The following is a 121,896-nucleotide window of genomic DNA, read 5'->3' on the forward strand; positions in this document are numbered from 1 at the left end:
GAACATTTTCTCATGTATTAAGAGGCCATTCTTTTTCTTCTGATAAGTCTCTATTTACCCCTTTTTCCCATTATTCTTGGGCAATTAATGGGGGGGGCTAGCTCCTTGTATATTCTGGATATTAGGCTCTTATGAAAAGGTAAAGATCTCCCATGCTGTAAGCTGCCTTTTTAGCTTAGTAACTATGTCTTTTGCTACGCAGAAACTTTTTAGTTTCATTGTCAATTTGTTGAGCACCAAAACTGCCCAGAAAGTTCCTGTACTGTGTGTGTGTGTGTGAGTGTGTGTTGTGTGTCACTCCTGAGGCTTATACTCAGGTCCTAGGCACTGTCTCTGAGCTTTCTTCTCAAGGCTAGCACTCTACCACTTGAGCCACAGCTCCCTCCCCACCTTTTAGGTGATTAATTGGAGCTAAGATTCTCATTGGCTTTCCTGCTAGGGCTAGCTTTAAACCACAATCCTCAGATCCCAGTCTCCTGAGTAGCTAGGATTAAAGGCCCCTCCCTCCTCAGGGAACCAGCTCTGTCATGGCTTACTTTTAAAATTATTTTTCCAAAACTTTCATGCTTTCCTTGTAAAACTAATGCCTTGTAAGTTATCCACAAATTTTTGGCAATTTCATTAAAGAGACCAGTGGCCTTGGACTATAGAAAATTATAGAAAAAATGAGAATTCTATTTTATGTTTACATTTTTAAAGGGTAACTTTTCTGGCTATCCACTCTTAATTACATATATATATATATGTTAGGTTTTTAAAGTAGGTAGCCGGTAAAGGAGAACGCCACGCGGTATTCAGGCAGGAAAGAAAGTTTATTACCGAACTGCTGGCCAGTGGCCAAGATGATCCATGGCCGAAGAGAAGGGAGAGAGAGAGAGAGCTAGACCCCCACCCAGCCCTGCTTTATTTAGGGCAGGGGCAAGGGGTGTGGCCAGGTGGATTAGGAGGTGACCTCAGGGAAAGGGGAGGTAACTGCCTCCAGGTCTGCAGGTTACCCAGGTAACTGGGTGGAGACTTAATGAGGTGGGGACATCTGCATGGAGCCCTCAGGGAGAGGACCTAATATTCCAGCCTTTTAATAGTAATGAAAAAGGACGAAGACTCTCTCTGGCTGCTTCCTGCTGGCAAGGGGCGTCGGCATTAGGGGTAAAAGGCAGAAATGTGGCCCCTCCTGGAGAAGGCGAGCAGCAGGGTCCCTTGGTGGTAGATGCCAGTCCTTGAATGAAGCCTGGAAGAAGTCTCATGAGGCAGGGACTGGACAAAAAAAATATTAAGGCAAAAGGAAGAGTTTAGGGCACAAAATTAAAAATTGGATTACTTGGACAGTTCTTATACTCAGGCATGGACATCAGATGGACAAGCTACTATCTCTTGATCCCCCGGCTCTGATTAATTTTGAAAGGGCGAGACAAAGTGACTCCATTTAGGATCTGACATAATTCTCCTCTTACTCCTCTCCACGATCCTTGTTCCCTGAACTGGCTGAGTCCCAGGGATCTAGGTGCTTGTTGCTGGGATGGCTTGCCCCCGTTGGCATTCACTGGGTTTGAACTCAGGGCCTGGGCACTGTCCCTGAGCACTTCTGCTCGAGGCTAGTACTCTGCCACTTGAGCTCCACTTCCAGCATTTGGCTGGTTAGAGATCAGTCTCTTCAGCCATGCTTCCAGCCTGGCTCTTCGCTGGTTAGTTGGGAGTTGGAGTTTGAGAGAGATTTTCTGCCCTGGCTGGCTTCGAACTGCAATCCAAGGGAGTCTTTGCCACAAAAGCCCTTTTTGATTTCCAATTAAAACAACAAGGAGACCAAGGGGACTAGAGCTTACCTGTACCTTGTCAAGAACTGACCAAATACTTGCCAGAATTCTGCAATGACAAAACTCAGTAGCTGTGATGAGTTTTAGCACAGATATATAGCTAAATGGACATATTAACAAAGGACATTTACACATACATACACACATGGAACACACATACACACTGTGCACATAGTTTTTACAGCATGTAAAAATGAATTTCAGCAGTAGACTCTTTCGGAATTACAATAGTAAATGACAGGTGTTTTTTTTGCCCAATATTTTAAAACCACATGGTTGGTTAGAAAAACAATTTTGCTAGTAAACAACAATTTTCAGATTATCAAATGAAGAAACCATATTTTGATAAACTCCAGTGGGATGCCATGTTGAGGGGGGTGGCAGGACACAAACACACTAACAGAGAACAGGTGGCATGGCATAATGGCGCCTGAGCTGATGCCTGTTAAATCCAACATTCACCACGTGGTCAATGCTAGAGAAAAGAACTTTTAGATATCTTTGCTAACAAAGCACATTGGTGGTCAAGCCTCAGTTTCGAAGGTCTGTGAAAAGAGGCAGCTTTGTGAGCAAGGCACACAACGATGGTACGACTTGGGAATTTTATAAAGTAAGCAAGTAAGCAGGAAGATGAGAGAGAGAGGGAGAAAAAGGAAGAGAAAGAGAGGAAAAGAGAAAGAGAGAGCCTGAATATAAGTGACCTCTAACCAATTACCATTGCAGTGGCAAAAACTGTATCTGAGCGAGTATTTCGAGCAGGCCTCATTGCACTGTCAAGAGGCGTGCTAGCAGGGTCCCGGCTCGGGTGTGACTGTGATGCAAAACCCAAAAAGCACGGGAGGGAGGAGCCTGGTGAGTGAATGAGCTTACCGGGCAGAAGTGGCAGGCAGAAGCGGCAGAAGCAGCGGACGGAGCAGCAGAGAACCCGAGCAGCAGCAGTTTCACTCACCAGGGTAGACACGTGGTGTGGAGGTGGATGTGGATGTGGAGGCCAGCAATGATATTAGTGAAAAGTGCTGCGTGGCTACTCACAGCAGTTCGGTTTGCGGAAAAAGGGCCGTCAGGACTGGGGATACTCCCAGAAAAAGGAGAAAAATAGATGGGAATTCCACCGGTCCTGACTCTTAAGCCCTTGCCGAGTCACGGCACCATATATGTTAGGTTTTTAAAGTAGGTAGCCGGTAAAGGAGAACGCCACGCGGTATTCAGGCAGGAGAGAACGTTTATTACCGAACTGCTGGCCTGTGGCCAAGGTGATCCATGGCCGGAGAGAAGGGGGAGAGAGAGAGAGCGACCCCCACCAAGCCCTGCTTTATCTAGGGCAGGGGCAAGGGGTGTGGCCAGGTGGATTAGGAGGTGACCTCAGGGAAAGGGGAGGTAACTGCCTCCAGGTCTGCAGGTTACCCAGGTAACTGGGTGGAGACTTAATGAGGTGGGGACATCTGCATGGAGCCCTCAGGGAGAGGACCTAATAATATATATATATATATATTCTTTGTTGCAAATATGTTTTTAACTTTGTAAAGCATTAAATTTCTGTACTTTTAAAAGAGATCATTCCGTCAAAATGAAGTTGATGTACAGTTAGGAATATGTCTATACATACATTTTAACTTTAAAATGTTACTACAAAAATGACACTTTATCAGCAAAAGCAAAAAATAGGCAAAGATTTGCTGAGGTCTGTTTCTGGCCAAAATTTCCGTATTGCATTTCTAAGTTACTTTTTCTTAAATAAATTAACACTTCTGTGTCATTTTAATTATAAAAAGTAATCATTATAGCAAAAATATCTTAAAACCTGATACATGCAGTTACTGCAATGTCACCCTTCACTCTGAATCTTGTTTGTGTAGTACATGACTCTTATGACTCAGAAACATTTTTAACTTCTGTACATTTTCCTGTTCTTTTTTATATGATAATACATATCTCGCATAGTAGGAGTTCCAGTGTTTGATGACATAGAAGTGTTTTTATAAGAGTACTGTTTGGTTGACTATAAGTGATATGTTAACTCTCCTGTACTAAAACTACATACACTATGATAGTGAGTCTAAGAGATGCTAAGACGACTCAGTTGAGTGCTTTTGTTGAAGGCCTGCTGGCTAATAAAAAGCCCTGGTCTGAGACAAAGTGCTAATTTTTTTTTGACACCTACATTTAATTCCAATTTGCTTGAAGTAATTCCCTGAAAATGTTTGAGGTTATAAATTTCATATTCTTCCCCACAGTAAAATTTAACATATTCCAGTACTTCAAATATTATCTAGAACTTTCAATAACAAAAGTATACCTGATTAACAACATGATTAATGGAAGTATAAAATAGCTCTTCAAACTCTAAGTGAAAATAACAAAACAAAAACATTTTGATAATATAGCATGAAGTGTACACTGGTCTGCCCCCCTCCCCAGGTCCTTGGGCTTTGTTTTTTTATTTATTTATTTAATTTATTTATTAATTGAACACAAATTTTTTGACAGGGTGTTGTGCAAAAAGGGTACAGTTACATAGTAGGGCAGTGTGTACATTTCTTGTGATATCTTACGCCCTGTTTTCCTATCCCTTCTCTAGGTCAGGTAGACATATATACAATATACAATGTATCAAGAACATATACAGTGGGGCTGGGACTATGGCCTAGTGGCAAGAGCGCTTGCCTCCTACACATGAAGCTCTGGGTTCGATTCCCCAGCACCACATATATGGAAAACGGCCAGAAGGGGCGATGTGGCTCAGAAGGGGCGATGGGAGCGTCCTGCCTGATTTGGGGGTTTTTTGTTCCCTCGGGTGGGGAAGGGGAGGGAGGGAGATCTAGCTTCTTTGTAGGGCTTGGGTCTCTGATAGCTGGTCTCCCGTTGGGTGAGGGGGTAATGGGGGACTCACTGATCCTGGATTGTGTGTGTGTCCCAGGCAGCCGTTGATCCTTCAGGGGGTGGCGAAGTGTCGTGGTGGTGTCTCCGGTTCCCTCCTTCTGCCGCGCTGGGTTCCCCAGTCGCCGTCCATCTGAACCCGGTGTGGTCCCGAATTTCTCATCGCAGCCGTCGTATGTCTTGGTCCGCACCCTCCCTAGTGACCGTGGGGTCTCCTGCTGTCTGAATTCTGCACTCCCAGCAGCCTGTCTGCCGATCATCGGGTTCCCCTTTCCCAGCCTGGCGGGTGGAGGGTGCCCCAGAGATTCTCCGGCTCCGAGTAGGTTTTCGGGTCTTCTTTTTTACTCCTTTGTGTTTTCCTGCGTATCTCCACTGCTTCTGGCTGCTGGTTTTGCTGAGTTCTTGATGGGGTGTTGGGTGTTGGAGTTCCCAGCTCGCTATTCAGTTGGAGGAGTCGGGGTGCCTCCCTACTGTGTCGGCGCCATCTTTCTTCTCCCTGGGCTTTGTTTTTTGTTGGGTGTGGGGCTCAAACTCAGGGCCTGATCACAGTCCCTGAGTCTCTTTGTGCTCAAGGCTAGCCTTCTACACTTGAGCAACAGCACCACTTCTGGATTTTTCTGAGTAGTTTATTGGAGATAAGAATATCAGGGGCTATTCTTCACCAAGCTGGCTTCTAACCAGGATCCTCAGATCTCAGCCTATTGAGTAATCAAGATTACAGGCATGAGCCACCAGCACTAGACTTACACTGTAAGTGCAGTGTAAGGCACTAGATACAAGAGTAATTGCATTTGAGTTTTAGCAGCCCTTTACAGTGAGCAGAGAGATTATTATTTCTGTTTACAGCTGAGGAAACTAGCTCACTGTTTAATTAGACATTAGTCACTCTGATTCTCTTTCTGGGACATTCATTGCTCTTATGGATTAACAAGCACTGTGGCTATTATTGTCAAATTATTTGATTTGACAGATTCCAATTTTTCTTTTTCTATTTTTTTATTGTCACTGCACTTGAACTCTGGCCTTGGGTGCTGTCCCTAAACTCTTCAGCTCAAGGCTAGTGCTCTACCACTTAAGCCACAGTGACACTTCCGACTTTCTGGTGGTTAATTGGAGATAACAGTCTCCAGGACTTTCCTACGATCAACAACAGTCTGAGGTTATTATTGTTACGGGGTTGGAGGGAGGAGATTCCACGTCTCCCCAAGAGTTTCCCATCAAGATGGAGTCAGCTGCTCCCTACAACAGTTATCTCTTGCTTTAGGGGAATATCTTTCCTCCCAACAAATAATGTCAGTAGAACAAGTCACTGAATTTGTTATAATATGAAAATGAAGAACTACAATGAAAACTTTTGGCAATCTACTATACTTATATGTGTGCCCATTTCTGGATCTTCTTCTGTAGCCCACTACTATTCAAACATAGATTTCATGGTGTTATAATTGTTAAGTCCCCTACATTTTAACAAGTGATTCAATATTTGTACACAAAAATTTTAGGGCACAATTTAGCTATATAAATTTATGACTATCTTAAATTAGAAAAAATTAGAAAAAAATCTACATTATAAAGTTGTAGATTTGGGGCTGGGAATATGGCCTAGTAGCAAGAGTGCTTGCCTCATACACAGGAAGCCCTGGGCTCGATTCCTCAGCACCACATACATTGAAAATGGCCAGAAGTGGCGCTGTGGATCAAGTGGCAGAGAGCTACCCTTGAGCAAAAGGGGTGTCCAAGTTTACACATAGAGATACACAGCACTCCATCCCCCACCCATACCCTCACATGTGTGTGCAGAGCAGGTGCATGAACACAGTGAAAGCACAGCTGACCATTTATTAAAGTCTCCATTGTCAACCACAGTTAGGCGCAGTGGGAGCACACCATCAAGCATGGTAGGTAAAGCACTCTGATCAAGCAACCCCGCAACAGCTAAAGGCCATCGGAGTGGCCTGACACTCATTCTGACCCACACGGGTATGGAATCATGAATACTAACATGTACTTCACATATAAAATGTCTGGAGAAAACAGAGGACAGAGAAAACAGACAAGAAGAGAAGGAAAGGAAAGGGGAGGGGAGAGAAGAGGGCAAAAGGACAGGAGAAGAGGAGAAGAAAGAATAAAGTTTTCAAATGAAAAAGGTATGAAATCCCATTCTATTTTATTCTACAGGTAAGTATCTTGCTACTAAAACAGAACTAAAAAAGTGCCTTTTCAAGAACCTTTAGATCATAAAAATTAGCCAGGTACGGTGGCTCATTCAGGTAAGGTTGGCCTGATGTGAAGTGAAGATGTGGCATGATCTGAGGATGTGCTGTGATGTGGTGATATGATAGGATGATGTGATCTGTTTTTCTGAAGCATAACTAAAAACTTTATTGTAATTCACACCCTGAGTATCCTTAACAACACCCAACCTTAACCATATCCTTAACATCGACAACCCTACACCTGAACCCTAATCTCAATCATACCAACCCTGAAAACAGTAGCCCTAAGAACTCTAACCCTTACCTCTAACCACAGACAACTAACAACCCAATTCCTTAAACTAAAGCCCAACCCATTCCAATGCTTACCAGACCGTGTTCTGCATCATTGGAGGTAGGTGGCCTTGTTTTGTCAAACATGCTTAAGGGGTGTCCAAGTTTACACACAAAGATACACAGCACTCAATCCCCATCCATACCCTCACAGGTGCATGAACACAGTGAAAGCACAGCTGACCATTTATTTATTCAAGTCTCCATTGTCACACAAAGTTAGGCACAGTGGGAACACACAATCAAGCATGGTAGGGCAAGGACTCTTATCAAGCAACCCCCACAACTGCTGAAGGCCATTGGAGTGGCCTGACACACATTCTAAACCACACGGGTTTGGAATCATGAGTAGTAACATATACCACAAACATAAATTGTCCAGAGAAAAGAAAGAGAGAAAAAAGAAAAGAGGAGGAAAATAGGAGGGGAGGGGAGAGGAGGAAAAGAGGAGACAATACAGTTTTAAGATGAAAAGGGGAATGAAATCCCATTCTATTTTATTCTAAAGGTAAGTCTCTTGTTATAAAACAGAACTAAAAGAGTGCCTTTTGGGGTTTGGGTTGTTTTTTTTTTTGGCCAGTCCTGGGGCTTGGACTCGGGGCCTGAGCACTGTCCCTGGCTTCTTTTTGTTCAAGGCTAGCACTCTACCACTTGAGGCACAGTGCTACCTCTAGCCTTTTCCATATGTATGGTGCTGAGGAATCGAGCCCAGTGCTTCATATATACTAGGCAAGCACTCTTGCCACTAGGCCATGTTCCCAGCCCCTAAGAGTGACTTTGCAGGAACTTTTAGATCATAAAATTGAGCCTGGTAGGGTGGTAAATGCAGTTAACTCCAACAGTTGGAAGGCTGAGGCAGGAATACTACAAGTTCAAGACTGGCCTGGTCTAATGTAGCAATACAATGTCTAGAGAAAGAAAAAAGAGGAGGGAGGAGAGAAGGAGAAAAGAGAGGAAAAGGGGACAGGAGAGCCACTTAAATGAGCTACTGGGTGGCATAAATGCAGTTTTCTTCTGTATACTAATTCATAAAAGCTGCTCCTCTAGAAGAATCCAACATCAACTGTATTCTGCATGTTAACATTCCAACACTTACTCAAATATAGCAAATCCTAGAAATAATGAAACCCCAAAAGTGTCCCTAAGAATCACCATCAACACAGGGGATTTGCACATATGAATCAGAAAAAGAATAAACAGTCACTTGTGCCACTGTTGAAAAATCAATGATACACAATTTATGGAGATTGAACAGTTAGTTGCATCTCCTTCCGTGTTCACATGTTTGGACCATGTGTATCTCAGGTTATTCACTGGTCTGTTCTTTTGTTGTTGTCCATTGTGGGCTGTCCTTGAGCCAGTGCCACTTCTGGTTTTCTGGCATTTAATTGGAGATAAGGGTCTCAAGGACATTCCTGCCTGGGCTGGCTTTGAGCCATGATCCTCAGATCTCAGCCTCCTGAGTAGTGAGGATTACTAGTATGAGCCACTAGTGCCTGGCTCTGTTCTTGATTTATTGACACTCTGTATTTAGGAATTAATGGGGGCTGGTGATATGGCCTAGTGGCAAGAGTGCTTGACTTAGGAATTAATGGGTGCTTTTGCAGCTTATGTTTAGAATCATAGGAGGTTTGTACTGATTTCCTTTAAAGGATTTCAATTTATTGAACTTTTATTTTAATGGCTTGTGGATTTTCTGTCACCCATGATGGCACCTACTAATCTCCAGACTTCAACCTTATCCAGCCCAAGCATCATGGTGGCCTTTCCAGACTGAATCTACAGTGCTCAGCGCATGCCTTGGACACCCCAATGTATACCATCAGACAACCCTCATTTTGATCAAGTGAGGCCCATGCTGCTGTTGCTTCAAAGGCAACAATGTCTGATCCTCAGATGTGCCTCAAGTGTCATCTCAAAACCCCAGACTGGGGCTGAGAATGTGGCTTAGTGGTAGAGTGCTTGCCTAGCATGCCTGAAGCCTTGAGTTTGACTCCTCAGTACTACATAAACAGAAAAGGCCAGAAATGGTGCTGTGGTTAAAGTAGTAGAATGCTAACATGAAGCAAAAAGAAGCTGAGGGACAGCTCCTGGGCGGAGTTCAAGTACCAGGAGTAAACAGCCAGTCCACATGGCATCCTTTATGGCTAAAATGTGTGTTTTGCCAAGTCTCATTCTGCATGCTTTCTCATAACATCAATTGAGGCCCCAAGTATCTGTGTGGCTACTTAGGTGGAGTTCCTATCTGAAACTGTGCACAAATGAGCATAAGGCATAGCTCCCAGGGTCTGAGAGGCCATTTGCCTGGTGACACCATGGCACTACTTCAGTATAGTGTTCAATTCCCTTAATTTCCCAGTACTACCTTATAGCATGGCCATCAAGGGTCTGGGTGCTTCAGTCCCAGCCACACTGATTGCTGAGCTCCTAAATTAAACCCAGTGGCCATCTTTTCATACCAGGTCCTTGTCACTTTCTCCCTGAAGCCTCCTCATATGATTGTGATTCAATGATTAGAGGGTCTTAGAACCTTGACCTACAGTGATGACAACTTCAGAATGTTTTTGAATGGATGTCACTTCAGGGGAGAGGGTGTCATTCAATCCACTTTTCTACATTGGGCCATACTAACAGATACTACACTCAAAATTCCAAGTGTATGTATTCCATGTTTTCTTCTGATACTAGACACATTTTTCCCTCAAAGTACTTACAGTCAGAAGAAATCAACAGGCAACAAAGGATGGGCATGCTGGAACTACTCCACAGAAAAGTGCAATCCTATATTGGCGACAGGGGAAAAACAAAACAAAAAGTCACACCGAAGGTCCTTACTAAAAAACTTGAGTAAATCCAGTCTAAGGGAACTGATTGGGTTACAGTAAAGGGATGAGGTTCAGTGTTGAGTTGCTTGCCTAGGTTGTAGGAGGCCCTGAAACACAATGAATTTTAAATTTACCAAAAAGAAAATTAAATGCCTTTCAATGTGGAACAAATTGTGTTTAAGAGCTATTGAGGTGCCAGACTTTGAAGTCAGGCCCCACTACGTGAACCCCATTTTAGAATCGAACCCTGAGCCAATCAGATTTGTACCTGTGTTCTAATCTTGCTTGCACAGCTGATTGTTGTAACCTTGTTCTTTGCCTTTATAAGCCCTGTGTAATCACAGCTCAGGGCTCCCTCCTAACCTCCGCTGTGTCGGTGGGTAGGACGAGGCCCGAGTTGGCAGCTCGTTAAATAAAGCCTTGCCTTGCTTTTGCATTTCGGAGTGTCTGAATCTCGGTGGTCTTCTTGGGGGTGGTCTTGCGACTTGGCACAACATTTGGGGTTTCGTCCCAGAGACCCCGAGATCCCAGACTCCAAAGGTAAGAAAACAGCGCTGTTCATTTGTCTTGTCCTGTAATTTGTCTGTTTTGCTTTTGCTTATACTTGTAGGGCGCGAGTCAGTTTGGTTTTTGGCTGGAACTGACCAGGAGGGCCTCCTAAACGAGACTCAACCCGCCCACCTTGTACTTGGGTCTGCTCCTTCTGCTTATCTGGCAGGCGGTTGTGGGCCAACTTGGGTCCACTCCTCCTGTACCCTGGCAGGAGGTTGTGAGCCAACTTGGGAGATCTCCAACTCGTAACTCAGGTCCACTCCTTCTGCACCCTTGTAGGAGGTTGTGGGCCAACTTGGGTCCACTCCTTCTGCACCCTTGCAGGAGGTTGTGGGCCAACTCGGGTCCACTCCTTCTTGCAGGAGGTTGTGGGCCAACTCGGGTCCATTCCTTCTGCACCCTTGTAGGAGGTTGTGGGCCAGCTTGGGAGATCTCCAACTCGTAGCTTTTCTTGTTCTCAGGCCTGTGTGTTTTCCTCCTTTTGTATTAATTGTTTTGTTTTTTGTAGCCTTTTGGACTGAACATCTGATCAAAGCTATGGATAACGTTCTATCTTGAGGACCTCCATCTAGCCCCCTAGACTTGATCCTAGCTCACTGGAGGGAGGTTAAGGAGATAGCTCAGAACCAAGGTGTGGCCCTTAAGAAGGAAAAGTGGATCACCCTGTGCAAGTCAGAATGGTCCACCTTTGAGGAAATTGAGGGAGCTTTGACATAGGTAAGATCAGGACTTTGCAACACCTAATCTACACCCCTCGTTCAGGCCATCCAGAGAAATTGTATTCACCTGTCCTCCAGGGAGGAAGCATGGAGGAGGAAATGTTTCCCGCTCCATACTCCCCACCCCAGTTAACTCTACAAGAGGAGGACTCTGAGGAAAATGTTTCAGCTGTGCCCTCCGCTCCAGAGGGTCCTGCCCAGTCAACTCGCCGGCGCCGACAGCCCAGGACATGGACGCATCAGCCCCAAGTCCAAGTCCTGACCCGCAGCCACCGACGGGATGGATGTAGGGCCAGCCCAAGCCACCCACAGGTGGCAGGGAGTGACCTCACCATGCTGCGCTGTCATCTCTGTGTTGTTTGTAAGTCTAACAGTCTCTTTTGTGTCAAACCTGCATCGCTCATTGGAAAGATGTACAGGCAATGGTTCACAATCAGAGTGTGAGTGTCCACAGAAAGAACTCTAGGGGGACCCCCACCCAGCCTTCTTAAGCAGGAAATTGTTTGGTGCGCTAAAATGTTTTACTAAGACTAAAAAATGAGGCTGGAGAATGCTAAAATCATTTGTTAAAGGTTTTTGTCTTAAAATGTACGGCAGATGCTTATTCAGCGTGCTTTAAGATCTTTTGAAAATGTATGTGTGTGTGCATGTGTGAGTGTGAACATGTTCAAGACTGCAGTATGATGCAAAACTAAATTTAAATTCAAGGGTCTTCATGCCATGCAGTAACTGGGACTGAAGAAAAAAAAAAGAGGCTCTTTTTGAAACAAGCAGCCCGTAAGCAAAGGGCGGCAACTGGTTTCAGATTGCCTGTGAGCTTCAGTTTTTCCGATGCAGATAAAAGCTAAAGTGTTGTGTTAGTGTTAAAAAGGCTTTGGAAATCAAGAATACATTTCTAGATAAGAAATTTGGAAGTAAAATTGTCCTAAATAATAATTGCAAAGTGAGAAAAGGAGAATTATGGCTACCAAAATGTTTAATTGCCATTCCAGCTTCTTTGTAGGTTTTTTTGTAACAGTTTCCAGCAGGCACACAGAGAAGCACAGGTGATTCCTACAAGTTTGTCAAGATCTAATACTGACCCTTAATAAGTTCCAGGTAAGAGAGCATGCTTAAAAACTACTTCTGTGTGGACCACCTTGTTGCTTATAATTAGAGTAAAGTGGCCCCTTATAAGACTCATTGATCTGAATCTGCGGTTCGAAGCCAGCCCGGGCAAAGAAAGGTCCCTGTAAGAGACTTGTCTCTAATCAGCCAGTAGAGTGCTGGGAACGGAGTGGTGGGGAGCTCAAAAGTGGTACGGTGCTAGTCTTGAGCTGGAGAGCTGAGGGACAGCACTCAGGCCCTGAGTCCAAGTAGAAAGTCACTCCTCCTGGGACAAAAGTGATGGAGCATCCAGAGGCAGTAAGCCACTGCTTGGATGGCAGAGATGGTGTCAGATCCTAGAGTCACTGCTGTTGGCCTTTCAAAAGTTAAAGCCGGGAAGTCCTAGAAGAATAGTTCATAAGCATGCCTTTCCAATGCCCATGTCTGTCTACTGGGCAGGAATTTGCCAGTCATCGGTGATAGTGGTTAGTAAGGGTAAGTTTGTCAAATGAGAGGATAGATTAAAATCTCACCCCCCGCATTTACTCAAAGCCCTGACTGGCAGTGAGAATTTTAAGCTCATACATCTGTTTAGTAAAGAAAGCTTGTAGACCTGAGATTGTGTCCTTATTGAGATCTGTTAAAGGCCTGCAAAGGTATATTGTTAAAAATTGCAAGACCTGTCAGCTTGCCAATGCCCCCAATCAACAGATTACTAAAGGAGCTCGCCTCTGTGGGAATAGGCCAGGCGTGTATTGGGAAGTAGATTTCACAGAAATTACAAATATTTGCTAGTTTTTGTAGACACCTTTTCAGGATGGGTTGAAGTCTATCCAACAAAGCATGAGACTGCAAATGTAGTGGCTAAGAAGATCCTGAAAGAAATCCTACCCAGGAGACTGAACTCCTTAGAACCACGGTGGAAGGGACCCTAGACGGCATAGCCACTTGGGTTCATTGCTTCCACGCCAGGCCAGCTGACCCCTTTGCCCTGGATGACAACTACCGTGATGGAACATGGGAGGTCTCCAAGCACCCAACTCAGCCGCTTTGCCTTCGCCTCAAGAAAAGAAAGTTAGACTAAATATTGTTATAATTTTCTTTTTGCCTTCTTTCCTTACTACCCTGGCTATTGTTAATGTTATTTTGGCAGCTCACTCCAAAGTGAGGTGAATCCTGCAGTCCCTTGGTAAAGTAGACTAAGGTTATAGGTTCCTGGCTAGGTAAGGTCAACGCCCCTGAGTCAGCCTGAAGAAATTACAGAAGATAGATGATCTTCACCCATCAGCCCCCCTTTAAAACTGAGGGACCAGAGTTATTTTCGGATACTACTTTTGGCCCTACTGGCCCATGCCTTACCTCTATATCATCCCCTAGACATGCAAGCCATTGAAATGGACAGAATGGAGCCATGATTGGCTCCCAAGGTACCAAAAAGAAAAAGAGGGAAATGAGGTGCCAGACTTTGAAGTCAGGCCCCACCACATGAACCCCATTTTAGAATCGAACCCTGAGCCAATCAGATTTGTACCTGTGTTCTAATCTTGCTTGCACAGCTGATTGTTGTAACCTTGTTCTTTGCCTTTATAAGCCCTGTGTAATCACAGCTCGAGGCTCCCTCCTAACCTCCGCTGTGTCGGTGGGTAGGACGAGGCCCGAGTTGGCAGCTCGTTAAATAAAGCCTTGCCTTGCTTTTGCATTTCGGAGTGTCTGAATCTCGGTGGTCTTCTTGGGGGTGGTCTTGCGACTTGGCACAACACTATGTAATAAAAATAAAATATTTTCCACACAGCCCCTCATCCCCTAACCCACAATCACAGAGCAGGACATGACCAAAAGCAAAACTGAATGCAAAGACTCAGAGGCTTCGGCAGGGGCCTAGGGTCACTGAAGTTGTTACAAAGCAGGACAAGATAGGCTGCCCTTCCTCACACATGCCTTCACCTCATTCTCCAGGCCCCAGGATGGATATGAAAGTATAAATGAAAAATTGATGCAGACTTGAACAGAGGCCAGGGACCTGGGCAAGGCATGAGTTCTCCAGAGCAGGTTCTAATGGGGGCCATCCACACTGTTTTACCTTGGGCTATAGAGCCAGAACTTCTATTCATGATTCCAAGCTTCCAGGCTCAACACATTTTATTCTGACACTCAGTGAATTTTCTCTTCAAAATGCTTACAAAGGCTGGAAATCATGAAAACCAAAGAAGAAATGAAAAGAACCAGGGCTAAGAGCTGAGGTACTTGCCTAGCTTGTGGAAGGCCCTGGAACACAATACCACTGGAACTCACAAAAAAAACTAAGTGAAATACTTTGGCATGCCTAATAAAATGTGGCTCACTCCTGTCATCCTAGCTACTCAGGAGGCTGAGACAAGAGGATCCAGGTTCAAAGCCAGCTCAGGCAGGAAAGTTCATAAGACTATTATCTCCAATGACATACTAGAAAACCAGAAGTGGTGCTGTGGCTCAGGTGGAAGAGCACTAGTTTTCAGCTGATGACCTCAAGGACAGAACCCAGGTACAGAGTTCATGCCCCACATCCTGCAAAGAAAAAAATTTAAATAAATAAAAATTTAAAAATAAATGTGTGTAAGACCTATATGATAAAAATGAAAAAGAAAATTGCCAATCATGGAGCTTGAAGTAAGGGTCTAGGCACTGTCCCTGAGCTTCTTTTGCTCAAGGGTAGTACTCTACCACTTGAGCCACAGTACCACTTCCTGCTTTTTCTGTGTATGTGGTACTGAGGAATAAAATGCAGGGTTTCATGAATGCTAGGGAAGAACCCTACCACTAAGCCACATTCCCACCCCCAAAAATCTTTTTGTGCTGGTCCTGGGGCTTGAACTCAGACAGGAGCACTCTACCACTTGAGACACAGCTCTGCTTCTACTAGAGGTTTTTTGTTGTTGTTGTTGTTGATTGGTGATAAAGAGCCTCATGGACTTTCCTACCCAGGCTGCGTTCGAACTCCAATCAACAGATTTTGGCCTCCTGAGTACATAGGTTTACAGGCAGCTGGAGAAAACATTTTCCACACATCCCCTCCACCCTAACCTCCGTGCCCTATTCAAGACCTGGATTGGGGTCTATGTTCTCCTAACCAAGATTTGTTGGGGTCCATTGAGCCCATCCTACATTGGACTGGACACCTACCATTTCAATGCTCAGCACTTAGGCCTCTCCTCTGTTGAGTGGGATCAGAGCATGGCTGATGGAAGGAAAAACAAGAAATGCCCATTTAGACCACACTTTCTGGTCCTGCCTTCTGCTACCTCCATCCAGCTCCTAATGGGACAGATCTCAGGCAAGGCATGGGGGCAGTGATGGTCCACTGAGACCACCAGGGGACATGGCTCAGTATAAAGGTGCTTGCCTGGCTGACAAGGCATGCTCCAAAAACTAGATGAAATACCTTTGTATGCCAAGTAATATGTGGAATAAACAAGAGAGGCAGGCAGAACTTTTCCACACAATTTCACAAATACCCCCTCACCCATGCCCTGAGCCTGCCTAGACTGAAAGGACCATCTAAAGTCTCTGCACTGACTGGGAGCTGGATCCAGAAGCCTAGTTTGGGTCTATTATCAGAGTTATCAGAGAAACCACATTTTGACGGATCAAATCTTGGAGTCTTTATTAGAATGCTAGCAGTCTATAGGCAGCCAATTGTTACAAAGGCCTGCTGCCCCCACATATATTTATCACTGTTTGAAAACAAGCCAGAGAGGAAAGAAAAAACAAAAAATGATACTAACAAACCAACTGAGCTCCAAGAGCTGATTTGGGACACCATGATGACCAGAGATAAGCCAGGAGACAGGACACAGGATTCAAACATGGCGATGTGTGACATGGTGTAATGGCACCAGTGCTTGTCTGGGCCTAAATAAGGTAAAGTCAGGGGACAGGGTAATAGGAAGCAGGGCACAAATGAACTAACAAGAGAGAAAGGCTGCACTTCTCCACACACAACCACAAAACCCCCACACCCATGTTCTGGGCCTGCACAGATTGAAATTGCCAGCTAAAAGCTTGACAATGACTGGGAGCTGGCTCTGGAGGCCTGGTTTGGGGACTGGCCTCACCCAAGCCACTTCAGAAGCAGGCGGTATTTCTCCACACTGTCCCTCACCTGTATCCATGCCCTGGGCTTGCCTAGACTGAAAGTGCCAGCTAAAACCCAGCTCGGGAAGCCTGGTTTGGGGACTGGCCTCACCAAAGCCACTTCAGGAAGGACACAAAACAACACAGAGAGGCAGGCAGGCAGGCAATAAAAACCCACACCCATGCCATGGGCCTGCCAAGACTGAAAGCACTAGCTAAAAGCTCTGCACTGACTAGGAGCCAGCTCCAGAAGACGAGTTTGAGGCCTAGCCTCACTGACGCCACTTCAGGAAGGGTCCAAACAAGCAAATATGGAGGCAGGCAGCATACCTCCACACACTTTCACAAACACCCCACAACCATGGCCTGGGCCTACCAAGACTGAAAGCCCACTAAATGCTGGGCACTGACTGGAGTCCAGCTCTGGAGGCCTGGTTTGAGGCGTAGCCTCACCAAAGCCACTTGTGGAAGGGTCCTTCCCTCACTCTGACCTCATCCCTGCTTGCACAAATAATACTGTAGAAACAGAGTAAGGAGATCTTAAGAGATGAAATTTGTGCTGGAAAAAAGAGGCAAAATACAACACACATACACACACACACGTGACAAAATGAAGCCATAAGACAGGCTGTGGCTCAAGCAGTGCAGCACAGTCTTAAGTAGAAAAGCTAAAGAACGGCACCCAAGTCCTAAATTCAATCCCTATTAATAGCACCCACACACAGAATTAAGAAAAAAACAAACCACAGTTGCACACATGTTCACATGTCACACCTGTCATTTCCCAAGTAAACAGCAGAGGGCGACCTAGCACTTGGGACAGCGCCATAGAGCCCCACTCTGACTCTGTATGGACAATTTACAGGTTCCTACTAATATGCTCTTGGGTGCCTTCTCATTGAAGCACCCAGGGAGTCACTGAGCATAGGGAAGAGTCCAACTATTGGGGAAATACCTAAAGGTAGAACAAATGGGTCACAGCATAAGATATCTGTTTTAATTCTACAATGTTTTCCCAAATTTTAGACTGAGAATGTGGAAAATAACAAAATATAAAAGTCGTTCAAGAAGACTTGGTTAGCACGTGTGAGTGGCCAGGATTCAATAGCCAACCATAAAATGTATTTTAGAATGTAGAAATGGTAAATGAACTCAGAACTACTGAGCAGTTTCCTTACTAATACCTAGAATAAACTATGGAGCTTCAACAATTAGTTACATTTCTTTCCTTGTTCACATCTTTAGACTGTGTATCTCTGAGGTTATTCAGTGGTTTATTATACACTTATTGAACCTCCGTATTTAGGAATTAACAGGTACTTTGTCTCTGGAGAGTTTGGCAGCCTATCTTGGGTGCTTTGTCTCTGGAGAATTTAGCAGCTTGTCTTGGAAATCTTAGGAGGTTTGCACTGATTTCCTTTAAAGTAGTTCAACTTATCGGACTTTCCTTTGGCAGCTAGTGGGTATTCTGTCACCCACCATAGCACCTACTCATCTCCATGCTTCAGCTTTGTCCAGCCCAAACATCACAGTGACCTTTCCTGACATCTTCTGTTTAGCTTCTGAAGCTTCAGTGCTCAGTGGGTACTGGTAGAGGCTAAATGCTTATGGACGCCCTTGTGCAGGTGTGCTCCAGATGGACAGCATCTCCTTACAGCCAGATACTGTGAGTATGCACCTCCATGTATCCTGGGATGGACATGGCGAGCCTCTCTGCACAGACTCAGTCACCCTCCAACACCAGTGGCTTCACACATGCCTTCATATACCCTAGCAACCCCACAGGGAGCAGGACGCCATAATCAAGTTGCCCCATGCTCTGTTGGCTGGTTGCAGCCATCTGGTGTGCTTTGAAGATCATGAGTTCAAAGCCACACAGTGAAACCCTCCCCCACAAAAAAAAAAAACAAAATAAAAACTTGTTCAACATCATTACCCATGACGGAAATAAAAATCAAAACCACAAGACATCACTTCGGGAACAGAAAAAAAACACGTAAAAATGATCAAGTATTGTTGAGAAAATATAAAGAGGTGGACATGGTTCATAGAAATGTTAAATTGTGCAGCAGCTGCGGAAAACAGTGTGGCACATGTGAAACAAAAAGCTAACACTTGGATTTCCATAGGAACTAGCAATTCTATTCCTACATATACTGACACAAGTAAAAACATTCACATAGAAATGTGTAAACATATAAATGTTTAGCAGCATATGCACAACAGCAATTCGATGGAAACAAGCAAAGTATCTAAGACAAATAGACACACAACATGGGCAGTGTGCATCACTAAAGTCCTTCTGTATCATGTGAAATTTACTTCAATCTTTAAAAAGATTGAGTTCCCAGAATACTCTTAGGATGAATTTGCTTCCCATTGTTACTCATATCTGACACAAATGAGATTCTTTCTCCCTCTACAAATTATGGAACCAATAACAAAACCAATAGCTGGTTATGCAGTGATGGAGAGTTTATTATTCAGCCAGAAAATAAGGAAAAACTGTGGGAGAAACAGAGCCCCGTTACTAATCTAAGAGATGGGGTCCTTTTAAGACTAAGGTCAAAAGAGACATTTTGACTGAGTAGGATTGTTCATAACCTTTTTCCAGGAAATGAGAAAACAGCCAGTCCACGTGGCATCCTTTGTGGCTAAAATGCGTGTTGCCACATCTCCTTCTGCATCCTGCCTCATGAGAGCAAAGGAGGCTACAGGTGTCTGTGTGGGTGCCTAGGTGGGGATCTTGTCTGAAACAGAGCACTGGCTAACACAGGATAACTCCTGGAGGTTAAGAAGTCATTTTCCGGGTGACACCATGGTGCCACCTCAGCATAGCTTACAAGTCCTTCCACAGCCCAGTGCTACCTGGCCAGCCGGAGTCTGCATTTTTGTGTCCCAGACACCATGTTTACTCATCTCCTAACCTAAACCCAGTGACCACCTTTTCATACCAGGCCCTTGTCAGCTTCTCCCTGATACCTCCTCAGATGACTGTGATTACAGTGCTCAGTATCCCTGACCTACAGTAATGCCAACTTCAGAATGGTTTCTGATGGTTTTTATCTCTCAATAAATGGAAACCAGGGGCTGGGGATATAGCCTAGTGGCAAGAGTGCCTGCCTCGGATACACGAGGCCCTAGGTTCGATTCCCCAGCACCACATATACAGAAAACGGCCAGAAGCGGCGCTGTGGCTCAAGTGGCAGAGTGCTAGCCTTGAGCGGGAAGAAGCCAGGGACAGTGCTCAGGCCCTGAGTCCAAGGCCCAGGACTGGCCAAAAAAAAAAAAATAATAATAAATAAAATAAATAAATAAATGGAAACCAGTGTTCTCTCAGCACCAACCATGGGAAAATGTCTTGCTCAAAAAAATTAAAACCTCACAACAACCTGCTATGTGTGTTTAATCCCACATGTAGAGGGAAAGATGAAGTCCAGGTGAAGTGACTCCTGATCCTGTAATTGCAGAGCCTCTTAGTGCTTAACACTCAGATTCCCACCCAGGGTCAGAATCCCAAGAACTACTCAGGGCATCTAACAGTCCAGTGAACATAAGCCCAGGCCACACGTGTCGGGGGGGGGAGCACTCCAGTTGTGGGAGGTCACGTGTGTCTGGCCCTGAAGTGGCACCGATTCTATGTGAAGCATCAGGAGCCTCACCAGCCAGAAGTTCTCAGAGGCTGGGCACAGGAAGTGGACCCACACTGGTGTCTTACACTTGGTTACACATGAGGATGCCTGCTCCTCTCTTCTGCCCATACCTCTCCCACTCTGGATGCTAAAGACCTATTCTGGGCATGTCCTGCTCCCACTGAACAGGATCTGGCCAGTGAGGTTCACCAGGAAACTCTGTCGTCTCTGCAGATCACAAGAATTCCTACCTCAGCTAGGAAAGGCTTTGGCATTAGGGAACCTGTAGCTGCAACTACTTTCTGACCAGGTCACAGGGAAACTTGAAGCCCCAAGGAAGTATCCCAATGTCTCAGTGCCCAGAGGCAGACTAGGCTCTGTCTGATCCTGCTCCAAACGTTAGTGTTCCCAGCACTCACTGAATTACATCACTGTATCACCCAAAGTACAGTGGTCAGGGTAAGCAGGGACCTAGGGAATGAGAGGTAGGGACCACCAGCAGTGGTATTGTAATGGGTGTGTCCCCTAAATTCATATATGGAATTTCTCACCACTGAGTACCTATGAATGTGACCATACACAAAAATGGACTCTTGGCAAGTGTTATTAGGGTCATCCCTAAGCCACTTTTTTGTGCTTTCTTGTGTACAGTGCCTTCTCTTCCCTCACTCCCACTCTCTAAACCACTATTATTGTGCCCCTTAAAAAGTGGAAACTGGGGCTGCGAATATGGCCTAGTGGCAAGAGTGCTTGCCTTGGTTCGATTCCCCAGCACCACATATATAGAAAACAGCCAAAAGTAGCACTGTGGCTCAAGTGGCAGAGTGCTAGCCTTGAGCAAAAAGAAGTCAGGGACAGTGCTCAGACCCAGAGTCCAAGGCCCGGGACTGGCAAAAAAAAAAAAAAAATGAACAAACAAACAAAAGGTGGAAACTGGGCCTGGGAGTATGGCCTGGTGGCAAGAGTGTTCACCTCATATACATGAAGCCCTGGGTCAATTCCTCAGCACCACATATATAGAAAAGGGCCAGAAGTGGCACTGTGGCTTAAGTGGCAGAGTGCTAGCCTTGAGCAAAAAGAAGCCAGGGACAGTGTTCGTGCCCTGAGTTCAAGGCCCCCGACTGGGAAAAGAAAAATAAGTGGAAACTCAGTCACAGAAATACACAGAGGGGAGTTACCCTAGAAACTACACTATTCCCTCACATGTTTAGAAACCAGGACAAGGCCTGGAACACACTGTGCCCTTGCACATCCCAAGGGAATGTGGCCTATAATACAACCTTGCTTCCACACTGGTGGACTTCAGAGCTGTGAAAGAAGATCTCCAGTGTGCGGTGCCTTGTCATACCAACCCTAGGGAAATAACACATAAATGTTCTGTTCTGTCTACTCTCTCTCCAGACCATGGGTGCCTCCCTCAAGGTCACCCAATATGGTTTTGTGGGAAACAGGGCCCTTCACAGGCCATGGCTACTGCCAGGTGATTGTTTCAGTCAGTCTGCCATCCCTAGCCTCAGCTCTCAATCTCAGGGGCAGTGGGAAAATTAAGACAAGTAAGAGGTATAACTTTCTGAAGCTGCTGAGCCTCTACCCTGATGCTGCATCAGCAGGAACCAGAGCTTGGTCATCTATACTCTGGAAGAGCCAAGCATCCCTTGTAAACTCAGTTGGGAATGTGACTCAGGAAGATGCATGAAGAGGCTGTTCCACCTGGTCATGGCTTCTCACCTGTGTCCACCAGGCCCGGTCTGGGCCTTTAAAGCAGGAAGCATAGAACAGGATGTGTATCCACACCCTTCTCAGAGAGTCCTGGGGCAAAACCATAAGGGGGAAAGGGAGGAAAGAGCCTGGGTATCAGGATGTTAAGGGTAGGAACCCTTCTGCACAGAAATGAGGATTGATGAGGGGCTCCTACTCCATCAACATAAGGGCTTCTGTACGGTGTACAAGTGATCCTTCTCAGGAGGCCCAGGCCCACCAACACTCAACAACAGAGGCATTAACCCACTGTCCTCAATGTGGACATGAAGCAGCTGGCTAGGTCAGAGTTCTGGAACTTTGAGGAGAGCCTGCTGCCTACTCAGAATAGGAGAGAGCAAAATGCCTTTTGAGTCCTCAAGCAGTCTACACCTCTGTGGCCAGCTTCCTCACAAGTAGCCCTTTGCTGGGTGTCTGGGCTCTGCTGGATATAGGAAAGACCACAGGCCTGGAATGGGCCTGGGGTTCTCCATGTGGAACACAGACAGATGGAACTCACCACAGCAGCCTAAAATGCAGTAGTCACTGCTGCATCCCTGACTCTGGAGGAGCCAGCATGGTGGGAAAAATGAATCCAGTCCTAATGGGGCAGACAGACAGCTTCCCACCTCCCCCAGTCCCCCGCCTTACCTGCCCTCTGCTGCCAACACATACATCATCCTCTGAACTCAGGAACCCCTGGGTGGGCAGGTCTAGTGCCTTCCTCCTCATCCAGGTCTGAGGACTGCCAGGGCTGCACTGGCTATAGGTAAGCAGTGTGATGGCCTCCCAGGTTCCTGGCCAGGTGTTCCTGGAAGGCCGTAGAGAAGCTCTATCGGCCCCTGCTCAGGCCTGAAGCAGATGACAGGGTGCAAGTAAGGATTCAGGCAGCATTCTGGGACCCACTCTGACAACAGTAGCTTGCTCTTCTCTAGGAAGCTCTTTTCATGTCCAAATCCACTACTCAAGTATCACCAATACCCACAAGACTCTATCCCTCACAAGATGTCAGCCTGGTCTCAGTCCAGGAACTGGAGTCCCTTCAAGTCCCTCTATGCTCCCCAGCCCTCGCTCAGTAGTCTGTAGCTGGGTGCAGACGTTTACAGGTGCCAAAGACAAGGAAGACCCCGGATGAAGAGCTGCACTCAGCCTTCTAGAAGCAGCAACAGAAAGTGGATTCCTATCCCAGTACATACACAGGATACAAAGTCAGGATATTTCTGTGGAGGCACAGGAGGCCCTGCCACATAAAAGAAACTGGTCCCTCAGGGTACCAGCAACTCCACCAAATGTTCTCCACAGACTGAACCCTCCATCACTGTACTGCTCTTGAAAGTGATCCACACAGAAACAGACCACTCGAGGGTCTGGGTCACCCTAGCAGGTGCCATATTATCATGGGGAAGAGTACAGGGCCTTCAAACAGGATGACACTGTCCAGGGACAGCACCCTGGCCCTGAGTTAAACCCCATGACTGACAAAACATTGATCAAGATGTATTACATTGGATGACATATCCAAAAAGAAACATACTCTTTACCTGACTTATGTAACTGTAAGCCTTTTGGAGATCACCTTTATAATAAATTTTAGAGATGTATTATAAATGGACATGTTGAATGATAACTCAATTGGAAAACTACTTAAAGATAATAAAAATATAATTTCTTTTCTTTCTTGCCAGTCCTGGGGCTTGAATTTAAGGCCTTGGCACTGTCCCTAAGCTTCTTTTGCTCAAGGCTAGCACTCTACCACTTGAGTCACAATGCCACTTCCAGCCTTTAATGTCTATGTGGTACTGAGGAATCAAACCCAGGGCTTCATGCATGCTAGACAAGAACTCTACCACTAAGCCACATTCTCAGCACCTAAAAATTAATTTCTAAAGATAAACCAAGCTTTTTGTGTTCTACTCACATACTAGGTACCATGAGTATCAGCTTCAGGGAGGCAGTGAAGGTGGTGGTTTTGGTATTCTGCAATCACTGTGCCAAGTACAATTAGCCTCCTGGATAATTTATGTTCTTGTTCTGATTTGATTTGAAGAAAGGATAGCTGGTCTACAGTTTTTCAAAATTGGGAAGACATTTGGAGGAGACATAATTTCTATAAAGTAGTTCCTTCTGAAGGCCTTTTTAATAACCCAGCAAGTTGCCTGTTTTCATTGATTCCTGTACACACAGTAGTGAGGGAAAGTAAGGAGGAAAGAAGGGACAATATTTTCAGATTAGTTGAATCAATTTTTAAATTATGAAATATGACATTGTCTAGCTAACATTAAAAGGAAAATGGCGGATTATTAAAACCTCAGGCTTGGAGCCCTGGGGAAACTTATGTGGGTGACATACAAGGACTTGAGCACGTTTCAGGTTGTACATTTAATTATAGGGTTAGTACAAGTGTGAATTTTGTCTATTCTTATAAAAGTACTGAATTTCTACATAGGCACATAGCATATAATATATTCATGACTTTAAATGCATGCTAGAAAATAATATAAGAAAACAATGCATCCCCAACCCCAGAGATAAACAGTGGTTCAAAGAAAGAAAGAAAGAGAGAGAGAGAGAGAGAGAGGGAGGGAGGGAGGGAGGGAGGGAGGGAGGGAGGGAAGTATGGAGGGAGGGAGAGAGAGGAAGGAAGAGAGGGAGAGAGGGAGGGAGGAAGGAAGGGAGGGAGGGAGGGAGGGAGGGAGGGAGGGAGGGAGGGAGGGAGGGAGGGAAAGAAAGAGAGGAAGGAAGAGAGGGAGAGAGGGAGGGAGGGAAACATTAATTTGGTATTATGGCATATTCTTGTAATACAAGCTACATGGGAGACAGAGGGAGGATGATCACAGCCCAAGGTCAGCCAGGGAAAACAGTGAAAACCCTATCTTAAGAAAAATTAATTTTCTTGCCCAGAAAACTCAAAGCCATGAGTATAAAAACCCATTGAAATCAAGAAAAGAAAGAAAAAAACTCTTAACACCCTAGCCTCTTAGGTAAGAGACATGGCTGCTCAGTTTAAAAACTTTTTTCCTCAGTGAGACCTGATTTCTCTATCTGTAAAATGCCAACCAGTATGGTCAGTTGAATTGTCAAATGTCATTACTGAGCACTAGAGGGCAGCAGACCAGCCCTTTCTCAGATGAGAGAGAAGAGCATTGAGTGACAGAGAATCAGAGAAGCCAGGTGCTTTGGCATGTAGCTCAGTGACAGAGGAAATGCTTAGCATGTGCAAGACCCTGGTTTTTACTCAGAAAGAGAAAGAATAAGGAAGGGAGGGAGGGAGGCAGTAACAGTATTAAATGATAGTGTGTGGATATTAATATTAAAAGCAAATGTGGCCATTATATTATCTTTAATATATTGATATCCACATTAAAACTAAAGGCCACTGTGTAAATATTATATTAGTATGAGGAGCTACTGTGTAAATATTAAAGTAGCACTAGAGGTCACTATGTGACTCTTGTGTTAGCATTAGGATTCCACTGTGTGGATAGCACATCAGTATTACAATCTACATTATGAATATTACATTAGTATCAGGGGTCTACTGTGTGGATATTATAAATCCCTTTGTACAATTAGCTTATACTAGTAAAAATAATTACTGAGCTCTGGTTGCTTGTAATCCTAACAATTAAGAAGAATAAGATCTAGGGATTAATGTTTAAAGCCACATAGGCAGGAAAATTTGTAAAACTTTCTTCTCTAATTAACATGCAAAAAGCTGGAAGTGGAGCTAGCACTTTCATCTCGAGCAGAAAAAGCTAAGGGATAGCACTCAGGCACTGAGATAAAACTGGGGGTTTGGGGGCTGAATTGGATGATATAGATAACTTTCCACTCTAAATCCTTTTAAGTCTCTTTTGCAGATATCAGTGCCTCCTCTTCTCTGTTAACACTTGTCATCCCTTGCTTAAAAATCCTTTAAAATCACTCCTACAACAAATGTGCTAAAGAAGATGTATATTTTCCATAACTGAATCCCCCTACTATCTCCTAGTCCTGTAGCAAAATTAAGATTCCAGAGAAGGGCAGACCAGAGGCTGCTCTAGAAAGACACATTAGTGTACACACACACAAAAATAGAGAAACAATGCTCCTTTCCATGATATAAGTGACTTGTTTTTGTTTGGTTGGTTGGTTTTTGCTAGTCCTGGGGATTGGACTCAGGGCCTGAGCACTGTCCCTAGCTTCTTTTTGCTCGAGGATAGTGCTCGACCACTTGAGTCACAGCACCACTTCCAGCTTTTTTCTGTGTATGTGGTGCTGAGGAATCACACTAGGGTTTCATGCTTGCAAGGCAAGCACTCTACCACTAAGCCACATTCCCAGCCCAAGTGACTTGTTTTTAATTCAAGAATACACATAGATCTTCAGCCTTAAGCTGAGATTCTTCACACCACTATTTTTTACTTCTTAGAAACATTTCCATCAATGATGGAGCGGATACATTGCAGCAAGCCACCCATTTGTGTTACACACTCCTTATAATTCTTTTTTGGACACATAGGTGATACTTATACAATACTGAATAATAAAGGCAAAATGTTGCGTTTCGTTTTTGGGAATTTATGGATGCACTCATCTGTTTGTTTTCCTCAATGGTGTGTAAATGCACAGGCAAAAATTTCAAAATACACAAGAAGCTGAGACATAGTAGGTACAACCAACAACAAAGGAATATCAGACTCCATAAAGGCCATCCTAGAGTCACAGAATCCATAAGATCCTGGGTCCCGAGACCCACACTGCTCTCAAAGTTCTGTCCTCCCTTGTCTCTAGGACAGGGGAACGAGCGTTCCCTTTGGTAGCATAGGAGCTCACAGCCTCCTTCCTTCTTGGTTTCCCAGGCCTGGGTTCTAGGATCTAGGTAATTAGAAATTGACCAGTTTTTCCTGCAGTGCCAGGGACTGGGCTCTGCCCCCGCCCCTCCACGCCACGCCCCCTGGGCCCTCCTGAACTCCGATTGGCTGGGCCTCTCAGGACACTGCACCGATTGGCGGCTTGTGGGCGCTGTGGCGTAGCCTGGCCGGGGCTCCGGGCGCGCGGCCTGAGGTGACAGCGCTGGCAGTCGGAGCGGAGCCGCGGAGACTGACAGGACTCTGGACCCGGCGGTGCTGAGAAACCCTCGTAAACCTGTGAGACCCGTCACCCCGCGGAGCTCCAACTCCCCTCAACCGCTGCGGTGCCTTGAGGGGTCCCACACCCACTCACCCGGAGAGGTTCAACTGGCCTCCGGCGTTCCCGGTCTCCGAGAAAGGTCTCCACAGACTGAGATCCCGGCCGGAAGGCGAGACCCAGAGCCGGCGCCCCAAGGAGAGACCCCAAATCCGAGGGGGCGCGGCCCCGCGCCGAACGCCCTCGGCACCCGAACCCCTCGTTGCCCTCTCCTCCGGAGCACACCATAGCGCGTCAGGTGTACAGACCCGACCCTCGCGCACCGGGGAGCCCCGACTCCCTCAGCCCCAAACACCCCAGACCCTCGGGCCACAGGACCCCAAGTTCCGAATCCCCCAGCCCGACAGACCCCAAGCCCCCTCCACCAGCCAGGCCAGTCCTCCCAGCCCGACAAACCCCAAGCCCTGGTGGCAGCCCCTGCCCCGCTGTGGGGCTGGTTTGGGTTTCAGCACAACTGACCAGGGCTGTGCAGTGCTGTGGAGATGCCCTTGCCTCCTAACCCAGAACCTTCTAACCCCAGAGTCTCCTAGCTCAGCATATCCTAACCCCAAAGCCTCCTAACACAATACCTCCTAACCCAGAACATCCCAACCCCAGTACTTCTTAAGTCAATACCTCCTAACCCCTGCCTGTCTCGGTGCAGTTCAGAGGCCTCATCCTTCAGCTCCTTCTCACTTCACAGGAGCCCACTTCTTAAAGGTGGCACTGTCCACACCATGAGCATCCCAGATAGTTCCCTGGAGGACAGCCCAGAGGAAGAGGCAGGAAGACCTGGATGCAAGCCCAAGGTAGACATGTAGGAGACGGCCAGACCTACCCAGGGCCAGAGGAAGGGGGAGCAGGGGACCATGAGGATCACAGACTCTTAAGACACACCTGGTACCTTGTCTATGACAGCTTATTCAGTGGTTCCTGGGAGAGGGCACTAACACTCCTCAGAATTCTCAAATGATCCTAGATTCAAGACAGAGAATCAGTTTATTTTGAGTCAAGAGGATGACGGTGTGATATGATTAAATATTTATGAAAGTTAAGTGATGGTGCTGTGGCTCAAGTGATAGAGTGATAGCCTTAAGCACAGAGAAGCTTAGGGACAGAGCCCAAGCCCCAAGTTCAAGACCCAGGACAAGCAAAAAAGAAAGTTACAAATTTTACATGTTAATATGTCTGTAAAGGGCTAGGACAACATCCAGCCAGCGTTTGCTTAAATGGACATCTATGGAGGAAGGGAAATTTCTCTACCATAAGGTAGAGAAAAACGCCAAGCTTTCTGTTTTTTTTTTTTTTGTTTTTTTTTTTTTTTTTTTTGGCCAGTCCTGGGCCTTGGACTCAGGGCCTGGGCACTGTCCCTGGCTTCTTCCCGCTCAAGGCTAGCACTCGGCCACTTGAGCCACAGCGCCGCTTCTGGCCGTTTTTCTGTATATGTGGTGCTGGGGAATCGAACCTAGGGCCTCGTGTATCCGAGGCAGGCACTCTTGCCACTAGGCTATATCCCCAGCCCAAGCTTTCTGTTTTTGATCTATGCTACTACATCACAATGAATCTTTTTTAAATCCCTCCCCCCCAGGTCAAAGATGCTTTCAAAGATATTTCCATGTACTTTTCCAAGGAAGAATGGACAGAAATGGGAGAATGGGAGAAGATCCACTATAGAAATATGAAAAGAAACTACAATATGCTGATTTCTATAGGTAATGAGATCCTGGGTTTAAAACAGACTTGAAAACCAAACACAGGTCTCCAATCCCTCTGTTAATTTGGCCCCCTCTTAGATGGCTACAGGTATCCACAGGAGACAAAACAGAAGAAAAAAATTTGTTGCCAGTCCTGGGGCTTGAACACAGGGCCTGAGCACTGTCCCTGGCTTCTTTGTGCTCAAGTCCAGCACTCTACCACTTGAGAAACAGCACCAGTTCCAGCCTTTTCTGCTTATGTGGTGCTGAGGAATCGAACCCAGGCAAGCACTACTGCTAAGCCACATTCCCAGGATCTTTTTTTTTTCATTTATGGTTACTTTTTAATATTTTTTTAAGTTTTTATTATCAAACTGATGTACAGAGAGGTTACAGTTTCATACGTTGGGCATTGGATAGATTTTTTGTACTGTTTGTTACCTTGTCCCTCATACCCCCCTCCCCCTCCCCCTTACCCTTTCCCCCCTGAGGTGTTCAGTTCACTTACACCAAACAGTTTTGCAAGTATTGCTTTTGTAGTTGTTTTTCTTTCTTTCTTTCTTTCTTTCTTTTTCTTTCTTTCTTCTCTTTCTCAATTTCTCTGTGTTTATCTCTCTGTGTTCTCTGTGTCTCTCTCTCTCTCTCTCTCTCTCTCTCTCTCTCTCTCTCTCTCTCTCTCTCTCTCTCTCTCTCTCTCATTGGTTCTGGGGCTTGAACTCTATCCCTAAGATCTTCAGCTCAAGGCTAGTGCTTCTACCACTGGAGTCACAGCACCATTTCTGGTTTTCTGGTGGTTAATTGGAGATAAGAGTCTCACAGACTTTCCTGCCCAGACTGGCTTTGAACCACAGTCCTCAGAGCTCAGCCTCCTGAGTAGCCAGGATTACAGGTGTGAGTCATTGGCACGCGGCTAGATTTTTTTCTTTTGTGTTGGTACAGTGCTGAATGTTTGCATTAGCCAGCCTGAAATCCCATCATTATTCTCTCAGCTCACCTGATCTTGTGGTACTTTCCATTACCATTACCCTTTGTTCCTCCTCCCACTGCTTGCTTCCCTTCAAGAAGGAAAGTTTTGCCTCTCCAGGTCTCAAAGCCCCACGACCAGTTTTCATGTGTCACCGAAGGCAAGCCATCAAACCTCAGGTGGATGACACTGATGATTCTGATGAAGAATGGACACCTAGACAGCAAGGTAAGGGATCAGGATGATTTAGAAGTCACTCCCTGAAGCCATACCATGTTTAGGTTTCAGAAATGTCTCAGAAGTTAACAAGGAAAGTGTTGCTTCAAGCACAGAAATGTCAAGAAACAAGCAAGATGCAATACACACACACACACACACACACACACACACACGTGCGCACGTACAGTAAGAGGCTATTCCTATAAACTTAAAAAGTAAAAAATATAATTTCATTTATAGTATAATAATAGGTAGTGGGAAGACATATATGCAATCTGCAAACAAGAAATATCAAATCAGAATAGTTATTATCACAAAAGAGGAGAGCAAAGCTGGTGGCTTTGTTGCAGTCTGGTGAATTTATTTTTTTTTAATTTTGAAATAGAAAACATAAGATCTGAAGCAGTAATGGCAGACTGCTGAGACAGATTAACTGAATGATGAAGGATGTAAGAGGTTTCTGGTGTCACTTTCCATACTTTTCTATAAATTATCATTAAAAATCATGTTTACAAACATTGTTATCCAGATGCTATACTATTTTCAGTTTTATTTTATTTTCATTTTACAAAGTTTCACTATGTAGCCCAGGCTGGCCTTGAACTCAAGATCCTCTTATCTCAGCTTCCTCAGTACTGGGATTACAGGTTCATCTCTACACCAGTCTTCAAAAAGAAATTAAAGAAACCATAATTAAAGTGCAAATTTTCACCAAGGCTTCCTAACATTAGTCTCATGGTAATTTGGTTATTGGGGACTGGGAATATGGCCTAGTGGTAGAATGCCTGCCTCGCATATATCAAGTCCTGGGTTTGATTCCTCAGCACCACATAAACAGAAAAGGCTGGAAGTGGTGCTGTTTCTAAAGTGACAGAGTGCTAGCCTTGAGCAAAAAGAAGCCAGGGACACTGCTCAAGCCCTGAGTTCAAGCCCCAGAACTGGCAAAAATAATAATAATTTGGTTATTGGAGAAAATGTCTTAAAAGAAGAAATTATTAATATTACATAAAGATACATTTATCTATATATAAATTTATTTATATATCTTTATATCACATATTTTGCCCCAAAATGAACCTGGTTCTTTTCTCTTGAATCTGAGAGAGTATTAAAGAGACCGATTTAATTTCCTGTATCTTTCCCACAAAACATGAATCAGAGATGGCATCAGACTATCAGTGATACACACTCATTATAAAATAGAAATAAGAGGCTCATTTCTTCTTTTACTACTTTAACAGGAGAATTTAGGAGGAAAGAGTCAGTATATGCCTAAACTGGGGAAAGCACCTTAGATTATATCTATGATTTCTATCTATGTATTTCAGTTATATATGGCTTTGAAAGCCCAATGTCTGGTTGTCTGCAAAGGTTCTGACATTAAAAGACAGTTTTCATAAAAATGTATCTCACATGGTTTATTACATCAATGCATCTTTATCTCAACTCATAATACAACCTCCAACCTACTCAAGTGATCATATTTGTATATGGGGGCAGGAAATCGTACAGCATAATTCTCTTAATAATTTAAGTCGAAGTGTATGATATTGATAAATACATTCTCTATTCATGGAACAACATTCTGTTTTCTCTTCTACCAAACCCTGGAAAGCATGGTTCTACTTTCTGTATCTATGAATTCAATTCCTTCAGCTACTTCATAAAAGAGGAATAGTATGACATTTATCTTTGAGTAACTGGCATATTTCACTTAGCCAAATGTCTCACAGGGCTGGGAATGTGGTTTAGTAGTAGAGTTCTTGCTTAGCATGCGGGAAGCCCTGGGTTCAATTCCTTAGTACCACACACAGAGAAGGCGGCAGAAGTAGTACTGAGATTAAACAATCAAGGGCTGGAAATGTGGCTTCGCAGTAGAGTGCTTGCCTAACATGCATGAAGCCCTAGGTTTGATTCTTTAGCACCACATACACAGAAAAAGTCAGAAGTGGAGCTGTGGCTCAAGAGGTAGAGTACTAGCCTTGAGCTAAAAGAAGCCAGGGACATTGCTCAGGCCATGAGTCCCAAGCCCTAGGACTGGCAAAAACAAAAACAAAATCAAGGTAGCAATAAAGATACTTAATACATTCTTTCCTCATATCAAACAAGGTGGTATTTCAGTACAGTGTAACTATGCAAAATATATACAACACACATGTTCACAAAGCAAACATTATAGGCTCAGAAGTCTATTCATGAATTTTAGTATTGAATTTTCTTTTTCAGTGAAGAATGTGATTAGTATTTTTAAGGGAATTGCATTGAATGTTTAGATTGCTTTCTATAGTATAACCTTTTTTTTTTTTTGCCAGTCCTGAGCCTTGAACTCAGGGCCTGAGCACTGTCCCTGGCTTCTTTTTGCTCAAGGCTAGCACTCTGCCACTTGAGTCACTGCACCACTTCTGGCCATTTTCTGTATATGTGGTGCTGGGGAATTGAACCCAGGGCTTCATGTATACGAGGAAAGCGCTCTTGCCACTAGGCTATATCCCCAGCCCAGTATAACCATTTTCAAAATATTGGTTTTTACCAATTCATGAACATGAGAGCTCTTTCCATGTTCTGTATCATCTCAATTCTTTTCTTTGAGGTTTTTGCTTTGTTTTTGCCAGTCCTGCACTTGAGGCACAACACCACTTCCAGCTTTTTCTGTTTATGTGGAATCGAGCCCAGGGCTTCATGCATGCTAGGTGAGCCCTCTACTACTAAGCCACATTCCCAGCCCCTTCTCTGAGGTTTTATACTTTTTACTATAGAGGTCTTCTACCTCTTCAGTTATGTACATACCTAAGTTAATTTTTTGAGAATACTGTGACTGTTTCCTGATTTCCTTTTCAGCCTGTTCATTGTTGGTAGAAAAGCTACTGATTTTTATATGTTGATCATATAACCCACATTTCCAATAGCATTTATCAGATCTAGAAGTTTTGGTGAGGGCTGGGGATATGGCCTAGTGGCAAGAGTGCCTGCCTTGAATAAAAGTTTTGGTGAAAAAAAAAAATTTTTTTTTTGGCCAGTCCTGGGCTTGGACTCAGAGCCTGAGCACTGTCCCTGGCTTCTTTTTGCTCAAGGCTAGCACTCTGCCACATGAGTCACAGTGCCACTTCTGGCCGTTTTCTATATATGTGGTGCTGGGAAATCAAACCCAGGGCATCATGTATACAAGGCTAGCACTTTTGCCACTAGGCCATATTCCCAGCCCTTGGTAAAAATTTTTAGGATCTTTCAGGTATAGGATCATGTTTTCTGTAAATAAGGATAAATTAAATTTTTCCTTCCTTACTTTGACCTATTTTATTTTTCTCCTGGCTAGAGTGAAATATTGAAATATTGAAAAAGTGAAAAGAATACACACATTTGGCTCATTCCTTATGTAAGCAGAAATGATTTCAGTTTTCATACAAAGCCTTTATCCTAATGAGATATATACCCACTATTCCTACTTTCTTCAGGGCTTTTATCATAAAATTATGTTGCATTTTGCTAAAGGCTTATTCTGCATCTATTGAAATAATTGTGTGATTTTTGTCCTTTATCCTATTCTATTTATTCTATTTATTGATTTATGTATGTTGAACCATCCTTCACTTACATGAAACTAAATTGACCATGGCATATGCTCTTTTAAATACATAACCATTTCCTCTTGTTCCTAGTTTGTTCAGTGCTTCTTGTCACCAAATGCCTATTAAATTATAACAGATAGCTTGTGAGTTTTATAACAGATAACTTAGAGATGAGCTTCATCTAGGTTTGAAGAAATTTAAGGAAAAATAGAATTGCTCCCAGTAGAAGGATAAGCCTTAATGATACTTCAGAAGGCATTTTCCTATCACCCTTGGGTCATCTTTGGAGTCTTTTCTCTCTGGCTCATAGTTTGCTGTCAAAAACGAGAATCCACAGTTTAAAAACACTTTCTAACCAAAGCTTTGATTTCTCATCACTTTTAGTCAAATCTCCTTGGGTGACCTTCAGAACCGAACAGAGTAAGCATCAGAATCAGAAGGTAAGTATTTCCCAAATACTATTGATGTAAGCTTACTTCATAGATCCAAGCAGGTAAGAGAAGAAGGCACAGAGTACCCTAGGAACTGCTGCCTCCCTTTCCTGATCTCTTCTGCACAATGACTCTTGTCATAGTCATCATTCTAAGATTCAATTAACATAAACAATAATCACTGCCACTTATTTTATTTTCACAATATTTTAGACTTTACTTTAAACATGACATGAGCACATTTGACTATTGCAACAACTCAATGAAGCAGGTAGTAAGCTATAATCACTTACTAGATGGGAAAACTGAGGTCTAGAAATGTCAGTTAATAGGTCTGAAATCACACTTAGTGGTGGTGACGTCTACCAAGACATTTCCTCTAAAGGCACTTACAAGTTCATATAACCTTACCATATAGTATTATAAAGTCTAAGCTATCTTAGCCACATACCTTCACATCATTCACTGAGTGATTGTTCCAACCCCAGTTCATCTCTGTTATGCCAAAATGGTAGATGTACCAAGATAGGTGCCTAGTGTTTGTAAACTTTGCAGTGTTTGTACTGTTAGTGGCTCCGATGAAAAGTAAGACTCATTCTGATAAGCAGCAGCTCCCAGCCCGAAGGAGTTTCTAGTTTGATGGCTGAGAAATTACAAACAAAACATGTGACTTAAGATTTCAGTGGGTACATGTCCTTCTGAGGTTGACTGCAAATGGCAGCTCTGTGAAGAAGAGGAGGATTGGTCCCTTCGGAGCTCTAATTAGATGATTCTGCTGCCTTCTGCTGCCATTTGTTTAGCTGCTGCCTTTACGTGTGAATCCTTCAAGTGGCTGGACCATACCTGATTTTCTTCAGAAGTATCAGGTCCTAACAGATCCCCCTCAATGTTTTCTGAGTAAACAGTAAATTACAATTAATAACAAAATAAGTAACCAGTTTAGAAAGTTAACTACAAATAACAGTCTCAAAAAATACTGAAGATGAGGGGCTGGGGATATAGCCTAGTGGCAAGAGTGCCTGCCTCGGATACGCGAGGCCCTAGGTTCGATTCCCCAGCACCACATATACAGAAAGCAGCCAGAAGCGGCGCTGTGGCTCAAGTGGCAGAGTGCTAGCCTTGAGCGGGAAGAAGCCAGGGACAGTGCTCAGGCCCTGAGTCCAAGGCCCAGGACTGGCCAAAAAAAAAAAAAAAAAAAAAAAAAAGAAATACTGAAGATGAGACCTTGGAATTTGATTTCAACTAATTTATTTCAACTAGAGATTGCAAAGGAAGTAAATTTATATCAGGATTGTAAACGAAATGGTTCATTTCATACTGATGATGTATTTAATAACATAAAATTCTTTAGTGAACTTTTTTTTTTGGTCCTGAGCCTAGGACTTGAACTCAGGACCTGGACACTGTCCCTGATCTTTCCTTTATTTTTTGGCAAGGCTAACACTCTACAGCTTGTGCCACACCTCCACTTCTGACTTTTGGGGTGGTTAATTGGATATAAGAGTCTTACTTCTGCTTGGGCTTGCTTCGAACCTTGATCCTCAGATCTCTGCCTACTGAGTAGCTAGGATTACAGGCATGAGCCACTAGTGCCTGGCTGATGAACATTTTTTAGTTTATACTATCACATCAAAAACTGACCTGCATACCAATTTATAGGATTCTTAGATGGTACATACTTATTCAGGCAAAATTACATAGACATAAGTTAATCTAATGTCAAAGTCAGCTGTTCTTTCCAGTTGCAATTTGAAACTTGTAGCTTCATATTCTTAATTGTCTATATAGATTTCTGCCAACAATTTCTTCCTAGTCTCACTGCTCTGTCACCTCATTTTCCAGATAAGTTTTGTACCTCTCTACCTTTCCATGTGTTCTCTTTCATTAAGTGTCTCCTCTAGGAGATATCCTCATTCAAGCTTTACTTCTTTCATTCACAGACCTTGTTTGCTCTTTGGTTTGTATTCTCAAGTGATCTCCCTTCCTCAGTCTTACTTATATGGGCTTGAGAGAAAACTGATAGAAGATAACAGCCTTAGAAAATATATCCCAATTCTAGATTCACAATCCATGTAGGCTCTTCCTTTTTCTTTCTGTATTCAGACAACTCAAGTTTTTTTCAAGAGTTGTTGAAACATTAACTAAAGTTATGCATGCAAAATATGATGTAAGGTATAAAGAACTACAGAAATGAATGCTGTATTTTATATGTGTCTTTGGTTAAAGGGAATGCCTAAGACACCATTAGGTAAGAAACCCAGTTTGAAGAAGTTCTCAGGAATTACAAATGTGCTGAAGACAAGCGGATTAGAACAGGTCCAGACAGTGTCCCCTCCTGGAGAAGCAAGTACCTATAGACAGCACTACAAACAAAATTTGGGTAAGAGAAAATAATTTGGAAACTTTAGTAATTTTGGAGGTTCTATAAAGGTTCATGAGGGTACTCTAACTATGTGAGATGGATTTAGGAAAGGCCAAAAATAGGCTGAACTAAACTGTGGGGCTAGTAATTAGGTTTCCATAGAGCTGTGTATAAGAGCTTCACTATGACGTTCTACACTTGGTTTATTATCCACATGGAGGCACTTAGGCCATGGCACATTTTACAATCTCCCTGAGCTTCTGAATGTTAATCTGAAGAACACAGGTAAAGATGTACAGTCTGTATGTTGTCTGAAACAGGTAAGTAAAACAAAATAACAGATACATGCAAAGTGTCCAATAAATCTGCAACCACACATTTTCAATCCTGTATGTCCAGGCCTTTGCTCAATATTTAACATGCCCTCAACAAATATTCCAAATGAAAAATATAAATGAATTAACCATGTTATAAGAAGTTTGATGAAGCAGAAATTAAACCTAAAAATGGGACCAGCCAAAAATTAAAACTGAATTAGGCACTTGTAGTCAGTGTTAATGTGAGGTCTTTATCTCTATGAGTCATAAATTAATGGGGGACCAGAATATGTAAGAAGACTAGATGAGGGGCTGGGAATATGGCTTAGCAGTACAGTCTTACCTTGCATGCATGAAGCCCTGGGTTCGATTCCTCAGCAACACAGAAACAGAAAAAGCTCGAAGTGGTGCTGTCGTTCAAGTGGTAGAGTGCTGGCCTTGAGCAAAAAGAAGCCAGGGACAGTGCTCAGGCTCAGTGTTCAAGCCCCAGGACTGGCAAAAAAAAACAAGAATAAATGATAATTTGATAGTAAGAGATCTCACATTTATGAAGAAATAGGAACAGACACTCTAGATCCCCAACTTCACTAATCATTGTTCTTGAACTAGGACCCAGGACAAAGGAGGTAAAAATGAGGATGTACAGCCTGCGAGAAAGAAAGGGTTATACTTATGAAGAGGTCAGCGAGCCCCAGGATGATGACTATCTCTGTAAGTGACCCTCTGTGCCTGTTCATGCAGTGACTGAAATGTTCTCATATAATAATTCATCAGGTCATTTGTCCCCAAGTTGCTGTCTTACTCTAATGACTTCAAATGAAGACCTAAGGGAAAATGATATGCATTCTGTGCTGTTTCTGATGAGTGCTAAATCTGGGAATTTACATATTCCTTAACTAATCCTTGCTGCTCTTGCCTCAGATTGTGAGCAGTGTCAGAACTTCTTCATCAACAGCTGCATTGTTCATGGGCCACCTATATTTGTAACAGACAATGTGGTGGACAGGGAGCACTATGACCGTTCAGTCCTCAGTCTGCCCCCTGGGCTGAGAATTCGACAATCTAGTATTCCTGAGGCTGGGCTTGGAGTATGGAATGAGGAATGTGATCTACCATTGGGTCTGCACTTTGGCCCCTATGAGGGCCAGATCACAGAAGATGAAGATGTAGCCAATAGTGGATACTCCTGGATGGTAAGAAATGCCTCCTTTTTCCCCTTACTCTGATTCCATGTCCCTCTGTGCCTCCAGGGAAACTATGCTAGGACATGGACAACACAGTAAATTCTGTGCATTTGTGGTATCTGCATAAACATGGAACTCCCAATTTAAGATCAAAGGATAGTGAATAAGAACAGAGTGTAATAGAGGCAAAGTGTGTCCACCCTTGAAAAGTCTCTGTTATGAAAGGGACAAACCCCCACAGATGTGTGGACAGCATCCTATGTGTTCACAACTAGTGGCTGAATCCATGCAGGCTCAAAGAGCATCACTGGAATTGAGTAATGTGATTGTACTGATTATTACTCAAAAGCATTAACTTGTCTTTCTGAAACTCAGATCACAAAGGGGAGAAATTGCTATGTGTATGTAGATGGAAAGGATAAATCCCAGGCCAACTGGATGAGGTAAGTTGAACAGTACTTTTCATGGTTCTTCAGAAGATACTCACCCTCACAAGATTTGTTCCCTTCCTTCTCATCACAACTTCCTCAGTGGATTCCCATATCTCTTTTGCTCTTTTGCTCTACACAGTGCCTTTTTTTTCTTTTTTTTTTCCTGCCAGTCCTTGGGCTTGAACTCAGGGCCTGAGGACTGTCACTGGGTTCCTATTGCTCAAGGCTAGCACACTATCATTTGAGCCACAGCACTACTTCCCAGTCCTACACAGTGCCTTTTAAATCATGAATGTATGGGGAAAAAGAAATAACAGTATAGGGTGGGAATATGGCCTAGTGGTAGAGTGCTTGCTTCATATACATGAAGCCCTGGGTTCGATTCCTTAGCACCACATATATAGTAAAAGCTATAAGGGGTGCTATGACTCAAGTGGTAGAGTGCTAGCCTTGAGCAAAAAGAAGCCAGCGGGGGGCTGGGAATATGGCCTAGTGGCAAGAGTGCTTGCCTCGTATACATCAAGCCCTAGGTTCGATTCCCCAGCACCACATATATAGAAAATGGCCAGAAGTGGTGCTATGGCTCAAGTGGCAGAGTGCTAGCCTTGAGCAAAAAGAAGCCAGGGACAGTGCTCAGGCCCTGAGTCCAAGGCCCAGGACTGGCCAAAAAAAAAGAAGCCAGGGACAGTGCTCAGGCCCTGAGTTCAAGCCCAAGACTGGCAAAAAACAAAACAAAAAACAAAAAAAAACAAAAAATATATATATAAATAACATAGCTGGGTACCATAGCTCAAATCTTTAATTTGGACTTGTGAGGTAGAGGTGATAGATCTTAATCTGAGGCTAGCCCTATAATAAAAGCTTATAAGGCCTCCTTCACAACCAATGGCTGAGTACATTGGTGCAAACTTGTTATCCCAGCTACAGTGGAAGTACAATAGCTGGATGAAATGATATATCTCCAGCAACTCAGGGAAGTACAAGTAGGATGGCAACTCATGCCAGCCTGGGCATAAAAATACCTATAAAAAGGACAAGTAGTCAGGTACCGGTGGCTCATGCCTATCCTAGCCACTCAGGAAGCTGAGATCTGAGGATTGCAGTTCCAAGCCAGCCTGGGCAGGAAAGTCCATGAGACTCTTATCTCCAATTAACCACCAGAAAATGGGAAGTGGTGCTGTGGGTCAAGTGGTAGAGTGATGGCCTTGAACTGAAGAGCTCAGGGACAGCATCCAGGCCCAAAGTTCAAGCCCCATGACAGACAAAAAAGAAAAGAAAAGGGCTAGTGGCTCAAGTGGTAGAGTGCCTGCCTAGGAAGAGGTAAATTCAATCCCCGAGTTCAATCCATAGTTTCGCTATGTATGTATGTGGATATATGTGTATTTAATTATATCAAAACATGAATTTCCATGCTAAACAAAACTGAGTAAACACTGGAGAGCCTAACTTCATTAGGCATCCCAAATTGTCACTAGATCCAGAGCCTATAAAGCACATATTGAATCCTAGTTCAGAAAACTGGCTTCAGTACTTGAACGAATCATACAGCCTGGGTAATTGTGAAGGACATATGGAGACACAAATGAGACATTTCATTGTAGGAATATTTATCTATAATTTTTCCTATTTTTGAGAAGTACATAATGCCCTAACAACCTACAATAAAGAACCTTTGGTCTATAAGGTCAGAAACTCTCCCAAGCATAAGACACATTAGCTCTAGATTCAGAGCTGGAGGAGAAGTGAGCTTAAAGAAAGCAGTGGGTCTATGATGTATATAGCAGCCCTACGCCATGGGGAACCTTGTCTTATCAAGAACAGATACTATGCATAAACTAAAATTTCTCTCTATTGTCTTTATAAGACAAAGAGATCCCTGAATTTCTGTGGGAACCTAGTGGAGACAGGTGCATGAGTGAGGCCAATCTAAAGAAAATTACTTGGGCCAAATGTCAGATGATGTATATTAATCTAGAAGCAGAGTGCATGCCCCAACCCAAATCTGTGATATAAACCAAAACTCAGTTTAGAGAATCTGGAAACCAGTGAATTTTATGATCAAACAAGATAGAGAGAAGCTGGGCACCGGTGGCTCATGCTTGCAATCCTAGCTACTCAGGTGTCTGAAATCTGAGGATCACAGTTCAAAGCCAGCTTGGGCAGGAAAGTCTGTGAGACTGTTATCTCCATTGAACTACCAGAAAACTGGAAGTGGCACTGTGGTTCAAAGTGGTGGAGCACTAGCCTTGAGCTGATGAGCTCAGGGATAGCACTCAAGCCCAGAGGTCAAGCCCCCTGCCCTGAAAAAAACAAAAAACAAAAAACAAACAAAAGGGCTGGGGATATGGCCTAGTGGCAAGAGTGCCTGCCTCATATACATGAGGCCCTGGGTTCGATTCCTCAGCACCACATATACAGAAAATGGCCAGAAGTGGCACTGTGGCTCAAGTGGCAGAGTGCTAGCCTTGAGCAAAAAGAAGCCAGGGACAGTGCTCAGGCCCTGAGTCCAAGCCCCAGGACAGGCCAAAAAAAAAAAAAATACAGATGAAGAGAATTGGGAATGTACTTAGCATTCCAGAGTGGATGAGTACTAGGAGCAAATCCAACAAGGAGCAGAAACTTATTATCTTATGTTTCCTTCCCTGTGCCTACTTCAATCTTAGGTATGTGAACTGTGCCCGAGATGATGAGGAGCAGAACCTGGTGGCCTTTCAGTACCACAGGCAAATCTTCTACCGAACCTGCCGTGTCATCAAGGCAGGCTGTGAGCTGCTCGTCTGGTATGGGGATGAGTATGGACAGGAACTGGGCATCAAATGGGGCAGCAAGTGGAAGAAAGAGCTCACAGCAGAAACAGGTGGGTCTCGCTATGGTTCCTTAAAAAGGAGGAAAAGAAAATAAATAGAATTCTCTTTGGGAATTATCAACTTTAGGTAGAGTAAAATGCAGTTTTAAGTCAGTAAAATTTCAAATTAGTTACTTCTGAAATTATACATGTATTTTTGTGACTTTATTAAGATTTTTTTTCTTATTTTTAAGTATTTGTCCTGATTTTACATTTTAAGAACTTTATATGTTAAAATGTAATACAAGATACTGTGCTAAAAGGCTTAGAGGCCAAACAAAGACCCTACCAGTTCTTTTTCACAGAACCAGTTACTTCTGGCCATTTCAGTTTCTTCTTAATTTCCTCCACATTCCTAAATGTTGTGCATATGTCATTGTTCATTCACTACATCAATTAATTATCCTGTGAAATTCTGCTCTGTGCTAGTAGGAAGAAAGTCAGTTAGAATGAGGGCTCCCATATAGATCTGTACCTAAAAATGACTCCTGCTTTGAAGAAAATGAATCCAGGAATTGTGTGCTGTAAAGACCCTTGTGATGTGAAGTTGACTGTGTTTTATGTGTGCTTGACTCAGGGAAACTTTCTCCTCAGAGGTAACATTTGAGAGGGGAAAATAGGCATGAACAGAAGATGCCAGGCAGAAGGAGCAGCTGGTATAGTTTTCCTGAGCCACAAAGAGTAGGGTATTTGAAGACTGGCTGAGACTACTCAGAGGAAGGAAGCCTGGAAATATAGAACCTATTACTCACACCAAAACACTAGAGATGGAGCAATGGTAGAATTCTTAGTTACTATTCTAAGATATTGATTTGGCTAATTTTTTTAAAATTGGCATTAGTGTACAATCCTCTCAGAGGTGGCATCTGTCTGTCTCCAAGTTAGAAAGGGTAGAGGCTTCTATAAAACTGAATAGGAAAAGACAGAAATTTGATCAGGGATATGTTTTAAAATGAGGCTTCCTGTAGTATTTGAGATAAGCTTACACTGAAGGAAATAGATCAAGAATGAATAGTTGGTATGAGGCCTGAGTGAAGACATATTTTCATTTTATCATCTATGGAACATCAAGAGAGAAGCAATTTATTGTCAAGTTAAGGCAGCAGAAGCCAGATTTCCTTAATCAATGGGACCTGGACCACTCTGCCTTGTCCAGCCTGAGTTCTACTTTTCATGGAAGATCTAAACATTTAAGAGTTGCCAAGGGGGCTGGGGATATGGCCTAGTGGCTAGAGTGCCTGCCTTATATACATGAGGCCCTGGGTTCGATTCCCCAGCACCACATATACAGAAAACGGCCAGAAGTGGCGCTGTGGCTCAAGTGGCAGAGTGCTAGCCTTGAGCAAAAAGAAGCCAGGGACAGTGCTCAGGCCCTGAGTCCAAGCCCCAGGACTGGCCAAAAAAAAAAAAAAGAGTTGCCAAGGGGGCTAGAAATGTGGCTTAGTGGTAGAGTGCTTGCCTTGCATGCATGAAGCCCTAGGTTCGATTCCTCAGTACCACATACACAGAAAAACCCAGAAATGGCACTGTGGCTCAAGTGGTAGAGTGCTAGCCTTGAGCAAAAAGAAGCCAGGACAGTGTTCAGGCCCTGAGTCTAACCCCAGGACTGGCCAAAAAAAAAAAAAAAAAAGTCATCGAGTCCTTCGGTCTTCTTGAATGGGGAGACTCAAATTTTAACTTATTCACATATTCTGTGTATAGCTACAACTATTTCCAGGTTCTGACATTTGTAGCTCTTCAGACTGGGTATTTCCCAACTTAATAGATCCCTTTCTCCTCTCAGGGAGAGAAGAATGACAATGGCAATGTCATTGTCATTAATGACAATCTCACTGAAACCATAAAATGTTGCCATTTCTCAGTAGAAAGATGTCCAGGAATCTGAATGAGGTAAAAAGAGGGAAAGAACAGAGAAAACAGGATATGGCTTGCAAGATGTTTATCGTTTTTGGGCTACAGTCACTACAGTTCTGTCTATACCAGTAGTAAAACTGCTTCTGATGATACCGGTAGGTCCCTTGTCAAGCTGACAGGCAGTAAGGATTCCTGATGTGGGCTTCATGAATTCTTACAGAAGATGTGGTAAATAAAAATGAATGGAAAAATGAACAATAAGGGAGTGCTTGATAGACAGCCTTGTTAATATATGAAAAGTGAGTGTAGCAGATTCACCATACAGCAAAGCGGATGCCAGATAGTGTGTCTGCATCCATCCTGACCAAAATCTCCCTTTTTTTTTTTTTTTTTTTTTTTTTTATCAGAACACAAACTGGAAATCCATCCGTGCCCCTTGTGCTCTTTGGCCTTCTCCAGCCAGAAATTCCTCAGTCAACACATGGAGCACAGTCACCACTCACAGACCTTTCTAAGAACATCTTTCAGAAAAAATTTCCAACCATGGGACCCCTATCAAGGGGATCAGCTTCAGGAGCAACAACATCTATACAACCAGAACGACAAAGTTGCAGATCAAGAGATCAAAGGAAGCTCCAAACCCACACATAAAAACACCACACATGGAGTTATTTCAAGGGCCTTTTCAAGCACACCCAAAGGACAGGTGGGGAGACCTGGAGGGACTGAGAAAACGATGGATGAAGAGCTCAGAACAGTCCAGAAAGTGAATCCAGATGCTGCAAGCAAATTATTTGTGAAAGCAGGAATCTCAAGAATTGTACCAGTAAAGAATGACAAGTCAAATATCAAGCACCAGCCGACACACACAGGGGAGAAGCCCTATGTCTGCAGGGAGTGTGGGCGGGGCTTTACATGGAAGTCAGACCTCACCCGGCACCAGAGGACACACACAGGGGAGAAGCCCTATGTCTGCGGGGAGTGTGGGCGGGGCTTTACATGGAAGTCAGACCTCACCGGGCACCAGAGGACACACACAGGGGAGAAGCCCTATGTCTGCAGGGAGTGTGGGCGGGGCTTTACATGGAAGTCAGACCTCACCCGGCACCAGAGGACACACACAGGGGAGAAGCCCTATGTCTGCAGGGAGTGTGGGCGGGGCTTTACACTGAAGTCACACCTCACCGGGCACCAGAGGACACACACAGGGGAGAAGCCCTATGTCTGCAGGGAGTGTGGGCGGGGCTTTACAGTGAAGTCACACCTCACCCAGCACCAGAGGACACACACAGGGGAGAAGCCCTATGTCTGCAGGGAGTGTGGGCGGGGCTTTACATGGAAGTCAGACCTCACCCGGCACCAGAGGACACACACAGGGGAGAAGCCCTATGTCTGCAGGGAGTGTGGGCGGGGCTTTACAGTGAAGTCACACCTCACCCGGCACCAGAGGACACACACAGGGGAGAAGCCCTATGTCTGCAGGGAGTGTGGGCGGGGCTTTACACTGAAGTCACACCTCACCGGGCACCAGAGGACACACACAGGGGAGAAGCCCTATGTCTGCAGGGAGTGTGGGCGGGGCTTTACAGTGAAGTCACACCTCACCGGGCACCAGAGGACACACACAGGGGAGAAGCCCTATGTCTGCAGGGAGTGTGGGCGGGGCTTTACACAGAAGTCACACCTCACCCAGCACCAGAGGACACACACAGGGGAGAAGCCCTATGTCTGCGGGGAGTGTGGGCGGGGTTTTACAGTGAAGTCACACCTCACCTGGCACCAGAGGACACACACTGGGGAGAAGCCCTAAGCCTGCAGGGAATGTGAGCAGGGCTTTAGATTGAAATCAAGCTTCAGGGAACACCGGAGGGCACACACAGAACAAGCCAAGCCACTACTCAACAACCATAGAAATGACAAATGTAGCACATCTCGATAGTCTAGCTCTGATAAGGCTTCAGAGGAAGTCTATTAGCCCTTTACAGTCAGTCCCCAAGAGTGCAATGTGATTAGAAATAATAGATTAAATAAGTCCTCCACTTGCATGTTAAGGCATGAAATTAAAAACCAGAAATTTCTTCAGTATTCAAGGGATGTTCACTTACTGTTACCAAACTGTTCTCTCTTTGTGTTCTTGCTTCATGTCCTAATAAATGTTCTGTTCCTACAAATCCAGAGATGGTGTAATTTACCTCATTCTCTCTTACTTTTTTTTTTTTTGCCAGTCCTGGGCTTGAACGCAAGGCCTGAGCACTGTCCCTGGCTTCTTTTTGCTTAAGGCTATCACTCTACCACTTGAGCCACAATGCCACTTCTGGCTTTTTCTATATATGTGGTGCTGAGGAATTGAACCCAGGACTTCATGTATAGGAGGCAAGCACTCTATCACTAGGCAATATCCCCAGCCCTCATTCTCTCTTTATTATTGAAAAAAAAAGCATTCATGAGGGGCTCAGGAAACTCACATTGAGTTCATAAGAACTCACCCTCAGGAAAGGTGTATGCCTTAGGTCATTCCAGTTAAATAACTGGAGAGTCAGTTCCAGGATCCAGAGAGAAATATGGGGTTTAGGAAAGACTTGGGTCAGAAAATGGGCTTCCCTGGTCATCTGAGAAGTGAGGCTTATCTCCCTGTCCTCTGTTGCCATGCTCCTTCTTTGGCTTCTCTTGGCTCCTCATCTAGTTTCCTCCAATCTCTAGAACCTTAGAAGTAAAAATTAGGCAGAGATGTGTGTGCACTTGTGAGTTTGTGAATGCATCCATGTGTTATGGATGCATGAGTGTGGGAGGCTATGAGGGTGTGGGGGAAGCCTGCACACATGTGGATAGGCACATGTCTACATATGCATATGTACTGTTCACGTAGTCTGTATCCATTTGGGGTTGCCAGTCAGGGAAGAACTGTCCTCCAGGGAAACCCCAGATCCTCACCCTCCTTCTACAGAAAAATAAACAAATTTTGTATTTTCTTAAATTCAGGACATGATTGTACCCATTCCTGGCCCACCATCCCTGATTTCCAAGTATAAGTGAAAAGAAGGGCTCCTTCCACCAAAGGCTGAGTCCTTACTTTGCAGCTTTGACTTGGAGGGGGTCAGGAGTGGACAGCAGATCTGCTTGGATGGTATTTAGGCCTCAAGCCACCCTTGCCAAAAAAAATCCTGAACGCAGTCTCTGAACAGCCTCACACTGAACACCATGAACTAAGCAGCTCTGCCTTCACTAGCTGGGTGCCAAGAAGTGGACAGATGCTTCTACCATCACAGCCAAACAAGTGTCCAAGGCCCAAAATAGCAGTCAGTCAGATGATCAAAAGGGCCAGCTCATTACTTTCTGTTTTCCAAAGCCCAGCTGCTCTCAGCAAGAGCAGCTAGGAGTAGGTTTGAACGGCACACACTTTGGAGAGGATCAGCAAGGACAGTCCAATTCTGACTCCTGTTCAGAGTACAATGAGATCTCTTCGCTTCATTTCTGCTGAAGTCCTGGTGTCCCACCCCAACGTGGCTGTGGAGAGCCTGGATAGTGTAGCCTACAATCTTTACCCACTCCTGTTCAAGGCCAGCTACCTGAGGGAACAAGCTGAAGTAACCCGTGCTGTGCTGAGCTGCTGGCCCCTGGAGGAATTCCAGCTAAATGTATTACTGGGGCCAAGCACTGACCACCCAGAAGACCTGCGTGACCGGGCCTGCAAGACATGCCTGGAAGCCTGTGTGCAGGGCCTGGCTGACCATGTCTTGCAGGGCAGGAGCCACCGGCTGCAGAAAGCTGACTTTACGGGTATCCGGGATGTGCAGGTGCAGCAATGCCCTTGTGGGAGGGCTCTGGGAAGGTGGGGCCGTACAGAGCTCTTGGCTAGGATATGCTGCCAACTGCAGGCAGAGCCCCGTACAGTCAGGCGACCCATTGAAGTCCTCATTGACCTCTTTGTCACTGAGGGCAACTTTGAGATGGTGGTGCAGGCCCTGAAGCCCATAGATCTGGCTCCTCTGCAGATGCATTGCCCCTCATTCCGGGCAGACAGCCTGAGCCCTGGACAGCTCCTGCAGGTGTTAGACCTAGCCAGGCCAGGTGAACTGCGCAAGCTGGAGGTGGTACACAACGTGCGGCTACATGCTGGCCACGTGCAGCAGTTGTTAGCCCAGGTGGGCTTCCCTCATCTGACCTCACTTACCCTCCCCACCAAGGCCTTTGACATACCCTTCACTGCTGTCCCAACTTCTGAGGGTGAAGACTGCCTCCTTGCCTCCATCGCCAGGGAGCTCAGTCGCATGACCCAGCTGGTCGAGCTGAGTGTGGCCTTCTCCACACTGACAGGGAAGATCCAGACTCTGCTTGGGTGAGTCTCAGAGACTGAACAGAAGAGGGGTGGGGCAAGCCCTCTGGTCCTTGGCTTGGTAGGCTGCAGAGGCACTGAGGGATAGGAGAGGAACTGCTTACTCACAAAGCCCCCAGCTCACTGTTCTCTGGAGCTGCATTGGGCAGAGCAGCAGGAGAGAAATGAAGGATAATGACTCTGAGTTAGAGCACCAGGAAAGAACCAGAATACTGAGGAGCTTCAAGAGACTGCTTTCAGTTAGCAGGAGAGAATGGGCAAGGTGGGCATAGTAACCATGCCTGCAATCCCAGCACTCTGAAGCCTGATGAAGGAAGATTGTGAGTTCAAGGCCAGCCTGGATAACATAGGGAGACTGTCTCAAAAAACAAGGTCTGGGGGATGGAGGTGTAGCTCAAGTGGTAGGATGACAGCCAATGAGTAAAAGCTTCAGCTACCAAGTTCCAACAACATCAAAAGAACAAAAAAAGGGCAAGGGCTAGAATGTGACTTCATACTAGACTGTTTGACTAGCTCCTACAAAACCCTGGCTCTAATCCCTGGCATTGAGAGGAGGAGGAGAGGGGGAAAGGGAGAAGGACAGGAGAGGAAGGGAAAAGGGGAGGGGGAAGGGAGAGGAAGGAGCAAAAAGTGTGTGTGAAAAGAACAGGCTAACTAGTGGGTTTATAAGGTAGCTTCACTGGGAAGGACTAACTGTAGTGACTCCTGTGGTTGCCTATTGTGGGGCAAAAAAAGTTCCCTACACTGTGTGGCTAGTATTATCTCAGATCAGGAATAGAAACCTGGCTCAGCAGGGCTGCTCAAGGTTGTTGTCAGCTCACTGTGGGGCTGCAATATAATCTTGGTCTGTTTGGGCAGATGTTAGCTGGAGATCAGTTATTGAGGCTGGGGAGAGTAGTTAAGGCTCCCCCACAAGCACAGTTGTTGTGCCAAGTCGTGAGACCACCACCAGGAAGGCCACCGAGACTCAGACATTCCGAAATGCAATAGCAAGGCAAGACTTTATTCAAGCAGGGCCGCGGCCCGGGCCTTGTCCTACCCACCAACACAGCGGAGGTTAGGAGGCAGCCCCCAGCTGTGATTACACAGAGCTTATAAAGGCAAAAGACAAAGTTACAGCAATCAGGTGTTTAAGCAAGCAAGATTACGGGTACACCTAGGCGAATTTTCTTGGGCACAGCCACGTGGCTACTGTATATGTTCTTGATACACTAGAGAAGGGAAAGAAAAACAGGGCATAACATATCACTAGAAATGTACACACTCCCCTACTATGTAACTGCACCCTTTTTGCACAACACCCTGTCCAAAAAGTTTGTGTTCAATTAATAAATAAATTAAATTAAAAAAAAAGATTACGGGTACAAATCTGATTGGCTCAGGGCTTGAGGCATTCTAGGGGCAGTTAGAGTTAAGCATTCCCAGTCGTTAGAGTTCTCGACCGGCTGGGCCCTAATAAGCTTGTCCTGGGTTTGTTCACAGGGCCTGCTTATCTCAGGTTCATGTGGTAAAGTGGGGTTCGCGTGGTAAAGTGGGGCCTGACTTCAAAGTCTGGCGCTTCACAGTTCAACATATGGCAGAAGCCCTCTACAACAATGCTATCAAGAGGAGCAGGCAAAAACAGACAGTCAGGGGCTGGGGATAAGGCCTAGTGGCAAGAGTGCTTGCCTCATATACATGAGGTCCTGGGTTCAATTCCCCAGCACATATACAGAAAACGGCCAGAAGTGGCGCTGTGGCTCAAGTGGCAGAGTGCTAGCCTTGAGCAAAAAGAAGCCAGGGACAGTGCTCAGGCCCTGAGTCCAAGCCCCAGGACTGGCCAAAAAAAAAAAAAAAAAAAAAAAACAGACAGTGAGGGACTCAATCAGAGACAGGGCCCAGCTGCCCCTGACGCCAGCTGCCTTCACCAACTATATCTGAATTCGTGACTTGGGGATATGGTGCCTTATTTAGGGATCTCTGGGTTCCCCCTCTTAGCTCTGCACTTCTGGATTCCACTGTTGTTAATGACACCTTTTTTCTTACTAATTCCTCATTTCCCTGGCAGCAAGCTTTCAGAGTGGATGTTCTCTCCAGGACCACCTACATAATTCCTTTCAACATGAAAGTGGTTGTTGGGAAAACCGGGCATTTAAGTGAGATGAAGACAAAGGTCTCTTTGGTTCTGGTTAATTCTGGACCACACAGCAGGCCCAGCAGCTGCAGACTGTATAAGAATAAGGGAGTAAGCCTGTTTCCCAATAAACCATATTTATGGACACAGACATTTGCATTTCATGTAGCTTCATGTATCACAAACTATTTTCACAGAGTGTATGCAAACAGGTGAGAACAAGACTTGCCCAGCAGGGCGCAGTCCATGTTCCCTGTGACAATCAGATGGACTGCTTACATCAATTGTTGCTCACATGGGACCCTCCTCTCATTTGTGCTGTTTTCTGCCTGCCCTACAGCCCTCTCAAGACACCACTGAGAATGCTGGACCTGACCAACTGTGCTCTGAACCATGAAGACATGGCCTTCTTGGCAGATTGTAACCATGCTGCCCACCTGGAGGTGTTGGACCTTAGTGGACACAATCTGCTTCATTTATATCCCTCAACCTTCCTTAAGCTTCTGCGCCAGGCTGCCCAGACCCTGAGAGTGCTGACCCTGGAGGAGTGTGGCATCACAGATAGCCACGTGGGCATGATGATCCTGGGCCTGAGCTCCTGCCACCAGCTACAGGAGTTCAAGTTCCTTGGTAACCCGCTGTCAGCCTGTGCCCTCAAGCGCCTTTTCTCTGCACTCTGTGAGCTCCCTGAGCTGCGCTATATTGAGTTCCCAGTGCCTAAGGAATGCTACCCAGAGGGTGTTGCTTATCCCCAGGATGAGCTGGCCATGTCCAAATTCGATCAGCAGAAATACGCTGTGATTGCAGAAGAGCTGCATACCGTGCTGCTGCAGGCCAATCGGGAAGATATCCATACCTCCACACCACTCTTTGGGGGTTTTGACCCAGAAGTTAATGAGACCAGCCATGAACTTGGCGCTTTCTTGCTGCAAGCTTTCAAAACTGCTTTAGAAAACTTTTCCAGAGCACTAAAACAAGTAGAGTAGGCCTTTGAATTGTGCCAAGGACAGGTCTTGTATTTCAAGTAGCCCAGCTGTCCAGAGGCCAAGTCCTGTGTCAAAGCTTAAGACTGAGATCTCTGCATCAGTAGCTTCGACTGGGAAAAGTATTCGTTAGTGAAAGTTGTTGGCGTACCTATCAGACCTGTACCTGCCTTATAAATGTGACATGAGGTGCCATAGAGTTCAATTCTACAACTAGGTGAATCTGTTAAGGGAGAGGTCCCGGCATTAGGGCAGAGTGGAGAAGTGTTCAATTGGACCTCAGTTAATATCTACTAGGGCAGCATGTGCTGGGAGCAGGGTCCATCTGAGGCCTGGAACTTGAAAAAGCAGTACATTATCACCGGAGGGAGTACCTATTGAAACTTCACCTCTGCCAAGGTCTGCTTCGCAAAAGCTTGAGTTTTAAGCATAAATAATAAAACAATGGTTTACTCAGAATGTAACATTTGTTCACTGCAATTCGGAACTTTTTTGTGCTATCCTGAGGCTTGAACTCAAAAGGCTGGATACTGGCCCTAAACTTTTGGGCTTAAGGCTAGTGCTCTACCACTTTGGATCACAGCATCATTTCTGGCTTTCTGGTAGTTAATTCAAGATAAGATTCTCACAGACTTTCCTGCCTGGCATAGCTTTGAACCATGATCCTCAAATCTCATCCTCAGGACTAGCTAGAATTACAGGGGGGAGCCATTGGCACCCAGTCATTCTTTCATGAAAAGCAGATCTTGCTGCAGAAATCAGACTTTCCCATCCAAAGACACACTGGTAGAAAGTTTAAAAAATGCATGTGGTGGGGTTGGGAATGTGGCTTAGAGATAGAGTGCTTGCCTAGCACGCATGAAGCCCTGGGTTCAATTCTTTAGGACCATATAAGCAGAAAAAGCCAGAAGGGGTGCTGAGGCTCAAGGGTTAGAGTGCTATCCTGGAGCAAAAAGAAGGCAGGGACAGTACTCAGGCACCAAGTACCAAGCTCCAGGATTGGTAAAGAAAAAAAAAAAGAATGGAAGAATAAAGAGAAAAATATGCGTGTGGCCCAAGAATGTGCTGACCAGAGCTCGAGGATCACTTATCATTTCAGGGGTTTACACTTGGCCGTTACCGTAATGACTAGTTTCAAAGGTCAAGACACCAATGAGAGTGTTATTTCCCAATTAAACATTTGGAAACTAGGGAGACATGCACAGGCCCAGTGGACTCTGCAGGGACATCAGCCTGCTGCTCTGGTCCTCACCCACTCCTGTCTCTCCTATTACAAGAGCAGCACTTGATTCAGCACTCACCTACTCACCCTTGCAATCCCAAATCTATTGGCTCCCAGGGTAGCCCTAGGGGAGGTGCTGTGGTTGTCATTAAGTCTTGATAAGTTTCAGTCTTTTGATTACCAGCCTCTAACACTCTCAGGCCTCATCCTTTGACACTACTAACCAGGGCACTAGCTCTGGGAATAGGAACTAGAACTAGATGCCTCACTAACAGGGTCTACTGGCCACTGACCAGCGTCAAGGGTCCATTCAAGTAGACATGGGCTCAGTCCCCAGTGAACTTGCCAGAGCATAAACACAGCATTATGAGTGCACCAACTTGGTATGTTCTTGCTGGCCAGCTTTCTGTGACCTCAGGTCCTTCCAACTCCCAGCAACATGGACTAGGATGCCCATTAAGAGATCTCCTGAGGTCTTTCTCTGCAGATTTCCCAGGGGAAGGCTTATTCCTGAGGGAGCAGAGGCTACATGACCTGGCATGAAGGGCTCCTCTGACACTGGGGCTCCAATTTTCAGGCGTAACCACAAAACAGGCCTCAAGATGACTAGGGCATGGATACCACTTCTATTCTGTTATTCTGACAGTAACACTCTTAACTACTAGTGAGAGTCAAGGGAGGGGCCAGTGTCTCCTTCAGAGCTGCCAGAGAGCATTTAGCTTCTGCAGCAAGCTGGCTCAAAGCTTTTCTCTTTCCAAGAGTTCCTGTGATCTTAACAAAACCCACTTACTTGGGATCTTTTTAATTGCTCTCATTCTATTCAAATGGCCCACACTGTATAACCCAGGGTTCCCACATTTTGCTGCAGGAAAGGTAACAGGCTAGTAACTGTGGAATGTGGCCTGAGAAATTCGTTTACAGGGAGAAGGCTGAAACAGGTATGTGGACACAGGAGGTATGTGGACACAGGAGACAATCACTCCCAGGTTGCCAATGGGTGTTCATGGGCCATTTCTAACTCTTAAGGTCTGATTTGAGTTCTCCATTCTTACTTTGAGGTTACTTAGGATAGCCTTAAAATACATTCCTGTGGTTAGTGTCTACAACAGCTTGATCACTGTTATTTACAACCAAGAAAAGAAATACAGTTTCTGGTAGCTGGGATGAGGCTCAGTGGCAAAGCCCTTGCCTAGCAAATGCAACGTCCTGGGTTTGATCCCCAGTCCAAAAAATAAAAAATAAAAAAAGAAAGAAATACAGTGTCCAACTTAAAATAAAAAGAGGGGCCCAGATCACTCACAGTGAAATGGAGTGACCTCCAGAACAGAGCAAGGCCAAGCTTTGTTTCAGACTAAGGTTCATTTATTAAACAAAAATGACCAGCCAGGGCTAATTGACCTCAGGAGTAGCCCAGCCCTGAGCCTCAGTTGCAGGGGGCTTATAAAGGCAAAAAAAACATATGTACCACTTGCAGGTGGTCGGGCAAGTTAGGCAAGGCAAGCAAGTGGTCAAACAGAAGCAAAATTGTTGTTAGTGATTACAATTCCAGTAAACTCTGGTAAACAAAGCAATCAAAGCAATATAATTGTTGGTTCTGGGTGTGACTGGTTTTTTTATCTATTTAACCTAATTAACCTTCCCAAACAAAAACTTGCAAACCAAGTGGTCATTCCTTTCTTTTGCAAAGGTCAAGCAGCTCTAGGTCAAGCTGCTTTTGGCTCCTGTTACTCAGCTTAGGTTTGTTCTTCCCCAGGTCCACTACCTTGTCTAAACCTGCTGTTTCTAGGGACTCAAAAAGGGGGTTGTTAGGTTTATTAAAGTAGGTAGCTGATAAAGAAGAATGCCACTCTGTATTCAGATGGTAGAGAGAACTTCATTCTGCTGACCTGCTCCCAAGTTCAAGGGGCACTCAGTGGACAAGAGGGGGAGCAACCCCCGGGGGCTGCCTTATGGAGGGCAGGGAAGGGAAAGTGTGGCCAGGTCGATTAGGATGTGACCTCAAGGAAGGGGGAAGTAACTGCCTCCAGGCATGTCAGTTACCAAGGTAACTGGGTAGAGACAATCTGGTGGGGGTCATCTGCTTGGAGCCCTTTCACTTGGGTTTCCACATATCCAACTCCTCTTTTGGGCACCTACCAAGCAGTAATCAGGGCAGTTGCCCACAGTAACCATGAGAACATCAATTGGTAAAAACAGACTTTCCCTAGGGCAAATTAGGATCCCATGCTCACACTGCAACAGGATAAAGGTTGAGGAAGCACAGCTGTTTGCACAGTAATCATATCCAAGACATCCAGATTAAGAAATTCACTTTTAGTCCTAAAGAGGCTGAGCCATCCCAAGTAAGTGAAAAGCAGCTTGACCTAGGGCTGCTGGACCCTTGCAAAAGAAAGGAAGATCAAGCATAATTGTTATTCCATTTGCATGTTTTTAAGAAGTTAAATGGGTACAATAAAAACCAGTTACTCCTGAACAAAGAATTAGAGTACTTTGCTTGCTTAAATGGTTCATTGCTTTATTTACCAGAATTTTATTTGAATTGCAGTTGCTATTTGTAATCACTAACTGCCAGTTCTGCCTCTGTATGTCTGCTTGCTATCACAAGCACTATCACCTGCATGTGGTAATTTTTGCCTTTAAAACCCAGCCCTACTGAGGCCCCTGCTGTTTGTCACCATCCCAGTGGTGGCGATCACATGCTGTGCACAGATAGAGTCCTAGCCCAATTGACTGAGTGCTGGTGACTACTGTCTTGGATTCGAGGCCCACCTGGGTGTCCGGTATACAACAGTATGGGGCTAACAAAGCTCATGGAAGCAGCTAGAAAGTGATCCCCTTGCTTTAAAGAGATCATTTTAGTAAAATTAAGCTTTAAAAATAACCCAACACCAAGTCAGTTACACATTTCAATCAGATATAGGTGTTTGTTTAGAAGACAAATCTTTTACAAAAAACACCTCACTGACAGGGGGAGAAGCAGATTTCTTGCAATCCACCTGACTGGAAGCAAGGCAGCAATGGAGACCGGACCATGGAACTGAAGTGCGGGGTACCAGGGGTCCTTCCACCAGCTTCAGATCCCAAGGTTCCATCCACCAAGGTTTTTATTGGTCTTGTATAGGGAAGCATGTGCAGAAAGTAAGATATAAACTTTAACATGTGACATTTTGTATACAAGTGGTAGACCTCCTTATCAAGAACAAGAGCTAAACAGTAAAAAGCTTACAATTTGCATAAACCTTAGTCTACCTGAAGGCTCCCACACAGTATAGGGTGGAGTTAGACCACACTCAGCTTGGATTTTCCAGGTCTCAGATTGCCAGTTTGAACAGCTGCCCTGACACATGACCAGTCATGTGACTTTGGACAGAGGACTGGATTCTTGGGAATTTAATGATGACCTACTATTGGATGTCTTCAGCTCCAATCTCATCCCAAACTCTGATCCAGCTCATAAATTGGAAATGCACATGCTTTGTAAAAATAGAAAGCCTAGAAAATACATGTGGTGGTATTTTATTGTAAGACAAAGTTGTATGTATTCATATCTATGTATGCAAATAGAGGTGTGAGAAATACAAGTGTGTAGGGATCTATTACAGACTTCAACTGAGCTGTGCTTCCCTAACATTCCAGTATATATACAGTCTCCACGTGGTGGCTGAGAAAAAGTCAACTGTATCAAAACAAAACATAAGCACAATTTATGTTGTTGCTCTTTTCAAGCCAGCTGGCTAGCATTAGTGTGTGTGTTGGGGCGGGGGGGAGGGAGGATGGGTGCGCCACTAAAGATATCTTAAAATCACTCCCAAGGTTCTGAGAGAGCTCCCAGCATTATTAAGTAGTAATTGTAGCTCACTATACCTGAGTTGTATACATATAATTATGCACCAGGCATTGGTGTTGGGTATGAGCATCCCCAAGAAAACCTATCTTGTGTTGTAATAGCCTGTTCCGGAAGGAGTGAAGCACATTCCATTTGATTCCATTGGGACCCTTGGAAGCTCAAGGCTGGTTCCCTCTGGATTCCCTCCCTCTCCCTCTGAAGATTCTGTCTCTTCCTGTCACAGATCAGGGCCTTAAGAAATACCATATACTGAATCCTGACACTGCAGCATGCCACAGAACCTGGAGTGGGTGAGAAAACCTCACCCAGAGAATAACAATAGTACTTAGCTGATAGGAGCAGAGTAAGAAATTACATAAGTGATATATATAATAGCTTAATTTGTTAGCTAGGTATAAATGCATTTGGAGTGCCTGTCTACCTTTTAAGCTTTCTGTAAAGACAAAAGAGTAAACAGCCACACAAAACTAAGGAGTGATGCTATCACTCCCTAAATGGAAAGTATTTTTGATTGTCTATCATTGCTCACAAATAATTATTTGCATACAGAATATATATACAAGCTAAATTCCAAACACACCTACAATACCAACTTGACAAAAGGAACATTTGTTTTCTTTCTTGTGTTGGGGAGAGCTCTTCCACACATGATAAAATCTCGGTAATATTTTATCTTTATTGCATTAGCATCGGTAGGCCAGTGTAAGGCATCACTTGACAACCTCTGAATGGAATCTGGGGAAGGAGTAAAGTACTTTAAAGTCAGAATTGATTTAGGGAGAGAGAAAAACCAATAAAGAAATCACGTATGATGAGGATCAATATTGTATTTTATCTTTGAAAAACAATTTTTACCCTAGAGCTAAAATATGAGGCAATACTGTTCTGCTAAATATTAGCAGCACAAAAATGCTTTAACGACACTGAATTTTCACTGCTGCAGGACACCAGAGGGAGCTTTGCCTGCCAGGGTCTTTCTTGTTGCACTCTTCAGAAACAGTAGATTCCCTGGAGAGGGCCACACCTGGTCACATAGGGATGGCAGGGAAAGACATGCCATGCGAAATCCAAGAACAAATGATTGTCTGGTCTTCTTACTTTTCTAATATGGCCTGTTCCACTCGCTTAAACTTTTTCAGTTCAACAACGAGTTCCCAGTACTTGAGATACAACCACATGAGCCTCCCATTTTGTCGTTTGTTGGTGTTCCAGATGTCTCCACAATGCTTATCATGCTTGAATATGTCAGTTAAGCCAGCTGCCATGTCTAGGTCGGTGGCCACTGAGTCCATGGAAACACGCACCAATAAGTTCTTTTCCAGCTGCAGCCTAACACGGCGGGGGAGAACTGGACTGCAGTAGATGTTCTGTCTCTCCATAAGAGCTTCTCCTACCTCCTTCAGCGTGAGCTGGGCTTTCTTTTGCCAGTCTTGCTCTTCTTCCAGACAGCTCAGATACACACTTCTTAGAGGCTGCACCTGACTTTTTTCTTGCAATACTCGAGCCCGTTCCTGTTCTAGAAGCTTCCTTTCTTCCACCAATTTGCGCCCCTGAGAGATGAGGGCTTCTCGATAACTAGCTGTCCTGTTTTGCTCCTTTTCAAGTTCCAAAGACAGCTGAGCAACAGCTCGTCGGTGTTCTGAGATGACAGCATGGTATCTGGCTTCAAGATCCTGTTGGAAAGCCACTGTTCTCTGACGATACACTTCTCTCTCTTTCTCTATTTCTTTCTGGGACTCCCTAGACCAAATCCAACCTGATATAAATAAATCACAGAAAAACACACATAAGAAAAAAATCACAGCTACAATCTATACTCAAATAAAATATGACACAATAAGGAAAGCATTTTTGATAAAAGACCTCTGAGGTACCATGAAAATAACGTTTGTACAAAACTACAAAAAAGGTTTTCATCCTAAAATCCAAACAGGGTTGGGAACCTAAGCCTGCAACATCCTTTTTCTGTCACCTAACTTTGATAGGAAAATTTACCAGTTTATTTTCCTTGAAACCTACTATTGACCTCAAGTGTTGTTAGGAGAGGTGCTTGGCTTTAGCTAGCCATCACCAGTCAACCCTTAAGGCAAGGTATTTCTGTTCTATAATAATATGGTAAAGAATTTCAAGTTCCCAGCACTCGGGACACTGAGGCAGGAGAAAAACAAATAGAAGGCCAGCCCCATGCTAAAAATGCCCAGGTTTCAAAGGAAAACTGTTCTTCCTATCAAGGATCAGAAAGAGCTAAAGCCAAATGAAAAGATATTAACGGATGATAATATTAGTATGAAAAATGCTAGTAATGTCTAACAAAGATTTTTAAGTAGCAATCATGATTTAAAAAAAACTTTAAGCAAAGTAATAGCAGACAACAAGAACTAAATGGAAACTTTAGAAATGAAAAATAGGGAAACTGAAAAGCCAGGTGCCCAAGTGTCTTATGCCTATAACCTTAGTTACTCAGGAATTGGGGATCTGAGAATCAAACTTCAGAGCTAGATTGAGTAGATAAACCTTCCAGATTTCATCTCTAAATAGCCAGCAGAAATCCAGAAGCTGAGGTGCACACTCATGTGGTGGAGTGCCAGCCATAAGCAAAAAAGCTGAGCAAGAGAATGAACCCCAGTGCAGGGGGGAAAGAAAGGAAAATGCATTCAGTAAAAATGATTGAGAAACTAGAGAATAGGTGTGTCGATGTCTCTTGTTATGAGAAACTAGAGAATAGATGTGTCAATGTCTCTTATGTACATGCAAGAATCAAGAGATACAATTCAACATTAGCAAGGTAGAAAAGGCAAGTCATGCAATCATAGGTATTGGTATTGACCAAAAAATATTTTAATAACCAGGCACCAGTAGCTCATGCCTATAATCCTAGCTACTCAGGAGGCTGAGATTGAGAATCACAGTTCAAAGTCAGACCAGACAAGAAAGTCTGTGGGACTCATGCGTCCACTAAACTACCAAAAAAAAAGAAAAAAAAAAAAAAGCCAGAAGTGGAGCTATGGCTCAAATGGTAGAGCACTAGCCTTGAGCTTCAGAAGCTCAGGGACAGTGCCCCAGGCCCTGAGTTCAAGCCCTGGAAAAGGGAAAACAAAACAAAAACAAAAAAACCAAAACAGATTCAGTATCAATCATGAAAAACTGGAATAGAAATGGAAGAGCAAAGGGTGAACAAATGCAGCAGTGGTACTCACTAGACACTATGTTGAAGGGAACCATACAACTTGTGGGTGGCATGGGTTGGTAAAAACTGGGAGGTAGGGCTGGGGATATGGCCTAGTGGCAAGAGTGCTTGCCTCGTATACATGAGGCCCTGGGTTCGGTTCCCCAGCACCACACATACAGAAAATGGCCAGAAGTGGCGCTGTGGCTCAAGAGGCAGAGTGCTAGCCTTGAGCAAGAAGAAGCCAGGGACAGTGCTCAGGCCCTGAGTTCAAGCCCCAGGACTGGCCAAAAAACAAAAAACTGGGAGGTATGTTCAAAAAAGAACTGTACTCTTTTACCTGACAATGTAACTGTAACCCCTCTGTATATCACCTTTATAACAACAATAACAACAACACCACAACTGGAACAGAGGAGAACCTCCCCAACTTGATAAAAAACCTAATATAGTGGGAGGACGACTAGGTCTTTCCCTAGCACATCCACACAGCAAGACAAGGAAATAAAGGTAAACATTGCATGGAGGAAATAAAACTGAAGTCCCCACACCTTATACAGAATTATGTCAAAATAGGTAATGTAAAATGCAAAACTTGCTGGGAGCTGGTGGCTTAAGCATGTAATCCTAGCTACTCAGGAGGCTGAGACCTGAGGATCTCAAAATCAGGCCAGCTGGAAAGTCCATGAGACTCTTATCTCCAATTAACCACCAGAAAACAGGAAGTGGTGCTGTGGCTCAAGTAGCAGAGCACTGGTCTTGAGATGAAGAGCTCAGGAGCAGTGCTCAGACCCAGAGTTCAAGCCCCACGACCTACAAAACAAAAAACACCTCCTAAAACTCAAAATTTTAAAATAAACAATACAGCTCAGCATTGGTGGCTCATCCTTACCTACTCAGGTCAGCAAAGTCCATGAGATTTTTACCTCCAATTAACTACCAAAAGAAAAGTCAGAAGTGGAGCTATGGCTCAAGTGGTGAAGCATTAACATTAACTTTGAGCAAAAGAGCTTAAGAAAGCACCCAAGACCTGACTGAGTTCAAGCTCCAGGACTGGCACACACACAAAAAAAACCCCTCAACACATTTAGAAAATGTCCAAAGACTCTAATATATCCTTCTCATAGAAGAGTCACTGTATGAGATGAATCTGGCTGTCAGATCCAAAGCCATAGTCTTCATGAACCTCCCTATGCCCCACCTTACTTTCCTTGCAGTGCCCCATACTTTTATCCTGGAAAACAGAAATAGCAAAAGTATGACTTACGAAATGCTGCTAATCCCAGCATTGGTACCAACAGGGCATAATTCCACCTGCTCCCATCACCTCCATCAGCCCTGGGATTAGGCCGGATGTTCCAATTTGGAGGATCATTTAAGTTATTCATGGAGATACACCTTAAAGGAAAATATATTAACTGTATAAACAGAGTAAAATACAGCTTCATGACTATATCTACAAGGCTCCTACTTAAAAAAAAATTTTTTTTGGGGGGAGGGGGCTGGGAATATGGTCTAGTGGTAAAGTACTTGCCTCGTATACATGAAGCCCTGGGTTCGATTCCTCAGCACCACATACATAGAAAAAGCCGGAAGTGGCACTGTGGCTCAAGTGATAGAGTGCTAGCCTTGAGAAAAAGAAGCTCAGGGACAGTGCTCAGGCTCTGAGTTCAAGCCCCAGGACTGGCAAAACAAAACAAAACCTTTTTGGGGGGCTTGAACTCAGGGCCCGAGTGCTGTCCCTGAGCTTTTATGCTCAAGGCTAGCACTCTACCACTTGAGCCACAGCTCTACTTGAGGCTTCTTGGTGGTTAATTGTGAATAAGAGTCTCACAGACATTCCTGCCTAGGATGGCTTCAAACCTAGGTACCCAGCCTCCTGGGTAGCTAGGATTATAGGTGTGAGCCACTGGTGCCTGGCCTTTAATTTTTGTGAATTGTTATTATAAAGGTAATATACAGAGGGGCTACAGTTACTAAGTCAGGTAAAAAGTACATGGACATGTACTTTTTTTTACATTGGACATTGTACATTTTGGACATGTCACCCCTTCCCTCACTCTCTCCCTTTTTCCCTTCCATCCCACCTACAAGTTGTATAGTTCATTTTCAACAGTGTCCAATGAGCACTATTTCTGCATTTGTTCACCCTTTGCCCCTCCATTTCTCTGTATTTCCCCTTACACTTCTGAAGACATATAAATGAACAAACAGAACAAAAAGGAAAGAAAACAAAAACGGCAAAAAAAAACCCCAACTCATTTTCAATTCACAAAGTTCATTTCAATAAATATCATTCTGTATGACCAGATGCAGTTTGTTTTTTAATTCAAAAACCTTTTTCAGTCATATGTGCTGCATAACATTGCACTCCTATAGGATTTCAAGAAGGAAAAGTAACTTACAACCTAGTGGAAGAGACATGTCTCAAATAAACAAAGCATGGGTAAGCTATATGAGTTCTCTAACGCAATAAGCTTAGATATTTGGTAGCTGTGAGGATTAATCTTATGTACCAACCGGAGCCAAGGCATGCCCAGATACTGGATAAACATCACTTTACATATGCCTGAGAAGTACTTCTGAATGATATTTGCATTTGAATCCATATTCCATTTCCTTATAATAAATTACTCTCACCCTCCCATACATGTTTGTGTATACACATTTATGCATACACATACACCACACATGTGGGAGGAGAATGAGGGTGAGATGGAGGGGGTAGAGGATAAGGGAGAGAGGAGGTAAAGGGGGAGAAAGGGGAAGGGGTGGGGGAAGGGGGGAAAGGGGAGTAAGAGGGGAAAGGGAAGAGGGCAATGAGGGAGCAGAGGGGAAAGGGGAAAAGGATAAAGGCAGAAGAACAGGCACTAATAATAATAACATGGTTAATGATGGAATATATATAGGATGGTGGTTCCATATCATATTGCTTAGAAACATCATAGCTGGCTCAACTTGTGTAACATACACAGTGTTTACTTCTCAGAATGTATCTCTATTAAGTGATACATGGTAATATGTATATCTCTCATTAGTTGTCTGTGGATAGCCCTAATGCAACTATAAAGACATAGAATCAACTTTTTAAAAAAAGTAAATTCAGAGGGCTGGGAATGTGGCTTAGCAGTGCCTAGGGGTTCAATTCCTCAGCACCACATAAACGGAAAAGGCTGGAAATGGTGCTGTGGCTCAACTAATAGAGTGCTAGCCTTGAGAAAAAAAAAAGAAGGCAGGGACAGAGCTCAGGCCCTGAGTTCAAGCCCCAGGACTGGCAAAAAGAAAAAAAGAAAGAAAGAAAGAAAGAAGTTCACACTAGATAAACTGCATCCTATGAGCTGGGTTTTGATGCATGAACAGTATTCTAAGAGACAGAATACAAAATGTTTGACTACATGTAGACTCTGTAAATACACAAATCACAAAATAAGCATGATGCTTGTAAGAAACAAGGAATTCCTCCATAGCCATATACCACCCAGAATGTGCCTGATGTTAGAAGCTGAAGCACTGTTGGGCCTGCTTAGGTACTTGGATCAGAGAAAAAAGCCCTAGTACTCGCACTGCAAAATAAAGAGTCCATACTAAGCACGTACAGACATTTTTCCTTGTCACTATTCCTTTAACAATATTTTATAGTAGTTATGGGGCTGGGAGTGTGGCTTAGCGGTAGAGTGCTTGCCTAGCAAGCCTAAAGCTCTAGGTTCGATTCCTCAGCACCACATAAACAGAAAAGGCTAGAGGTGGTGCTGTGGCTCAAGTGGTAGAGTGCCAGCCTTGAGGGGGGGAAAAAAAAAAAAAAAAAGAAGCCAGGGACAGGGGTCAGGCCCTGAGTTCCAAGCCCCAGGATTGGCAAAAAAAAAAAAAAAAAAAAAAAAAAGTATGTATTTCCTTCCTTAACTTACTTTGGTGGTGCTAGAGCATGAATGTGGACCCTCCTGCTCTTGCCCCCCCCTTTTTTGCCGGTCCTGGGGCTTGAACTCCGGGCCTGGGCACTGTTTCTAAGCTTCTCTTACTCTCAAGGCTAGCACTTTACCACTTGAGCCACAGCTTAATTTATTGGAGATTATAATCTCACTGGCTGTCTTGTCCGGGCTGGCTTCGAACCCCGATCCTCAGATCTGTCTCCAGGGAGGGTAGGATTATTGGCAAAAGAGTTGCCGTGCCCTGCTGTTATGGGGCCATTTTGCTCCCTGGTTGAGCTACCACCTCCACTAAAGGCTTCTCGCTGATTAAATGGAGCTAAGAATCCATAGGATTTGTCTGGTAAGCCTGGTTCAGTGGTCTCTGCCTCCTTAATAGCTAGGATTGGATTACAGGCAAGAGCCAGAGGTAGGTGGCCTTTCCCAACTATTTTTTATCTAAAGTTGGTAGGACCAGCAAAGGCCAGCTGTATGCAGTTTGCGTCCTCACACCTACCAAGTAGGCGTCAGGGGCAGACAGCCCAAAGAAATAATCCTAAAGATGGAGTTTCGAGTGTGCAGTTCCACCCCAGAGGGCTCCACCCGGTTACCAGGGTAACCTGCATACCTGGAGGCATTCACTTCCCCCTTCCTTGAGGTCCCATCCTAATCCACCTGGCCACACCTCCCAGCCCCAGCCCTAGATAGGGCGGGGCGGGCGGGGTCGCCCCTTCTCTCCGGCCACGCATCCCCTTGGCCACAGGCCAGCAGTTCGGGAATAAACTTCCTCTCCGGCCAGAGTGCCGCGGGGCGTTCTCCTTTACCCGCCACCTACTTCGGTAGCGCTTACAGCATCCTCGTTATCAATAGGGAAAAACAGAAACCTCAACACCAATGAAATGGGAACGATTCGTTGTAAACGTAACAAAGTAATGAGAAATTAGGGACACACAGACTGCGCCGGAGGAAGACCTCCAAGACCGGCTGGTGCTGCCGAAGACTTCAGCTACCTTACTAAAATGCACACGCCCCTCCAATACTGCCTGAACCCCCGGCGAGGCGGAGCCGACGCGACCCGGACGGCGACCCGGGACGGCTCCCAGCGGACGGGGCCCGGGCGGCGTGCGCCGCGGCGGGGGTCGGAGCACTCGCCGCCCCGCGGCAGGCCGGCCCGTCGGGCCGAGGGGAGGGCGGGCGCGAGGCGGCGGCTGCCGGCCCTGCCCGGCCCCTGCCCAGCCCGGCCCAGCTCGGCCCGGCCCGGCCCTGCTCGGCGGGGCCTGGCCCTTCCCCTGGGCCGGGCTCGGGAACGCCAGCCCGCAATGCCCGAGGAGCCACACGGGGGTGCTCAAAGATAGGGCTGCTCGACTCCTGCCCAGAGTAGGGCCCAGTCCACGGCCCCCGGCCGCCACGACCTACCTCAGGGAGCCCTCGGCGGAGTCGGCTCAGAGGGACGCGGGAACTCTCCTCCCAAGCGCCGCGCCAGCGCCCCCGCGACACACAGCCACTGCGACCTGGTGCGCAGGCGCGGAATCCCAGACAGGGCCACTAGCACCGACGCGGCGCGCACCCCCCGCCCCCCAGCGGCGTCCTGCGCAGGCGAGACACCTGATAGGTCTTCGCCATCCCCACCCAACCCCGCCCGCTGCGAGGTACGCCGGTTCAATAGTTCCCACAGGCCGGCTGCGGCTTAGTGCGCAGGCGTGACATCAAACCCTTTCCCCCCCCCCCTCCCGCCTCCTGCGGGCCCGCGGGCTACACGCAATCTCAGCTTTCACCACGTGTTCGTGTTCGGACGCAAGCCTAGCGTTCAGGGCTGTCAACCTTCCCCCACCATCCCCGCCCTCATCGTGGTGCGCAAGGGCAAGGGCTGATGGGTTTGGAGGTGTGCGCAGGCGTGACATCTCCCTCCGCCCCCCCCGCGGCGTAGTACGCAGGCTCAGCTTCCTCCACGTGATCGGACGTAGCGCAGTGCGCAGGCGTGGTCCGGTGACGGGGCTGGCGGGACGGTGCAGACATGGCGGGGCTAGGGGCCTTGTCGCGGGTACTTCGCGCGCGGCGCCTGTCGTTGGCCAGGGCGGTGAGTCGGCGCTCGAAGACCGTGGGATCAGGGTGCCTGGCTCATGGCGGGTCGTGGCTGAGCGCACGCTGAATTCCCCAGTCTGGTTGGGGCTGGTAGCTAACCCACTTTGTGAAGGTCACCAGCCCGGACCGCCCCAGAGGACGGTCCCCGCCGCCCTCACCGCCCCCCCATTCTCCTTGCTTAAGCTGGGGCCGAGCTTGCGGAGGTGGCCGGGCGGGAGCAGCTGCGGGCCGGGCCCCCCGACACTGCGGGAGGGCGGTGAGGCGGGCGGGCGGGCGGGCTGCTGGGCAGGTAGGTCGTAGGTGACGGCGAGCCCTCGGCCTCGTGCCGCTCTGGCCAGACTGCCGGCAGCCGCTGGCAAGTATCCGCGTTGACACCGAGCCTTCGCACGTTGCGAGTCTGTTTTAGGTTTGCTGGTGGCTTCCGTACCGCTTTCAGAAATCAGTAGAGACTTCGGCACAGAGACTGGTGGGGACGCGCCACCCTGTTTTCTCTGGAGCCTGAGTGGGCTGCATGGTGAACCACCCACCACCCCAGGTTAACCGCCCGAGTCTTTGCCGTCTGTGCCCTGATGGACCTTTTATGATGACACCTTTAACCCAACTTTGAGTGGTTAGGGTTCTTTTAAATGACCCTACTTAGTAATTTAATTATGAGGCAAAAGTTCCAGTGGGAACCAAGTTACTCAACCGCACAGTACTTACAGAAGACCTACTAATTACTGCAGTTTTCTTCTTTTGAAGTAGAGGTAGTAAAAATTAAACGCAAGAATTAGTTGACAGCCATCATTTCAACACCAGAAGGCATCTGAAGCTATACTTGGTGCTGTGATGATTAGTATTTACTCATCCACACAATGTTGACCTCTTAAAGCAGTTTGAGTAGAGTCCTAGTCAACACATCTTTAAGGGAAATAATAGATTAGTATCCTGTGATTGAAGCAGTGATCATTGCAATGTCCTCACCCAGAGCTGATAACCCTGTGGTCCTTTGTCTTATCCAGACTGGCATGGAAGAATTCTAAATGAAAATCTAGCTGTAAGTGGTAAGAAGGTTCTAGGGACTACATTGCAATGGTCTTTCAAACATTCGTTGGTTGTTAGCTGCCAGCATTTTATTGTATTGTCTTTTTATATTTTCACAAGTGTTCCCTGGGATTCCTGAAAACAAGGTGACAAGGTAGAGATAAACAGGGTACTGGTGGCTCATACCAGTAATCCTACTACTCAAGAGGCTGAGATCTGAGGATCATGGCTAGAGGCCAACCTGGGCAATAGAGTCAGTGAGACTCTTATCTCCAATAAACTACTCAATAAAAGGCCAGGAATGGTGCTGTGACACAAGTAGTAGAGCGCTGGCCCAGCCTTGATAACCCAAAGAGGTCAGGGACAGCACCAGGACCTGAGTTCAAGCTGTGGACCAGCCAAAAAAAGAAAGAGATAGCAAAATTCTAAGTCATGCCTCACAAACTAAGATACTGGCTTTTAAAATTTTTGCACTAAACCCCAAAAAACTTGTATGGGGGCTGGGAATATGGCCTAGTGGTAAAGTACTTGCCTCGTATACATGAATCCCTGGGTTTGATTCCTCCGCACTACGTATATAGAAAAAGCTACAAGTGGTGCTGTGGCTCAAGTGGTAGAGTGCTAGCCTTGAGCAAGAAGAAGCCAGGGACAGTGCTCAGGCCCTGAGTCCAAGCCCCAGGCAAAAAAACAAAAACAAAACAAAACAAAACCTTTTTTTGAAGAGAGTTCTTCTTACAGAAATTCTGCCCCTAGGTAGTATATTGGCATTTAAGAATGGTTCTTTCTCCTGATGATTTTTTTTTTTCCAGAGAAACAACAAAATAGAAAAAAGATTGGTAGGTGGTAGCTGACACATGTCTTTGGAAAATAAAAAACTGAAGATGACTTCAGTAAAGTTTACAGAAAAAATGTTTCTCATTTGGTCAATAGTGAGATATCCTCAACTTAGCCTCTATTAATCAGCTGATTTCAAGTTATCAACTTTCCAGACATATTTCGATTTTTCTCTTTTCATGGCCCTAGTACAATGACACGATTTGAATATTCTTGTGAAAGAGCTTAATCCATTTGAAAAATAGAGGCCTCAGTTTGTTAATATTTCTTCCATAAAATTTCAAATACTTGAGGAAGAATATATAAAATAATGATATTTAGAACAAATTGATCTCCTTGGGTTAATGAGAATTATGTCAGGTAACCTCAAAAAAATGTACCTATATTCCTCCTAGCAAAAGATCATAGCACACACACAGCCTGTGGTCAGTGTCCATGTGAATTATATTTAAGCATGTCTATTTAAAAAAAATTAAAAATTTATTTTGTGCCAGGTGCTGGTGGCTCATGCCTATGATCCTAGCTACTGAGGAGGCTGAGATCTGAGGATCTTGGTTCAAAGCCAGCCTGGGCAGGAAAGTCAGTGAGACTCATCTCCAGTTAACCACCAGAAAACCAGAAGCATCACTGTGGCTCAAGTGGTAGAGTGCTAGCCTTGAGCTGAAGTGCTTGGTGGTTAATTGGAGAAGAGTCTCATGAGTGCAGGGAATATGGCTTAGTTGTAGACTCTCATGGACTTTGTTGCCCAGCCTAGCTTTGAACTGTGATCCTAGATCTCAGCCTCCTGAGTAGCTAGGATTACAGGTGTAAACCACTGATGCCTGGCAAGGATTAAAACTTTAATGGAAACAATTGTACATAGTTGTAAAAAGTCAGTGGATAAAGAAAGGTTTATAAATGCAACGGTGGAAACAACTTAAAACTGTCTCATGCCCCACTACTGTTTACCTCCATATTTCTAGTTAGGTTTGTTTTCAGTTTTAGACATGGACATCAACTTTATGTTGTAGAGGAAAATTAGTTTACTTAAACCACTCTTCTTCCCTTTCCTCTGCCTCCCAGTATCAACTCTTTCTTGGTCTTTGTGTGTATTTTTATCATTCCAAGAGTTACACTTAATAGTCTCTTTTTTATTTTTATTTTAATTTTGTACCTGTCCTGGGGCTTTGAATGCAGGACCTGGACACTGTCCCTGACCTTTTTTGCTCAAGACTAGGGCTCTGCCACTAGAGCCACAGTGCTACTTCTGGCTTTTTTTGTTGTGGTGGTAGTTAATTGGAGATTAAAGTTTCACAGACTTTCCTGCCTGAGAGATTCTCAAATGAGAATTTTTTTTAATGAAGAAAAATGTCTTCTGCTGTTTATTTTTTTTCTTCATTCTTAGTCATCAGATGTACAACATCTAAGTACACAAAATATAGATTTCCACATTCTTTTTCATGTTTCCTGTTAGAAAAAAATGATAGTTTCTCCTAAATAAAATTACAGTTAACAAATGACTTTAAATGAGTTTTATTTAAAGGCAGAAATTGCATTAATATTGGGCTTTTCCAAGTGCTGAAGTCTCCCACGGGGCTGAAGAGGTAGTTCAGTAGCATTTTAACATGACAGTAAGGCCTCAAGGATTTTCAAAGCTCCCACTTGGAAAGGGCTAGGATTGAGTCAGTAAAATGTTTTTTGTTTGTTTGTTTGTTTGCAAAACTGCTTCATAGCACACACAATATGGATATCTTTCCTATTCTTCACTGTGTACTGTAGATTGAGTATGGGACAAGTGTCGGAGTCATTGAGTACCCTACTGAGAGACAGGGTACATTCACAAGGGCTTTTCCTGGGGCGCCTAGTTGGGGTAGAGAGGAAAGCCTGGGCTTTCCAAGATAAAGTTTCTAGAAGAATGAGAGCAACTAGATACAAAGAAAGGTTAGCAATTTAGAAAGAAAACCCTAACTCACTCTCCTTCATTTCAGTTTCTTCAAGACCCTAATACCCTATTTGTCTCAACAGTGGCCAAGAGCTTTCCAAACACGGATCCAAGGCTTTCACTTCACTGTTGGTGGGAGTAAGAGGGCTTCTGCTAAAGTTACAGATGCAGTAAGTTCATCACTCTGCTCCATTTTAAACACCTCTCTAGACTTTAGAAGAGCAATAGTCTATGCTAGTTTCTTTTAATAAAGTTCTGTACCATTGATTGCATGCTCAAATTATTTTTAATGGAGGTCTACTCAGTTGTGAGGGCAGGTGTATTACAGTACAGGCTACTCAGGATGCAGAGACAGAATCACAGCCAAGTTAGCATAAGATATTGAAAAATGAACTAAAGAGCGAAAAGATTGGGGCCATCCTTCAAGTGGTAGAGTGTTAAGGCTCTGAGTTCAACTTCCAGTACTACAAAACAAAACAACAGAAAGACCTGGGGGATTAAGGCGCCTAGGCAGGGATGCCCTGAAAGACTCTCCTGTCCAGTTAACCTGCAAAATGCCAGACTAGATGCATGACTCAAATGGAAGAGTGCCAGTCATGAGCAAGCATACTCAGTGCTAGACCCTGAGTTCAATCAAGCCCTGATACAGGCACACAGATAAAGTTTTTGCTTTTAGCTCATAATATATCTGTATACTGGATTCAAGTTTAAATCAAAGCAACAAAGTGAGAAACAAATGAACTGTATTTCTTGTGGTAGAGGTAGAATTCCTATTCAAAATAAGATTATATAGTCATTGGAATGTGGGTTCTAAATTTAGGCCCAGTCCTGGGCCTTGGACTCAGGGCCTGAGCACTGTCCCTGGCTTCTTCTTGCTCAAGGCTAGCACTCTGCCACTTGAGCCACAGCGCCACTTCTGGCCATTTTCTGTATATGTGGTGCTGGGGAATCGAACCTAGGGCCTCATGTATACGAGGCAAGCACTCTTGCCACTCAGTTCTTGAGTTCTTATCAGAAGCCAAGTCATTTCTGAATAATACATGACTTATCAGATGTAAATCAGATCCTCAAACATGGATGTGAAATGACACAGTTGTCTATAATCAGGTATACTGGAATGTTTATCTAAATGAAAACAACATCATGCCACTTTTATGAGGAACTTGTGGTTCACAGGTAGAGAAATGCTATCTATATTATAAGGTTAGGCTTATGTAAGCATATGAGTATGGGTAGAGACATAGGAAGAGGAAATGAGTGAAAACGATACTTGGAAGAAACCCTGTTTAGAGCAGGTATCCATTGTTCTGCTTCTGCACTTCCCCGCTTTGGTAGCAGAGTTGACAAATAGGGGTCTTAATGGGTTTAAACATTCTCAACAATTGAGTATACAGAATTTTTAGCTATGGGTTTTCTGATCCATGGGACAGACCCTCTGAGGTTCATACAATCTCATTGTTTCCCTGCCATATTTTGACATTAAATCAGTGTGTTAAGTGCAGGATGGATACAGGACCTCTGTGCATAGCAGCTTCTCTTTTAGCTTCTCCCACATTTTCTTTAGGCTAATCTGTGCTGTAGCTGTTGTTTTACCATTTGCCTAAGTCAAATGTACAATTAACAGTGGAATTTCCTTTTACAGATTTCTACTCAGTATCCAGTAGTAGATCATGAGTTTGATGCAGTGGTGGTAGGTGCTGGAGGGGCAGGCTTGCGAGCTGCTTTTGGCCTTTCTGAGGCAGGGTTTAATACTGCCTGCCTTACAAAGCTTTTTCCTACTCGGTCACACACTGTCGCCGCACAGGTAAGAAAAAGCCCTCTGCCTATGTTCTTCATGCTTCAAAGCCCTATAATAAAGCTCACTCATTCTAACTTTGGGGTAACTGCCTGGCATCTCTTCTCTAGGAGTCCTGGTGGTACTGAAACTATTCTACTGTTCCACTTCACACTCTACTTCATATTCCCTTTATCATTTGATTTGGTTTCTTCCAGACTGCTAACTTGCACAGACTAGACCTTTTTGTTTAGGGTTTGTCTTTTTAAAACTACATGAGATGATCGAATTAAAAGGAAGAAAGAGAGGCTGGGAATATGGCCTAGTGGCAAGAGTGCTTGCCTTGTATACATGAGGCCCTGGGTTTGATTCCTCAGCACCACATATACAGAAAATGGCCAGAAGTGGCGCTGTGGCTCAAGTGGCAGAGTGCTAGCCTTGAGCAAAAAGAAGCCAGGGACAGTGCTCAGGCCCTGAGTTCACGGCCTAGGACTGGCCAAAAAAAAAAAAAAAAAAAAAGAATTCTGGGTTTTTTTTATTTGTTTCATTTTGCTAGTCCTGTTTCTTGAACTTGGGGCCTGGGCACTGTCCCTGAGCTTCTTTTGCTTAAGGCTAGCTAACACTCTACCACTGGAGCCATATTCCCAGAGGTTTTAATCCTTCTTTTCTATAGTCATTTAGCTTTGGGCCTGAGGCAGTGTAGTACATCTTGGCAGTAATTTTTGACCATGGAGTCTACTTACCCCTAGTCTCCGGAAAGCAAACAAGGCAGGATTTAGGTACTAACATTCCCTTAGGGCCAAGCTTCCAGTGACCTGACTTCTCCTATAGTGCTTTATACCATGATACAACAGCACCAAAGGCTAAAGAGCAAACCTTTCATTCTTTGGCCTTTGGGGGATGCTTTGGATCTACCTTCCAGCACCGGGGTTCAGTATGGTTGGCAATGAATTCTGATGATAGTATTGGTATTTAGGGTAAAAATACAAACAGGCCAATCCCTGGCCTTTAATACTCTCAATTTAGAAGATAAAAGTAAAGTGAGAAAAACTATAGTGATTTTATAAATTTGTTCTTTGAGTCTAGGTTCACTGTAGATACAACCAAGTTTTATATATGTAGCAAATCATGTTTTTTTATATTTCCTAGTATGAGGGGTGTGGGGCTGCGAATATGGCTTAGTGGTAAAGTGCTCGCCTCGTATACGTGACACCCTGGGTTCAATTCCTCAGCACCGCATATATAGAAAAAAGCGCTGTGGCTCAAGTGGTAGAGTGATAGCCTTGAGCAAAAAGAAGCCAGGGACAGTGCTCAGGCCCTGAGTCTATGCCCCAGGACTGGCAACAAAAACAAAACAAACTAGTATGAGGAGTGTTTTTTTCTCTCATAAAGACCTAAGGAATGCAATGGCTTTCAGAACACAGGAGGGCTTGGGAGAAGGGAGAAGGGAGAAGGGAGAAAAAAAATAACTGGACAATTTCTGTTGCCACAAGGTTCTTAGCTCTATGCTGATGACTCAACTAGAAGATACTGTAAGTGAGAATACTAAGGAACAGTAACCAAGGAAGGAAGGAATTCAGCTTGGGTCTACTTGACTCAAAGTTATAATTTTATGACAGTTGGTAAAGAAAAGAAGTTAGAAGACAGGTGTAAGAAAATGCCCATGTTGGGGCACTGTATTAAAGGCTTATTTAACTCATAGTCTAGTTGTGAAGACTGGGTAGCCCTATGCATTTGACCTTTGTTGAGGACTACATAGGCTGTGTCATGCATGGCAGATGGCATCATGATAAGCGTATGGGAAGAGGAAAGGGTACATGGCCAGAAGCAGCCAGACAACAGGCAGGCCATTTGTGGTCTTTACAGCACCATTTTCCCAATAATTAACTGGAGTCCCAGGAGAAATAAAGTCTTTAATAAAGAATATGCCCCCAAAGACCTAACACCCTTTGAATATGTTGTACTAGGTACCCTACCTCGTAACACATGAGCACTAGGTGGTCATACCCAAATCATATCCACGTGCTTTTTGTTTGGTTTTGTTTTTTTGCCAGTCTTGGGGCTTGCACTCAGGGCCTGAGCACTGTCCCTGGCTTCTTTTTGCTCAAGGCTAGCACAGTCACTTGAGCCACAGCACCACTTCCGGCTTTTTCTATATATGTGGTGCTGAGGAATCAAACCCAAGGCTTCATGTATATGAGACTAGCACTTTACCACTAGGCCACATTCCCAGTTGCTCCGCGTGTTTTTTTTTTTTTTCCTAAGATAATCTAAACAGGAGAAGTTGGAATTTAAATTATGGAAGAAGAGAGTGAGAGTTAAATTTGTCTCTGTATCTTCTATATTCCATGACTATGAGGGTAACAATGAAATAATATATATCTATAGCTGAAAGAGGTGAGAAACGGGATGTTTGACTCTGTGTTGGGGGTTTAATATATGATGTAAGGTGTTTCTTGTTTTTAATATATGCCGGCAAGTGCTATCAAGAACATTTTGCCATAAAGTTTCCTCATTGATATGTTGAGTATTTTATGTGCCAGCTAGGTAAGTAATGGGCAGTTCTGCATTCTGTCCCTAGTCCTCCTATACCCTTAGAAATTAGTGTCATCTCCATCACAGAAAGATTACATCATCCATCTACTCTGGAAAAAAGTCATGACTCAAGTGCTGTCCTGTCTTCCCCATAGCCTTCAAGGAAAGTTACTGCACAGGGAGGAGAGGGGCCAGAAGGTGTAATTAGGGATCCCTCTTAAGTTGTGTAAGCAGTGCGTGGTGTTTGCAGGGAGGGATCAATGCTGCCCTGGGGAACATGGAAGAAGACAACTGGAGATGGCATTTCTACGACACTGTGAAGGGCTCCGATTGGCTGGGGGACCAGGACGCCATCCACTACATGACAGAGCAGGCCCCTGCCTCTGTGGTTGAGGTAACAGGAAGGTCTTGGGTCCTTTTGTACATAGTCTGCTTCTAATAACAAAAGAAGTCCTGGGAAAAAATAGGAGGGTTGAGGACTTGGCTCAGTGGTAGAGCGGTTGCCTAGAATGTGTGGGGTCTTGTGTTCCATCTCTACTAAAGAATTGAGGCAGCTGTGATCAGCCAAAAGAATGGTGGAGCTGAACTGACAAAATTCTTTTCCTGTAACTATTCAGTTCATTTAGCCTGTAAACTAAATGGTGGATATTTTTCATAGATTGTATTAGCATGGGGTTTGCAGACTTGACATCTTGCCACAAATATTTTTATCCTTTATGGTAATAATACTTTTTTCCAAAAAAATTTTGCGTGTGTGTTTATTTTACAGCTTGAAAATTATGGGATGCCATTTAGCAGAACTGAAGAGGGGAAGATTTATCAGCGTGCATTTGGTGGACAAAGCCTCAAGTTTGGGAAAGGTGGACAGGCCCACCGATGTTGCTGTGTGGCTGATCGCACAGGTCACTCACTCTTGCACACCTTATATGGAAGGGTGAGGCTTCGGGGGGGGGGGGGGTGGTGCAGGAGGCAGGGCATATCAGTTGAGGCTTGTGGTAGTAGGGAGAACAGTCTGGGATAGGAAGGAGTCAGCTATCAGTTGCTTAAAAAGCAATCAAATAACTTTGCAAAACGTGTATACTAGTTTTTTTTAATAGGAAAATATTGACTAGATATTATGATGGTTGTCTTTAAGGCAATGTTATTATATCTACTTTAAAAAGTTGAGTTAGTAGTTACTGTATACCAGCTTGAATTTATGGCCTGTCACATGCCACTTATAAGAATAAAACAAGTCAAGGACTAGGAATATGACCTAGTGGTAGAGTGCTTGCCTCTTATACACGAAGCCCTGGGTTTGACTCCTCAGTACCACATATATTGAAAAGGCCAGAAGTGGTGCTGTGGCTCAAGTGGTCTACCCTTGAGCACAAAGAAGCTAGGGACAATGCTCAGGCCCTGAGTTCAAGCCCCAGGACTGGCCAAAAAAAAAAAAAAGTAAAAAAAAGAATAAAGCAAGTCATTTTTCCAGGCATCCTATGTGCCTGTAATCCTAGCTACTCAGTAGGCTGAGATATGAGGATCAAGATTCAAAGCCATATAGACCAAAAAAGTCCATGAGACTCTTATCTCTAGTTAATCACCAAAAAGTCACTGTTTTTCAAAATGGTATAGTATGTGCCTTGAGCACAAAGCTTTAGGGACAGTTGCCCATGCCCTGAATTCAAACCCCTGGACCAGCAAAGAAACAGAAAAAGAGTAGAGCAGATATTTTAAGGCTCTTTTACCACCTTTGAGTTACTGAACTGATTTGATTTGTATTATTACAACTTTAAAACTGGATTAAAAGCCAGGTACCGGTGGCTTGTGCCTGGAATCCTAGCTATTCAGGAAGCTGAGATCTGAGGATGGAGGTTTGAAGCCAGCACAGGTAGGAAATTCTGTGAGACTTATCTCCAGTTAATCCACAGAAAACTGGAAGTGGAGCTATGGCTCAAAGTGATAGAGTGCTAGCCTTGAGCACTTAAGGTCAAGGACAGCTCCCAAGCCCCAAGTTCAAGTCCCATGACCAACAAAACAACAACAACAAAACAAAACTGGATTAAGACTTGAGGGATAATAGTCACTGGATAGATAATCAAGGTCCACTTCAAAGTGGACAAATAACTGTAGTCAGTATTCTTTTTTTTTTTTTACATTAATTAAATTTTGTTGACAAGGTGTTGTGCAAAAGGGGTACAGTTACATAATAGGGCAGTGAGTGCATTTCTTGTGATATCTTACACCTTCGTTTTTCTTTTCCTTCCCTAGATCAGGTAGGCATATATACAATACCCAGTGTACCAAAATCATATATAGTAGCCACGTGGCGTACGCCAAAGGAAATTCACCTAGAACTTTAAGTATAACATCAGCAATGGAGTTTGTTTATCCTTGTCTTATATGATCATATATACATAGCTGTTGAGCTATTGTGATTGTGGCCAGTATTCTGAACTCTGAATTTTCTTCAGGTGGGCAAAAAACAGGTGGTCAATTAGCAGGTATTGGAACACCAGTGACTTTTCTGTGACTTAAGTGCATTTACAGGTGTGTGACAGGATCTGCCTGTCCTTCAGTTGCCCCTGGGGGCTGGCCCAGGCTTCTGAGAGCTGCTTGAATTTTCTATGGGGGCTCTCAGGTGCAACACAGGTGGTGCTGGATCTCTGTGGGTATGGAAATATGCTTATCTGTACTGTCTACTTGGTAAGCCACCAGACCTATGTTGCCACTACAGATGTGCTGGTATGACCAAGAAGCTGGATGTTCTGTTTTATTTTGATGAAATGGCCACATGGGAACCCTGTCTGAGTCATGACTCTATGGTCCCTTGTCCTCCCTCTGATGCCAAATTCAAGGGCATTCAGTGCTACACACAGCTACTAAGACCCTGGAGTACCTCTTAAGCTTGTGCTAAGGTTAAGAGGTACATTACCAAAATGAGTGATTCAGAATTCGTTGCCTTTTGTGCTCGGGGTGCATTGTATGTGTTTGCATTGTTTACATGGCATATGTTTATTGCTGAATGTAGATTGTTACCCAACACTGATGCTGATGTGAGTTGTAGCTTGTGATTCCATTTCAAACCCCATTATTTCTTTAGGTTTATGTCATCCATTTATTAACAAAACTGAATAAAGTTGTTTAAGCTTCTTAAATGATTTAGCCACTCATATTTTATATCTTTATTGGTTTCACCCTTACCATAAGTGCAGCTTAAAATAGGTGGTCCTTTTCTTGTAGTCTCTGCGCTATGACACAAGCTATTTTGTGGAGTATTTTGCCCTGGATCTCCTGATGGAAGATGGGGAGTGCCGTGGTGTCATTGCACTGTGTATAGAGGATGGGTCCATACATCGTATAAGAGCAAAGAACACTGTTGTTGCTACTGGGTAGGAAAAGCTAATTTTATTGTAATTTAAAGCATGTTCATGGCCATGTATTATTAGTATTATTCATAGTACTATTCATCTTATTGTAGGGAGACTTCACATTCCTGTAATCAAGGGCACAAAGATTTGTTTTAGCTCATGGTTTCAGAATGTTACTTGGCCTCATGTTCTTGGGGTAAGAGCAAGTTGTAGAGGTGGTAGACAGAAAATAGAGAATAAAAGAGAGGAACCTTGGGCAAGATATAGCCCCCACAGACTTGCTTCTTCCAATGACCTCCTTCCTCCCATTAGGCCCTACCGCCTAAAATTTCTAGAACCTCCCAAAATAGTGCTATCAGAGATCTTTCATAATTCAATCATGGTGGACAAACTTATGTGTGTATTGATGGATAAGGAAAATGCAACACAAGCTGTGGAATATTATTTAGCCATAATTTTAAAAATTTTTTTTTTTTTTGGCCAGTCCTGGGCCTTGGACTCAGGGCCTGAGCACTGTCCCTGGCTTCCTTTTGCTCAAGGCTAGCACTCTGCCACTTGAGCCACAGCGCCGCTTCTGGCCGTTTTCTGTATATGTGGTGCTGGGGAATTGAACCCAGGGCCTCATGTATACGAGGCAAGCTCTCTTGCCACTAGGCCATATCCCCAGCCCATAATTTTAATTTTTTATTGTTACTATAAAGGTGATATACAGGGGTTTCAACTACCTGTGTCATGTAATGAGTACATTTCTTTTTGGACAGTGTCACTACCCCTTCCCTCACTCCCAGTTTTTGCCTCCTGTCCCCACCCATAAATTGTAAAGTTCATTTTCAACATAGTGACAACATGCATACACCTGAAGGACATTATCATAAATGAATAGTCATAGGCAAACCAATACTATATGATTTCACTTAGTGAGGAGAAGCTTCATATACTCAAGCTAAGAAACCAGGTAGTGAAAGGATGATTAGGAAGAGGTGGGTCACACATACAACTTTGAGTCATAAATTCTGAGAGCTAATTATCTGTGATTACTATAATAATAGTAATATAATAAACACTTGTTGAGTATATGTTTATTTGTTTTGTTTTTTGTTGCCAGTCCTGGGCCTTGGACTCAGGGCCTGAGCACTGTCCCTGGCTTCGTTTTGCTCAAGGCTAGCACTCTACCACTTCGCCACAGCGCCACTCCTGGCCGTTTTCTGTATATGTGGTGCTGAGGAATCGAACCCAGGGCTTTATGTATACAAGTCAAGCACTCTTGCCACTAGGCCATATTCCCAGCCCTTGTTGAGTATATGTTAAGTCTCTACACCACAAAAATGAATATGAAGTAATGGTTGTGTTAATTAACTTAGAGTAATTAGTTCATAGTCCACACATACTGGATTATGTTGCGTACCTGGCATGTGTATAATTTTTAGTTATACTCAGTAAAATGGGGGGGTAATAAAAATGCATAAACATTTAAAAAATTCACTATAAAAGGGATATCTGCTTATCAGGGAAACTTTGAATATCACAAGTATTGAGATACAAATAAGCATCAGTTCTCTACTCCCTTTTTGCTCATCCTAGGGTAGCAGTGTTACAGGCAGCACCTCCCCGTGTTGACTGTGGTGTGTCTATGACGTAGGGGTACATGCAGATGTGGCATGAAAGATGGTACCTTTAAGGCTGTGTGTTCTGTGGGCCAGGAGGTCGTAGGATGGTTAGTCTGTACTCACTGTGTTCCCTTGTCTCCAGAGGTTACGGGAGGACCTACTTCAGTTGCACGTCTGCCCACACCAGCACGGGGGATGGCACAGCCATGATTACCAGGGCTGGCTTGCCGTGCCAGGACTTGGAGTTTGTTCAGTTCCACCCCACAGGTAGGACAAAATCCCTGTCTGGCTTGTAAGAGTATTGCAAGCATATGGTGGCTATTCAGTGCTCCATAGTTTCCAATACTAACACACTTCTATGAACTTTTATGGAGTTCTTATTCCTTGAGTCCCCTAGGTTTTCTCTTGACTCCCTGAAGGTAGTTTTGGGCAAATTTTGACTTCCTGGGGGAATGTTAGTCCCCGATGGACATTTAGAATGAGAAAGGAGGACGTAGAGCTGTAGCTCAAAGTGTAGAGTGCTAGGCTAGCCTTGAAAAAAAGAGCTTAGGGACAGTACCCAGGCCCTGAGTTAAAGCCCCACAACCAACAACAACAAAAAGTAAACCATAATGACTAGAATGAGAAAGGAATTAGTTGTAGGTGAGTAGTTGTAGGTGAGTTTTCAAACAGCAGGGATAGAAATGCGAGATCAGATGCTTTACAGAAAAGAAAAATGGATTTGTTGGCTTTAAAAAAAAAATCCAATTAAAAGTCAATGACCCTCCAGTTCCTTCACAGTATTTGGGAAATAAGATACCTCAAAGAATGTAACTAAATTTAGGGGGGGGGGGGGAAACACAGAGAGTTTGCATTCTTTTTTCTTTTTTCTTTTAAAGCATATAACCTTATAGCATTCTCAAGAAAATTTTAGACTTCACATCCGTTTATTTACTTATTTGCCTCTTCTGTAATTCTAGTTATTTAGGAGGCTGAGATCTGAGGATTACAGTTTGAAGCTAGCCTGGGTATGAAAATCTGTGGGACTCTTACCTCCAGTGAACCATCAAAAAGCAGAAGTAGAGCTGTGACTTGAGCAAAAAAGTATTAATCTTGAGCAAAAAAGCTTAGGTCCCAGTGCCTCCACAAACACATAAAAGGGTTAAAGATTTGAAATAATGTACTTAGTGATTATTTGCTTATAGGTGTTTTTGTTTTTGTTTTTGTTTTTGCTACTCGTGGGGCTTGAACTGGGGTGTAGGCACTGTCACTAAGCTTCTTTTGCTCAAAACTAGCACTCTACCACTTGAGCCACAGCACCACTTCTGGCTTTTTCTGTGTATGTGGTACTGAGGACCCCAGGGCCTCATGCATGCTAGGCAAGCACTCTACCACTAAGCCACATTCCCAGAGCTTATAAGTGTTTGATGACCTGGATTTTTTGCAGGCATATATGGTGCTGGCTGTCTCATCACAGAAGGATGCCGTGGAGAAGGAGGCATTCTCATTAACAGTCAGGGTGAAAGATTCATGGAGAGATACGCCCCTGTTGCGAAGGACCTAGCATCCAGAGATGTGGTGTCTCGGTCTATGACTGTGGAGATCCGTGAAGGAAGGTTTGTGTTTCTCACCTCCAAAGTTGTGTGAGCATGTGCAAACAGACCCTCAAATTCTCTTCTCTGCAGTTCTCTCTAGTGGCTGTTGGTCATGCCTACATCTTAATATTGGGGCTGTTATTACTTCTGAATTTCAGTATATACTCATTTCTCTACCCTTGCAAGAAGGCACTTAAAGATAAAGTTAAAGTTACCTATTATACTCTGGCTGTTTCAACATTTTGAGACTGTCACATTCTTTCATATCAGTGTTGGTCTAAGAGTTAACTCAGTACAGAAAGAGAAATACACATATCCAGCCTGAAGTTTGCACATGAGTCTCAGTAGTTGTGTTGTATCGTTTAATACTCACAGGTGTCTTGGCAACCTTCAGGGCATATACATTTAAAACTTTGCTGGAGGGTCTAGTGGTGAGTCCTTGCCTCATATACATGAAGCCCTGGGTTCAATTCCCCAACACCATGTATATAGAAAAAGCCAGAAAGGGGGCTGTGGCTCAAGTGGTAGAGTGCTAGCCTTGAGCAAAAAGCTGCCAGGGACAGTGCTCAGGCTCTGAGTTCAAGAGGATGCTTATAAGTTCCTAATGGTAGTATACAGGAGGTCAAAGCAGGATGATCATGAGTTCAAGGCCAACCTGAAATTGAGACCCTATCTCAAAAACAACAAAATGCAACCCACCCCCCTCCAAAAAAAAAAGAAAGCAACTAGGACATTGAGGGCCTTGGGCTGGAGCTCAAGCAGTACAATGCAGGCCTTGGGTTTAACTCCAGTACCAGTGGTTTTGTGGGAATGCTTGGTATATAGGGGATTTGTAATGTATTTACAAAGGAAGACAACAAATGATGGTCAAGCTTTTGTTCTTGGCTATGGACTAGCCAGACTGTTTTGGTTAGTAAAATTATACTTCACGAAAGCAACCCATAAAGGAAGAGAAAATTTTCCTCAATATAAAATGTTGATGTTCATGCACTTCTGATGATTTGAGTTTGTGCACCACTGTTCTTTGCCTGATGTTACACTGCTCTATTTGTAGAGGCTGTGGCCCTGAGAAAGACCACGTCTACTTGCAGTTGCATCATTTGCCTCCTGAACAGTTGGCCATGCGCCTGCCTGGCATTTCAGAGACAGCCATGATCTTTGCCGGTGTGGACGTCACCAAGGAGCCTATCCCTGTCCTTCCCACTGTGCACTACAACATGGGTGGTATTCCCACCAACTACAAGGGGCAGGTGAGAACATTGGGCCCACTTCACAGCTGTCTTTAGGGAGTAGAGGTGTTTTGGAAAACACTGTGTTGTTTGATAGTTTTTACTTATTGTAACTTGCTGTTCCTGGAGGGCTGAAGGAAACTTAGTTACATTCTGTCTCACTCAGGAATATTAGTATATAATTCCCTCAGATAGTATGTGGTGCAGCTTTTCTATCTTTTTTGAATGCTCTGTTAATTTTACAATGACCTTATGAATCACGGGCTTAACAATTGGTATATGGGCAGCTATGCCTTTAGTATGTCAGCTGTCTTTCTGGTCTGGTTTCCTGGTCAGGGCTGGGAGTAGGGATTGTTAGTCTCTCTTCATAGAGCAACAGTGAGTGGAAGCTCATTGTCTTCCCTATGGTATTCTTCTATCTACCACACTCCTTAATCCATGGACCCACAATGGTTAAGGTAGTGATGAAGCTCCAAAGAACCTTGGATGTGGGAGTGAAGCTGCAGGATGTAAAGTGGATCCTTTGACATACTCCACCAAAAATTGTTCCAGAGCAGGGGGAGAACTGGGGATGCATTCAGAGGGTGTCCTCTGAGACAGAGGGGACAGTCTTTATTCCTCCCTTTTAAGTCAGATAGTTCTGGTGGTATGGGCCTGTGGAGATAAGGACACCTTAACATTTTGTTTGAAATCTTCCTGCAGGTGCTGAAGCATGTAAATGGCCAGGATCAGATCGTGCCTGGCCTTTATGCCTGTGGAGAAGCTGCCTGTGCCTCAGTGCATGGTGCCAACCGACTCGGGGCAAATTCTCTCTTGGATCTAGTTGTGTTTGGCAGGGCCTGTGCTCTGAGCATTGCAGAATCTTGCAGACCTGGTATGTGTTCACTTCAAGCCCCTTGGCTCTTTCATGAAGTGGAAAGCTTCAGAATCTTAATTTCTTATGGGAAATTTGCTCAGTAGTCATAAAGGAAGTGTGCTTTTTCTCTAGAGATGAGGGAACAAATCCAGAGATTATACGATGGTGATGTCAGGATGAGTTAGGCTGGGTGGATGTCTTAACAGTTCAAAGGTAAGGGTTTGGGGACCAAACTTTCTTTGTTTATTTATTTAATTTATTTTTGTGCCAGAACTGGGGTTTGAACTCCAGGCCGAGGCACTGTCTCTGAGATTTTTTTGCCCAAGGCCACCACTCTTCCCCTAGAGCCACAACTCCACTTTTGGCTTTTTTGTGGTTAATTGGAGATAAGAGTCTGCTCAAGCTGGCTTCTATCCACAGATCTCAGCTCCCTGAGTAGCTAGGATTATAAGGGTGAGCCTGGCTTGTGTATTTATTTACAGTCATTATGTTCTGCTTTTTAAAAATCACCAGTATGACATTATTACTTTGAGAGGAAGTAAATACTTATTACTTGTCTGGTGTAATGTATGTGCATATCACTATTATGAGAACAATACACATAAGCCTGGCTTCTGTACAAGGATAAGCTGCAAATTCATGACATCCTCCCACCTCCCATTACAAAAAATGGCTTGCTGGGCTCTAGTGTATCACACTTGCAATCCTAGCCACTTGTGAAGCTGAGATCTGAGGATTGTGGTTTGAAACAAGTCCAGATAGGTAAGTCCTTGAAACTCTTATCTCCTTATCTCCAGTTAACTACCAAAAAGCCAGAAGTGGAGCTGTGGCTCATGTGGTAGAACTCTAACCTTGAGCCCCAATTACTCCCCCCCACCCAATAAAAAAAAGCTCAGCTCAAGGGAAAGGGGTGACATTGGCAAAAAGAAAGGTACTCAGTACCTGGTTTATAATTGCAGCCCCTCTGTTTATATCTTCATAATACCACTTTAAAAATAAATTTTTTGTAAAGCTCTGGGACAGCATCCATACAGAGTTGAAACCCCAGGATCAGCACACCCACATGTGTGTGTACACACACACACAACTCATTTGTAGTGAAATGTCTTAAGTAGGTACAAAAGAATATAAATTCTTGGTACTTTCAGATAAGTATTAACTTGTTTTGAAAACAAATCATAGCTCCTTTTGTCTTGTTTCTGACAGTATTGGAGATCAAAACCAAGGTTTGTGCATGCTAAGCAAGTGCTATACCACTGAGCTGCATCCCTTGCTTATAACTAATGTTTATTAGGGGCGAGATGCTATAAGCATGGATTATAGCTCTCTATCTCTTAGTGATACAGTGGCTTTCAGCTGGAGTTTTCTTATGATTGCTTAACATAATGCACACCACATAAACGTTCTACATGCTAGAGTGTGGGTATGCTTATGTACATAGTGAACAAGTTACTGAGGGCCAATCATCCAAGAGTGTTTATGGTATCCTTGAAATATTTGCTCAGGATAGCAATGTGAAGATGTCCTTCTGGCAAGGATGATGGGACATCAACTGTTCTACCCATTCTTCTTTGCTGTTGTTGACTGTGGAGCTTTAGTTTTGTAGTTTTCATAGAGTAGCTCCTTTCTAGATGGGTTGTTGTTATGCTATGGAAACTATGATAGCCTTAACCAACTGTTTAAGTAGTTAGAAAGAGGCAGGTGGTTAGGAGGTGGGTGGATGTTCACATTTCCCTGGATTGAGCCACAGTGCAAGTCTTTATGTGCAGACAGCACTTGATCTGTAATATCTTCATTTGACCCTCGAGGTGATACTTGTCTCAGTTGGTAGTTCTGTACTTTTTAACAGTTAATACTAATACCACTTCTCTCAGAGCAAAGTGGACAATTTAAGATTCATCTTCTTTGAAAATAAAAAAAAAGTTTTAAGAGAATACTTTTATGTTTAAGCGATCTGTGAATACATCTGAAGACTTTTTTTTTTTTGGCCAGTCCTGGGGCTTGGACTCAGGGCCTGAGCACTGTCCCTGGCTTCTTTTTGCTCAAGGCTAGCACTCTACCACTTGAGCCACAGTGCCCCTTCTGGCCGTTTTCTGTATATGTGGTGCTGGGGAATTGAACCCAGGGCCTCATGTATACGAGGCAAGCACTCTTGCCACTAGGCCATATCCCCAGCCTATTTGAAGACCGTTTTAAACTTAGCAAAAAAGGAACAAATTGACTCAAAAGGTAGCACATGTGATTCTGGAAAAGGCAGACTGTGGGGAAGATAATAGACTACTTTGGTCCCTGTGTTTCTGGTGCTTAAACACAACTCTACTTGGCAACATTTGAAAAGCCCTTGTATAAAGTTTATTATATGCTAAAGCTTTAATTTAAAAAAATGGAAAGTGTGGAAATATAACAATGAAATTCCCCTCTGTATATCTAATATAAGCTAATTTTTTTAATGGGAAGAAAAAACACTTGTGACAGTGCTTGCCTCATAATATTAATATCTTGTTATTTTATGCTGGTAGTAGGGTTGGAACTCAGGGCCTCATGCTCACTTTTTTTTGCTCAAGGCTGTCATTCAGTCCCCTACTAAGCCATACCTTTTCTTCCTCTGATATTTTGCAAGTTTCAATCTTATTGTGTATATTGCTTATGGTAGTGGTTACACAAGTTTACATGAGTGTACCCTCAAAGTCAATTTTGCTGAGTAATTTCTTTTTTTGGAAAGTATAGTCAAATTTATATTAAAACAAAAGGTGTGTTAGATTACATCAAATGTAGAGGAAAAGAAATACGGGTATTTTTTTTACAACTGGCAAATTATCTTTATTTTAAAATTAAGTGGTCTTCTCTTTTTTGAGACTTTTTAATTGGGTTTATTACATATATATCACAGTATACATTTTAACTTTCACAATGATGAAAATTACCATTCTACTCTACGTAGCTTATGAAGTCCATGAACTTTAACAATAAAATCATTTTCTCCATTTCAGATGACATGTACATTACGTTCCTTGTTTAGCCACAACTGTTCCCTCCTTCACGCATTCCTTCCTTCACATTCCCACCCATGAGTTGCTTAGTTCCCTTTCATCAGTGTCCAATATAGTGATGGTCCCCTCTGTTATATTATTATTGTTGTTGTTATTACTGTTCTCAAACACTTTCCACTCATTCTGTGTCCTCTTTTCTTTTTACTGTATTTTGGTATCCTAAGATCAGTTTACTTGTTCTGTCTCTTTGCATTTTAATTCTAATACTCGCATATCAGGGAGACCATATGTCTCTCTGTTCTTGGCTTGTCTAACTCAGCATGATTTCTTCTAGTTCCATCCATTTTCGAGCAAATGCCATTATTATATAACAGTGTAAAATTCCATTGCATATAGGTACCACTTTTTTTTTTTTTGCCAGTCCTGGGGCTCAAACTCAGGGCCTGGGCACTGTCCCTGGCTTCTTTTTGCTCAAGGCTAGCACTCTACCACTTGAGCCACAGTGCCACTTCTGGCCGTTTTCTGTATATGTGGTGCTGAGGAATCAAACCCAGGGCTTCATGCATACGAGTCAAACACTACCACTAGGCCATATTCCCAGCCCCAGATACCACATTTTTAACAATCCGTTCATCTGTTGTGGGGCATCTGGGTTGTTTCCATATCTTTGCTATTGTGAATAGTGCAGCAATGAACATGGAGGTGCAGGTGGCTTTGTCATATCCTGGTTTATGTTGTTCAGAATAGATGCCTAGGAGTGGTATGGCTGGGTCATAGGTTATGTCTGTTTAGTATTTTAAGGAACCTCCACACTGTTTTCCAGAGTCGTTGTACTAGTTTACATTCCCACCAGTAATGCAGTAGGATTCCTTAGGGCTATTGTTAAGTTACCAATATGCCTAACAGTGGAATGGTCATTTAAATGTTTTTATAAACATACATTGATTGCACAAAGGGGTGGGGGTTATTGTGACTTTTCTACACATATATACAGTGTGTCCTGTGAATGATCATTTGTTTAAAACAAAAACAGAAGTTGCTGGATTTGGTGTCACACACTTATAACCCCAGTTACTCAGGATGCTAAATCAGGAGGAGAATCATGAGTCAAAGCTAGCCTGGAATACAATATATAATAAAATTCTATCTTTACAAAAATAAAAAGATGTAATCCTAGCTACTAAGGAGGGTGGGATCTGAGGATCATGGTTCGAAGCCAGCCTAGGCAGGAAACCTTGTGAAACCCTTATCTCCAAATAACTACCAGAAAAGCTAGAAGTGGAGCTGTAGCTCAAGTGGTATTGTGCTAGCCTAAAGCAAAAAGCTCAGGGACTGCACCTAAGCCCGGAGTTCTCCAAGCCCCAGGACCAGAAAAACAACAATAAAATAAAACAACTAGCAGCAAACAGACTACCCTGTCTCTTGAGAAAATGGCTAAAGTAGCTATTTGTCTTCTGTACTTCACACAGCAAAATGCTTTTCTAAAAAATGTATCCAGTAAAACAATACTAAAAATTGCTTAAAATGGTTGGCTAGGGATGTGGCTTAGTGGTAGAGTTCAATTCCTCAGTACCACATAAACAGAAAAAGCTGGAAGTAGTGCTGTGGCTCAAGAGGTAGAGTGCTAGCCTTGAGCAAAAAGAAGCCAGGGACAGTGCTCAGGCACTAAGTCCCAAGCCCCAGGACTGCCAAAAAACAACAACAAAAAAATTGCTTAAAACACTGGGCAGCGGTGGCTCAGCCTATAATCCTAGCTACTCAGGAGACTGAGATCTGAGGATCACAGTTCGAAGTCAGCCCAGACAGAAAGTCCCTGTGAAGTTCCAACCTCCAATTAACTACTCAAAATGTAAGTGGAGCTGTGGCTCAAAGTGATAGAGTGCAAGCCTTGACAAGCAAGAGAGCTTAGAGACAGTGCCCAGGCCCTGAGTTCAAGCTGCACAATGGACAAAAAAAAAAAAAAAATGCTTAAAACATTTGAAGAGCTTCCTCTTGGAAGGGAAGGGGGCAAGGCTAGTGATTAAACATAGGACTTTGTTGTGTTCTACTACTGAGCTGCATCCCCAGCCTGGAAGTTGAGGTCATACCATCTAGGTTAGAGGATGCAAGGATCAGGATAAACAAGTGGCTGTTTGGGGTTTGTAGAACAACCACTATCTTGTCCTGCCCAAGGGTGATGGTTCTGTTGACCCTCAGGTAGAGAACTGCTAGCAGAAGTCTGTCCCATGCCTCACTAGTAATAGCACCATTTCTGTTTGTACAAATCTTTTAAATTTCAAATACGGTTTTTATTTTGTTTATTCAAAAGTTACTTAATGGATGCCTGCTGTATACCATATATTTCAACTCTGTATTCTTTAAAATTTGCTCCAGGCCAGAGCCTCAGTCAGTGAGGTCCTGAATTCAAGCCCAAGTATTACTAAAAAAGAAGAAGAGAGAGAGATACAACTGGCCCCAGGTCAATAGCTGGTTCCTCAGGTTGGAGGCCAATATTTGCTCAGGTTACATCTGCACTTTGCAGATGTAAAATGTGATTGTTCAAAAATCTATTTGTGGGCTGGGAATATGGCCTAGTGGCAAGAGTGCTTGACTTGTATACATAAAGCCCTGGGTTCGATTCCCCAGCACCACATATATAGAAAATGGCCAGAAGTGGCGCTGTGGCTCAAGTGGCAGAGTGCTAGCCTTGAACAAAAAGAAAAAGCCAGGGACAGTGCTCAGGCCCTGAGTCCAAGGCCCAGAACTGGCAAAAAAAAAAAAAAAAAAAAAAAAAAAAATCTATTTGTTTTTCTAAATGCTTTTGAAAAGTTAAATCTTAGCTTCTTTCACTCCCTTCTCTTCTCCTCTCCTTTTTATCTTTTTTAAGGAGATAAAGTTCCACCAATTAAGGCAAATGCTGGGGAAGAATCTGTCATGAATCTTGACAAATTGAGGTTTGCTGATGGAAACATAAGAACATCAGAACTGCGCCTCAGCATGCAGAAGGTAGGAGTAGGCTGCAGATGCAGCTGCCTGCATGGATATTGGGGATCAACAGCAGAAGAACTGGTTCTTTGCGGTCTCAAGTCAAAAGCAAGTGGTTAGGAAGCCCCACTTAGAGAAGAGTGTGCTTCTTTCCACATAGAATGCTGAAGTTGTTCAGTCCAGAGTACAAAGCATGGCTGCAAAGTATCATTAGCACTTTTGTGCTTGAGCATGGTAATCATACTCAGAACAACTCCTGGTGTAGTATATATCATAGCCAGAAAAGGAAAAGGTAAGTCTTAGTGTTCCTGGCAGACAGCACACAGCCATGCCTATAGCCCATCATCCAGAAACTGTTCACTAGCTTTGAACACTCCGGAGGTGTCTTAATAGTGGACCCATTGATATGCCTAAACAAATGAGGAAGAGGGACAGGTCAGTGGGTGATTCACCCAGCCTCTGCAGGTCCACCCTCTAGTCAGCACTGTAATAGTGGAAATGAACTTTTCCTTCACTGTCTGGCATGGTAACTCATGCTATAACAGGATTAAGGAGTTCTTGGGATGTGATCAGCTTGTGAAACTCAAATTTTCACATTTTATTTCAATTTTTATGTAAATGGCTACATGTGGTTAGTGGCTTAAATGGATGCTTGGTCCATAAAGAAGTTCACAAAACACTATGTCATTAAAAAGCTAGATGTGGTTGTATGTTGGGTTTTTTTTCCCCTCCCGGCTCGGACTCTTCCTTCTTTCTTTCCACCCTCCTTTCGTCCTCTCCCCTAACCCTCGGCCTGCAGGTAAGTTAGAGTGGGACGTGGGGGTCGCTCCGACCTGACGAGCATGTGATCTGCCTTAGATGTGAGATCGCCTGCAACGAACACATGCAACGGGGCCAGCTTCTTAGAGCGAACTGACTTTATTGAGAGAAGGACAAGGGGAGATGATTCCGAAGGAAGGGGGTTGGCCAGGATTCCGATAGGCTAAGAGCTGTCACCTGACCCCCAAGGGCTAACGTCACTCGAGCGCGCCGGGCTGGCTAGAAGGTTGGGGGCTGTTTGCTCAACCGGTTCCTCTGGATTCCAATCCAGAGAAGGTAGCAGGGCCGCATTCCCCAGGGCTGGGGGAGGTGCATCAAGCCCATTCCATCAAGGGGAAAGATGGACCCCAACAGTTGTATATGCCTATTGTCCTAGCTGCATGACCAAAGCCAGCTTAAGTAAAAAATTTAACACCCTAATTATAAAATAAGAAAGAAGTGTTAGAGCATCTCCCTATCAAGCATAAGACTTTGAGGTCAAACCCCAGTACTGCCCAAAGAAAAGGATTTGCATGTAAAGATTCGTAGCTTTTCAGTATTCCCAAAGTAATCTGCCCAGAAATAGATGATTAACTTGTTCACAAATTGGCCAAAAAGTATAAAAATTCCTGCTAGAACCTAAACAGATAGATACACAAAGGACAGAAGATTGCTGAACGATATGAGAGAAGTTTTTCTAATGTTTACCAAATTTATTTTTTTTATTTGTTTCTCCAAGAAACCTTTCAGTGATGGTTTCCATTAACAATTATTTATCAGATGAAATGCCTCCAAATTAATCAAATTGGCCTCATAACCATTTAGGTTAGTGACATAAATTAGAAGAGGCTGGGAATGTGGCTTAGTTTTGCCTAGAATGCATGAAACCCTAGGTTCAATTTCTCAGTACCACATATACAGAAAGAGCCAGAAGCGGTGTTGTGGCTCAAATGGTAGAGCACTAGTCTTCAGCACAGAGACGCTCAGGGACAGAGCCCAGCTCTGAGTTCAAGCCCCAGGATCAGCCAAAAAAAAATAGAAGCAAGAAATAGACCTATGTCCTTATCGTGCTACAGCAAGGAGAGTGAAGAGTAAAGTTCATCCATTAGATGCTGCCTATATGTGTGATTGGAAGCTGCCAGGAAAGGCACTTCAGTTTTTTTTTGTAGCACATTTCTGATGAACATAAACTATAAAAGGCACTTGATAAGTGAGCTGCTTCACAGAGTAATTGGGACTAGTAGCCCCTCAGACAGTCATGTTGTGCCTCCCAGACTGATGAGCAAGAGTTCCAAGTCCTCTGTTTGTTCCTTCCCCTCTATACTCAACAGTACAGATTGGGTGATCCTAGCTGTCCAGAAACTGTTGGAGAATTAAAATTTTCCTTGTAAAATGATGTACAGATCTGTTAGGAGACTCAATAGAAACATTAAAAAAAAAAAAAAGGCTGGGGATATGGCCTAGTGGTAGAGTGTTTTCCTCGCATACATGAAGCCTTGGGTTCGATTCCTCAGCACCACATATATAGAAAAAAGCCAGAAGTGCTGTGGCTCAAGTGGTAGAGTGCTGGCCTTGAGCAACAAGCCAGGGACAGTGCTCAGGCCCTGAGTTCAAGCCCCAGGACTGGAAAAAAACAAAAACAAAACAAAACAAGTTAGGGTCTGGGAATAGGGCCTGGTGGTAAAGTGCTTGCCTCACATACATGAAGCCCTGGGTTCGATTCCTCAGCACCACATAAGCCAGAAGTGGTGCTGTGGCTCAAGTGACAGAGTGCTAGCCTTGAGCAAAAAGAAGCCAGGGACAGTGCTCAGGCCCTGAGTTCAAGCCCCAGGACTGACAAAAAAGAAAATGTTAAAGCTGTTTTAAAACACACACACACACACACACACACACACACACACACACACACACACACACACACACCGCCCCCCCCCCCTTGAGAATTAACAGAGCATGAAGGCACTGGCCTGTAACACCAGCACTTGAGAAGCAGAGGATCTTGAGTTTATGCCATCCTGGGCTATATAGTGAGACCTTGTCTCAAAAAAAAAAAAAGAAAAATTCATGTGAATTCATAATCTGAATTTCCTAAGCACTTTGCATAAAGTGAAATGCAGAAATAAAATTAAAGACTAGTTTAGGACCTTCTTTGTGGGTTCTATAGATAAAAAGTGTAGAGATGAGCTAGGAACAGTAGTTCACACCTGTAATACTAGATATTCAGCAGTCAGAACCTGAAAATCACAGTTGGAAGCCTGCTTAGGCAGAAAAGTGTGAGACTTCTCTCCAGTTAATCAGAAAAATATTGGGCTGGAGGCATAGTTCAAATGATGGGGCACCAGTGGTGAGCAAAAATGCTAAAGGGCTGAGAAGGTGGTTTAGTGGTAGAGTGCTTGCCTAGCATGCATGAAGCCCTAGGTTCGATTCCTCAGTACCACATAAACAGAAAAAGCTGTAAATGGCTCTGTGGCTCAAGTGGTAGAGCGCTATCCTTGAGCAAAAAGAAGCTCAGAGACAGCGCTGAGGCCCTCAGTTTAAGCCCCAGGACTGGCAAACAACAACAACAACAACAACAACAAAAAGCCTAAGGCCTTGAGTTTGAGCCCTATTTTACTGGGACAGAAAAGTTTATAGATGATTCCTTGTTACAGTCAATGCAGAGTCATGCCGCAGTGTTCCGTGAGGGAAGTGTGCTGCAAGAAGGTTGTAAGAAAATCAGCCAGCTCTACGGAGACCTGAATCATCTGAAGACATTTGACAGGGGTGAGCCGACCAGCATGCTCTGGGATTTCTTCCTTCTTTATGGTGGGCTAGTGTCTATCCCATTTACCTAGGGTAGCTCCCTCTGCCTGCTGTCCTAGTGGCCCTTGCCCACCCTGTTTGGCCAGACAAACAGCATGTACTAGAGAGCCCACAGCAGGGGCTGGGAATATGGCCTAGTAGTAGGGTGCTTGCCTCACATACATGAAGCCATAGGTTCACATATGGAAAAAGTCAGAAGTGGCTCTGTGGCTCAAGTGGCAGAGTGCGAGCCTTGAGCAAAAAGAAGCTAGGGACAGTGCTCAGGCCCTGAGTCCAAGCCTCAGGACTAGCAAAAAAAAGAGAGAGAGAGAGAGCCCAGAGCACATTGTAACTCTCAAGGTGCCCTTGTGTACCCTCAGGTATGGTCTGGAACACTGACCTGGTGGAAACCCTGGAGCTGCAGAACCTGATGCTGTGTGCACTGCAGACAATCTATGGCGCAGAGGCACGGAAGGAGTCACGAGGTGCACACGCAAGGGAAGATTATAAGGTGGGTCTTCAAGATACACCGCCTACACCTGATGTTCTCCCACTTGCTGTTATCTCTCCAATAACTTTCACCCCATTCCACTATCCTTAGAACCCTGTGACCTTTTTCTTTGGTTGGCGTTAGCTTCTATTGCCCATGTAGCATTTCTGAACTGTCGGGCTCTGGTCGCCTTCCCTGGCGTGGGGATCAAGGCTCAGCTAAGTTTCTCACCACTCCCTTTCTCACCCTCTCTCCTGGTCACCCGGCCGGCAGGTAGCCAGGATGGGGCCGGGGAGTCAGTACTGACCTCACGTGCACGCGGCCTAATGAGAACGCTTACCCACCTCCTTACCGGTAAAGAAAGCCAGGCATACACGAGTCTCGGAGAAGCTTCAAGAGCAATCTAATTTATTAAGGCGGGTGTAAAGGGAAGTGAAAGGAAGGGAAAGGTGATCGGCCAGGACGCTGATAGGCTGAGAGCTATCACTTGATCCCCTCTTGAGCTAACGTCACTCGAAAGCGCCGTGCCAGGGAGAGACAGGGAGGCGCCTGGGCTGGCGAGAGAGTTGGGGGCTGGGTGCAAAGCCGGTTCTTCTGGTTCTGGACCCAGAGAACCGTAGCCTACATTCCCCTAGGGCTGGAGGGAAGGGCGTCAAGTCCAAAGGCTGGATCCCAACACTGAACAAAATGTGGTTCTTGATGGGGTCACATGTTTTGGGGGTAGACTGGTGTCTCAAGAACACACATGTTAGATTGAGCATAGGCAGGGGCTGAAGTTGAGGATGGATATATTATTGGTTGATAAAGAAGCATGTACATATATATGGACTTTGCATGAGGCAGAAACAATTTCAGGACCATGTGAGAGTGAGGATGGGAATGGAAATGTTGACTAAGCAGGAATTTTACTGTGAAGTTGTATTACTGGGCACATGTGAGTATGTCCCCAGCCTGTGCCTATAACTGAACTTCTCTGGGCCTGCCTGTCAGGGTAGAGAAATACAGCTTCAGACACAAGGTAGATCTTGTAGTCACATATGTAGAGCTGTGCTTTGTTGCAGTTGCATTGGAACAGGGAAGGAGCCACCTTCTGCCCATTTTTCACTCATTCTCAAGCAGAAACAGCCTCAGATGTGGATATTTGTTTTTTATTTGAAGCAGCTCTTAGTCATCTTTTCAGATACCATATGTATGGTTTTCCTTACTATTATTCAGCTTTCTCTCTTTCTCTCTTTTTTTTTTTTTTCCCTAGTCCTGGGCCTTGGACTCAGGGCCTGAGCACTGTCCCTGGCTTCTTTTTGCTCAAGGCTAGCACTCTACCGCTTGAGCCACAGGGCCACTTCTGGCAGTTTTCTATATATGTGGTGCTGGGGAATCAAACCCAGGGCTTCATGTATACCAGGCAAGCACTCTTGCCACTAGGCCATATTCCGAGCCCCTATTCAGCTTTCTGTTTGTGAAAATTTTAATGTACTTGCTAAAATTAAAACATTTAATAATAATGATTTGTCTTAAAGACAGCTGAAAGAAAAAGTTGAGGAAATCTCCCTGGGTATGGAGCAAGAAGAAAGATGGAAATATTCTATAGATTTTCAGGTGCTATATAATTACAACATTCACCACGTAGTTGTAGAAGGACCAAATACAGAAATGGATCCTTTGGAACCCACTGATCTTTAGTAGGTCTCATTGAGTGAGGTTGCCCTCCCCTGAAACTGTCATTAATGTTTGCTGCTGTTGTTGGTGAGAGCTGAGGATGCATTTCTGACCATAGGTGAGGATCGATGAGTATGATTACTCTAAGCCCACCCAGGGGCAGCAGAAGAGGCCATTTGAGGAGCACTGGAGGAAACATACCCTCTCTTATGTGGACGTCAAGACTGGGAAGGTATGTAGGGCATAATGTTTGCTTAGGGATGGGTTGAGGCTCTGTAGTTTGGTCTTTGGTAGTGGCCAACTGTGAGGCAGCCTGGCTTAAAGCACCTGTCGAGAGACCTCAGGCCCAAACTCCAGGAGTTCTACATGTCAAGTCCAGCCACTACATCAATTAAAGAGATGATAATGGAGAAAAACAAAGGAGATTTTATTATATAACACGGAAGCCATAGGAGGACAACAGCCCATCTTTAGCTGCCTTTGTGGCAGAGGCAATACACTATGAGTTTAAATACAGAACTGGTTGGGAGAGAGGCATGCATGTGTGAGTAAATAGTCCTAGTTTGGGAGGGGTTCTAAAGAAATTATTAACTGTCATCACTTAAGGAGAGATTTATAAGTCATTGTTGCCTGGTAAGTTGTCTGTCCTGAGCTTTTATCACTTCCTTTGGGATAGTAATACCTTTTATCACAATATTATAGGCATTGCCTGGCTGAGGAACAATTTGCCTTCAGTTCCAAGATGCTTATCTGTTCTTTCTTGAACCCAGGGTGACTGCAAAGTCTCTCTAGGATCTAGTGGCTTAGATTACAAGAGTTAAGTAGAGTTACTAATTTTCAACAAAATGGAATTTAAGTACCTCTTAAAATTCCATTGATAAAGCTTCTGTGAGTCATGTTTCTGACTAAAGACAAGAGTCCAAGGCCTCAGGTGGTTCGGGATGGCCTTAGTGCAAGACCAGCTCCACTAGTGTGGCAAGGTAAAGGGCACTGGGCAGAGATCATGTGACCCGTGCCTGTGACAAGAAAGGATGGTCATTTTATTATAGTTACTTTTGCTTTGCTGTGATAAAATACCTGGCCCAAACAACATAAAGGGGGAAAGACTTGCTTTGGGCAGATATTGGTGCCTCCTGCCTATAATCCTATTTGGGAGGCTGAGAGCAGAGTCACAATAATCATGGTTTGAGACCAGTCTTGGCAGAAAAAAATCCTTTCTGAAAAACAAGAATGAAGGCTTGAAAGCTTGGCTCAAGAGCCCTATCCTGTCGAGTATGAGGCCCCAAGTTCAAACCACAGCATTACCCCATACACACACACACACACACACACATACTCTTTTCACTCAGTTTCTTAGGGTTCAGTCCATAGTCACTTGTTCTTGTGCTTGGGCAGAACATGGTGGTGGGAGTGTGTGGCAGAGGACAGCTATTCATCTTGTGACAGGAAATGGAGAGAGGAGGGGATTGGGTATCCCATAGAACCTTCAAAGGTATGCCCCATTTCCCAGTTTCCCACCCTCAAAAAAGTTATATCAGCTCGGAACCAACTATTCAACATGTGATCTTGGACCGGACATTTCATATTGAAGTCATAACATTCCACCCCTGGCCTCCAGAGGCCCATGAATATCTCATAATGCAAAATGTACTTCATCCATATTCAAGAAGTCCCACAATCTTAACAATCTAAGCATTGTTCAGAAGTCTAAATCCATTCTCTTCTGACATTCAAGGCAAATTCTTAGCTGTGGGCCCATATACAATAAAAAAGAAAGTTACATACTCCTGGTATACAATGGCATAAATGTTTCTGAAAGGAGAAATAGAGCTCCTACCAGAATTGCCTAGTATATTCTACTTTGAGTAGTAAGCTCATTACAGCAGTCTAGGGCTTCTCTGGCTTGCTTCTCCAAACTTCCAGATTCCTCTCACAAACCAGTTACCAAGGCTTAAGAACCACATAATCAGATAGGGTCATAGCAACTACCCACTTCTCTGATTTCACTTTCCCCTATTAGTTTTTTTTTTTTTTGCCTCATTGTAGCCTGGCTCACAGCACAGAAATGGAAAGGTAGCAGCTGAAAAAGACCCAGCTGAGGTTGTAGCAAGCTGTGGTCTTTTTCATTGATGTATAGTTACACCATTTGATATTTTTATGGGAATTAAGATTTGGAAATAATTTAGGCCCTGTAGCTTCTTAGGGCAAACTTCCTCCCCTACACTTGAAAATGGGGGGAGCTGCAGCTACACATTCCACAAAGTGCTGGCACTTAGACCCATAACTTGGAAAGCCGTTGCCTTCCCATCATCAGTGTCATGGTTTGAAATGTTCATTATCTCCAGGAACCTGGTTAGAGGTATATAAAGCCCTATTTTCACCATTACTTTATTTCTTTCATCTTAAGATTTATTTTTCCTTTTTGGTGTGTTGTACAGCAGTATAATTTTTCACATATCTATTCCAACAGGAGATATGGCTTATGCAATGTACAGTGGTTCTATTCAGAGATTACAGTAATTCAAATCATGAAAATAAATTTAAAAGAATATTACAATCGCATTATCTTCATGTACTGAAGTTAAAGGCCAGTTCTGTCAACACTTTCATTAGGTGCCTGGTTTGTCTTTAGCTCAGGAAGTTAGTTGTTTTTAAAACTGATTATGAAGGCCTTTTTTTTTTTTTTTTTTTGCCAGTACTAGGCTGGAGATCATAGCCTTGACACTCTTGCTTAGCTTTTTTCTCAAGTTGAGCACTTTACCACTTGAGCCACACCTCCACTTCTGGCTTTTTGCTGGTTAATTGTGGACAAGTGTTTCATATTTCTCTGCTTAGGCTGTTTTTGAACCTGGATTTGCAGATCTTGGGCTCCTTCAGTAGTTAGGATTACAGCTATGAGCCACCAGCACCCGGCTTGAAGGCCATTTTCTGATATGAAAATCAAATTCCTCTCTTACCACAGCCTGTTTTTAGCCATGTTTACAGTTTTTTATTATAAAATACTCAATTTTAAGAGTATGGAATGTGTAAAAAGAATAGAATTTAGGGCCATCAGTCAGAGAAAGCGCTTTATGTTTTGAAGTATTTCCTCCCAAGTTTTATGTATATGTGTATATATTTATGTATTTAGATACTTGCAAGTAGGAAAAACTGTAAGTAAATAGCTTAAATGAAGTGTAACAGTATGTAAATGGTTTTCCCTACTTTGTATTAGGTGAGCATATTTATCAAACAATAGTCTTATTCAGGGTTGGGGTTTTTTGTTTTTGTTTTATTGGGTTTTTTTTTGCTAGTCCTGGTGCTTGGACTGTTCTGGGCCTGGGCTCTGTCCCTGAGTTTCTTTTTGCTCAAAGTCAGCGCTATACTGCTTGAGCCACAGTGCCACTTCTGGATTTTTCTGAGTAGTTTATTGGAGATAAGAGTTTCACAGGAAATGAGATGTCTGGCTCAGGGTTCTTTTAATTGCTGTGTTCTATGTATGAATTTACCATAATTCACTAAGTTACTATGTCTGTAAATGTACTTTGATGATTAAGTTTTGTTGAAGCACATCAGAGATGTGCAGTTTGGCAGTTTGTGCATTCTTGTGCTCTAAATCACTCTGCCCTTTTTAAAAATTATCTTTAAGTAGTTGTACAGAGGAGTTACCATTAAAGCCGTTTATGAATACAGTGCTCTTTTTCTTCTTGTCAAGGTCAATCTGGAGTACAGACCCGTCATCGATAAGACTTTGAATGAAACAGACTGTGCTACAGTTCCACCTGCCATTCGCTCATACTAATTGGACGTGAAGTTACAGAACAAGCTTCTGTAATCATGTATCATAGCTCATCCTATGTTCCATCATACCAGTCTTGGTAATCTTGTGAACCAAAAGTTCACTTCATAAATTGTCTACCCAATGACTAGTAGCTTGCTGCAGTCCTCATTATGAAAGGGCAACTATGTCCATTGTTGCCCCTTCTTCATTCTTGGGAAATAATAAAACAGTACAATTCTTAACTAAAATATGAATAGGCAGCCTTTCTTTTATTTCTAAATCCATTTAAAACCTGTGCTGGGGCTGGGGATATGGCCTAGTGGCAAGAGTGCCTGCCTCATATACATGAGGCCCTGGGTTCGATTCCCCAGCACCACATATACAGAAAAAATGTCCAGAAGTGGCGCTGTGGCTCAAGTGGCAGAGTGCTAGCCTTGAGCAAAAAGAAGCCAGGGACAGTGCTCAGGCCCTGAGTCCAAGCCCCAGGACTGGCAAAAAAAAAAAAAAAAAAAAAAAAACCTGTGCTGATTGATGGTAAATATATTGGTTGTCATGAAATATCAAAGATAGTAGTCATTATTTTGTTATATCAGAGGCCATACATTTTCTTGTAAATTAAGCCTGTGGCTCACACCTGTAGTCCTAGGTATTCAGAAGGCCAAGATCTGAAGATTGCAGTTGTAGAAGCTTCACCAGGCAGGAAAGTCCATGAGACTCTTATCTCTAACCACCAAAAAACCAGAAGTGGAGTTGTGTCTCAGAGTGGTGGAGTGCTAGCCTTGAGCCAAAGAGCTTAGGAATAGTTCCCAGGCCCAGAGTTCAAGCCCCATAACTGATTTTTTTAAAAAAGACTACATATCTATATCTGGATAGATTGACTGGTGGGAATTCAGGATGTTACAACCAGTATGGAAGAGAATTTAACAACATTTAATAAAAGTACTTATGTATTTGCCCTTTGACCCAGAAATTCAACTTAGTATTCCTTAAATATACAAAATTATTCATTGTGGCATTTTTTAATATTGGAAACTGTCAGCTGGGAATGTAGCTTAGCGGTGGAGTGCTTGCTTAGCATGCATGAAGCCCTGGGTTAGATTCCTCAGTACCACATAAGCAAAGAAAGCCAGAAGTGGTGCTGTTGCTCAAGTAATAGAGTGCTACCCTTGAGCAAAAGAAGCTCAGGGACAGTGCTCAGGCCCTGAGTTCAAGCCCTAGGACTGGCAAAAAAAGAAACAACAGTGTCCATTACGTAGGGGTAAAGCACATTTATCCAAGCACTAGCAGGCCTATAGCTAAAGAATGGGGGAGACCTTGATAAAAGTTTGGCATGCACACCTGTATTCCAACATTTGGCAGAATGAAACAAGATGATTTCAAGTTCAAGTTCCAGCCTGGGGTCTCAAAAACAACCCAACACTTTGACCAATTACACAAGTTTATTTAGTACCATGCATTCATTCTCTTTTTTCTTAAACACTGAAAGGTGAAAAACTAGAGTAGAGGATAGTATAGTATAGGGGACTGGTAGTGTTATATGGTGGGAAGACAGAGAAACCACATTTTGAGAGGTTGAATCTGGGGTCTCTAATGAGAGCATTGGCAGTCTGCTGATGGACCTCCTGTCTCAAAGACTTGAAGCCCTGCAAATACACTTAACACTGTCAGAAAACTGAGCCAGGAGAGCCAGAAAGGAAAGAAAGAACAGAAAACTACCAACAAACCAGATCAGCTCCAATGGAGAGCTTAAGTGGGACACCATGGTGACCGGAAAAGAGACAAGAGACAGGACACAAACACGGAGACAGGTGGCATGGCGCAATGGCACCTGAGCTAGTCCAGGCTTAAATAGGATTACAGGCATGAGCCACCAGCGCCCAGCAAACTCATGCATATTTTTTTTTGTAATAGAGCAGATTTTATTCATAGACTACATATAGTTAAAATCAGGGACAGCTCCTTCGTAAAGGGAGGGGGATATAAGAAGGCAATATGCCATTTTGTTTAAAACAAGTTACTTTCCTTCATGAAGATTTGAGATCATCATTCAGATCCATTCCAGCTTCTCAATTTTCTACAAAACAGCACATTAAATTCTTCAGCCCTAAACATTCACTGTAGATCCCAGATTGACTCTCCATAGAAGAATGAATGGCTCAGTTGTTCCCCTGAATATGTGTTAGGCTGCCAAACTGGGTTTCCTTGCCAATTTATTGCACACTCATCACCTTCATACATGTCCCTTCCTCTTGCACTTGATGTAGGACGCCAACTGTGGTAAACACATCACAGGCATTTTTGGAAAAAAAAAAAAAGATTACATTTCTATTTCAGATTTTGAGCTAATTTTTTAACCTTAAATTTTTTTCTCATAAAAGAATATTCATTTCTAACCTTAGAATGATAATTTATAACAATGAGATTGACTAAAAGGATATTCTTAGTGGCTCTACTCAGTAGATTGTAGTTCATTGAATTTGCATAAAATGCTATGTTCTAATATGCCCTGAAATAACCCTCTAAAACTTATCAGCTCCATGTGCAAGCAAGTTGGACTGGAGACAGGGCAGAGGCCAGCAGTGAGCAGCAAGTCCAGTGAGACTGGGAAGCCCTGAGGTCAAGCCCCAGTACTATACCAGCATCTCCCAACAAGGAAAAAAAATATCCTCCTCCTGCTGAGATATGCTAGAAAAACAGAAGGATCTGGGCTTCATCTTCCTCCAAATTATGTTTGGCTTTAGGCAAGTATCTCCTAAGTAAAATGTAGATCATAGTGAAGATAAAACAACTTTAAACACAGATGGAATGTAGTTCTGTGTAAGCATTTGGTAAAGCCCTCCTTCCATGAGTAAAAGCATTTCCTATCCCTAGACTAACCAGAAAGTGGAACAGAACACTTATGTGTGCCACAGATATTTCAGTTTGTAGTCTTAGGGAGCCCCCAGGTGCTTTTGTGAGGAATCTGAAGCCCACTGCAGTGGCTGCTTCCTGCTGAAGTGTCTCTGTACTGGAAAACATACAAAATGGGTCACAAAATTGTATGTTAATATTTAAATATTCTTGGAGGACAGAACAAGACCCACGGATGGGAGAGAGAATAAAGATTTTAGAAACTATAGATCAAAGTTGGGAGAGGTTCTAGAATTATTTAATAAGTGAGGTGAGTAGCTCATGAGGGGAAAATAAAAACACTTTTCACTTTCGCGAAGAAAAATGTACATTTAAAAATATATGGTACTAAAAAGGTGTATTATTTGGGAAGTATTAAAGGTATATTAATTTCTTGGAAGAATTTGAAAAGGACACCAGATTCTCATGGATAAGACAAAGGAAAACAGGACAGAGGGCATGATAGTTGGAGCTGATCAGACATATAGCTGTGTTGAATAATGGATTGTGTGTGGATTGTGTCCAAAAGGAAGAACACTCAGGTGACAGTGATAAAGGACTATGACCTTGGCTTTTAGATTGTTCAGCATTTGCAAGTGCGGTAAAAAAAACAAAACTAAACTAAAAAAAACCCACAAGTTTACCATCTCTGAGGATGTTTCAGCCAGGAACTGAAATGCCAGGGTGATTCTATGAAAGAGGAATTGTTTCAGCATCTTGAATCTGAGTCCAGCCCACAGGCCTGGCTTAGCAGCACAAGAATGACCAAGATCGAAAGCTGCCCCCAAAGCTCTGTTTGCCAATTTGTAGGATTCATGCTTAATTAACACTCTGGGTTTGACATTCAAGTGTTTAGAATGCAGGTATTAAAAGGTTGCATTCAGGGCTGGAATGTGGCGTAGGTAGAGGGCTTGCCTAGCATGCGTGAAGCCCTAGCTTCAATTCCTCAGTACCACATAAACAGTGGCGCAGAGGCTGAAGTGGCAGAGTGCTAGCCTTGAGCAAAAGAAGCCCAGGTACAGCGCCCAAGTCCCGAGCTCAAATCCCAGGACTGGCAAGAAACAAAAATATGTGGGCAGCTTTGTCTTTAATGGGGAAAGGTAGTTACCACCTGGAAGACTGTGTGTCTGAGGACGTCCACGAAAGGGGAGCCCCGGAAGCTCTCACCCGCAAGACCAGGGCCTGCAAGAGCCACGAACAACTTTTGTGTCTAACCCCGGGAGATAATCCACGAACTCCAGAGTGCAGGGACTGTCACAGCCCTTCCCCGCCGTGGACTCCGGCGCCCTTCAGGCTCGACTAACTTTACGTCAACTAGCTCCAGCCTGCAGCACTTTCCATCCAGGGTCCTGCTCGAGTTACCCGCAGGCTGGGACCCGGCACCGAGCTGGCGGAAGGAACCGGGCTGGGAAGTTAGGCCGGGACCGGTGGACCGGCCGCGCCCGCGTAGGTCGGCCAGACGTTGCCCAGCAACGCAGGTGCGAGGTGATTGGCCGAGCCTGGCCTCTTCCGGAGACACACTTCCTGTTCCGGAAGTCACATGCACTCCTGGCCCCGCCCTCGGCGAGAGGCGGAAGCAGTGCTGTAACAGCTTGGTCGCTTCGCTCGTGGCGCTTCAGTTCATGGCCGCCTACTCCTATCGCCCGGGGGCCGGCCCCAGCCCTGCTGCGGGTGCGGCGCTGCCGGACCAGAGCTTCCTGTGGAATGTCTTCCAGCGGTGAGCCTCGGCTCGGCCCTTCTCTTCACTCTTCCCTCCCTCGTCCTCACCGTCCTCCTCCTCCGCCCTCCCTGCTCCTCGTTCTTTTCTACCCCTCCCTCCCCCGGCCCATGAATTCCCCTCTTCGAACTCTCCTCAGCCGCCCTCCTTCGCCGTCTTCGCCTCTCCGCTTCTCTGCCCCATTGATTCCCCTCTTCGTCCTCCTCACCCTCCTCCTTTGTCTTCCTCCCCTTTCATCCTCCCTGCCCCCCCCCAAGAATTCTTCTCTTCGAACCCCCCTCTCCTCAGCCGCCCTCCTTCGCCGACCTCACCTCTCATCGCCCCCACATCCCCTCTTCGTCCTCCCCACACTCCCCTCCAACCATTCGCAGTCCTCTGGTTCTCACTGTCCTCCTCTCCTTCCTACCACCATTAATTCTCCTCTCTTGTCCTCCCCCCCTCCCCAGCCGTCCTCCTAACTGTCCTTCACCAGACTTCCCTTGCTGCCCCGGTACTAATTCCCTTCTTCGTCCTCTCCAGCCCTTCTTGATCCCCCTCTTGCTCTCCCCGCATTAGACACCCTCTCCGTATTTCTCTCTACTTCCTCTCCAGTCTTCTAATCCTCCCCCCCCCCCCCACTTCCACCACCACTACCCACAGGGCCACAGGATGTAGTCTATCCTGCATTGGTCTTGGAGCTCAAGGTTTAGATGCAGTTTCCAGTACCCCACAGGATCTGAAATGCTTGTTATAGAAATTGAGAGCTGTGAAAACAGCCAAGGATCCTCAGCAGTTCTACTGCTTCTGTATCTGACCCATGGCCAGAGAGTGGCTTCACTAGTACAGGTACGAATTCATACAGTCCTGGGGAGGAGCCAAGAAAAAGGTAGGTGACAAAAGGTGATTTAGCCTCTTAGGAGATGGAGTGTTTTTACTAAAGGTCAGAGCAAAAGGGGTCGTGTGACATTCTGGCAAAGTGAAAAGTCTGCTAAGGAACAGTCTAGAAATAGTGTAGGATGGATGGGAGACATGTTTTGTTTTTGTTTGTTTTGCTTTTCCTGCACTTTCCATCACCAGCTTACCTGGTCTTGATTTTGTAGGGTTGATAAAGATAGGAGTGGGGTGATATCGGACAACGAGCTTCAGCAAGCACTCTCCAATGGTGAGTTGAAACCGGATACATTAGTAATAAGAAGTTTCCTTTCTGGAGTCTTCCAAGTACAGGGGCATTGTTAAATCCCAGTGTTGCTGGGAATATGGCCTATTGGCAAGAGTACTCCCCTCATATACATGAAGACCTGGGTTCAATTCCTCAGCACCACATACAAAAAAATAAAAATATTTTAAAAAGGCCAGAAGTGGCGCTGTGGCTCAAGTGGCAGAGTGCTAGCCTTGAGCGAAAAGAAGCCAAGGACAGGGTTCAGGCTATGAGTTCAAGGCCCAGGACTGGCCAGAAAAAAACAACAACAACACAGTGTTGTGGAGGTCTTTCTGACTTTCTGTGCCATGGTTTCCTGGTTGTATTCATTATTGCTGCCACACTAAGCTCCAGAACAACTGGTCTGTGAGAACCTTGGAAAATGCCACGTGAGAAATGGAGCTGGGATACAGGTCTTAGGGAAGAGGTAGGATAAGGGTTGTGCAGCAGAAACCCCATCCTTAAGTGTATGGGTAAATTAACCTTCGCACATCTGGAGAGCATCATCCAGGACACTAACAAAATGTTTGATGAAGAGCCATGTGTCACTTTTGTGGGAATGTGATTGTGATGGGCACTGCTGAAACTCTAGGGCCAAGACTGGGAAGCGGGGATAATGGTGGCTGTGACTGTAGGGTGATGGGGAAGTGTTCATACCAGCAGGGGGAATAATGACCATTCTGGTGGGCTGAGGGGACTGCAGTCCTTGTGTGGGGTATGTTCGGGGCTTTCTGTGGAATCTTGTTCTCAATGGTACAGCTAGAGACATTTTCCTTCACCACATGCCTTTTCTAATCCCTCAGGTATCTTCTGGTTTTGTATTGATAACTTACTTTCCCCTCGTTATACTATGCAAGCTGGTAAAGGGGTCAACTGTATTCGTGGGAAGCACTTTTGTGTTGTGGTCGATTGGACAAGGGACTGGGCCCTTTGGCTGCTGGACAGTGCCTCTCAGTGTTGGGATCCGGGCTAAAAAAAAAAAACCCTCACCATTAGCACATGCTAGGCATTTTGTTCTATCTGAGAATCTGTGTTAAGGTAGGGGTGGTGTTTGTTTAGAGCAGCACATTTGCCTCACAGAATAGAGGCTACCATGGCATTTCCCACTAACCTGTGTGGACAAAGACAGTGGGTACTATTTCAAGGTTTTATTTTTAGACAAGAGATTCCATTGCTTTACCTTGCTTGTTATGCCTTCTTTTAGGTTGTTTTTTTTTTTTTTTTTTTGCCAGTCCTGGGCCTTGGACTCAGGGCCTGAGCACTGTCCCTGGCTTCTTCTTGCTCAAGGCTAGCACTCTGCCACTTGAGCCACAGCGCCACTTCTGGCCATTTTCTGTATATGTGGTACTGGGGAATCGAACCCAGGGCCTCATGTATACGAGGCAAGCACTCTTGCCACTAGGCCATATCCCCAGCCCTGTTATGCCTTCTTGATAAGTCTCTTCTCTTTGATTTGTATCTCCTAGTTCATGTCCTTTTCATTGGAAATATTACGTAAGTTTATTAGAAAATGCCTTGTTTCCCAGCAGACTATGATTAAGCAAATCCTGGCCTAAAACGTCACAGGCAACAGAACTCTTAACATGATAGAGGGCTCCACTGGGGACCCTGAGGCTGCCTGGCTTCAAATCCTGGTTGTGGTGTGGCCTTGGGCAGGCACACAGCGCAGAGAGGGTAAATAAAGGAAAGCTAGCAAGGCGCTTCACACGTGGTTGAAGGTTGTTAGTTGTAGATATTAGTAGAGGTAATGTTCCTGCTGCTGTTACTGGCCAGAGGGCCAGCTTGAATCTTGGTGGTTTTCAACCAAGATTCAGTGGTTTCAGTGATCATGGTGGATTCTACTTAAGGAGAACCTACAACTTAGGATACCCAACAGACCTCTCCCCACCCAATGATTGGAAGAGACTACCTCACCTATTCTGAGCTTTGTGTTTAAGGTCCTGTATTTTCACCAGCTGGTGTCTCTCTTAGTCCTTAGCAAGTGGTGGTCAGAACACAACTTTTTTTGTTGTTGTTGTTTTTTCTTATTTAAAGTGATGTACAGAGAGGTTACCGTTTCATATGTTAGGCCTTGGGTACATTCCTTGTACTGTTTGTTACCTCCTCCATCATTCTCCCCTCCCCCTTTCCCTCTCCCTCCAGGAATACAACCTTAATTACAGCTGTTTCTCAGCCTTTATTAGGAGCCTATTTGAGAGAATTTCAACAGTTGCCTAAAGAATATTGAGTTTCATCCACTCACATAGGTCCCCCATTAGTTTAAAAGATTAGCTCCTACCTTAACCCCAGGTAAATGGGGAAGCCCTCAGTTCCTGCTGGGCGTGTGAGAACTGGCCCCTGGTGGTCCCTTTTAGCACTGTGAGAACCTCCTCCTACATCCCCAGGTGATAGTACTCCTAAGAGGCTCTGGTAGCTCTACTCTTTTCTCTCCCCTCCTCTCTCCTCTCCTCCCATTTCATCCCCTCCCCTCCCCTCCTTTTGCCAGTCCTGGGACTTGAACTCCGGGCCTGAGCACTGTTCTTGGCTTCTTTTTGCTCAGGGCTAGTCTGGCTTTTTCTATATATGTGGTGCTTAGGAATCGAACCCAATGCTTCATGTATATATATGAGGCAAGCACTCTACCAGTAGACTGTATTCCCAGCCCTGTTTTTTTTTGTGTTTTTTTTGTGTGTGTGTATTTTACAAAAGAGTCCTTTTTAATCTTGAGTCTTGACTGGTTATAGTTTAATCTTCAAGTTAGCTGCTAAAAATTTGAACTCATGTAAGTTTCTTTCATTTCTTTCTGGAGAAAGGCAGATTACTGCTCTACTCTCAGCTTCAGGTGGAGCAGGTGGAGTTGACATTAGCATTTTGCCTTGTCATCTATGGTACTGTTGGAGCAGAGCCAGCATGTGGCTCCAGTGGGTATTGTTGGTACAGCCCATGTACCATGTGGTTCTTTTCCTTACATTCAAGCATTCATCTGAGGTCTTGGTGTTTCCATCTCTCTGCTTGTTGGCATCACCAAATGGCTCAGTTGAGCCCTCTGTTCTTCACGAAACCTGTATCTCTCTCTCCCTCTGCCATGTACTTCTAAGTTCCCCTCCTTTTCTTTCCTGCAGCAGAGTGTGCTGCCTCTGCCTTTGGGCCACCATTATTCTTTAGTCTGATGCTCCCTGTCTATTCTGTTTCCTAATGCTACAACAGTAACACAGATTACAGAGTTGAAATTGATGTGGTTCAGCTTTGGAGGCTGTAAAGTCAACAACATGGTGAGTCTCTCGTCAGGGCTTTCAGGCTGGATCATCCCTCGGTAGAAAGTGGAATCCCAAGATGAGAGGAAGGGGAATTTTCCTTTTGCCAGAGCCCCTTCCTCCTGTCATAAATTACCCACACCCAGCAATAAGAGCCCCATTCCTAAAGGTGTGGCTCTCTTGCCCTAGTCTCCTCTGACTGCTAATATACCAGTGGCAAGTTCTGGAGGGAGCAGCTTTAAATCTCAGCTCTTTCTGGTTACTGGATCATAAGCACCCTGAAGTTCACAGCCTTCTTATGTGCGGGGTTGGTATACATGTGACTTGACAAATCAGTTCTTTCCATCCCCTCTGTGAACTACCATAATATGGTTGAAATTATTTTGATTTCTAGTTAGAAGTCTTGTGTTTTGATATTGAAACCAGATTAAACTGTTTCAGGGGTTTTTAGGAAATTGTAAATTCAAAACTAAAATAGTTTCTTACTTTAGTCTGAGCTACTGAGAAAGTACCTTTTTTAAACTTTTACATTATTTCTCTGGCTTTTTTTCAGGTCTTTTGTGCTTTGAAATAGGTTTCTAATGTAACATAGTTGTGATTTGAGGAAAAAATGTAGTTGTAATTTTTAAAAATTTTTTTTCTATTCTGGGGCTTGAACTCAGGGCCTGGGCACTGTCCCTGAGCTTTTTGCTCAAGGCTAGCTGTCTACCACTTGAGCCACAGTTCAACTTCTGTCCTTTTCTGTTTATATGATACAGAGGAATCAAACCCAGGGCACTCTGCCCACTAAGCCACATTTCTAGACCAATTTTTAAATTTTATGTTTAATATACAAAGGGGTTACAGTTACAAAATCAGGTAAAAAGTACATCTCTTTTTGGAGAATGTCATCCCTTCACTCAAATATTACTTTATTTTAGAGGTAATTTTATTAGCATTATAATGTCTGTTAAAAGACAGAAGAGAGCCCAGACTAAATGCAAGACAAGTCCTCGTAGAATAATTATGTAGTCGTCACTGTCCTTCCCTTACACCCACCCAGTTACACAAGTGGCAGTGTGGGAGCACAGGAAGTGTGTGAGATCCTTTTGCTCTGATGAGCTCAACAGGCTGGATTGCCCATTCCCTCACATGGCCAGGGAACTGAGCTCCTAGAAGCTTCTGACTGAAAACTGTTTTCTCCCCAGCCCCCCATTGCAAGGGTCTTGAGCTGAGTTATGTCAGTCTGCCTAGTTAAACCAAAGATATGATTTGTGACATACCTATTTTGCTTCTAGGTAGCTCAGTGATTGACTACAGAGAAACCTGGACTTTATCCCTGCCTAGGCATGTGCTGCTTGAGTGAGGTTTATCCTTCAGACTCTGGGAACTCATGTCTGGTTTGTCCCCAACTGCTGTTACTCATGTCTCTTCTTGTAAGACACTATTGCCATGATACTTAGCCTAGAAAATTGTCAACCCTGAGAAGCCTGAGGCTCTTGGGACCCCTAGCACAGCCTGCTATTTCGGCTTTCCTGAGGAGCTTGCCCCACCAAAGATCCACAGAGAAACAGAGTTAATTTCTAGTTTCCATTGATAATGGGTGTTTGGCAAAACATGGAGAGCTCTTACATGTGGCAGTACACACTTGATGCAAAAGAGAGGTGCTTAGGGCTCTTGAGTGGTCTCATGACAACCAGAAGATCCCCAGAATCCCTGGGGCCTGATCCCAGCAGAGTACCGCTGACTGCTGGCTCTCAGGGGCTCTTCGTATAGGTTAGGTACTTACAGTGTCCTGTCAAATGGTTTTATTTTGCCTAATAGTTGATGTCTGTCATTCCTTTTCAGGTACATGGACCCCATTTAACCCAGTGACTGTCAGGTCAATCATTTGTGAGTATCTGTGCTGATAGGCTTGCTGCTGCCTGGACCAACTGCTTCCTTTTCTCTCTGGAATATCAGTTAGATAGTGTTGGGCCCTTAAATTCCATCCTCCCTATTTCTACATCTCCTTTTACCTCCATCATGTTGCTTTTACTGATTTTTTTTCACGAGTTACAGCTTAGCTTGTCCCTTTTACTTTCTAACTGTAAAAGTCCTAGATATAAAATTTCTACTTTATTATTTAGTTATCTTTAAGCCTTTCTTGGTTACTGTTGACGGTGTCTTGTTCATTTTGTGATTATTCCTTTTATTCAAATTTACAGCCTTTTTTTTTGGGGGGGGGGGCGGAGTTGTGGGGCTTGAACTTAGGCCCTGGGTGCTGTTGCTGAGTTCTTTTGCTCAAGGCTAGTTAGTGCTCTACCACTTTGAGCCACACAGTGCTGCTTTCAGTTTTGAGTGGTTAATTGGAAATTATAGTCTCACAGGGACTTTTTTGCTTGGGCTGACTTTGAACCACAGTCCTCAGATCTCAGTCTCCTGATTAGGGTTACAGATGTGAGCCTCCAGTGCCCAGCAGTTTTTGATCTTCTTTCTTCTTTCCTCCTCTTCCTCCTCCTCCTCCCGCCTCCTCCTCCCTCCTCCTCCCTCCTCCTCCCTCTTCCTCCCTCCTCCTCCCTCCTCCTCCCTTCTCCGTCCTCCTCCTTCCTCATCGTCTTCTTCGTCTTCTTCATCTTCTGCTTTGTCTTTTTAAGTATATGTTTTTCCTGAAAAATCAGTTACTTGTACTTACTTCACCTTATATTCCTCATAACTCAAGTCCCCAGGAGCACGATCTTCCTTTTGTTCCTGCTGAACCTCACATAAGTTTTTTTTTGTTCTGTAGGTTAGTGTTTGGTTGAGTTTAGTATGCACAAACTGAGGCCTGAATGGGGAGTGGGTCCTATAGAGAGCATGATCAGTATTTCATCCATCACCATGCTGTTTCTCAGCTATTTGTTCTCCCTGCTGTACAGGGAACGAGTATTTGAAGTCAAGATGCAAGACAGGGGATAGACCTCTGGCCACATGTTCTCATAAGAGATTTACCATCTTCTTGCTTTCTGAAAGATTTCCTTTGCTGGGAGTTATATATTTTTTTTTTTTTGATCCTCTGAAGAGGTAGTTCTCTTCTAGGCTCCTTTGAGTATAAAATCTTGGGTCTAGTACTGTGTTCCACAGGGGCCAAGACATATGTCCATTGTTCCCTCCTGTGAGCACTTTTTCTCAGTACTGTTTTGTGAACTCAGCAGCATACTGCAGTGTATGTTGGTGTCACATATGTGGGTTCAAGGCAGTAAGGATTTACCAGGATAACTTGGTTTGCTGGCAGTGGCTGAGCCTTCAGAATTAGAATGATGTGGACCACTCTGGCAGAGGTTAGTTTGGAAGCTGATCTTCTGCTCATCCTCACCTGAAGGCTCTCTCTAGCGTTTGCTTGTGTGCATTGTGTCTGCACTACACCTTGCATGCGGTTTTTGTCTCTGGGCAGTGATATGAAAAACAGCCTATGGTGTGGAGCAACACTGATTATGAGTTTCTTATACATTCTACACTTGGCTTGGCACTAGTGGTCTATAATCCAGCTACTCAGGAGCCTGAGAACAGGGGACCATGGTTCAGAGCCAACCCAGGCCGAAAAGTCTGTGAGACTACAATTAACTATTAAAGAGCTATGTTGGAGGCATGTGAACAACAACAAAAAGTGAGGAGCTTGAGGCCCTGAATTCAAGCCTCAGTACTAACACCCTTCCCCCTAAAAGTCACTGAATTGTGAGATTTGTCCAAACCAAGGTGACTCTTATAAAGAGACTGAATGTCCTCTTTTCCTCCACAGCAGTCTGAGGTTTGTTGTTATTATTTATAGTACCGAGTTTGCATTCAGGACCTCATGCTTGCTCAGTTTGCTAAATTGGTGTTCTTGAGCCATCCCTCTAGCCCTGCTGTTGTTAGTTGGTTATTTTGTTGGTGAAGTCTCATGGACTTTATGCCTGGGATGGCTTTGAATACTCCAGATCTCATTCTTCTGAATAGATAGAATTACAGGCATGAGCCACCAGTGCCTAGATAGTGATTTAAAAAAAAAAAATACTTGTATTCTGACCATATATATGTTTGTGTGTGTGTGTGTGTGTGTGTGTGTAATACTTTTTTGTGCCAGTTTTCGGGTCAGGGCTTAAACTTGCCCCTTAGCTTTTTTTCTCAACACTAGTACTCCACTTCTAGCTTTTTGGTGGTTAATTAGAGGTAAGAGTCTCAGACTTTCCTCCCTGGGCTGACTTTGAACTTTGATCCTCAGATCTCAGCCTCCTGAGTTTCAACGAATACAAGTTTATTAATCTGACCCTGGTGCTGGTGCTAAAATATATACACACACACACACACACACACACACGCGCACACATATGTTTTTTTAGCATTTTTCAACAATTATACATAAACATAGTTATTAGTTCTTGCATGTTTGGGTCAAGAATTAAACTTTTTTAAAAATGAAAAATCAGGTTTAAAAAAATTATTGCAGGGGCTGGGAATATGGCCTAGGGGTAGAGTGCTTGCCTAGCATGCACAAATCTCTGGGTTCAATTCCTCAACACCACATAAACAGGAAAAGCCAGAAGTGGTGCTGTGGCTCAAGAGGTAGAGTTCTAGCCTTGAGCACTCTACCACCCAGAAGAAGAAGCCACCCTGGCCCTGAGTCCAAGCTCCAGGACTTGCAAAAAAAGAAAGAAAGGGAGAGAGGGCGGAAGGAAGAGAAAAAATTGCAATAATTCAGACAGTTTTTATATTTTTAACAATTTTGTAATATTTTGTAACTATTCTAATGTGTTTAAATCTAGAATTCTACCTTTTTAAGTGAAGAATCTGATATTTTAAAAAAATCTAAAAGTAATAGGACAACAGACAGGGCTTCTTTTTCTAATTAAAATACGGTTTCATTGCCCTAGCAGTTCTCAGCCTCCCCCAGATGTGGTCCCTGAGGAATGAAAGGGACTAGAAACCAGAAGTATGGGAGCCATTTACCTCTGCTCCCCACTTTCCTCTTGGTAAATTGAGAGCATCCCCAGAGGTCTGCTTTCCAGAACCTATTGTAGTGTAAAGTATTGTCTTTAGGCTTTATCATGGTTCCACCCACTCACAATCTGCTGCACAGCTATGTGTGCACCCAAGTGTGTGCATGTGTGCACACGCGTGCATGTCTGAATGCAGGGGTGTGGGTGTGTTATCCTGTACAGAAGTAATGGTACTTTTAGGGATCCCATCCCTGATCAAACAGCATTTATTAGTCATGTGGGGTGGAAGGTAGGCTGTCACCTGATGGGTAAGGTCTGGTGTCAAGTGTGACTTCTCTTTGTACATGGAGACCTGGTGTGTCACTGGTGTTCTTTGTGTCTCAGCTATGTTTGACCGGGAGAACAAAGCTGGAGTGAACTTCAGTGAGTTTACTGGTGTCTGGAAGTATATCACAGACTGGCAGAATGTCTTCCGCACCTACGACAGAGACAACTCCGGGATGATCGACAAGAACGAGCTAAAGCAAGCACTCTCAGGTTTTGGTAATTCACTTGTCTTGATTGTGTAGCATATTTCATTTTGGAACCCAAGAGCTTCTTGAGCTTTTTTTTTTTTTAACTTTGTTCCACTTACTGTTTTTTAACCCATTCCATGTGAAATTTCTGTTTACATTGTACAGGTTCATATTTCAGTATTATTTGTGTCAAAAATATGTTGTAAAGGCTTATGTGGAGTCTTCCATGCAGTTTTCATCCAAAATGAGATAAGAGCTATGCAAATGGTTCATTTTGTGAAATGGGGTGATATTATGAATTAAATTGAGAATGTGGCATTTGGAACAATTTAAATATTTGAAAACAAAATGAGGTTGGGCAGCCTATTTCTTGATGCATCATTGTATAGTGCCTAAGACATGATTCTGTAATTTGTCAAGTCTAACTCAGTCCATCCAAATTGTGCCTCAATGGAGAACATGCCCATTCTCAAGTGCATGCAGCGCACAGTGTGTGTACATGTGTGCACACCTGTCGGGCTCAGGTGTGTGACACTGCCATGCTTCTCACACATGTTCATAGTCTCTTTCCCAGAGCACATCTGAGGCTCCCAGAGCTGGCATTGGCTCTGAGAGAAGCTGGAATTCTTCTTCACAAAGGAAATACTACATGTTTGGGACCAGCCCGAGACTTAATGTGATTATACCAAGATTCTAGTTAGGGACATTTTCATTCAGTACTTTGTTCATCCATCCTATATTATCAAACCCCCTGTTTTTTTTTTTTTTTTTGGCCAGTCCTGGGCCTTGGACTCAGGGCCTGAGCACTGTCCCTGGCTTCTTCCCGCTCAAGGCTAGCACTCTGCCACTTGAGCCACAGCACCGCTTCTGGCCGTTTTCTGTATATGTGGTGCTGGGGAATCGAACCTAGGGCCTCGTGTATCCGAGGCAGGCACTCTTGCCACTAGGCTATATCCCCAGCCCCCCCCCCTGTTATTTTTAAAAGGATGAAAAAGTGAAAGAAATTATACTATGATGGACTGTGGGTGTTCTGCATCTTCCTTCCCTTTGTGTATTATGCCTATGTCCTGTGGATGCTACCATGGCTTCTGCAGTTGTCCCTATCTCTCCTTCCAGGATGTTTCCAAGGCTGCCTGTTCTTCTCTCTCCCTTCTCACTTTGTGAACTGACGCTTATAACTAACTGATTAGAAGAACCTGGTTTCGAATTAACCAGCTATGGGCCAGGATTTAGGAAGGATAGCTCTGAATTAAAATTTGAAGCATGACTGACCTTACTCTGCTCTAGGTGATGTCTTGGTGGGAGCACTGGCCAGGCCAGCTGTTAGGGGCAGCAGAAGGGTCTTTGTGGCTTTAGGGAGGAGGAGAGATCCAGGGGCCCAGTGTAACAGGCCAAAAACCTCACTACAGGACTGACCTGTGAGTCATCTCTGGCCTAGTCAGCTCAGTTCCACAGAGTGCCCACCTGCTGCAGGCTGTATGTCTCAGAAGCTTCCAGGCACACAGCTGTGGTGGGAGGCTGCCATGTTTGGGCCGTTCTAAGCATCATGTGAAGAGTGGTTCCCTGTGCAGCACTCCTCTGGTGATCTTTCCACTTCCTGTGTTTGTCTTGATTTCCCATGTCTTCTCACTTTCCATGACAAGAAACATGCTCTTCCTATTTACCCAGTAGTTATTTTGGGAGGTTTTCAATAGAGACTGTTAGGAAGTTGGCTTTAGAAGCAAAAGTTCCACTTCTGTTTTGACTTGCTGTTGGATAATGGGTACTCACTAGTGGCTGAGAGAGTCCTGCAGCCCATCTCAGTGGTACGACTTAGTGGGCACATGGTGAGTACCTTCTGTGGGGTTTTTTTTTCTTCTTCTTTTGGTCGGTTTTGGGGCTTGAACTCTGGGCCTGGACGCTGTCCCTGAGCTCTTCAGTTCAAGGCTAATGCTCTACCACTTGAGCCATAGCGCTACTTCTAGTTTTTTGGTAGTTAATTAGAGATAAGAGTTTCTCACAAACTTTCCTGCCTGAGCTGGCTTTGAACTGCAATCCTCAGATCTCAGCCTCCTGAGTAGTTAGTATTACAGGCATGAGCCACTGGAGCCTGGCTGTTTTGTTTTCTTTTAATGTGTGTATATGTGTGTGAAAGAGAGAGAGTGTCTATGTCCTACTTGTCCTGGGGCTTGAACACAGGGCCTAGGCACTGTCCCTGAGTTTTTTTGCGCTACCACTCCACCATTTGAACTACAGTTCCACTTGAGCTTTTTGGGGGGGTACATAATTGGAGATAAGTCTCATATACTTTCCTGCCTGGGCTAGCTTCAAACTGATCTTCAGATCTCAGCCTCCTGAGCAGCTAGGATTACAAGTGTGAGCCACCAGCTCTGGTTTTTTTTTCTCACAAAAGACTGTAGAAATAGCATGAGCCTCCATTTGTTCATTGCTTATTTTTGACCATTTCCCATCTTTTTGTAGTATTTGTTTGTCCTTCTTTATGGCTAAGGCTTTTTAAGTAAGTCTGTGTCACATCACCCAGGTATCTCATGCAACTGCAGCATGTGAACATTGACTTATAAGAGCAGTATCACCAACTCTCTTTACAAGGTTGGCAATGTTTTTAAGATGCTTTCCTTTCTGGTGAGGCCCATGAGCTGCTTTCAATGTGTGTATATGTGTGTGAAAGAGAGAGAGTGTGTGTATGTCCTACTTGTCCTGGGTCTTGAACACAGGGCCTAGGCACTGTCCCTGAGTTTTTTTGTGCTACCACTCTACCATTTGAACTACAGTTCCACTTGGGCTTTTTTGGGGGGGTACATAATTGGAGATAAGTCTCATATACTTTCCTGCCTGGGCTAGCTTCAAACTGATCTTCAGATCTCAGCCTCCTGAGCAGCTAGGATTACAAGTGTGAGCCACCAGCTCTGGTTTTTTTTCTCACAAAAGACTGTAGAAATAGCATGAGCCTCCATTTGTTCATTGCTTATTTTTGACCATTTCCCATCTTTTTGTAGTATTTGTTTGTCCTTCTTTATGGCTAAGGCTTTTTTTTAAGTAAGTCTGTGTCACGTCACCCAGGTATCTCATGCACCTGCAGCATGTGAACATTGACTTATAAGAGCAGTATCACCAACTCTCTTTACAAGGTTGGCAATGTTTTTAAGATGCTTTCCTTTCTGGTGAGGCCCATGAGCTGCTTTCCTCATGCCACCTCATCATGTGATCTATTTTCTGTTCCTGCGTTCATTGGTGGTTGTTGATTTTAGGCCGGCCTTTCCTAGGTGACAGCTATGGCTGGTTCTTTAGGGGACATAGGTCATACTATTCCTGGTTACAGAAACTGTTGGCACAGCCCAGTGCTGATGACCTGGACTGCATGCCTGGGTCTGTGGGGTCTGGAGTGGTGTCCTGTCTGTTCTTAGGTAGAGAAGGAATTTGATTCCTGGAATTGGACACACATTAGGATATTTCTGTCCCCATTTGGTGAAACCAACATCACTTCTGGGTCTCCAGAAGAACATACCTAGCTAGAGGTAGGTGGGCTGGGAGGATGGGAATCACTTCTATGCTACCCCACTCTGACCCTGCATCCCTGCTGTTGGTGGCACCCCTTTTGTGTTCCAGAGAGGAAGACAGGCCTCAGATACTTGAGACTGACCCAGAAACACTTTTGTGCTTCTGCTACTGTGGGAGCATATAGGACTTTTTAGTGGTCCATTCCTGTTGGGTGGGTACAGACCAGTCAGGGTACAATAGATGATGATTCCTGTGCAGTTGCTTTGTGGGCAGTGCTTCCAAAGTTAGAGCGCTTTTGTTCAGGAGAAGAGAAGGGCCATAAGCTGGGCACTGGTGGCTCATGCTTATAATGGCAGGTACTCGGGAGGTCAAGATTGTTGGGGCCACAGTTGAATGCCCCTTCTCAGTGAAGATGTGGACATTGGTATGCACCTATTAGCCTAGCAATGGTGGATCGCACCTGAGCAGGAAATAAGACCCAACCCAACCTGAGAAAAACTCAGGGCTGGAGGTGTGGCTCAGTGGTAAAAGTATCTTCTTACTGAGCACAAGGCATTGAGTTAAAAATCCAGTACCACCAGTGAAAAAGAAGGACCATGGGAAGGAACTCTGAGCATGTCAGAGCCTGGTCTGATGGTCAGTATGCCTGATGTGGTCTCTGGCTATTCTTAACTGGGCTGCAGGTTTAGCACCAAGAGGGCCTTGCTAGTGGGGCTGTGTTACTGTCTCATGGTTTTTCAGTGAGGGAAGTTTTAACAAGGAGAGGCCTTGTTGACAGTTGCCTGCCAGGTCTGGGGCTCTCAGGTGAGTGATGTCTTGTTTGCTGTTCATTGTACTACTAGGCTGACTGGTTTTATCCTTAATCTCTACAACAGTGCCGATGGCCAGGATGAGGGAAGCTAGTTCTAGGAGCAGACCGAAAATCCTGTCTTTGTTCCCATCTCATCTGTCTTGGCAGGAGAACAGTAGTGGTCCTCATCCTTGTGCACACTTGCCTGGACAATGTCCCAAGGCCAAAGCCACCTAATTGCCTACCCAGCACTTGCTATGTCTTTCTGACTTAAATTAGGAGGAGTCTTGTCTTATGTTTAGCCTGAACGGAAAGGAGCGCCTGTCACTTGTTTAAGGTCCCACCTCATTCTGAGTGCTCTGGAAAGTGCTATGAATGTGTCTTGCATGCTTCAGTCTTTATCAGTAGAATGATTCAGCCTTCATACACATAAATAACTGTGAGAATCACTCAGACAATGGGTGTACAGGTCCTGCAGAGTCCATTAGGGTTGAAAGCCAGTAAAAATGTGTTGGCCACCTGGATCTTACGTACTGAATCAGTAAGGATAATTATGGTCACACATGTAATGGATAATGAGGGAAGGGGACAAGAAGTGTACTGGCTAAATACTGTCTCCAGGAATGTCTGCATACATCTGGTGTGTGTCCACACATGGTCCGAACCATCTCCCTATTGGAGACCACTGGAAATGGAATTGTCATATTTGATGATGATTCGGTGGTTCTGAATTTTGTGAGGCTGACTGCTTATACTCGCAGTTCCCTGGTATCATATGCACTAATTTATGTAGAGTCCCCCTCACTAAATCTCTTCCTGATGTAAGTATATGCTTACCTGGGCCTTCTTTGAGATTTTGCCTTTCAGACAGCAAACAAGACAAACAAGTATCCTACGGCAGCAAATCACATCTTGAACTATCACACCTAGATTAACAGATCTGGTGAGATGGCTCCCTGGATTCAGGAATGCCAAACCTGGCTGTCCTGTGGGTAGGCTTCTAATGTGGGCTCAGCACAGAGTGAATATAGTGTTGTAACACAAACTGGTAAGCTTATGGGAAGCAGAACTGCATTAGCTTCCACTTTTAGAGTGTGTTTGAAGGAATTTGCACTTTTATTTCCATTCTCATTTGCTGTTATGCCTCTCACTATGGGGAGGGAGAGTTTGGAAATGTTATACCCATTCTGCCTCTCCTGACTTCCTTTGACTCTAATCTTCCCTTTCCAAGGCTACAGGCTCTCTGACCAGTTCCATGACATCCTCATCCGAAAGTTTGACAGACAAGGACGAGGACAGATTGCATTTGATGACTTCATCCAGGGCTGCATCGTCTTGCAGGTGACTGAGCAGCATCATGTGGGTTTGCTGAGGCTCACAGTGGCCATCAAAATGGGGTGCTTGGCCTTCCACTTAACCTAACATGTACAGAATTTTTTTTTTCAGAGCTTATAACAGTTTTATCTTTAGAGAAATAACTGGCTCTGTTAATAGTTTTTATACCCTTGGATATAGAGCCAGGTGCTGTATAATTACGTTTCGTATGTGTCCCACAAGGTTATGAGCTGGTCTAGTGATGATGTAGCTATTATGATGTCATGATGTCATAGTACAGAGCATTGCATTTTTACAGTGATGATTGGTATAAACCTTTGTTGTCAGTCGTATAAAGATAGTACACAGGTAACTTACAGTGCTCAATCCTTGAAAATGATAGTAACCTAGTACCTGAATTATGTTTGGGTATACTATGCTTTTTATCATTATATATCTGTTTTTGAAAAAGTTTACTATAAACACACTGTTTACATTGGCCGAAACCTTGCATCTTACCTTTACTGCAACCCTTATATTGAGAGGCCATGCTGATGGATGGACCAGTGCCATCTACCATAAGCATACTCCAGAATGTTCTAACAGTGATGCATGCATCTCTCAGGACATTGGCCTTTTGTTAGGTGCACAGAGCTGTGTACCTGTCGCTTTTAAATAAGAGATCCAGGATTTATAACTTGGAGCTTTGGAAATTAAGTGGATTGATAAACTTTTAGGTATCTTTAAGACTTTTGTTGTGAAATACTTTAAACAGAAGCAGTAGTAGCACAGTATAATGATGAGACTCAGGTATGTACCTGTAAACATCTGCCTGCATCTGCATCCTCCAGATTCAGCTCTGGAGAGCAAATACTTTCTCCAGGTTCAGGTCATGTCTGCTAGGACATTGAGAGAAAAGGGCAAAACACTAGGCTTTGGGATAAAATGTAGAATTTTGGAAAATATTCTCACATGTCTTTTCCATTAATAGATCAGTATCAATATCAGAATTAATAGATCGGTAAAAGTGGCTTTTCTGTTGATTTGAATTTTCTCTTGGTTTGGCACTCTATGGTTTCTTTAAAAATGACTCTAGGCATAGCCTGGTGGTATGCAACTGTAATCTGTGCACATTGGAGGCCGAGCCGGGAAGAATATGAGTTTCATTGGAGAATAGATCTATTAGGATTCAAGCATCAAACTTCTGAAATGGAAAAGCCTTACCCTGTCCTTCCCACTGCTCAGTTCCTGTTAGGTGGAGTACTCTTTAAGAGGAACATTGTGGAATTTCTCTGTGGACTGTTTCTGAAGTGTTGTAGCGTTTTTAGTTTTCATTTGTCCCATAAGTAATAAACTTCGGATCCTACATTTCTACCTAATTGTGGGCCTGTTGGGCTTTCAGCAGATAGGGCAAGTTGGTCAAGTCCTATGGGCAGTTCCTCAAAGGTCTATGTTTTCCATGTGAGGGAATCTTTGCTTCTTGACAGCCAGGGTGGGACTCATGGCCCATTCTTGGTCTAAACACTAGACATAGTTGGTAGAATCTAAAGAAAGTAGTACACTCCTGTAATTACAGCTACTTGGGAGGTAGATCATGGTTTAAGGCCAGCCTGGGTAAATATTAGAGTGAATTCATCTAAAAAAAACCCCACAGGCACAAGCCTGTGATCCCAGCTTTCCTGGAGGCCAAATTTGGTATATCCCCATCTGAAGCTGACTTAAACAAAGCACAAGACACTATCTAAAATGCAAATAAAAACAAAAGGACCAGGAGTGCTATGCCTCTAGTATTTGGACTAGCAAGTATAGGCCCTGAGTGTTAAGTCACCAGTGCTGAAAAAAATCTTTTTAAGGAGGTAATTGTGTGGAGACTTAACCAGGTGGGGGCATCTGCATGGAGCTCTTCCGGGGTCGGACCTTACAGTACTGGCATCATAAACGCTTAATCCACTTAAAGAAAAAAAAACAGTTTTGAAGAAAAGCTGTAGCTTACAAGTTGTTATCCTTTGTCTTTTTTTTTTCCAAGAAAAAAGTCTTTGAAATTTTTTTCTTTTATATAATATGACATGGAGACTGATAGAAATCTTGAGGAAATACAAATTGAATACAGATAGGGAAATGATGTAAAACAACATTGATGAAGATACTTTGTATTCTAAATTGACATTGAATTGAAACCACCCTTTGTGCAATTGCTTAAAGGCATTAAAAACATAGACTATTAGAGAAAGAACATTTGCCCATTGTTTGTTTTTTGTTTTGTAGTGCTGGGGATGTGAATCTAGGGCCTCAATGCATATTTATAAGTATTCCACTACTGAACTGCACCCTTAGTGCCACTCATTATTCTTTATGTCAGAATTAACTTCTGCTGTTCTTTTGTGTCGTTCTGTGTCACTTGACAACAGAAACATTTCTATAAGATACATCATCAAAGGATTTTGTTACTGTGCGAATATCATAGAGTGTACAGCAAAATTTGCTGTCTGTCTGTGCTCTATGGCATATCTGCTATTCAGCTTTCTGTTATTATCACAAACACCTGACAGTTTTGCAGGTGTCAGTCAGTGGTTGACCTGTTGCTTTTGGGTCTGTGGTTAGGTGCAGTGTTGTGATGGGAGTGGATGGCAGAGAAGCCCCATTTATTTCGTGGCTGTCAGAAAGCAAAGCTGGGACAGGGGTTCCTGTATCCTCAGTGAGTTAACTTCCTTCCACTAGCTCCCGGATCCTAAAGGTTCCACTGCCTTCTGGTTCCATATACTGTGAACCAAGACTTTCTAATATATGGGCCTTTGGGAGACATTTGGGGTCCACATTGTACCAGTTGCTAATCATATCTGTAGTCCTCCACTGACCAAAACACAGGTCTTGTGGCATGTGATTAGTTTTTGTGCTAGTATTTTTCCTATAGAAATACTTAATGGCTGACACATGGGAGTTGGGAGCCAAGGAAACTCTACTAGATCTTGATGTGTCGCAGTTGCTGTATTTTTCTGGCATTGACTTATATTTTCTTGGCATTGGAATTCTTCAGGGCATATTATATTTGCCCTATATCCATTCAGACGTGGCACACACTGTGTTAGGGTGTGGGGTGGATTCCTCTCTGCCTCTCACCTGGCCTGGTTCTTTAGGCTATTAAAGGGTTAGAAGTGGAGTAGGCCCTGCATGGTGTGCGCATAGTTTATGCTGCCTTTGGCAGTGCCCAGGTAGGGCCCGGTATCCCTGTCCTGAGCTTTCCCTGACACAGGTCCCCACCAACAACAGAGGTGAGTCATCAGGAGGGGCTGTCCACTGAGTGGTTATTGAGTGGGAGGAAGGGCCCAGTTTGGGCCTGGTTGGGCTGATCCTGCTCCTACCCTGTGACCTTCGTCCTCAGGCTCTGCTACCCTGTGGTCTGGAAACCCTGATCACAGTGCTCAGGGCTTGTGCCTCCCTGCATCTATACCATCGCTAATGTCCCCTTGGGAGTTACGGAAAAAAATGTATGTCTCAAATTGGGTCCCTATACATCTTTTACCTAAGCATGTTGCTTTTCTGTCCATCTAAATTTTTGTTCTTGTAGAGGTTGACAGACATATTCAGGCGCTACGACACAGATCAAGATGGCTGGATTCAGGTGTCTTATGAGCAGTATCTCTCCATGGTCTTCAGCATCGTGTAACCATGCCTTGTGAATATCAGCACAGTATGGGAAGAAAGACTGAAAATGCCAAACCCCTTACCCAGGGCAAATCAAGACACAGATGTGGTTAGATTAATTACTCTTCCTTCGGCAGATTTTATATAATCAATACTTGTGACCTGACTGTACATATATGTTTAAGTTGATTAGCACTATTGCAGTTGTAACAGTAGCTTCAGCAATGTGACACTAATCTTGGGTTTGCTTGACTGTGCCATGAGGTAAAATGTAATAATGGTTCAGATATTTTACGTGTAAGCAAAAAATGTATTATGTCCTTTTCTAGACATCTTCAGTTCTGTAATCAAAATGCTTTGATTAGAATTTTATGGAATTATATGGAATATTGTGAGTAATAATGGAACTTGCACAGAAACTTTTCATGTGCCTTACTTTTTTAAGAGAGTATTTATTATATTCATTGAAATGTGCAGCATATGCAATAAAGTAATGACACAGACTACTTTTTGGTTTCTCCCATCAAACAAACTTGCTCATGTCTCCCAACATGTACCATCTGATATGCACTCACTCACACCTGAAAGTATATGGTATGACCTGTACTGTGGACACCACTAGAATGAGGACAGTGTGTAGGAGGCCCCACACTAATGGGAACAATAGGTTCCCTGTTGTCAGCCTAGCACGAAGGATGTGGGTGGTATATTCAGATTTACAGGGGAAGGGCTTGAGGACATTTGGGTTCTGTTAGGTACCGAAGATAGGAATGTATACATGGGCTTTCTGGGGTGTGTACTGGTCAGGCGGAGACTAGCATCTGAGGTTTCTTACCTGTGGTGTACAGTTGGTGGGATCATGTCGGGGGAGGCTACCCTGCTGGGGCTTTGACCTTAGGTCCCCGTGAAGGCAGTTTCTGGGGATACAGGATTTCTATACACATACGGAATGTACCCCCAGACACTTACCTGTGACTCTAGTCATGGCACTCAGTGATACCTTTTTTTTTTTTTTTTTTTTGGCCAGTCCTGGGGCTTGAACTCAGGGCCTGGGCACTGTCCCTGAGCTTCTTTTTGCTCAAGGCTAGCACTCTACCATTTGAGCCACAGTGCCACTTCCGGCTTTGTCTGTTTATATGGTACTGAGGAAGTGAACCCAGGACTTTGTGCATGCTAGGTAAGCACTACCGCTAGGCCATATTGCCAGACTGATACCTCTGTATACTGGCACTTTCAGCTACAATTCTACTTCCTTTGGGCAGCAATATCTATAGAAGATTCTTACTGATCTAGCCTCAAGCATGCAGGATCCCAGTGCTGGGTCCACCCAGCTTTGTCTCTCTGTTCTTGCCTATAACAAGGTATGTCTGCACCACACATTTTTAAGAGTATTTATATAACACACCTGAATGTACCAGTTCCACATTCCTGAGACATCTGCATATGTACATGATGGAGAATGGGGTGCCCTTGCCTACCACACAACTATATCACCTATACCATAT

At 44.1% G+C, this 121,896-nt stretch overlaps 5 protein-coding genes and 1 long non-coding RNA gene across 9 annotated transcripts; 5 read left to right on the top strand and 1 right to left on the bottom strand.

Annotated features, from left to right (window-relative positions):
• Nucleotides 1–27,663: 27,663 nt before the first annotated feature.
• Nucleotides 27,664–45,098, top strand: Prdm9 (PR/SET domain 9). Its single transcript, XM_048368403.1, is given in 10 exon segments — nucleotides 27,664–27,855; nucleotides 28,635–28,758; nucleotides 29,825–29,932; nucleotides 33,874–33,929; nucleotides 36,147–36,300; nucleotides 37,209–37,310; nucleotides 37,521–37,792; nucleotides 38,159–38,226; nucleotides 40,878–41,071; nucleotides 43,321–45,098. Coding segments are annotated over 10 exon segments (2,682 nt in total). The 5' UTR covers nucleotides 27,664–27,783; the 3' UTR covers nucleotides 44,853–45,098.
• A 779-nt stretch (nucleotides 45,099–45,877) lies between these two features.
• Lrrc14b (leucine rich repeat containing 14B) lies at nucleotides 45,878–50,818 on the top strand. The gene is made up of 2 exons (XM_048368454.1): nucleotides 45,878–47,249; nucleotides 49,700–50,818. Exons 1-2 carry the CDS (start codon nucleotides 46,363–46,365, stop codon nucleotides 50,343–50,345), a joined length of 1,533 nt encoding a protein of 510 aa, XP_048224411.1. The 5' UTR covers nucleotides 45,878–46,362; the 3' UTR covers nucleotides 50,346–50,818.
• Nucleotides 50,819–56,069: 5,251 nt separating this feature from the next.
• On the bottom strand, nucleotides 56,070–64,058 carry Ccdc127 (coiled-coil domain containing 127). Its single transcript, XM_048368478.1, has 3 exons — nucleotides 63,896–64,058; nucleotides 59,845–59,975; nucleotides 56,070–57,167 (listed from the first exon to the last, which is right to left on the bottom strand). Exons 2-3 carry the CDS (start codon nucleotides 59,963–59,965, stop codon nucleotides 56,506–56,508), a joined length of 783 nt encoding a protein of 260 aa, XP_048224435.1. The 5' UTR covers nucleotides 59,966–59,975; nucleotides 63,896–64,058; the 3' UTR covers nucleotides 56,070–56,505.
• A 358-nt stretch (nucleotides 64,059–64,416) lies between these two features.
• On the top strand, nucleotides 64,417–96,945 carry Sdha (succinate dehydrogenase complex flavoprotein subunit A). The gene is made up of 15 exons (XM_048368477.1): nucleotides 64,417–64,556; nucleotides 68,423–68,509; nucleotides 69,982–70,143; nucleotides 72,899–73,042; nucleotides 73,418–73,582; nucleotides 75,871–76,019; nucleotides 77,748–77,872; nucleotides 79,032–79,200; nucleotides 80,234–80,429; nucleotides 81,111–81,282; nucleotides 87,121–87,239; nucleotides 90,668–90,779; nucleotides 91,178–91,308; nucleotides 93,062–93,175; nucleotides 96,638–96,945. Exons 1-15 carry the CDS (start codon nucleotides 64,494–64,496, stop codon nucleotides 96,722–96,724), a joined length of 1,995 nt encoding a protein of 664 aa, XP_048224434.1. The 5' UTR covers nucleotides 64,417–64,493; the 3' UTR covers nucleotides 96,725–96,945.
• LOC125367788 lies at nucleotides 70,717–71,798 on the top strand. Its single transcript, XR_007214155.1, has 2 exons — nucleotides 70,717–71,272; nucleotides 71,486–71,798. It is a non-coding gene; the product is annotated as an uncharacterized LOC125367788 (long non-coding RNA).
• Nucleotides 96,946–101,145: 4,200 nt separating the features above from the next.
• Pdcd6 (programmed cell death 6) lies at nucleotides 101,146–120,894 on the top strand. Of its 4 annotated transcripts, none has more exons than XM_048368482.1 (6): nucleotides 101,146–101,309; nucleotides 102,389–102,450; nucleotides 107,547–107,591; nucleotides 111,017–111,169; nucleotides 116,674–116,776; nucleotides 120,315–120,894. In XM_048368482.1, exons 1-6 carry the CDS (start codon nucleotides 101,215–101,217, stop codon nucleotides 120,319–120,321), a joined length of 465 nt encoding a protein of 154 aa, XP_048224439.1. In that variant the 5' UTR covers nucleotides 101,146–101,214; the 3' UTR covers nucleotides 120,322–120,894. The 4 variants fall into 4 exon arrangements, with proteins under 4 accessions (XP_048224439.1, XP_048224438.1, XP_048224437.1 ...); XM_048368481.1 differs by having other exon boundaries at nucleotides 101,147–101,309; nucleotides 111,017–111,175; XM_048368480.1 differs by having other exon boundaries at nucleotides 101,148–101,309; nucleotides 116,667–116,776.
• Nucleotides 120,895–121,896: the final 1,002 nt, after the last annotated feature.

This window comes from Perognathus longimembris, chromosome 19 (genome assembly GCF_023159225.1).
Source record: "Perognathus longimembris pacificus isolate PPM17 chromosome 19, ASM2315922v1, whole genome shotgun sequence".
NCBI classification, from domain to species: domain Eukaryota; kingdom Metazoa; phylum Chordata; class Mammalia; order Rodentia; family Heteromyidae; genus Perognathus; species Perognathus longimembris.

Bases quoted from the DNA above. Each gene is read 5' to 3' on its own strand.
- Ccdc127 (XM_048368478.1), bottom strand. From the start codon at position 59,965: ATGAATAACTTAAATGATCCTCCAAATTGGAACATCCGGCCTAATCCC. The intron at 57,168-59,844 runs GTAAGTCATACT...TATTTATATCAG, and splicing joins GCTGGGATTAGCAGCATTTC to GTTGGATTTGGTCTAGGGAG.
- Sdha (XM_048368477.1), top strand. From the start codon at position 64,494: ATGGCGGGGCTAGGGGCCTTGTCGCGGGTACTTCGCGCGCGGCGCCTG. The intron at 77,873-79,031 runs GTAGGACAAAAT...GATTTTTTGCAG, and splicing joins TGTTCAGTTCCACCCCACAG to GCATATATGGTGCTGGCTGT. The intron at 80,430-81,110 runs GTGAGAACATTG...ATCTTCCTGCAG, and splicing joins CCACCAACTACAAGGGGCAG to GTGCTGAAGCATGTAAATGG.
- Pdcd6 (XM_048368479.1), top strand. From the start codon at position 101,215: ATGGCCGCCTACTCCTATCGCCCGGGGGCCGGCCCCAGCCCTGCTGCG. The intron at 101,310-102,388 runs GTGAGCCTCGGC...TTGATTTTGTAG, and splicing joins CTGTGGAATGTCTTCCAGCG to GGTTGATAAAGATAGGAGTG. The intron at 116,777-120,314 runs GTGACTGAGCAG...TTGTTCTTGTAG, and splicing joins AGGGCTGCATCGTCTTGCAG to AGGTTGACAGACATATTCAG.
- Lrrc14b (XM_048368454.1), top strand. From the start codon at position 46,363: ATGAGATCTCTTCGCTTCATTTCTGCTGAAGTCCTGGTGTCCCACCCC. The intron at 47,250-49,699 runs GTGAGTCTCAGA...CCTGCCCTACAG, and splicing joins AAGATCCAGACTCTGCTTGG to CCCTCTCAAGACACCACTGA.